This window comes from Pteronotus mesoamericanus, unplaced genomic scaffold (genome assembly GCF_021234165.1).
Source record: "Pteronotus mesoamericanus isolate MK-2021 breed Mesoamerican mustached bat unplaced genomic scaffold, CSHL_Meso_final contig_163, whole genome shotgun sequence".
Lineage (NCBI taxonomy): Eukaryota > Metazoa > Chordata > Mammalia > Chiroptera > Mormoopidae > Pteronotus > Pteronotus mesoamericanus.
In genome coordinates this window covers 7,156,854-7,301,032 of record NW_026555064.1, presented here as the reverse complement: position 1 = coordinate 7,301,032, position 144,179 = coordinate 7,156,854, and the positions used below count along the sequence as shown (strand labels likewise).

The 144,179-nt window shown below is 38.1% G+C and overlaps 3 protein-coding genes across 4 annotated transcripts; 1 reads left to right on the top strand and 2 right to left on the bottom strand.

The window, feature by feature from the left end:
- Window positions 1-27,120: 27,120 nt before the first annotated feature.
- ANAPC10 (anaphase promoting complex subunit 10) lies at window positions 27,121-70,415 on the bottom strand. Its single transcript, XM_054562813.1, has 5 exons — window positions 70,307-70,415; window positions 68,747-68,873; window positions 63,822-63,912; window positions 51,554-51,674; window positions 27,121-27,434 (listed from the first exon to the last, which is right to left on the bottom strand). Exons 2-5 carry the CDS (start codon window positions 68,859-68,861, stop codon window positions 27,204-27,206), a joined length of 558 nt encoding a protein of 185 aa, XP_054418788.1. The 5' UTR covers window positions 68,862-68,873; window positions 70,307-70,415; the 3' UTR covers window positions 27,121-27,203.
- Window positions 70,416-70,491: 76 nt separating this feature from the next.
- ABCE1 (ATP binding cassette subfamily E member 1) lies at window positions 70,492-95,672 on the top strand. The gene is made up of 18 exons (XM_054562802.1): window positions 70,492-70,623; window positions 74,632-74,759; window positions 75,526-75,611; window positions 78,017-78,114; window positions 79,106-79,223; window positions 79,705-79,842; window positions 80,017-80,086; window positions 80,329-80,425; window positions 81,274-81,363; window positions 84,978-85,099; window positions 87,583-87,804; window positions 88,727-88,786; window positions 88,889-88,947; window positions 91,037-91,147; window positions 91,222-91,364; window positions 91,468-91,590; window positions 92,958-93,069; window positions 94,628-95,672. The coding sequence occupies exons 2-18, from the start codon at window positions 74,657-74,659 to the stop codon at window positions 94,673-94,675; spliced, it is 1,800 nt and encodes a 599-aa protein (XP_054418777.1). The 5' UTR covers window positions 70,492-70,623; window positions 74,632-74,656; the 3' UTR covers window positions 94,676-95,672.
- A 3,972-nt stretch (window positions 95,673-99,644) lies between these two features.
- On the bottom strand, window positions 99,645-141,771 carry OTUD4 (OTU deubiquitinase 4). 2 transcript variants are annotated; one of them, XM_054562791.1, is made up of 21 exons: window positions 141,066-141,771; window positions 135,595-135,678; window positions 133,212-133,262; window positions 128,309-128,355; window positions 127,532-127,604; window positions 125,673-125,754; window positions 123,901-124,030; window positions 121,521-121,578; window positions 121,102-121,219; window positions 120,945-121,009; window positions 118,489-118,583; window positions 117,363-117,466; window positions 117,073-117,259; window positions 113,326-113,488; window positions 110,645-110,768; window positions 110,307-110,401; window positions 109,706-109,786; window positions 108,422-108,560; window positions 107,571-107,831; window positions 106,131-106,171; window positions 99,645-104,738 (listed from the first exon to the last, which is right to left on the bottom strand). In XM_054562791.1, exons 1-21 carry the CDS (start codon window positions 141,222-141,224, stop codon window positions 103,518-103,520), a joined length of 3,378 nt encoding a protein of 1,125 aa, XP_054418766.1. In that variant the 5' UTR covers window positions 141,225-141,771; the 3' UTR covers window positions 99,645-103,517. The 2 variants fall into 2 exon arrangements, with proteins under 2 accessions (XP_054418766.1, XP_054418768.1); XM_054562793.1 differs by having other exon boundaries at window positions 110,307-110,362.
- Between the last annotated feature and the right edge of the window lie 2,408 nt (window positions 141,772-144,179).

Here is a 144,179-nt window from a genome sequence, read left to right as displayed (position 1 = left end):
AGAGCTGCAGGTAGAGCAGAGACAAGGAGCGGGGCTGGAATCGGACCATGCGCAGGTGTATGCTGCCCATGAGGATACTTTTGCACTGAAACCCAACATTTTTTTCCTGCCGTTTACTTGACTCTCAGTCCTATCAGATCTCTTTAACCTAACAGACATTCCAGCCGTGCTCTGACAAGCAAGTTGCTGCTGTTTCATAGCTGAAATCTCTGCTGGTGTCTGAGCTGTCAATATTCCATAGTGCTCATTTAAAAAGAGCCAAGTTTTTGATATCGGGGATCCATGCGTGACCGAGCTGACCTTATGTTTTTGAAATTCCTAAGAACTTGATATTCTCTATCCCTGTGCAGAAACGGGACACGGGTCTTTTTCCTTATAAACGAGGCCAAATTATCATTTTCTCCAAAAGTCGTATTGGCTGTGCTCAAATCCTCGCGTGAGTATTCAGTCGAGACTCTCGCGTTCTGTGCCGTGAGATACAGAAGGGAATAGTGTGGGCCCGGGACGTTTTAAAGCCTGGTGTCACCTCTTACCAGGCTTCGGACGTGAAGCCCTTGCTCCCGGGGCGGTGGCTCCCAGGCGTGCCCCGGCATTTGCAGAGCCTCAGAGCTCGCGGAGGAGTCTCTGATCGTTTACAGCAGTCCCCCCAGCAATCCTCCATCAACCCCCCATCCGCAGAAGCAGGAGTCCAGCCCGGAGAGTGAGACCGATTAGGAAGGCAGAGCCGGGCCAGGCAGCTGAGCTCCTGTCTCTAAGCGCTCCCCACCCCCGGGGCACGCAGCCAGCCGGCGACCTCAGCCCTCGGCCACCCCCTCGCGCGCGCGTACCACCCCGGTGGTCTCCCCTCGTTATCCCATCTCAACCCCAGCGGCGCTGAGCGGCCTTTGTTCACTCCTCCAACGCGCTCCGCGCAGGTTCCCTCCCTTCAGCCAGGACCTCCAGGAGCTCCGCCCCTCCCTCCTGCCCCAGGCCACTCCCTCTCCGCAGGAATGTTTCTCTTATCTATTTGCCCGTCAAGGCAGCGGGCAGCTTTATTCAGGATCTAAAAACTCATGTAATCTGGAGCAAACCGGCTGTGAGAAGGGATTAGGATGCCCTTGCTAAACGGAGGGGGGGCTGGTTTCTATGAGGGTCAGGGCTCCCTAAAAAGGACCAATCAGCGGCCTGGACCTCAAAAGCAGTGCAGCCCAGCCTTGGGGAATGCTTTTTTTTTAAAGCAGAATGGTATCCCCTTGGACCCACCGGGGTTACGTGAGCTGCAAAACATACGTTCCAATAGCTGAATGAGTTGACCTGTTGTATGGGGTTATTGAGTATTGTTCACTTACGTACTGGAGAATGTCTGTCAAATACAATGGTTTCTGTTGTAGCACAGTTGACATTAAACTGTTCTGACAGTAAGTAGGCAACGGGTTCAGCAGCTTCTAAAGGAAACCCTGGTTTGTGTTAATAAAACCGTTGCCATGAGTTTCGAGAAGGGTGCACACTCTCCTTACTGTGTCTTGCCATGTCTTCCCAGTTATTTTACGACTGTCTTGTTGCGTAGGAGTGAGCTGCGATGCCACATTAGGGCACAGTCCTGTGTTATACATGGAGAATTGGAGTTTATCCTACCCACACGAAACTCAGATGTACAGAACTTAACTCGTGGATTCATTCAAAAGATATTCATTGAGTACATCATTGTTCTGTGAACTGGAGACACAAAGAGGAAGTAAGACAGGTCACTGTCCTGGAAGAACTGAAGGTACAGCTGGGAAGACCGTGCAAATGAATATGACAACATTTTCACAAGGTTGACTCGTGACTGTCAGTCACTGTTTATATCTAGTTTCTAGGTTTCCTAAAAACGTACTAACTTGAATAGAAATAAAATTCTGTGGTGGTATTCTGACACATGGTCTTTTGGGAGTACTAAAGAGTAATCTGATCAGAAAATAAAATCACCATAAAAATCATTTATTTTGTTTTTACTTCTGGTATTTTTCTAATTGAAATAATAAAAGTAACACATGCCTACTGTAAAAAAGAAATTCCACAATCCCATCATTTTTTGTGGAGGGGAGAGAATTTGCCTAATCGAATATTTATGAAAAGGGATAAACTCTATTGATTCATTAGTCTATCTTGAGGTTGATAATACCTACTCTACCATCTTGACTCCACCCTTCCATTTTTTACTCTTTTGTTCCTGAGTAAAAAGAATAATAATCCTCAGTAGTAGATAACACCTAAACCCTGCTCATTTGTCAGTTACGTTACGTCCTTAGAGCTAATTGGGAAAAAAGGGTTTGCCAAAGGGCAGTGGCCTTTGTTTTGTTTTATTTAAGCTTTCAGTCATAATAAAACACTTAATGGATTACAGGGCTATAGGACACAAAGAGATCATCATATGATTCTAAAGCAGAGGTAGACGACTTCTAACACCGGTGGAAATCTGTACCATTATGGTTCCTTTCAAAGAGGCCTTCCATAGACAACATACTTCCTATATTCATATTCATTATTAGCTCTGTCAATTCTATCTGAAGTCTTTCACTGAAATCAATCATAACCACTCTTTTCCCCCCAAATAGATGAGTTATAAAATTATCTAAACTTAGTAAGTCAATGTTTCAGTCCAAGTAAGCCATTTGAAAAGTTGTTTTACAAAATTTACAGGATATAGTTGGCTCCTCAGAAGTCTTTCTTAAGATGAAATATTAAAAGTCAATGCAAAAAATGCACACTTTAAATTTCTGCCTTTTTTTAAAGGGCTTCTCCTCAGGACTAACACCCCCAAATTCAACACCAGTTTCTCTACCTTATCCCAGTCTCTGACTTTGGCCAACTCATCTCTTTGTACATAAATTTTTATTCACCCAAAACACTATATCAATCACTAGAAGCTGATGAAAACCAAATCATGATTAGAGAGAATAAATACGTTTATATTTATAAGAAAAACATTTAAGCTAAATCCCTTTAAGATAGCAAAGGCAACATAAATGACCATCTCTTCATGTCTTTGACCTATAATTTCTTCACCTTTAAAATAGTGTGGCTCAGAGGAGTGCCAGCCTGCAAACCGAAAGGTCACTGGTTTGATTCCCACTCAGGGCACAGGCCTGGGTTGTGGGCCAGGTCCCTGGTTAGGGGCGTGTGAAAGGCAACAGGTTGATGTTTCTCTCTCTTTCTCTCCCTCCCCCCTCTCTAAAAATAAATCCATGTAACATTTAAAAAATCAAATGAAGAGTTGAGTTAAAGAATTCCTTGGACCCACGGTGGTATTAAATTTCTGTCTCCATTATATTCTATTATCATGAGAATTATGTCCAGAAAAGTAAGAAATAAAATATCAGACAACAAACCTACATAGTAAACATGTAAATTGCTTCCAACTGCGCTTCTTCAAAAACAAAGTAAAATCTCAAAGAGGCTTAGCTTGTGGCAAAAAGCACTCTGAAACCTCCGGTCTGCCTCAGGCCCGGCATCAGGGGTCCCCGCGGTCAGAGCCACAGCCAAGCAGATGTGGAGGCGGAGAGACTCATTTAGCGGAGGTTGGGAAGGAATCTGCTCTTCTCTTCATTCTGGTTTTATTCACACGAACAGATTTACTTCCAAAGCAATTTTTAAGTTGTATTTCATAATGAAGTATCAAAGTAGGTAGAGCATAAGTCATTTCTCCTGGCCGTTCATAGGCTTTTTGGGTGGCTGAAGGCCCTCAGCCTCCAGTGTGTCTGAGGTGTGTATGAATGGCTTGGTACAAGGAGGCAACCTAATGGTGTGTTTACTAAAGCACTTAATCTACTCGTTGGAGGTGAAGAGATCAAGTGCATCCTTGTTAAGGAGTCGGGTCTTGCTAGAGAAGGTAGTAGCAAGGCCGCTGCAGGCTGGGGTCCCTAGACTCACCCTGTGGCTTGCTGATAACCTCTACTTGTCAAACTTATAATTTGTCCCAAGGCATTCTGAATTAGAACCTGAGACATTTCATCAATACCCGCCAATCCACACCCAGCAAAGAAAGCAATGCAGTGTCGAGCGCAGGATTTAATTTAATGAGCTGGCCGTAAACCTGTCACGGGTTGTTTTTTTCTTAGCCCCCCCTCTTTCACCACTTCCCAAGCCAAATCCAGCCAAATATACAAGGTTCACCAGAACCACCCAGAGTCGAAAAAAATCGCAGACGCCCCCACGCACATCTGTGTAACCTGCTAGAGAACTGGCTGGCCAATAGGGACCAAGTTTATTTGACTGTTAAATAAAGAGATTAAACTAAATGGTTTCTAGGGCTAACATTCCATAACTCTATCTCATTGTATCCTTGGGTAAGTAGTAGTATGAAGAATTCTGAGTCAAGCCGAATTTCCAATTTGGGCCTCAAGAAAATTTGATTTTTTTTTTCCAAAATGCAATCTCTAGGGTACACAGAAGCTGAAAGTAGCTATTTTAACTTTACTCCTCGAGGGTGGTATTTAAAGAATGAAAGCAGGAATGGCTGCTTTTTAAAGAAGCACTCATTTAAAAAGAGAATAAAGCTCTAATTGAGAATGGAATTGTTTCTAATGAAGTAATGCCACATACAACGGCATTGTCTTTGAACTTATCTCGGGAAGCGTATTTACCACACCTGTATCCCTGGGTTGTAAACGGCCTCACCAAAGAAGGGGACCCTGAAATGAACAGCTGTTGTTTAAGTCAAGGTATTTAAAAAACAAAACCATAAATGCAAACAAACAAAAAAATGCCTAATTCTTCTGAAAAGAACCTGGGGATTGAAAAATCACTCCTATGCACTACCTACAGGAAAATGTATCAGAATAAAGCTGTATTAAGCTTCACTGTTGGACACATAATTACTAATCATATAATTATTAGCCATGTTGTTATTACCACCATTCCCAGTGCAAGCAACAGAAAGAAGACTAAAATGTTCTTAAATGTTGGGCTAGGAAGCTGAACTGAAATAGTGCGTCAAGGCCAGATACTCATTCTGGCTTTCTCTATAAACAACGACATAAAGGATAACACATTTAATCCATCATTTCTGCATCAGGCGAAAGAGAGTGTACTAGAAAGAAAGAATTTCTAGTACACAAGAAATCCGGTTTTATAACAAGGTTCTAATGGGGAGAAGGAGTAGATTGAAAGAACGAATTCTTTAACTAAGTTGAGTGACAACTTTTCATCTGAAAAGGACAGAACCGTTTCGCTAAATCATATAGAAGCAATTGAATACCTTCTCCATGAAGCGGCCTGCTTTCAGGCTGCAGGAGTTTTAAACTAGTTATTTCTACATTTCTTCAAGTCTCTTTTTTCAGTGATTCCTGGAACTTTCAAAGACGTATCCAAATGAAACACATGCCCAGTTTGAAGGCAAATCTCCCACAGAAAAAGCCTCCTTTCACCCCCGTTCTATCTCGCCTCAGTCAGTTTATTCAAGATTCAGGCCTTTCAGGTTTCTAAGCTCAAATTTTCATTTCAGCTACTCCACCTCCTAGAAATACCTAATGGACTATTAAAGAATTGGCAAAGAGTAAAAGAAATATTTCATAACTGGTATTTTTATTTTGGTTAGAAAAATTCACAGGTTATTTTAATTCACTGCTATAGTTCTTAGCCCATTTAAGAAGAGCAGTTGGGGCTGGAATTCTTTTTTATTTAGCTTTTCTTTAGACTACCTGCAAATCGTTAAAAATGCATTCCCAGCTGGGCCCACGGTTAATTACTGTTCTCTGTGAAATCCATCTGTAAAGACTCTGTATAAAATATATTTTATTTCCCATTTTGCTTGTGTTCCCAGGTTATTTGGTGCCTTTGCTTAGGCTGATCTTGACCTAATTCTCATAAAAATAAGCACAATGGTGTGAGAGTTCCCAACCTTGGGGCATCCCAGCTGCAGACTCAGGGCTGACACTGATCTGTGGGATGGCAGAGGGCATACAGGGCACCAAAGTGCTGAGAAGAGGTGACTTGAGTGTGCGCAGCCCACGTCATTCCCATCACTGGAGAGGGCGTTTCAGTCACACAATCCGGAATGAAGAATCTCCTGAAACACGCAGACGTGCTCTTTGACGCTGCCGTTTGCTGTATATTTACCATCCAGCAGCCGTTTGTTAGGTGTTTGTGGAGCATGAGGGTCCCTCACGCTCGATCCTGCATTTGCGCACGCCAGGGCACACCCAGGGCACACCCAGGAAAAGGTCGCAAAGTCAGTTCACAAACGTAGGCTGGGAATGTATCGATTATTAATTATGCCTTACCTCCAGGTTAACAGCTAACAGAGTTCTAATGGTTCCATCAGGTTTCAAAAGTTAATAATAGATATGAAAACCCAAAAATCTGTATTCAAATAAAGCCCTTTCATGAGCATTTGGTCAAGAAACTAGTTGAAATAAGGAAACAGCATGCAGTAGGAGTAAGAAGATCTGCTTTCCTTACCCCCTCTGAGTTCACTTTTCTCTGTCTGATGGGGCTCACACCTGCCTTATCTACCTGACAAGAAGGCTTTAAGCATCTAAAAGGGGCAATGGGCATTTATGTTCTTTTTAAACAATAAAAGGCTTTACAAAATGTTTCAATAATTCACTTTCCTGTCACGGGTTCAGAAGATGGAACACATTTTCAAACAAAATTTTTGCTGAAATGTTTCAGAAGGACCGCAAATGGTCCCTAATAAAATATTCCCCTGTTCTTACCAGAAACAGAAGGGAAGGGGTTATATATAGCGGTGGCAGCAGCCCAAGGACCCTATGACAGAGAGCATGACATCTGGCATCAGGGAGGGTGCGGAAAATATCTGACTCTTTCTAAGAAGTTTGGATAAACGAGATTCACAATTTTCCACAAGACCTAATTTCAATTTAATTACTGATTTTTTTTAACTACAAAGCAGCAAAATGTTCACGCAAGCAGAGCTATTTATTGGCCACCCCAGGGCACTTGTCCTTAGATTGGCCCCTTCTTGCATCTTTACAATGTCTTTAGACACCTGTAAAATTCCAAAGGCAAAAGAAAACATCTGCTCACACCTCTACTTATATGCCCCAGGGTCCTATGAGCCAATGTTATTATTAATTTATTAATAATTATATTATCACAGTAGGATTTAGATCAGACCACATATAGATGGCACTAGTAAATTGGATAGATGAAGTCTTATTTTCATTTTAATGAGATTATACTAATTCACTTATGATTTATTGCTAATCCAGTGAAAGGCTCCTAAATGTCTAAGTGGCCCAGGCCCAGAGTTACTTAAATAAGGCCAAAGTAATTAAACACAAGCCTCAGTATGAAGTAGAAACAATAGTCCAAGACACAGTTTGGAGATAATGTGAATCTCTCTAAGAAAGACTAGGGTTTGGGGTGGTGAACGCACAATAGAACACAGATGCCCTATTACAGAATTGTACACCAGGAAGATTGGGGGAAAGAAATCCCTTGCTCTTTACAAGGCTCAGTTTAAATTAAATCACATCGATTTTTTTTCAGACAAAGTTGTAAAGTCACAAAATAGTCATGCAAGCATCTTCTCTGAGAAGTCACAGAGGGAAACCTAAGTGAATGAAGCTTTCCTCCAGCCCACCTCCGTCCCTCCATCGCTCCCACCGTTCTTCCTTCTTCCTCTTTTTCTGAAAAGCAACAGGCTTCATCTATAACGCCATAGGAAACAATAGGGCCTGGTCAACTTTTCATATTTCTTTATCTTGTGTCCCATCCTGCACCACCGCCCCCCCTTCCCTAGCAGTAATGATGTGGGGAGGGAAGGTTTTATTTGATAAGGTCAAAGGTGAGAATCCAGGACAATATTGTCCTTTTAATAGTCTTTGGTATGACAGAAAGCACAGAACCAGAGGCCACATACCTATCTTATCCACACATACCATCAACAACAGCCTTGGGCAGCTCACCAGACAAGCACGCTGCCCCCGCCCCCAGACATCCTGAGGACCCAGCTCGCCTGGGCTGCTCGGCTGTTCCCTGGATTTTCCCTTTATCTGCTGTTTGCAAATAGAAATCAGTGAAATGTGACATTTCATAACATCTACGTGACTCTTTCTCATGCGAAAATAATATTAAACGATTTCTATGTGGTATCCAATACTGAATGGTGTGACAGACAGAAGACAGACAGACAGACAGGGTAAGGTTACTTCAGAGTTACCTAGAGGTAAATATTCAGCATAGTAGGTTGTACTGCTTCAATTTAGTCAAATCAATCAAAATGTTTCCTTCATTCTAAAGAGGAGATAATGATAATTAGAGAAATAGTGTAGGAATTAAATATGATACTCCCTAAAGAAGGATTTGTCATGATGACTGTCACAAAGAAAGCTCTCAGCAGGTGTTAGCCATTTTCAAGGTTCTCGTGAGGGCAGAGGCAGGTTTTGCAAGGAAGCACGTAGAGCACCAGGCCTAGGCAAACCTCCGACAGAACCTCAGTCCCTCTATATGCCAACCGTTCTTTCCTCTCTCATATTTCATTGTCAAAAGATGTGGCTAAACAAGATTACTAAACAGCAGTGCTTGTAATTAACATGGGGGGGAAGCACTAAGAATTTGATAGCAAAAAAACACTTAAAAGGATCTTTTTAGCACAAAAGATGATTCAGATTTAACCTGTTGCTATTCTGGATAATGTTAGAATTACTCCCCAAGTTGGAAATAGCATGATCGTTGGATAGGCTGGAGTTTGTGGTCGGGCATATGGCATTCTTAACGAGCATGAGGGAACAGACTCTAACGTGGAAATAACTAAATCTTAACAGCAGTTGAAATAACAATTTACTCCTTTACCTCCTTAGGGTGGAAACTTACCTTTTCTCTTCACAAATGCACATCACATTGACAAATGCCCTGTGTATCTTCTGTTATATGAAATCAAAGATAAGGTACAACTCCATCATGGTGAACATTCCTTCTACGATCATTTTTATTATAAAATCTTTCAGATGCTTTTTTAAATGTAGAGAATATAATATACCTCTGGATCTATGCTAATTAGCTTAAGAAATAAAACATTACAGGCTCTGACCGGGTAGCTGTTGGTGTTCCAATGAGCCAAAGTTGTGGGTTCGATCCCTGGTCAGGCACATATAGGAAGCAAGGAGTGAATACATAAATAAGTGGAACAACAAATTGATGTTTCCCTCTCTGTCTGCCTGACTCCTTCCCTATTCCTCTCTCTAATATCAATTTTAAATAAATAAAACATTACAAATGCAGCTGAATTCCCCCACCCTGCAGGGACCTCATTCTCAATTCTTCTTTCCCCTGAATCCAAAGGTAACCACCACACTAAATTTGATGTTATTTACTCACTTGGGATGCCTTGTCAGAATTCCTTTCTTGGGCTAAGATAAAAGAGCTAGTCGTCTATGAATGTTTAGAGTTAATTATTCCCTTTGTGCCTCTGAGCAGAATGTATGAAGTGGCAAGGTCTTTTTTCTATTTAATCAAAAAAGGAAAAATATTCCATTTTAAGGCCACTCCAACTGTGAATGTGATGTCTTAAAAAAATAAATAAATAAAGCCAAAGATATTCAGAAACATGGGGAGAAAACACTGTATAAATGTGAAAGAATTCAAGATTTGAGTTTCAGCAATATGGCAGACTGCACATGAAAACCCTTCCACTGGATTAACTGGAAATGCTGGAGAAAATTAATCAAACTTTTTAAAAAATGCGCAGCTAAGTGCAGATGAAAGAAAAATATCCAGGTGCCAGCAATAGTGAAGCAACAGAAAACTGGGCTGGCAAACTCTCAGTTGGGGCGACGGAAGTCTGCCCACCAGCAAAAGAAGACCATAGACAATAGGGAAACTGGTTTCTTTGTGCTTGGCCTCGGAGTGGGGAAAAGAAATCCCTTCACTGCCAGTGGAAGTGAGGTTCTTGCCGTGTCAGTGTTGCGACTAAAGAATTCCAGGAGACCCACAAGGGAGGATGAGGTCTAGTGATAAGATTTATTTGTGGTGCCAGATACAAAATCAGAAGAGTTCCCTTGGGTTTCTAGTGTCCCATCACCAGCCATTCGTCCATGGAAAAAGGCCAAGCCTGTCTTCAGCAAGACAAAACAAAGGCCAGTGTCCCGTGCGTCTGTGTCATGTTAAAGCTGAGTCCTGTGGAGACCCGGCAGACTGCTGCTAGCTGCTAGACCCACATGGTTGCTACGGAGAGAATGCAAGAATGGATGGGGCAAAGAGGGTGAGCACGTGCTACTAGGTGAGAGAGAGAGAGAGAGAGAGAAGGGCTCTGTTGACTGCGTTTATATTCTCTGGGGCTTAGGACAGACCAGGTGTCTTTTCAAACTAACCACTCCACTTCACAAGCTTTCACAGCTCAGATGGGTCCACCTCCTACCAATCCATTCCCTTCCCACGTTAGGCTGACAGTCCCCTATGGTTACCAACTTGGTTCCCATTGCTCATGTCTCCTAGAATCACCTCCCCCTGCACCATTTTGACTTCTACTGAGCATGTGCTAAGTCCCCCCTTTCTCCCAGATAATCCAGTACCGAAGGGCAGGCTGCTCCCTACAGAGGGAAGGGAGAGGAGTAATCCCCTTGGTGGGAAAATGCTGTGATCCCCTGGGTGTGTGAAGTGGTAGCTTCCTGGTGAAGCAAGCAGGCTTCTTAACACCGGATTCCTTTTGCTCTCTTCCTTTATTAATAACTAGCTACCTATCTAAACCAACACCTTGAAAAGTCATAATATGGCCTGCACAACACAGTGGGTTGAATTTATGTCACATGTTGTCTAGGAAGCAACAGTTGAGAAATACAAAGCCCTAAGTTCTAAGCCATGAGTCCCCATGGAGTGTACACAGAAGTAAACCCAAAACTATCTTGGAAGAACATTCTTAACCCAGGCTGCACAGGAATTTTATAGATAAAGCCCTACTGAAGATAAACTCATAATCCAAGATTTAAAACAGAACAGAAAACAATCTATACTAGGTGGCTTCAGCAGCCAAAAACAGCAGATGGAAACACCCAAGAAATTAACACAATACAAATGTCCAATAGAAACTACTAAAAAATTATGACTAAAAAAATTATCACATATTTAACTTATTAGTCTAAAATTCCCTAGAATTCTGTTTACTACAAATTCTATATTCCTTAACATACATAAAAATGAAAAATGAGTAAGCAGCTATTAGGGGAAAGATTAATAACTGCATTTGGAGGGAAGATGAAGGTAAAACCAGAAATAGGAAACATTGAATTTTCCACCACTGAATTACTTTGGCACCGTGTAATAATATAAAGTTGTGAATGTACTGAACAGTGAGCTATGATAGGGAAACATGGCCCCATCTCGGCAATGTGTAAACTGATGCTCTTCCCTCAAAAGTACCTGCGAAAACATTGATGAAGAGCAAGCAACTACTTATCTAACATCTGCAGGGGGTCGGCATGTACAGCAAAGCTAACATGATCGTTTTAACTTGGGGGATGTGGTGGTGAAGAAAAATGTTATACTCGTCTTCAAATATTTCCTATATTTAACTATCTGTAATGCTTTCTAAGTTAATGATCACTAGTCACCACTGTCTCTTTACCTAATTTATTCTTCTGAGAATCACTTACAATAGACAGCATGGTTTCAACATCTATTTGTTGATTACCTTGAACCTATACTTGAACTTCCAGCCCAGCCACATGTAAGCAGAAAATGAATTCTATCTATTTTATATTTCTAGTCATTTCTTAGCATTTCCACTGCCACATTCCTATCTGGTGCTGGGTTTTTCATTTAGTCATCAAATATTTTATTGAAGTTTACCATGTATCCAGTACTGCTGTTCCAGAGGCGACATCATTAAGATGTTCAGAACATTTCTTCAGTGCCTCAGTGCTTCCGGCTGCAGCTGGATCTTACTGGCTTAAGCCTCCTGACACATGTGTTACTCACCTACCTGGTCAAAGCTCTGCAATGGTTTCCTCAAAAATGAAGGCCATTTTATCTTGGTATTAAAAAGCCCTCCAAAATCTGGCCTGAAACAGTCTTGATAAAATTTCTCTCACCTCTCTTCTAGATGTTTATTTACCTTAGTTTGGGAGGCAGTATCTTCCATAAGCCACACAAGGTTCTTCCTCTCAGAGGGTCAAATTGAGTAAAAAAAAAAAAACAAACCCAATTATATTCTATTTACAGAAAACATATAAGAAATATAAGGACATAAAATGGTGGAAAGTAGGAGAATAGAGAAAGACAGAACATTTAAACACTAAAACATCAAAAGAAAACTAGCATATCTTTATTAAATCATAAGAAGTGGACTTAATGGTAAAAAAAAATTACTTAAGACAAGGGAGTACACTCTAATGAATGGTTTAATTCATCAGAAAGATAAAACAATTCTAAATACGGACATATGCACTTAATAACATAGCCACAAAATAAATATAATCAGAAAAGTGACAGAATTATAAGGAAAAGTAGAATAAATCATCAATCATGCGTAGGGTTTGCATAAACTTACTTATTAACTGATAGAACAAGCTGACAAAATAATCAGTTGGATATAAAATATTGAATGACCCAAAAATAAATCTGAACTAATTAATATATATGGAGATCTATACCCAAAAACTACAGAATAAATATGATTTTTATGAAACATTAATAAAAATTTAGCATATGCTGGGCTACTAAAGCAAGTTTCAATGAATTTCAAAAAATGTTCTCTGACCACAGAGCCATTATGTTAGAAATCAATAATAAAATGATACCTTGAAAATCCCCACATATTTCTAAAGAAAATTAAGAAATGTCCTTCTCATGAGTAAAAGAGAAACATTCTAATAGAAATTAGAAAATATTCTAACTGAATGATAATGGATAACTATGTATCAAATCATATAAGATCAATTAGAGCTCTGATGAGAGAAAAATTTACAGCTTTAAGTGTTTCTATAGAAAAAGAAACTGAAAATCATTAACCTAAGTAGTCACTTCAAAAATTTAGAAAAATAAATTAAGCCCATAAAAATAATATGAGCAGAAATTAATGAAGTAGAACAAATATATGCAATAGAGAGAATAAATAAAGCCAAAAGTTGGTTCTTAGAAAAGACTAACAGAATTGGTAAGTTTCTGCTGAGACTAATGAAGAGGAAAAAGAGACTCCACAGATAACCAATATCAGGAATGATGAGAGATCTCACCCTAGAGCTCCTACAGACATCATGAAGATTATAAAATGATAACATAAATAATTTTATACCAAAAAAATGGAAAATGTAGAAGAAATGTATAAACTCCCTGAAAAATACAAACTGTTAAAGCTTACAAAAGAGTAAGTACAAAAGTCTGAATAGTTTTCCATCTGTTTAGTGTTAGAAATCAAACCTATAATTATGTCTTCACAGTGAATCTTATAAACAAGGAATTATTCTAATCTCTCACAAATTCTTCCAGAAAATACAAAAACAAAAAACTTACCCATTCATTTTGTGAATCCAAAGTAATTCCACTGCCAAAACATTGACAAGGACAGGGCACAGAGGGACCATCACAGGCCAACCTCACTCACAATGCGAAAACCACACGCTACGCACAGATGAAAAAGTCCTCGACCAATTTTCAGCAAACCAAACCCAATAATTTATTAGAAAAAAAGGATAATGCTTATAATCAAGTTGGATTTGTTCCAGGAATGATGGTTAATTTAACATTCAAAAATCAACTAAAATAATTCAACATAATAAAAGAAAGAAAAAATCATAGTTATTTCCATAGATGCAAGAAAAGCATTTTATATACACTATGTTCATTCATTATGTAAAAACCAAAACCTTTGATAAACTAGAAATAGAAAGGACTAGGACTAGTTCTAGTATGGGTTTCCCTGCAAACAAACTAAGTAAACATCATACGAAATAGTAAAATTTTGAAAGCTTTCTCATTGGGATCAGAAACAAGATAAGAGTGACTACTCTCAATGTTCAATTTAACAGCTCAGACTTCTATGTAATACATTACTGTAGGGTGTAGTTAATACAATGAGGAAAGTGAACAAAAGGTGTAAGAGAAAACAAATAAAATAGCCACCATTTAGAGATGTAAGAAATCCAAATGAACATACAGAAAAGTTATTCTAATTAAGAGGAAAGTTAGAAAGTTTCTGGATATAAACTCAAGATACAAAAATCGATCTTATTTCAATTAACCAAAATGAATTTTTTAAAGTATCATTTGAATAGCATCAAAAATAGCACATTCTTAGGAATAAATCTGCAAAAGATGTACAAGATGTCTCCCTAGAAAACTACAAAACATTATTGAAAGATACTAAAGACTCAAAAACAGGGAGTCTTCTGCAAATCAAAAGTTTCAATACTGTTAAAGGGTCAGTTCTCCAATCAATCTATAGATTCAAAGCAGCCCCAATAAAAATTCTATTTGGGGTGTGTGTGTGTGTAACCTGGTCAGCTGAACTTAAAATGCATATAGTAATGGAAAAGGCCCAAAGCAGCTGAGACACTTCATAAAGGGAAAGCTGAGAGAACATGCTCTACCTGCTGTCAGAGCACATCACAAATACACACAGTTTGGTCCTGATACAAGAAGAGACACACTGAACACAGCAGAGAGCTAAAAGTATACCACACATGCATCCTTGATTTAAAACACAGGCGGCAGGCAGAGCACTGAGAAAGATGGTCTTCAACGAATGGGTAAATTGCATATGCACACAGAGAAGAAAAATGAAATTTAACTGCTCTCATCTAAGGTGGGTTATAGCTCTAAAACAACAAAGCAAATAAAGCTTTTATAAGAGAATATCTTCATTATGTTCAGGATGAAAAAGGCTTCTTAGCCCACAAAAAGAACTAAACATCATGTAAAAGATTAATAAATTGGTTTACAGTAGAAAATAAGAATTCATGGTCATTAAAAAATCCCATCTTTAAGAGCAGAGGTCTGCAGGCTCTGGGCCTCGGACTTGGGTCTGTTGGGGCCTGTTAGGGACCAGGCCACACAGCGGGAGGGGAGCCTGAACGTAATGCCTTTGACTCATCAGGAAACCATCCCTCCTGCCCCCTGTCTCCTGCCCTGGTCCTTGGAAAAATCGCCTTCCATGAAACTGGTCCCTGGTGCTAAAAAGGTTGGGGACCGCTGTTTAAGAGAATAAAGTGGGAAATCACACAGGGGGATAATTATAATGCTTACCACTGTCAAAGGGTTTATATGCGAAATATATAAAGTGTTTTATAAATCAATAAGAAAATAAAGACAATTTTTTTAAATGAACAAAAGATTACATACAATATTCCATGGCTATCCAAATTGCCAACAAAAAACATGAAAAGTGGCTTGACCTCCTTAGTTATTAAGAAAAGGGACATTAAAACTACAATAACATAATAATGCTACACTCATCAAAATGGCTAAAATTAAAAAGAGCAAAAATACAAAAGATTGGTGAGTGGAGCAACAATGACTCTTAAATCCTGCTGTTGAACCGTGAATGGGCACATCACGTGACTTGGCATTACCTACAAAAAAAGAACACACACATACCCTTTGGGCAAGGTGTTTGGCTCTTACATACATATCTAACAGAAATACACATGCAATATGAGTGAAGAGGCAGGTTCTAGAATTTTGAAACAGCATTATTTGTGATATCCTCAAACTGAAAATTCCAGCAACCAATCATAACATTAGAACAAAAAAATTATGGTGTATTCCCGCAGTAGAACACTATATATACCACAGTACAAATGAACAAGCCGTAGCTACATGCAGTAACATGGATGCATATTTCATAAACCATGCTGAGTAAAAGAAAACCAGCACCAAGAAAAATATATTGTACACCTGTGTGCACATATGTACATAGTACATGCATTAAACATCTGGTCGGTTGCATAGGTGAAACTCAGTTACGCCCCTTAACTCTGGGCAGAGGCTGATGTGAGGGAGGAGGAAGGGAACACCAGCTTAGGTGCGACATGAAGAGGGTTTCCAGGGCACCGAGGTGCTCCGGTCCCTGGCTTGTGCATGGGTGTCCACTCTGACCCACGTCAATGGGACGGTGCATGGTGTACTTCACTGGATATGCATTATGCTTCACACACTTAAAAAGAAAAAAGGCTGACAAAATTGGCCGAAGAGTACAGTAAATAGGACTCAGGTGCTCGTATAATTCCTATACTACTGAGTTACTTCCTTTCAGCTTACAAATAATAGAAAAAAACTTTCACACACATAATTTTCCATTAAAATAATATTTCCCCTTATTGTATTCACTAGCAACACAAAGAGTGTTCGCAAAATGGTTACTATTTATTAAAACAAGAAACTGTGCTTACACTGTATTGTTTCTTCATATCACTAGTATATTTCATGTTTCGGTTGACATTATCTTTAAAAGCAGTTATAGTGTGAGTGATACGGTTTCAAAGACATCTTCAGTTTTAAGAAGACTCCCTTATTTTGAATCCAAAAGTAATTAGATGCAAGACAAGCACAGACTGGACCCAAAGGAATCAAGTTCTGTTCCTACTAATGATGATTTTGTTTAAACACACAGCAAGCCATATTCCAAGAACTCAAATATTTTTGTGATGGCCACTTGAGAGCATCGTTTGGAGCTGTGTATGATTTCTGATGGTCTTGCTTACAAGGGGACTTTTCTAAGAATTCCGTGTATTATCTAAACCCCTGGAAGGAAAGGAGGAAACCTAGAACAATGGATCCAAATAGGGTAGACATTCCGTTGACCCCTCAAATATCATACTCTAAGGAATGCCCTTTGGAAAAGCTGGGATTTCCAGCCAACCTTTCTACCCCAAGCAACCTGCTGGTCGCTTTCCACGTGGCCTAATCTTAGGTGAAGTGGAGCTTTCATCTCACAGTCTCCTTTACAGTTTACAATGGTGCTGTGTGTGAGGCTACCCGTGTTGCCTCTTTAATCCTCCGCAGTTTTAATATAGCATTCAGTAGAAGACTTAAATAAGGGTATGGGTATAAGACAAGAGTTACCCACTACGTAAAAAGTAAAGAGTAAACTTCCCCCTCCTCCACCCTACCCTAACTGTCGTCCATCCTGGAACTTGAGGATGTTACTTGTAACTCCTGTTTACCACCCTGCTGTGCTATTCTGACTACACCCTCCTCAACTGCTCCACAAATCTGTACACGCTGCCAAGCCTAAAATGCCCTCCCATCTCATCTATTTAAACCTGCTCATTGTTACGAAACCGGAGTGTAAATAGAGGAGAACTTCTCCCCTTCCTGTTGATTCCCAGCTGGGAGGAAGAGAAATCCCTTTCCTCTAATCCTCTCTCCACTCCTTTGCTCCATCCCCAAAGAAGTAAACATCTTCTTGCTAAATGTAGGAAGAATGATTGAGAATAGAGATGGCCCAGTTCCATCCTCCTTCTTCTAGGGAGCTTCCCGCCCGCTTCAGTGCAAGCGGCTACGACCTGAACCTTCGGGTTCATTGTTCGAAGCCCAAATTAGCTAAGGCTTAAAAGCATATCTGTCAACCTGTCATTCAACAGGAAAGAGGGCGGTGTTTTGGCCTCCATCTTCACTGTTTCTCAACTTGTACAGAACCTAGAAAGGCCTCTTCAGATACCCCAACCTACATGAATTTTTATCTCTTCCAAAAGAATCTTATTGACTACACTGGCCATTGGGGATATCTGCGTTTATTCAAATACCTATCATCTGTCTTACTCAATACTACTTACACGGAGTATGAGTGAATGTCTGAGTGCCCTAGCCATCAGCAGCGAAACTAAGTTATTCCTGAAGAGGAAACGTGTTTTGTACTTACTTGTATTCTACACAGAATTTAAGGCTTTGGATAGGTTTATTGTTTGAAAAAGATGCAGTATTTTTCTCCTGGGATCTATATATAATACAATTAATCACAGCATTGTAAACATCTTTTTTATTTGATAGGGATGAGGAATCAAGTATCCTTAATAATTAAACAATGACACTGTGGATTACTGCCTCCTAAGTAAGTCCTTATAAAAGGCACTGCACACCTCCCAGTCTTAATAAACGTCACGTGTCCAACCACATTTACCTTTCTTCATTGGCACAATGTTACAGACATTGTCAGTTACACTATCTTACGTTACTAACGTCTAGAATAAGGACTGCTACTCAGTTGATCAAAATAGAGAAAACTAACCTAAAGTGGCCTGGGAGGAGAGCATTGAAAAGAGACAAGTTTGGAACCAGAAATACAGTGCTTATCATGAAATCCCAAAGGACTTAGAAAGGGCAGAAACGAGAAGTAGCTACCAACAGGTAAGGGATTCGGAACTATTGGGCTGGCCAAAAAGTCTATTTAGGTTTTTTGTAAAATAAAAGACACATTTTTCATTTTCACCAATAACTTTATTGATTTGGATATTTTGAGTATGTCGCTATCTCCTGCTATTGGCTTCTACTGGGTAGAGGCCAGGGGTGCAAACATCTTCCAATGCATAAGACAGCCCCACTACAAAGACTTATTTGGCCAAAATGTCAATTGTACCAGGAAACTTCACAAACCATTTTTGACACCTTCGATCAGGCACAGCACTTTCTCCATACACTGCACAAGTCTGTCTTTGCATTTCAGTTGAGGTTTTACCTTCCTTGAAGTAATGAAGCATAATGCACCAAAAATGTTGTGTATTTTCTTCCATCTTCAATATTAAAATGGCTGCACAAAAATTCATCATTTTGATAAGTATTTTTAATGTACGCTGATGTGACAGCTGTTACAGTACAATCTAACAAAATTGTTTCAAACGAAGTTAAAGACAAGTAAGCACTATTAGAGCCATCATAAGGAAAAAACTAAAAGAACTTTTTGGCCAACCCACGAGAATCAGGAGTAAGAATGGATCTAATGGAATGATTTAGAACTAGTTAGATATGGAAAGAATAATATGATGTTCATTTCCCATTTCTGGGAATGAGCATGTCTTAAAGAACTTCAGGGATGCTCAGCATCTACGCCAGCTTGCAACATTAGAAAGTTTTATCAGGCATCTTTTCTTTTTTGCAAAGATTGAACAATGCAAGTAATAGAGTTCTCATATTCTGCATGGACTCAAAAGGAAAAACATTGCAGTTAACATAGCCCCCATTCCTTGTAACAGAATGTGCAGAATTTAGAAATTCCTTGTTTTGTGTGGCAAAATTCTACGTGTTTGCTATTATGGTGAAGTGTTCATATATATATATAGTAGATGATAAAATACAGGTGCTGGAAAAGGGCTTCCTAGGTGGCCATGCATGCAGCAGTGTTCCGGATTCATGAAGGAAGAGGGAAAAACAGCCATTTCTCCCCCAAAGGTTTCTCAGATCAAACTACACAAACCAAAGACAAAAAATAACTATAACACCCGCTTGCTGTTTACTGAATACTTGCTTTTTGCCAGGCACTGGGCTAAGTGCTTACCTTTATTATCTCCTGTTATCCGCTGAGGTATACTGCTGTTAGTATTTCCAGCATGCACGTGAGGACGCTGTGACTTAGAGAGGTGGCCTGTGACCGATAGTGTTTATTGTCTACCTAATATCTCATCTCCCTTCTTCTGTGCATTGAGCATACTCTTTTGGTTTCTTGCAGGTTTTTGTGTTTTGTTTTGTTTTGTTTTTTTTGCTTTGTTTTGTTTTGTTTTTTGGTAGAGCGATAATTTGTTTAGCTCCAGAAAATATTATTTGCTTCATTCAACAATCTACTCCCTCCTTTCCTGGGCAAACTTGCCTCCCTTTTGGGTAGAAAGGCCCACATGACCCAGTTCTGACCAATGAGATGTAAGCATGGTGAAGAATTCTGGGGAAGTTTTCCCTTTCTGATAAAGGAGGACTGAGCCACTCTTCTCCCTTCTTGCTCAAGTACCAATGCCATAGCTGAGGCTACAGCAATTATCTTTTGACCATAAGACAATAACCTAAAATTTCTCAGAAAGCCTGTTATTAAACTGCTGGGCCAATGAAATAACCATGGATCTCCAAGCCTTTTAATATACAAGAAGTGTACAAGTTTCTCATTGTGGTAGGGATTTCTATTATCCATAGCTAGAGGTAACCCTGATACAGTGATTTTATGAAAATGAGATATAAGCTGTGAAAGTATGTCAATGCAAAATCTTAGAAAAGCAATGCATATTTACTCCATGACTGCTATTATGTTGAGAATTGTAATAATGCAAATATAGAAGATAATAAGGCTGATTCCTTGTCTTTAAGAGTTAGCAATATACACAGTATAACATTCATGTGTTAGTATACATAAATGCTGAGGGGGTTTAGAATAAAGTAGGGAACAAAAATATACAGGATTAAACCAGTCAAGTAAAGGCATTCGAAGGAGTGACTTTGAGCTAGTTTCTGCTCAGGAAAGGGGTATCAATTAGTAGAATAGTAACAAGATCAAAGCCCGTTAAATGCTACATATAAAAGAGTAAAAATAAGAATGAGGGTGCACAAAACAGACCAGCATACTTGTTTGGCTAGGACAAAAAGTCAGAATAATGAAAAAAAAAAAAGCATTCTAAGAGAGGCAGGGAAGAGGTGTGGCCTTGAAGGGTGAAGGGGTGCCAACAAACTTTGGGTTCATGTATTTGGCAAACTATATAGGTAATGGGGAGCCAGTGGACATTTTACAGAATGCCAAATGAAGAGACGTTGTTTGAATACTTATGTTTTAGCACGAAGACCGAGGGTCTATCCGGGAGCTTCCTGCAGTTGGGTCTAGAATGATGTGAACTAGGTGAAACTAAAAGTGATAATTAATGTGGAACCTGAAAGACACGGGGTTACTGTGTATGAAAAGATGAGTCAAAATACACCAACTTACACCAGTTAAACAATTGACAATTTCAAGAAAAAAACTGATGAATTTTTTTCTAACCAGCTTGGATGACTTAAAAATAACAAAAGAAAACTTCTAAAGAACAGATTCCTTAAATCTATTAATTACTGAATGCTACCTTAAAAAATAAGCACTATTTTAAAGTAAAAAGTAAAATTCCTTTGCTTTGTCTTTGGTAAATACCTGAGTATGTTGCAACCCTATTTGGATGGACCATTATCATTCATTCTCCTTCTATTGAGGCTACACTTGATTTCATTTGTCTTCATATCCACCTAACATGTGATTCTTATAAATGTTAACAGTTGAAAACAAACAGCTGGCTGAACTCTCTGCTTCAGTCTTTTGGATACTTCGCTTCTTGGTAAGTGATCAGTATTTTGATACTGCTGTAGTAATAACAGGAAATGATCTGTTAAAGTCTGGATGTCCAGCTGCAGATGAATGCCAGGGCAGAGAGGAGAACTAGTTTCAGAATAAAGTCTATAAAAACAGTGTAGGGAGTTATTTCCAGGACCACAGGAGGAGAATCGTAGTTCGCTCTCAACACTGGAAAAGCCAATGTCTAGTGGGGAGAACATCTTACGGTGATCACTGAACTGCGCCAATGGAAAGCCGGCGGCCACACATGCGGTAATTAAAATGACTGCGACGGTAAATGCTCGTTTCTATTATACACGATGAGAAATACCATTTTCTGAAGCAAAAATTCACTTAGAAAAAGATTTCACAAGCAGGTAGAACTCTCCTAAAATTGGTCCACTTGTACTTCTGCTTATGTTTGCAAAATAGCGAGTTGCTTCTATTCACCAGAAAAAGCCAGAGAAGACAAAGGTGATGGGATTAGCCATTAAAAAAAAAAAGGAAGGGCACTTTCAGATAAAATTGAAAACTAGATTAGTTAATAGTACTTAAAAAATAATTTAAACTTTTTATATAAAATTGCCCTTGATTATAGACATTTTCTTAGATTTATAGTTGGGGGATCTAATTAGCCTTTAGATCTGTCCTGTTAATATAATAAATCATTATCACAGAAAATTAATAAATTAATCCCTGAGGATTTCTTCTTCATCATCTTCCTCTCACCAAGGCCTGCTGGACACCAGTGCAGAAGCAGTTGTAACTAAATGGCAGACCGTAAGGCTCACAGAGCGGACATGTAGAAGGCTGGTGCACAGCCTTCACAGCAAACATTTCCAAACGCCACACTCTACAGCAGGTGTCATCCAGGTGTGTTGGAGGGGCGGAGAGGCAGCGGTGGCAGCAGTGGAACTCGCATGGGCAGTCCCACATTCTCATGGAGGGAATAAAAGTCTGGAGGGATACCTTGAGAGTGAAGGATCTCAGACCCAGGCCCGACTGCACAGCCCAGGGTTCCAACACCAGGAAGATAAATCTCCATAACTTCTGGCTGCAAAAACCAGTGGGGGGTGGAGCAGCAGAAGAAACTGCTAGATTTTCAAGAGACTCTACTTAATGGGCCAGCGTGGTCTTAGAGCAAACCCACCCACTCAGCACCAGGGCAACAGCTAGAAGGGCAGCAGTCACATATGGGGGAGGGAGCGAAATAACAGGAAGTGGGGCGAGTGCTGGGCAAACCCCCAGAAGCCAGACAGCAGCACTGTCCCCTCTCTGAATGCTCCCCCGACACAGAGCCACAAAGCAGTGATGCAGGTTGTCCCACCCTGGCAATTACCTAAGGCTTCGCCCCACACGATTTACAGGCGCCTTTTCTACAATATACCACGCTACTATAAGACAGGGAGTCAAAGCAGTTCTACCTAATACACAGGGAGCAACGAACACAGGGAGGCTGCCAAATTGAGGAGACAAAGAAATAAAAGAGAACAAAACCCCAGAAAAAGAACTAAATGAAATGGAAATAACCAACTTATCAGATGCAGAGTTCAAAACACTGGTGATCAAGATGCTCAAAGAACTCACTGAGTATAGCAGCAGCATAAAATAGACCGAGGGAGAAATGAAGGTTACATTAAGTGAAATAAAGAAAAATCTATAGGGAACCAACAATGGGGGGTTGATGCCAAGATTCAAATAAATGATTTGGAACATAAGGAAGAAATAAGCATTCAACCAGAACAGCAGGAAGAAAAAAGAATTCAAAGAAATGAGGACAATATAAGGTGTTTTGGGGACATCTCCAAATGTACCAACGTCTGAATCATAAATATGCCAGAAGAAGAACAGCAAGAAATTGAAAACTCACTTCCATAATTTGGTGAAGGAAATATACATACAAGTCCAGGAAGCACAGAGAGTCCCAAAGAAATTGGACCCAAAGAGGGACCATACCAAAACACATCGTAATTAAAATGCCACAGGTTAAAGATAAAGGAAGAATCTTAAAAGCAGCAAGAAAAAATAAGGGAGTTACCTACAAAGGAATCCCCCTAACACTGTCAGCTGATTTTTTGAAAGAAACTTTGCAGGCTAGAAGGGACTGGCAAGAAATATTCAAAGTGATGAAACCTACAACCTAGATTGCTCTACCCAGCAAAGCTATCATTTAGAATAGAAGGGCAGATAAAGCGCTTCCCAGACAAGGTAAAGCTAAAGGAGTCCATCATCACCAAAGCCATTATTACATGAAATGTTAAAGGGACTTATTTAATAAAAAGATCAAAACTATGAGCATTAAAATGGCAACAAATTCACAACTATCAACAACTGACTCTAAAGAAACAAACTAAGCAAACAACCAGAACAGGAACAGCATATATGGAGATCACATGGAGGGTTATCAGCTGGGAGGGGGAAGAGAAAGAACGGGCAAAAAGGTGCAGGGATTAAGGAGCATAATTGGTAGGTATAAAATAGACAGGGGGAGGTTAAGGATAATGTGGGAAATGGAGAAGCCAAAGAACTTACATGCACGACCCATGGACATGAACTAAGGGGGCCATTGCTGGATGGAAGGGGGTACTGGACAGAGGGGGGCAAAAGCGGAAAAATTGCGACAACTGTAATAGCACAAAGTATATTTTTAAAAATAAATTAATAATAATACATAAGCATATGTGTTATTAAAAAATTTAAAGGAATGACAATTTTCTACAACATTAAATACTTGTATTTGCCTCATCGAATTTTATTCTCATTAAATTGATACTGTAGGCTTTAATCTGTTCTAAATTAGTAGTCACAAGAGCTAAAAGAACAGAAGGCACTGTTTCTAAAATTGTTTTTCAAGATTTGTCCATGTTTTAATCATTGGAATGTTTCAAACGAGAGTAAATGTACAAAACATCACTTGATTCTGAACACACAAATCATGTTTCAAATTAATTGTTGATCCTTACATATAAATAATGGTAGTCTGGATTCAAGAATAGGCTTGAAAAGTGACTAACTAGGTAATATTAAAAGTCTTTCTTTCCAAAATTTCACCTCCTCCATAATGTCTTTTTCAGCTTCACCTCTAATTGCCTGAGCAGGAAGTCCGATCTCCCTTCTCTGCACGCCCATTCATCCAACAGAGATCTCACCACTCTAATTTTTGATTTGGTTGTTTAGAAGACTGTTATTTCCCATCGTAGGTTGTAAGCAACTGGAAAGCAAGGCCCACATCAGATTTACCTTGATTTCGTTTTTAAAATACAAGCAACACCCAGTATCTATTTTTTAAGAGCTGTGTATTTACTAGTGTTCAGTGAACTGCTACGTTTTAATATTCCAGTTTTATAGTTTCTTGTGACAATACTTCCTCAGCTAATAAACTGATTTTAAATGTTTTGTACTTAGATTACATGTGAAATTTAAAAACTTTAAACCTTATAACTGCACAATTTATTACTAAAAATGTATACCCATTACAAATAAGTGAATTTGCTGTTGGTTTATTAACTGTCAAAAGGGTTTTTTAATCTTAGTTTTTGATTCTCAAATCCTATGCAGTAAGAAATAAATTTATTCATGTTGTTGCATGTATTAATTGTTCATTCATTTTTATTGCTCAGTAGTATTCTACTATATGGATATACCACATTTATATTCTCTTGTTAATCAATATTTGGGTTGATTTCAGTTTTGCGATATTACAAATATCTCAAAGCGATGAATATTCATTGTACAAATCTTTGTATAAACATATGTTTTCTTTTCTCTTGGGTAAATACCTAGGAGTGGAATGGTTGGGTCACATAATCAGGTGCATGTTTAACTTTTTAAGAAATCACCAAACTGTTTTCCAAAGTGGTTATACATTAATTACATCCTCACCATCAGTGTGAGATCCAGTCCTCCAAATCTTTGCTAAACCTTGCAATTGTCTCTTTAATTGTAGCTATTTTAGTGGCTGTGAAATGGTATCTCATTATGGATTTAAAAAAAATTATTTAGTGATTTGAGAGAGACATCAATTTGTTGCTCTACTTATTTATGTAGTCATTGGTTGCTTCTTGCATGTGTCCTGACTAGGGATTGAACCCATGACCTTGGTGTATCAGGGATAACACTCTAACCAAGTGAGCTACCCCACCAGGGCTCACTTAATTTGCATTTCATAATGTCCAGTGAAGTTCAGCATGTTTTCATGTTTATCTATAACTCCTGTCTTCCTTGATGAAATGACTGTTCAAATCTTTTGATCACTTTTAATTGGATTGTCTTCTTACAGTTGAGTTATAAGAGTTCTTTCTTCTAGATACAAATCTTCACTTCTAAAAGAGAAAGGCAACTACTTTTTTTAAATCCCTAGCCAAGGATATGCTTTTATTTATTTTAGAAAGAAAGGTTGGGAGTTTGGGGGAGGTGGGGGGAGGGAGAGAGAGAGAGAGAGAGAGAGGCACACCGATGTGATAAAGAAACAGCGATCCAATTGCCTCCCACGTGTGCCCTGACCAGGGATCGATCCCGCAGCGTTTTTGGTGTACAGGGTGACATTCCCACCACCTGAGCCCCTGGCCATGGCTCCTTCTGTATTTTTATTTGATTTCTCTGTCTCTTAGACTATACCCTTTTGTTTGTATGAATGTTTCCCTGATCAGACTAAATAAAGCAAACCATCTAGTACAGTGCCTACTGTATGCATACTGCTATTCTAACTTCCTTGATTCTCTCCTTTGCTTTTAATTCCAATCCATGTGTTTTCCTTTAATCCTCTCTTCTGCCCTTTCCAGCACCCACATCATCACCTCTACTGCGATTCATCTGCTGATCCCAAATGAGACTATTTGGTGACTCTGTAAGTCACCTACCATACTTCTTCAAAGACAACAAAATGCACTTTGTGAAACTCAGAACAGCAGAGATTCTGCTGAGTGCAAAAGTAAAACCTCTGCAGGGGAGCCCAGCCTGCGGCCGCAGGCGCATGCAGCCCAGGTCGGCTGTGAACGCGGCCCAACACAAAATCGTAAATTACTTAAAACATTATAAGATTTTCTTGTGACTATGTGTCACAGTGTATTTAATGTGTGGCCCAAGACAACTCTTCTTCTTCCAGGGTGGCCCAGAGACACCCCTGTGAGTATCCATGTAAATAAGTACTCTCTGCCAGAATAAAGCACACACAAAATTATTTTTTGAACTTTACCATTTAAGACTTCAGTCTCTCCAGTACTGCAAGAACCTCCAAGGAATCTTTCCCAAACAAGAGCCAATCTGGGGAAGCTCTGTGGCTCAGGAGGCATCCCCTCCAAAGGCAGAAGATACAGAAAACAAGTATGCAGAACCAAAGCTACTCATTTTAAACCATGGAGAGAAAACACATTTAAGTTCCTTCAATATCTTTTTATATAGATATTAAAAGAATAACTTCATACATTTTTAAAATCTTCATGAGACACATTTATCCTTCAGCAATGCTTTAGTGTCGAACCCAAATATGAAACTAGCTCTTCGAGGGCAGCACCAAAATGGGACCAACAGCAGATCGTACTGGCGATCTCGACACGGCGTCAGGACACGGCGAGCCGGAGGGCGAAGAGTGCTTCCCGCCCGCAACGATGCCACAGCTAGCTGTGCTCCCCAAGTCAGGGCAATTCTCGGCACACGCCCAACGCTCATCTTATTTCGACATTGTTTTTAAAAAGGCCCAATATCAAAAGAATAAGTTTCCTCTGGAGAGGAAAAAAAGGATAATTTTGGCTTATTAAAGATAATATCTATTGATGAAAAATTTAATGATTGGCTTCAAATCCATTTTTAGTAACATAAACTATGTGAGCTTTATTATATTTTCAAGAAAATAAAGATATTATGACACAAAACTTATTTTTAAAGTTACAATAAAACACTTTTTCATACATACAAAAATGTAAAATGACTGGTGCTTTTTCAATGAAGATACCAGATATAACATTTACAGACCAGAGAAAACAAGGATATGTTTAATGATTTCAGTACTGTTCCCAGGTCACCTTATTGAACGATACATCATGAAATCAATAGTTGTACATCTAGGAAATTTACCGATGGAGCTCTCCTCCACTGGTGTGTATATTTTAATCTGTCTCATGTGGGTGTCTCTTCCATTTTGGTGATTGGCTAGAACAGCAATCTGTATCATGAATGTGCGAGTTGGCTTCTTATGATTATCAGTTAAGGGAACATGAATCCAGCCACTTGGTTCCACCAGTTCAAGTTGCTGCCAGGAAAAGAAAAGTCAGATTAGGTTTTCACCCAATGAATATAATTTATTATAATGAATACATTCTACAGCTGACTTATCTGTGGATGGTGTCAGATGGGTACTAGACTTATTAGGGTGATCACGTTGTAAGTTATGCAAATGTCTAACCACTATGTTGTATATCTGAAACTAGTATAATATTGTAGGTCAACTGTAATTTAAAATTATAAAAATTTTTAAATAGAATAAAAAAGTAAAACTGACTTAAAAATTGACCTCTTGCTCACCGAGAGAATGACAATATGGTAATAACCATTACCAGTTACTGGACACTTACCATGGTTTCTTTTTACAGTTGCTAAGCATATTACATGTACCATCTTAGTAGCCAGTCTTAGTGTTAGAGTCAGACATGTATAAATGTATACACCCAATCGAAGACCATGCTGATATAAGTGGGAAAAGAATCTAACATGCTTCTAATATATTTTATTTTAAGGAACATGCCTCCAAACTCATATAACAATCAGATTCTATATAAATTACAAGGATATTAACAAAAGAAAATCAGTCATTAAATAAGCATCAGACAATTCAAACAAAGCTTTCTTTCCTGGACATGGTTAGTAAGTGATCTAGTGATCTATTTATCTATTTATCTATTTTTCTATTCCAGATGATCATCTAAACCTAAAATCTAGATTTTAAATGTTCAACAAGAAATGCCACATAATTGTTTTTAATTTTTAATTTTATTTTAAACAATGGTCCAAAATGTCCTTACTTAACAAGGAAAGGAAAATCGTGAGCCAAAAGGTAAACCGAAGTTTCTAAATATTTTCCAAAAGTGATGAAGTACTTTTAAAAAATAAAAATTGATTTTTAAATTATCTTAAGTATTGGAGAAAAATGAACTATATGCATTACAAAAACAATAGGTTTATCTTAACACAATCAAAGGGCAATGAGTGTCAAAGACTCTGAATTGGGGTTCCATGAGTTACCCTAGAAAACAATTAAACGCCTGCCACTGTATCTTCTTCTTTTGCTTCCCTTCCTCCCACTTTGCTTTTTTCTTTCTTCCTTTTTTCATTCTTTTTCATAACTTCTTTCCTTTCTTCTTTATTCTTTCTTTCTTTCCATTTTTTTAAAATAAAAATGGTAGGAAGAGATGCAGCAAGAGAGCTATCATCTTTAAAAAGGTAGTTAGTGTTTAACACTAAAAGAGTTCCTCCTTTTAACTATAAAACAGAAGAATAATTGAAGTTTAGATCAGTGACATTTCATGAACCTCCGTTAGCACTAACTCAAAATGAGTGCATCAGAAACCTGGTTTCTATCACTAACCTTTTATTCATTCGGGGCACAAATAGCTACTGAGTACTTAAAATGTTCAAGGTATTGTTCTAAGTATAGTTAAGCATACAAAGCATGAATAAGGCTTGTTCCAAACCTTAAAAAAAAGAAAAAAAAAAGACTAAGAGTCAGACAAACGTCCTCTCTGGCTTCAGCCAGTTTCTTCATGTATAAAATAAAGGCAGTGGACACGTTATCATCCCATGTCCCTTCCAGCTCTGACAGAAGGCAGATGTCCCCGTCGTTCCCTTCCCCCGAACCTGTGACTATACTGACTTGCACGGCAAAAGGGACTCTGCATATGTTACTAAATTAAAGATCTCGGGATGGGAAGGTTACCCTGGATTACCGGGGTGAGCCCAGTGCAATCACAAAGGTCCTCACAAGAGGAAGCAGGGGAGACGGAAGAGCTCTGAGGACAGACGTTACGGCTGGAGGGATGCACACAGGCCAAGGGAGGCGGGCAGCCCCCAGAAGCTGGAAGGGGCAACACACAGCTCTCCCCAAGAATCTCCAGCAAAGAATGCACCTTGCTGACTCCTTGATTTTAATCCATTAGACCCCTTTTGGATTTCTAAGGTCCAGACTGTAAGATAATAAATTTTGTTGTTTCAAGCCACTAAGTGTGTGGTAATGGGTTACAGCAGAAAGAGGAAACTATTATAATAGGTACTCATGGGATTTCAAAGGAGGAGGAAAGCACTCCTGGTTGAAATAATCTTCTCTCCAGGCAGATGTACAATAATGAATCTCAATAATGAACAAAAAGTAAAACCAAGATTCTAAATTCAGCTCCTTACTAATATAATGTTTTTGACAAATTTAGCCATTATTTCTAACAGATGCAAAGTTATTTTTAGAGTACTTATATTTTACATACTTCAGTGCACAAAAAGCTGTATTAAGATTTTAAAGCATACATGATTTTTGGCATGATATATACAGAATTATAAATGCAGTAAGTTATTCAACAAATACAATTAATAAACTGTTTCTTTAGAACATATCATAAAGTTTATTGATCTCAATGATGAAAAGTACATTACCAAGTATATATAGCTGTTAACATCTCTCAAGCGGCCTCATCACCAACTATATTGCCTGGAAGTCATAAACACCACCTCTTATGTCTACTTCACTGCTATTGTGCCCAGTTTAAAATTCTCATAATCATCTCTAAAAAGTTATTGTAAACTCATTTCATAGATATAAAAACCCAAGTACACACAGTATATATAAATTTAATTTTCTGTAAATGTTTGATTGAGATTAATATATTTTAAGTAAAAAATTATTTATGTGAGTTTTTATATTTTATACAGAAAATTAATGAAAGGCAAAATTTTGCCAAAGTAGCTTTCTCGTTTTTTCTCCCACTTCTGGTTTGGACCTCAGTAAATGAAAATTTCATCACCATTAAGATATAATTTTTTTGCCCTGGCCAGTGTGACTCAGTTGGTTGGAGCACTGTCCCATAATCAAAAGGCTGTGGAGTCAATTCCCGGTCCCGGCACAAACCTAGGTTACAGGTTCAAACCCCAGGCCAGACGTGGGTGTGTGTGACCCCAGGTCCTGATGAACACACTCCCTGGTTTGGGCACCAATCCCCAGTCCGGGCGCATGAGAGGCAGCCTATCGATGCTCTTCTCTCGTATTGATGTTTCTCACTCTCCCTTTCTCTCTCACTTCCTCTCTCTCTAAAAACAATTTTTAAAAACGTCCTCGGGTGAGGATAAAAAAAAAGATAACATTTTTTCCCGTATTCCTCTTGATTCTTTCTTCCTGCCAACTCCCACTTTTGGCTCCTTTCTACATATAGTCAGTCATTCACTTGAAAAGTTTTCTTTCTTTTTTTAATGTTTCACCTGCTAGTTATCTGCATCCCATTCTAATCTGAATTTTGTCCCACCACTAAAACTAGTCTTGTCAAAGTCACCAATGATCCCCTATTTTGCCAAATCAATTCCTTCTAAGAACAGTTCGTTCATACAGCTTATTATTGTATCCTGGATTTTATCGAATCATGTGCCTGACCAAGACCTATTTCTATTTTGAATAGGCTTTTAAAGCTCTATATAATATTGTAGTTTAAACATAATTTTATATACAAAAATATATAACACGGTTTACTAAAGCTAGTAAAAGAATGTTGTAAATGACAGAAAAAGAACTGGTAATTCAGTAAAGATTGATAAATTTAAAGATTAATAAAGTTTAGACTTACTAATGCTAAGCTAATAGGATAGTTGAAATTGTCATATATAACCAATGACTTCAAGTACCTGAAGTGGACATATGTTGATGATTTAACATTTTATATCTCCTTCTTAACAGGCAATTTCTGAAGGTACCAGCAGGAGAATAGCACAGATCTAGAGCTAATGCTCGTCCCTGCTCACCTCTTCAGCTTCATTTTAAATAGTCTTTTTCCTAATTTCAGTTATATAACCTGTCATAATGCAAAAATAAATTTACACTATGAAGTAAACTGATTCTGAAAATATTCCAAAGATCAAGAGATGGCAAAGAGATATTAACTGTATTTCATTTAAAATGTGTCACCTGTCATGTGCATGTAAGCAAAAAATTTTTTAATTAACTGAAATTAAATGAGGTGCTTGGAAAAATAAGAAAACAAGAGATAGAAAATAAGAAATTCAGTGGCTCAATGAAGGAGGTATCACAGCTCACAAATGTGAAGTCAGAAAGAGAAAACAGAGAAGAAAAATGTGAAAGAACCTAAGAGCACCTCCCGGAGTTGAAGAACAGGTGTCTCCTCACTGATGGCACCCACGAAGCACCCAGGACAATGAAGGAAACCACACACACACACGCACGCACGCACGCACGCACGCACGCACGCACGGCATAGCATCAGGGCATTTCTAAACATTGAGGATAAGGCTACAGAGAAAAACAGGTCACATGCAAGACAGCGAAAATCAAGTGTTCCTCAACATTTACACTGAAACTATGAAGCAATGGAGAACACGCTTAAAATTGATGAAAAGTTACTTCCCAACTAGAATTCCATACCCAGATAAATCATCCGTTGAGAGTGAGATGAAAATAAAAGTTTGCAGTCATGCAAGGCTTCAACAATTTTACCTCCCATGTGGATTATGCATTCCACCAAAAAAGGAAGTAAATCCAAAAGAAAAAAAAAATGAAGACCTGGGATCCAGGAAAGAAGGGATCTACCAAAAGAGGTGAAGGAAATGTCCAGGGTGATGTTGAAGGGATACCTTAAGAAGGCAGCTGTTGGGCCAGGCCCTCTGAGAAACAGACACCCGGACCTGAGTATACACACCAGGTATTTACCAGAACTGTCTTTGAGACCGAAGGGGCAGGGGGAGGCTGGAGGAGCTCTCAGGCAGTGATGCAGGTCTCCCCAGGCCGGGGAGGAGGCCGCGGAGAAAGGAAGGCTGGGGGCACCATGTCAGACTCAGTGCGGTGCCAGGGAAAGCTGGGCAAGGCTCTCTGGAGCTCCTGGGGCCCCGCTGCCTGTCAGGAAACCCAGAGGCACCCGCAATGAACCGGGATCCGCAGCCCTGCCGGGCTTACTCACTGGCTGGAGGAAGATGGTGGAAGGCAGGCTCGTGGCACTGCCTGCGGTAATGAAGCTCCGAGAGCAGCCGGGGCCATCGGTCCGCCACTGCTACGGGTCACAGCTCCGAGAGGAACATGCTCATGGCCACTCTGGTAGCTCTGTAACATGTCACACTGGCCTGGCCTAAACTGCATTTCCCAGATCCCCTTCCTCACATGTTTCTGGTGAGGTGGGACACAGAATATTTTCCAACAAGACTTGGCGTGCAGAAGTGAAGTAGCAGTCATTCTGTTTTTCACACTCGAGGCGGGGTAGGAGCTCTTGCAGATCACACACACGCGCGCGCGCGCGCGCGCGCGCGCCATCACTATGTGCTGGCCCACCTCACTGTCATGGCGCAGCAGCCGGGCCTACAGATTTCAAGCTCCACCATCAGACAGGCAAATAGCCTTAAGAGATTTATTTAGGCAACTCCTATTCTGGAAAGTAAAAGCCACACACCCCTATACATACATACACACACACACGCACGCACCATCCCCCTGATCCCACCCCCAGCCCTGGTGCTCTGCTTCTCTGGCTGAGCTCCCACTGACACACTGACATGGCAGCTGAGCTGGAGGTCCAGAGAGGACATTTCCAAGAAGAAAATGTGGAGCCAAGAGAGTATATTGACTGTTTCAAGAGATATTTTATAAGTCTATCAGGGAATTTAGGGATATATTGATAATTGATAATATTTTAAAAATTAAGGAAAAAAATGAGGCAACTGATAATTATAGAAAAATAAAAGTAGGTCTACAAAGGACATTTCAGCATACAACACAATGTACATCAGGTATACGCAATATTTATGTGGTCATAATAATGAAAATGTGCATAATGATTTCAGCAAATACCATAAAGAATCACACCAGGAAAAAGAAGAGGAGGGAAGCGCGTTGGAGAGAAGCGAGGCCACAGAACTGAGCCCTGCTGCCTCGCGGTAAGACATCATTAGATCGAGTCTTTACACGCAGACACGCACAGGCACATCGGTTAGAATCGTGCCTGTCTATTACCGAGATCTGTGCACATACGGTATTTAGAACCAGGAAAGCAATACGACTGCAAGAACTAAGAGTGCTGCTCCTGGGGAGCGGGGCGGGGGCGCCGGACGGGGAGAGGGGTGCTACTGTTACAAACGCCGCTGCAGTCCTCCCGGACTTCTAACCATGCACATGTTTTACTGTGGTAAAGATATACTGACACGATTAAACTTTGTAAAAACTAAGGAAATTATCACAAAGCATGAGGGCAGTGGTTACTCTAAGAGGTAGAGAAAGGATTTTGATAGAGGAAGGGAAGAGAGTATACGCCCAGCTTCTGGGATGCTCATAAAGTTCCATTTCTTACATTAAAATGTTATATACACATAAAAACCGTATATGTGTGTTTTATGGACTTTGGGAGGAGGGAGCACTAAGCACTCAAAAGAAACAAGTGCACAAACTCCGGCACACAGTTGTAGAATTGCACATGCTGTAAATGAGGTGTAGCCTTCTCCAAGTCCTTGATATTCCAGGTAAATTAAGATCCACTATTAAGTGGACTCTAAAATAAATAAATGTGCATTTCCTTTCCATTTTACACTAATTTGTTTCATCCTAGAACAAAAATGAAACAGAATTTGAATATACAATAGCTATGAGAAAATCTTATGCAAATTATACAAATTTAGACTTTACATATGCATGATAATTCTTAATGTATGGCACATTAAAAAGTACACTGTTGTTCTAGCACCATAAATCTTACTAATAAATAATTTCTCAAAACAAGCAGAGGTTAAAGACAGCCTTCAGGTATACATATCTGCAGCATATCGAAGGAAACAAGCTGTTTGATGGCATATTGCTAGATTATAAACCACTGAGACACGGATGGAGGAGTCAGGAACTTAGGATCCCTAAGAATCACTATAAAATACTTTTTATGTAACTCATTTAACCACTAAGTAAATAGTTGCTTATTTGAAAAGTCCAGTTGAAGCAGGGTACCCAATTACCTTTTTTTCCAAAAATTCAGTAGAGCAACGAAACCTTTAAAAAACCTTTTCACAATCAAGCTGCCGTCAAAAGAACTGTTAAAACGCGAACATAAGACTTATGAGGAGCAAGTGACAAACTCAACAGGTACATCTGATTAAGAGACATCTACAGATTTTTACTGCAGGGTATCACACCCCCAGAGGTAACGAATGAAAAGCAGAACTCTGACTGCGGTCTAGTCCTGAATACGCTTCGAAGAGATGTGGAGCTCTGAAGGGCACTAGAAAGAGAAGTAAGGGGAATTATTTAGAAGTGGGTGAGAGAGGCAGCCATTAATTAAGGCTGACTCCATTCAAGTTTTCTGGCTTGATGATTTTTCCTTTTCTATGAAATAATCATAGTTAACAACAACTAACACATTTGGAACAATTACTCTCTGGCAGGCATGGTATTAAGAGTTTTACACGCACTGATTTGATTCCAGCCCTATGAAGCACACTATTTTCACCTTCATTTTATACCCAAGGATTCTGAGACACAGAGAAGCTAACTTTCTGAGGTTCATAGTTTGGTGGCAGAGCAGAAACTCAAACCCCAGGAAGATGACTCCAAAGCCTATGTGCCTGGATTTTATCAACTCCAAGATATAAATGCACATCCAATAGTTACGCATAGCTGAATTCCCCAATTCCATGACATTACACAGAAAAGGACACCAGTGGGTGCTTTTACAGCCTATAAAAACATCACCAGTTTTCAAGGCTTTGCTCCTTTCAGCTACCATTTACTGAGCTGCTACCATGTGTTAGGCAGTTAACATACATTTGTTTTAATCACCCCAACACCGCATCCCTAATTCATAGCCGAGGAGCTGGAAGTTAGAGAGGTTGTATGCTTTGCTGAGGACTGCCCCACCAGGGCAGGATGAAGCCTGCCAAGACTCTGAACATCACAGCAATAAAGTGGTCTTACAGTATGTCTGTCTGAAATAAAAATATGACAAGAATATATTCTGATATTAGTGTAAGTGAGTAAGTGTGGGCAATTCAAAAAGCTATAACCCTGTACATGCTTTAAAAAGCTGTGGAAGGGGCCTGGGAAGAGGAGAAGCGGAAGTCTCACCGTGACACTCATTGTTTCCTGCTAGTCATGGGACCTAGCAGCAAAGCCTGACAAAGGGACAACACACGAGGTGCCTGTTATGGTCCAGGCAGAGGTGAAAACCCAAAACACACCTTCAGTTATATTAAAAGTTAAGTGCACACATCTCTAGTGTTCTCAGCAACAGGTTTCCCAAACAGCTGAGCTAACCACCCCCCAACACACACACAGACATTTTGCTTGCAAGATCTGCGATTTCCATTGGTCCCGTAACTCATATATATAACAAATTTTGTTTATAAAAGTACCAAAAAACTACCTCATAATTTACTTTTAAGTGTTTATCCAAATGTAAAACATCTGTCTTGAATAGTTAAGGTGGAATTACACAAAATGAATATTTTGGAGTAAGAAGTAATGCATTTTATTTAACATGAATTTTAAAAGCACTAAACTAACTCTACTGCTCATTAGATATTATGAAGTGAGACTTCATCGTGATGTAAATTACTATCATTTTGAGGAAAAAAAGTTAACTTGTTTCTTAAAACTGCAATCAGTGACAACTGAGTAGAAAAAGCAAAGACATTTTTGTTCTATTCACAAGCACCAACAAACAGCCCAGCGGGGAAATGGCAGGGCGCCAGGCTGCCCTGTGAGCAATTAGGCCGGGTGGCGATCACAGGCGCAGGCATCCTGGCCCTTAAAAAACTAGCATGTTAAGGGACTGATGCCTTGCCTTTCCTTTCCTGGAGGAACCTGTGAGGTGCATCTTGTGGAGGTGACAATCTTCTCCATCTATACGACTAAGAGGAAGGTTAAGACTAACAAAAGGCAAACTGAAACCACGTGCGATTAGCGAGCAGCATTCATTACCTGCTGAACCGCCTAAACGTTGCAAATGGTCCTGTACAGATCGTCACCTCATTCTAATAGTCTAATAACTAAAAGATTGATGATATAATTATCATGAAATGTAAAAGTGCTTTCCTAGATTTAAGAAACTCAGAGTAAAATGCAGAGGGCAAACAAATTTGAAATTATCTCTCAATGAAAAATAGATGAAATGGGTGAAAACCTAGTTTCAGTAAAGACGTGTATAACTTCTATGTGTAAAGTTTTTAAGAAAAAAGCAAATGATGTTGAATGACTCAAATAAACCTTAAAGGAGAATGGGCATCAACTTCCATCTCACCAAATCTGAACCTGAAGTTCCCTGTTATCTGATAAATGCTTTGTCTTTTTGATGTTTTATGAGTCTGAGCGAAAGGTCCAGACTGCCAACACGCTGTACTACATTCTGCAAGTTTGCTGTCTGCGTCTAAAATGATAACCAGCAGCAAAAGAAGAATAAAAATAAGTAAATAAGATTTAAAATAAAAAAGTTACCTAAGAACCCATAATATACTTTCTATTACATTCTTTGAGTAATTAGGTACGGTAGTTGAAAAAACTTACTAACGCAATCTTGTCAAGAAGCCATCATTATATTTAAGTATCTGAATTTCAAGTGAAATACAGAGATTTTATGATATTTTTATATTCACCTAAGATAGATTTTAAAGGGCAAAATCAATATTTAAATCAATTCTTCATATACTGACCTCCAAAAAAGCTCATTTTTTCTTATCTTCAATACTTTATTATTTCATTTAAAGGTTCCATTATTTTGTAATACATAAACATATAAGCCTTTTCTCTACCTCTTGATGTGCCAGTGACAATCATGTGATATACATCTATGACAATTACCCTTACAAACAGAAATCCCCACAAATTAAAAATATAAGGACCAACGACTGTCTCACTACACTTGGGAAACACAGAGTCTTTATTCCAAAAGGAACTTGCAGTAAAAAAACGATGTGTGAACAGCAGACACTGACGCTCACACAAGCTCACTGCAGACAGCCCGGCAGGCGGTTTTCTGTTTTTTTTGGATTATGCTCTGGAGGTGCTGGCACAATGGCATTTCAATACCATAATTGCTTATTTCTCTGTATATCTTTAAAATAACAGGTAAAGAAAGAAATCGACTACAAAAATAACAAAACAAAATGTTTTTAATTCTTCTTTTCAAAGGATGTAATTTATAACCATTACACAAATAGAGAAGCAGCACAAAGGGGGGGAAAGAAATAAAGTAATGTTCCAAAGGTTCAGTTTACAAGGACCTCACACTAAGTTTTTTTTTCTCTGCAACTCTTACTAGAAACAGTATTATTTGCTAAAAATGCACTAGCTGCCAAGAGCCATGGTCCATCTAAAGCAAAATGCTTAAGATGGAAACAGAGTGTTAATACAGCAAAAAGGGCAAGATTCAGTATACAGATTTCTGTAAAACCTACTTTAAAAAGAATAAAGTCTTGATTTTGATATCTTGTGACTGAAAAATAACTTCAATAATAGATAAAATACTAATATATATAGCACCGTATTGAAACAAAAAGATGTAATCAAATTTCAAACTTTCTAATTAAACCTTTTTTTTTTTTTTTGGTAAGTTATTGGGAATTCAACACTGGTCCTGGTTCACATGATAGAACAATGAGAAAATTTTCCGAATGGTTGAACACTAACCCTGACAAGTGTGGAGAGCCAACTACAATACATTATATGGTAGCATAACCTGCCACCCACGTTGCTGAGAGAACAGCTTTCAAACACATGCACTGAGCTGTAAAACCACAAAATCCCTTATTACACATTGTCTTTCTTACTCTAGGTGAAATATACCATCAATTCTTTCCATTATAAATCTTTTTTTATTACTATTTTTGAAGTCCACTTAACAATTTGATTGTCTTCTTCTAATGTAAAAGATGCCTTTTTAAAAAAAGAAAATGTAACAGGAATGTAATTGCCCTTCTGCAGTATTACAGTGAAGGCTGATACCTGCGGCACAATTTCTCTAGCTTACTTTTAGGGACGCATATCTCCCAAATGAGTGCTAAGCTAAACTTGTTTTTTTCCTTTAAAAACCAAGCCCTGACAGTGCGTCACTAAATTTCTTCAAGCATTTGAAAACATTTGCTTTAAGAAAGACTGATATATTGCTCTGGGGATTCTTTAATAAAATGCATGGTTTGCATCATTACCAAAAAAGAGGGAAACAAATTGTCAAAATTTGTTACGGAGCGACAGTTTTCTCTCTCTGTGTCTCTTCTAAGATTTCTCCCTTCCCCCACTCTGGCACAAATCCAAACCTCAACCACCTAACCAACAAACAAACAAACAGCCATTTTAGATTCCAGGATATAATGGTGCCTTCGACAGTATTTGTCTCGTATCGGCCGTGAAGCCAGGCTGCAGAATGACAACCGTGCTTCGTCCTCATTACAGCACTGCGCTTTGTCAGAGCTGCGCTCTCACCTTTCAGAAAACAGCCCACTGCAATAATGACTATCCCAGTCTATACAAAGGGGCTTGAGATAGAGAACAAGAAGGGAAAAAAAATATAACAAACTTAAAGACACTACGTTTACAGAGATTCACAAACACTACTTTTTGGAGTTTTGAGATGTTTAAAATCTTTTCTAAACCTATGTGTTTCTACCATTTTGCCTAATTAATGTCCCTCCAAACTTTTCCTCCTGTCTTTTACATTTCCCTCCCCGCAACTTCCGCCCTCCAAGACCCACGCCCACCCACGGTCGGCTAAGGGAGCCGCTGCATTCCAGGACAGTCCCGGCCGTAACAGTTCTTCGGGGGTTTTCATTTGCAATGTTGTTGGCGAAGAGCATTTTATTTGCAAGTGTTTCTATTATACTGCCAAGGTCAATTAGTCCTGTGAACTATTGGTCTTTCTGCCTGATGGCTTGGTGAATTATTCAAGTGGGACCGTTCATAACCTATAACTGAATGCAGCCAATTAACCTCGGAAACATCACAATGCTGTTATCTAATGGGATTTTAAGTCTATCTTAACAGACCAAAGTAATGTCACTTTCCCCAAATTGGTGGTATATTATTTGACAGAAACACAGTAATTTTCTCAAATGGAATTAATCTGTAAGTTACAGTGTACAAATTACACAGAGTAATTTCTATTTTATGGAAGTTTACCATAAATATGTTGAAGCTTTTAAAAACAATAATCAGCTATTATACATATATTTGCCTATATGGTTTATACAACCAAATAATGAATATGAGATGCAATTACTATGTATGGTGCCAATTGAGTACTGTAAATATAAAGGGGAAACATTTTGTAAAGTATATGATTGTTTAACCAATATTCTGTACACCTGAAACTAATTCAAAATAATACTGAATGTAAACTGTAACGGAAAAAAATTGTTAAGAAAATTTTTTTAAATGAGTAATATGCCACATCCAGTGTCCTTAATCAAGATTTCTCCAGAGGCCCAGAAAGCACTACTACGCGCCTAAAAACTAATGTGGAAATTAATGCGTATTTTACTTCAAATATTCAGAAAGTCTTTCAATTGTCAAATATTTATTTTTAAAAAACAAAGAGAATTTGCATTGAGTGTTTACTGTGTGGCAAACAATATAAATAAGTGCTTTGTATACTTTATCTTACCTACTTGTCTCAGGAATCCAATGAAACGAGCATTATTTCCCTATTCTTGTATGAGGAACCTGTGGTTTCAAAGGGGCTAAATGTGTCCCCCAACTTCCGCACAGGTAACAGGGGACTAATTCGAGGTTTGAAATCTGTCTAGTTTGCTAAATTGTGGTTTTTCAACATCAGCTGGTCTAAAAAAATGTGAGCTAATCCCCAGTCAATGGTCAGTATCATCTTATAATAACTGGACCATAGAGTACTGCCACGCTGGAAAACCATGCTATAAAAGAATGACATCCAATTATTTACTGAGCAACAATTAGGAGGAGATGGATAAATAAATTTTGATAGCTATACAACTGTATCAACACTAAAGTTTTATTAACAGTAAGATAATACTCCAGCTTTTTCTTATCAGTTCCAACCCAAATGTGCTCTCACACACATGAGCTTCCACACACAGGCCGGTCCCCACACGTTACCTGCTCCCACACAGAGACAAACTCATGCAACGGTCACACACAATACTCCCAGTTTTTAAGCCAAAAGTACTATTATGCCAGGCCACAAAGAAATGAAAAGCTGTCTTAATATTATAGGAATCAAGGTATATCAATTTTTGGCAAAGGAGAGTTTTAAAAACAAGTTGAATAACGTCATATAGTAACCGTTTTAAACTATTTGATCTTGTGAGCTGACTTAACATATATTGTAGCAAAAATTGTATTGTGATTTATCTGTTTTTGCTTTACAAATTTCAAACAGAAGCAATTAATTCAACTGTTAGGACAAAGTGCCCTAAAAGCGAATGTCTGTTAATGGGGAGCATTTCCCAAATTCAATCGCCCCTCGCGGCTCCCTGCTACGAGAGCCCTCAGACCGGCGCGCGGGCCCTCGGGCTTCACGCACTGCCTCGTGGGAGAATACCTGCGCAACTAGGACAGGGCCTTTGAAAAAATATCGGCCTGACTCTAAGTCGATGCAGTCAAGATATGCGTAAATATAACACTTTTTAAAAATTCCCACTCACACCGGCTACTCTATGAAGTTATTACTATTACTCCTGCATTAGTTTAAAAGAATATACCCTGCAGAGAAAGTGTTAGGACCAATAAGCAGGAGTCAGAGTCATCAATCTTAAGTCAGCTTCGCTGTATTTTAAATGAATCAAATCAGAATAAATACTGTAAGTACAAAAAATTCAAGAACAGAGTCCAAAACCAAAGGAAGCATCCAAGTTAGTAAACTATTATCTTAGTAAATAAAAAGAGATCTAATATTTTGATACAGAGGGTCAACCTGTGATCAGAGAGACTTCATGCTATTAACTGGGTCATGTCAGAAAGATTAAAACTGTCCTCCCAGAAGCCACAAGTAATAATGCCATGGCTGCTGTAATTTCAAAGGATTAAATCCATATATTTAATCCAATGCCAATGGAAATTTTATTAAAATAAAAAACAAATACCTAGAAAATCCACATAGGATGCATGCTCTGTCCAGTTTTGGACAATTGATATTGAAATGCCACGTATCAAAATCAATTTGTTGAAACTACTTCATGCTTCTATCCAGCAGTAAGAAACTGAATCCAAAACAACTATCTACTAGCTGTTACTAGGACATGACTTAAAGATAAGGCACATTTATCTCGCACATTCTGACCTTGTGAAGTCATGTATGAGTAAGGATAAAGGAAGCAGCCACAAAACTAAAGAAAAAAAGAAGTATCGAAGGACAAACTTACATTGACTGAAAAACCTATTATGTATTTGGTATATTGCAGATGTTGTCACACACCTTCTTTCAATTAATCTTCGCAACTACCAAAACAAGATAGGTATTTCGATTCTCATTTCTTAAGTAAATAAAAAGAGGCTCAGAAAGAACAGAGAAACTGGTCCTGTATCACAAAAGAAAGAACTGATAGTAACAAGATTCCAACTCTGATCTAACAGACTCCAAAATCCACAATTAAAGCAGCATGTGGCAAAGGCAGTCTAGAAGCATGTTCCTTCCTCTGGCTTGGGCCTCATCCTTCTGTCCCACTTTGAATGTAATATTTAAAACTCAGACTGCAGATTATGAAACGGACTGGGTTTCTGCCCCATCAGCCAAGGTTGGAGAACTCCACGTTCAATGGTAGGCACAATGCGACTCCGGGGAACAGCAGCAAGTCTCAGATGACTGCAACTGCAGGTGAAATGGGGCTCAGTGAGCCACGGTGACTGCGTGCCACTGATAACCCGGATCCTAGTCCACAGAAACTTTTCAAATTCGAATTCCATATTTGCCTTAGACAATCCTCTTTCAACATAAAGATATCGCCATACAGAATACGTGTTTTAAAGCCAGGGACAGTTCCCAATGCCCTTCACTAATTTTCTCAGAGAAATAATAAAACTTTAAAGTGAATAAAGCTAACATTTAACAACTAGATTTTACAAATTAGCTGAGAGTAATTTTGACTTTTTATCCTTGTAATGCCGCACATGTGAATCGGCTACGTAAATACTGAAGTAGAAGATCGGGGAGGCAGGCAGAGGTTTCTTTTCACTCTAAAGTGCCTTCGTTATCACACTGCACTTACCTGAGCTTGTCGCCTTGGGGCCGTGACAGGAGGCAAGTTATGAGTCTACAGGCTCCCAAGGTAGACAGCAATCCCTTCACTCCCTGTCTTTTCCAAGGCAACAACCTCAGGAGCTCTCTGTAGGCTTTTCTGGTACCCTGGAACACACCCTGCTAATGCTGCACAAAGTGCGTGGAGATACAGCACAGATGTTCCGATTCAGTGCAGAGCTGTGGGGCTGGATGCTGAGGTGCTGGCTTTACAGGGGCGGAGCTTGGGGGGCCATGCGGGCTGCCCAGGGCGCTGCTGCCCCATAAGGCTCTCTGCAAAAGAAACCCTGAACGCCTTTTTCCCTAAAAGAAAAAATACTCTTTGGATTTCTTTTGGTTAGTGAAAACAGGTAGTAATGTCTTTCATGAGAGTAAAGTGGCATTAACACATATTTTCAAAACGTGAGGAATACCCGTATTTTCATTTAAAAAAAAAAAGACCTTACAGTTTTAGGACAGTTTCAGAGTCACAGCAAAACTGAGAGGAAGGCACAGAGGTTTCCCGGGTACCTCCTGCCCCCTACAAGCAAAGCCTTCCCCATTATCAGCTTCTCCCACCAGAGCGGAATATTTGTTACAACTGATAAACCTACACTGATACATCATCACCCAAAGTCTGGGGTTTACATGAGGGCTTGCTCTTGGTGTTGTACATTTTACGGGTTGGGACAAATATATATAATGACATGTATACACCGCAACAGCATCACACAGAGCATTTCCAATGGCCTAAAAATCCTCTGCGCTCAGCCCATTCTTCCTTCCCAACCACCCCCAACTCCTAGCAACCCCTGATCTAAACTGTCTCCATAGTTTTGCCATTTCCAAAATGTCACATAGTTGGAATTATACAGTATGCAGCCCTTTCAACTTGGCTTCTTTCACTTACTAATACGCATTTAAGGTTCTTCCATGTCTTTTCATGGCTTGAGAGCTCATTTCTTTTCAGTAATGAATAATGACCATTGTCTGGATGCACCAAATGTTTATGCCAAAAGCATTAGCATTATAAGTATCAATCCATTTTCAATAGAATACATTTAAAAAGTAAAGAATTTTTAAGTATATTTCAAAAATCTATATTCACTCTATCCCCTATTGCTCACCAGCCTATTTCCTCTGCTACACACTTCAACTTTTCTTAATAATGGAAAGAAATGTTTTGGTAACTTGTAATTTAATGTGAATTTAAGGGAAAAAATTGAAGGAATATGTACTGATCATTGATTCCCAGCTATACCTCTGACTTCCTGTGTGACATCAGACTGCTCCCTTAGCCTTCCTGTATAATGGACTTGTACTTGATTTTAAGTTGGTCACTGGTAGCCCTTGGCCATATTTAACCTGTGAACATACCATATTTTACCAACATATTTTAAGATCTAGACTCCTGATTTCCCTTTTAAAAGGATAATTGGCAACAATGGACCTACATTCCCATGTGCAACAAAAGCTCAAAAAAAAGTAGTAGCTGTCCCCTTGGAGAAGCCATCAACTCCTGGGGTTACACTCCCTCCACCGTTTCTTTCAGCTCCAACATTCTCACGTTAAAAGTTAGCGATATAGCAAAAAGTTCACTTAACCTCTCAAAATCTCCGCTTTATTTGAATATAAGGATAGTAACTACATCTGACCACCACTTAAGTTTTGCAGAGACAAAATGAAATAGTGAGTAGTGCCTGCTTGGCTCAGTGACATTCATGGAGAAAGTGCCTAATAAATAGCAGTGGTAACAAAAAACACAAATAGCGGTGAACACAGTAACTCAAATACAATTCTATGATGGTCCAGCGAATCTATATCAAAATTGACATGCTGATTCTTCTCTTCCCAACACAACATTGGTCCCAGCCAAGAAAAAAAAATCAACTGGTTGCCTCTAATCTTTGGAGATTATTAATTCTTCATTTCCCACATATAAAATAAGAGGAGAAGGAAAAAAATTAAGGTTCTGAGTGGGCTGACTTCAATTAAGATATACTCTAAAATTATGATACAATTTTTCAGCAGGTGGTTTGCAGCAAGACTTGCTACAGCTCCTTCTGTTGCTACTACTGTCCTAATCAGGGCCCTTTTAGTTGCCAAGAATAAAGTTCAATCAGAAGTTTCTATAGGAAGAAGCCCAACTACCTTGTCTACCTCTTAGGAGTCATATTTCTGACAAGGGCAAAAAATTATCAACAGAGCTACCATACGATCCTGCAATCGGACTTTTGGGTATATACGCAGAAGAACTAAAAGCAGGGTTTCCAAGAGACTTTGCACACCCATGTGGGTGGCAGCACTCACTACTCACAGTAGTCAAGAGAGGGGAAGCAACCCAAGTGCCCACCAACAGATGGATAAACATAACGTGGTATATTATACAAACAATGGCAAATTAATTAGCCTTAAAAAGGAAGAAAGTTCTGTCACATGCTATAACCCAAATGAACCTTGAGGAAATAGTGTTAAATGAAATAAGCCGGTCACAAAAAGACATACATTGTATGGGTCCACTTACATGAGATATCTAAAAGTAGTCAAATTCATAGCAACAGAAAATAGAATAATGTTTGCAGGGACAGAGGAGAGGGAAAAATAAAAAGGAGTTGTTTAATGGATACTGATTTTCAGTTTTGCAAGCTAAGAAAGTTCTAGAGCTCTGTTACACAACAAGGTGAATATCCTTAACACTATCGAATTTTAAAATGTTAAGATAGTGAATGTTATATTATGCATTTTTATCACAATTAAAATTTTTAAAAAATTTTTTCTGAGAGGAGAAATTGAATGTGCCCAGATAATCTTTTTGAAGCAAACTAAGCAAGCAGGGGTCAGCGGGCAGCCTACAGACTGACTGCTGGCATATTTATTAAATGCCTGCTGTGTCCAACAGCGCTCTAGGTTCTCGGTCGAGTGTCCGCTCCTGCCCTGCCCAACTGGCCCTGCTCGCTCAGTAGGCTTTCCTATATGAAAGGGGTTGATAATCTGTATCTCTAAAAGCATGTCGTTTAACCTTTTGTAAGTACATATTTCTATTGCACCGGATCCTGCCATGGGTTAAGTAGATTTTTAATTTTGTTTTTTGTTTTCTCTGCCATTGGTTGTTACTACCCGCACACTGCCCACGAGAAACTGCAGTCCTTCCACAACCGCTGAGAAGGCGCACTCGAAAAGGCGACCCTACAGCACAATGCTCTTGAAAGGAACCTCATCAACTTCAGAGTTTACTTCAAGTTCTGCATCAGCAGTACAGAACCTTCCAATTCGAAGCATTAGGAAACAAGGATCCCGTTCACAATCTTCTTACTTGGCACAAACACTATGGTAGGAAAAGTTGGAATTCCTGCTATTAAAACAAATAATCTCATTAGTCTCAAATCTATAAATTTAGAAACTATTACTCTGAAGAGTGATTAAACTACTTGCAAGAAATGCTTTAGTTCAGAATTTCATTAAATAAATTGCCTATTAAAACACACGTAACAGAGGCTTATGAAGAAAACGGTGCAGTCTTTAACTGGAGATTCCTGACCATTCTCAGCTTCTGTGACATCGGAAGCTGATGACTTTCTTATCTATGGCAGTCCCTCTTGGCTTTTTACTTTTCCTTTTTCACTCCATTTTATTTTTTAATTTTTTTTACTGAATTTATTGGGGTGACACTGGTTAATAAAATTATATAGGTTGTAAGGGTACAATTTTATAATACATCTTTTGCATATCGCATTGTGTGTTCACCACCCGAAGTCAAGTCTCCCCCTGTCACCGTTTACCCCCTCCCCCGTACCTAACTCTTCTACCTCCCCCACCCCGCTTTCAGCCTTTTTCATGGGATAGTCTTCTTCCATCCTTGAATATCAGCATTTTCCCAGTTCCAGCCCTGGCACTCTCCTCTTCTACTATGCATACTGCCTGAAGGAGCCAAAACTCACGCCTCAGCTTCTATTTGGGTGTGATTCCTTCCCAAATCTATACCTCTAACCTAGGCTGCTTTCCTCCGATTCTTTTCCTCAGGTTCAGAACTATATATCTAACTATCCACTGGAAAAGCCCTCCATCTGAAGAGAAACCAAAAATCAGCTACAAAATTAATCTTATTAGCGTACCCTTTCTCTCTGTCCCCACCCCCAATGTTCCCCAACCCTGTATCCCTTTCCTGATTAGTGGTAATATTCAACCAGTTGCAAAGCCTGCAAAGAGTTCTAGGTGTCCTTTTCTACCTATTTGACCCCCCCTACCCATACTTCAAGTATACCCCAGGACAGCAACCAGTCACAAATCCTTTTGATTCTATTTCAAATCCATCTCTTTCTCTCGAGCTCAACTTAGTCAAACCAACAGCCTTGGTAAAATCCTCATAATTTTCATTTGGATATTCCCTAAGTGGTCCTCAATTGCTCTAGCCCCAGCATTCCCAAGACTGAATTTTATCACTGTTTCCTCATTTAAAGTCTAAACTCCCTAAAAGTCTGACAATAAGCACAATCTGACTTTTGCCTATATATTTTCACTGTAACAGTTATATATTTATTCCCTTTGAGAATGTAAGCTCCTTATATACAGAGGCCATATGACTATCACCATAAATGTGCTGAGTGCATAAATGCTCGTCCAGTCTTTCTTGACACCCCCTCCCACCCCCCGGCTTGCTGGCACGCTTCATCTCTCGCAGCTGTCACCAAGCCACGCTCTCAGGCTCCCACACCCTTCATGTGCCCCCTTAAAGAATGCCCCCACTTTATTCCCCACCTGAGAAGGCTTTGTATTTATCATTGAGTCAGTAAAAAAAACTTTTTAAACCACTTCTGTAATATCCCATGTGTTCCCCATAGTCCCCTGTATGTATTTACTATTTAACTGTTAATGTTTACTTGCCTGTCTCTTCCATCAGACTATAAAGTACTTAGGGGCCAAAACAGTGACTGTTTTCACTCTATCTCCAGTACTTACACAGTGCCGGGCACTTAGCAAGCCCTAAATAACCATTCCCCAAATGAAGTAAGGATGTGTCTCATCGGGAATGCCAGACTACATCTCTTCAAAAATCTGTAGTCTAAGTTTGTGCTCCAGGAGATACAAGAATTTTCCTCTCTTAAAAATATATATGATATTCTTCTGTGCAAAATATTTTAGTTTCAAAAGGAAATATAGCCCAAATGCATGACTATCTCAACTCCAATTTGGAAATAAGTAAGGTCTATAATTATGAATAATTTTTTAATTGCTTATGTTACTTTTAAGCAAGGGATAAGGGAGAATAACATTTGTGGTCTAAAAATTATGTGTATCGTATGAAAGCATTCTATATTCATTTCAAGGACATTCTAAAGTTACTATAAAAACTGATTTTAAAAAATATTTTCTTTTAGCTAAATTCAATAAAAAACATTTTTTCCAAAGGCTCAGTAAACTAAACATTCAAATCAATTTATCTTTGCAGATACTGCCTAAATCATCCCACTTTATATCAAGTTGTTTAAAATAGGCTCCTCATAAGAAAGTAAATATGAGTAGATTTTAATATCGTTTGATAGAGACAGAGTCTTTGTCTCCATCTTCTTATTCTACCATACACAGTAATGGAACTCAAATTATAATAGTAAATGTTATTTTAATAGAAGAGCTGACTTATTAACCACTTCTGTCGAAGTACCATACGCGGACTCCCATGGGCATGCTGCTGATTGAGTGCGCGCGGCAGAGGGCCAAAGGCCCGTGTACGTGAGAGGAACAAAACAACAGCCTGTGGCCCTGTGAACGTTGAAGACGTGCTTCAGGTCACCTTAAAAAAAAAATCACTTGGTAACATCTTTGTTATCTGAAGAGAAAAACAAGGCTTAAAATTCAGTTGAATGCTTACTCTCGCGCTCCATCAATATTTTAGCCTTTTATGCAAAAGGATAAAATTTGATGACAAATTCTGGAAGCAAAATGCGAACAATGAACCAAAGGACAACTTTCACATATGCTGAAAATAGCTGCCTAACCTTACTTTACAAGTTGTTTTTCATAGAACTGTATCAAAATAATTGTGAGAGCTGTGACTCTATGTCTAATAAACCACTTCATTTTTATATTTAAGTACAGATGTTTCTACAATAGTTTTTTAAAAGAAAAATATAGTCAGCTCTCTGTATTTGTGAGTTCCACATCTGTAGATTCAACCAACCACAAACGATTAAAATATTCGGGAGGAAAATGTTATGTTGTTGCTAACATGCACTATGTAGTCAGGTCTACAATGGTTGCTTCCATTCTGAACACGTACAGAATTTCTGTCTTGTCATTATTCCCTAAGCAACACAGTATGACACCTACTTACATAGCATTTACATTGTATTAAGTATTATATGCAACCTAGATATGATTTAAAGTGTACAGGAAGATGTGCATAGGTTATATGCAAATACTACACCATTTTATATACGGGACTTGAACATCCGTGGATTTGGTTTGGAGGGTAGGGGGTTCTGAGGGATGTCTGTACCTAATCAGCAAACTGAAAAGAACTTTGCTAATAATTTTGTAAAATATTGAAATAGTCACATCTAAGATATAGTAATATTCTTTGGTTCCCCCATCTAAATAACAAAAAATTTCCTTCACATATATTTTCCCTTCTGAGAGCAAGAAAAAGAACAACATCAAACCAAATCATAATGCTAAAATGTAAAGATGTAAAATTTTTAAAAGCACTCATATCTGCCCTGGCTGGTGTGGCTCAGGGGACTGAGTGCTGGCCTGCGAACCAAAGGGTTGCCGGTTCGATCCCCAGTCAGGGCACATGCCTGGGTTGCGGGCCGGGTCCCCAGTTGTGGGTGTGCAAGAGGCAACCGCACACTGTTGTTTCTCTCCCTCTCTTTCTCCCTCCCTTCTCCTCTGTTTAAAAATAAAATAAATTTTAAAATCTTTTTTAAAAAAGTATTTATATTTTTATTTGAAAACTTCTCTTGAATATCATCTTGAATACACAAGCAAGACTTACTGCATAAAAGTAACAGAACTGAAATAATGTATTCTGAAAAGATAATGACATAAAGACTCATGTTAAATGAGTATTAAACCTTACTTCTATTTAGAAATAGTTTCTGTGTAAAAGAAATGTTATAAACATATTGCAAAATGTTCTTAGGCTGTTGATTTCTGATTTGTATAGGATAGATAATTTGGAAAAAAAGGAAAAAGAAATAAAGTAGAATAAGCAGCATAACCAAATTTATCTTTGGTGTCAAAAATGTTCTATTTGGCCAAACCCAGTTGTAGTATCTTATGGCCATTAAACAGAAAGTATAAGCCTCACTTACATTGTAAGTCCCTTCTCATATCTAGAAAGTAACATATTCATTTTAGAATAGTAAAAGAAGGACCTAATCTCTTTGCAGAGATTTTTCAATAAGGTTAACAAAGATCTAGATATAAAATCATGCTTCATAACTGACAGGAAGGAAAACATATGGTAGAAAAAGAATAATTTTTGGATAAATAACATAGCCATTAGCTTTTCTCACCCAGAGCCAAATTTTTTTTAGTTACTACTCAAATCACTATTAAAATGATAGAAAATAGGTTTTTAGGGTGTTTCGAGTAAACATATCCATAATTTCTAGTAAAAAAGGAAAACCTATTAAAATACTCCAATACATACTACACCCTCCAGTGGGCAAGAATCCATGGAAAAATATAAAAAGATTTAGTTGGATTTTCCACTCAGTTAAATCAGTCTTGTAACTAATGAAATGATGGCCCTAAAACCTCAAAGTTCACATTCTTTTAATCACTTACTATCTGAATTAGAAGCAGCATTTTTTTTTTACAAAAAATAACAATTTCGATCTTATAGATAAGTAATGTTAAGAAATAAAATCATGATCTGCTTATTTTTCCTTAAAAAGCAAAATCTATGAGATTCTTATTTCTTTAACTTATAAATGGAAAAAGGTAAACAAAATAAATCACATATAAAGACGCATAATTAAAAGATGAAGTATCCTTTATATCATAAGCTGCAAAGGCAGCACTAATATTTTAAAGCAAAACACAAGAATTATGGTTCCTTAGTGAGAACTGTGGCAGAAAAGCAGTATGTTCATTAAGTTTTTCAGGAAAACAACTTACATTATCACCTGGTAATATTTAGTATTACTGGTCTCATGAGGCTATGTGGTCACTACGTAGAAATATAAACACACTTAGAATAAAATTAAGACACTATCTAAAAGAGCCCTTATTCTATGTGGCTAATGTTTTAGCACTTAAATGATATAATAGAAGCAAAGACTAAATTAAAAGTATTCCACAATGGTCCAAATGTCATTTACGTTTCTCCAATTTATAAGAGAACACAAAACATATATTTAACACATAAATCTAGAAATTTATATATAAAGATGTACATTTCCGAAAATGTATCAAAGAATTTTTATATATATACATAAATACTCTAGGAAAAACTAGTACAAGTAAGACTACTTCAGATCTTGAACCTATTAACTAAGATATGAGTCCAGTAATTAAAGGACAACAGTGACACCTAGTGAAAATTTCAAATACATGCCATACATATCATGAATGAAAAATTTATTTCCAGTGTTTCCTGTATTTCAATCTGTATGTCTAAAAGTTTCCATAATAAAATACTGGGGAAAAATAAGGGTGACAATTAGAATTCAAAAGAAAATTTAAAGTATTATAAAAATTAAAAATGTTTTCTTAAATATCAACAATTTTACTTTTATATGCAATAGTTGGCAAAAGTAGGTTTACCGTTGTGAGTACATAAAACACAATTTATTCTTATATTATTACTAATTAATTATTGTATTATTTTGCATATGAAAGACTGTTTTTCTACTTTTGACCACCCCTGTATTAACATTTACTCTCTAATTTAATGTTAAATATGGCAATTCTCCAAAGAGCAGGAGTTACGGGATACATACTTTAAAATTTAAAAACATACCCTAATTTCTTGAAGGTTGTGGAAATTATTTCCGACTCTGACTGAGATCTTGCTTGGAGTATAGCTTTCATCAGATTTGTAGTCTGCATAAATACATAATGTTTTCACCGTTGTTTTTCTTCTAAAAGCAATAGAGTAGAAACAACATGGCCTTTACCACATGGAAAGATTATATTCAAAACATCTGACTTTGAAAATCACTGTTTGCTAAAACGAGTATTTAAATGAACAATTTCACTGTTCTTTTAACAATGATGAAAATGAAGAACATGTAAGAATATAGGTACACATTTTACTTACATAGACAGCTCTTATCTAGAGTATGGTCAAGAACAAGATGTGAGCAAAGAAGAACCAGTTAAGCCAAAACAGGCACCTAAGCGTGTAAACAAGCATTATAGATTTCAGTCCTTTCCATTTGTGTTTTTGACAAAGAAACTATTCTACCAAGCTTAGTTTTCACTAATTACTTCATTTCCTATGTTAATACTTGAAAATAACTAAGTGAGAAATGAAGTCCAGCAAAGAGAAAAGCATTTTTCAAAAAACGGAAGGTACAATCTAGCCCTTAATGCAAATATAAAATTCTCCTGTTTTAAAAGTATCCATATTAAGAAAGGTGAGCAAAGACTATGTAACAGAAAATTAATCTCAGAAAAATGCAAGTGACAAAAAAACAAAAATATGTTCAATCTCTAATAATCAAAGAAACAATTCAAAACACAGAGACATTTTGTTATCATATTGCAAAACAGTAAAATGACTGAAAAATACCCACATTTGACTAGAAAAAGGTACTTTCATAGCCAATCAGTAGGTAAACAGCCTTTGACCAACAAATTCAACTTCTTAGAATGCATTAAAAGACAATATAGCCACTTAAAAACAGATACAGAAAAATGTTTATTGCCCTGCAGTTAAATTACAAAAAAATTGAAACCAACCTAAATATCCATCTTAGTAGGGAATTAGTTAAATAAATTATAATATATCCACTCAAGGAAATACTATACAACTATTTAAAATAATCACGCAGATACACAGTTAGGAAAAAACACAGATTACAACACGATATATACAGGAGGACTTCATTTTGGGGAAAAGAACATATTCTGAAGGCATACAGACTTCGTATATGAATAGAAAAAGACCCACATAAAATCATACAAAAACAGTAAAAGTGACTATTTTGGTGAGGTGGAACTATGGGAGGTCTTTATTTTCTTCTTTATGATTTCTATGTTTCCTGAATTTTTTACAATAAGTACGTGTTATTTTGGTCATTAGAAAAAAAATCAGACAATTTTAAACATCAACCAAAAAAATCACTAAGAAGTCCATTTAAATGTGCTTTAAAAGTTAAGTTCTGGTATAAACTGGCACTAACTTAACAACAATGAGCTCCTTGAACAGAAGTAGTCTGTGTCAAAAGTCAACCTATAAAAACAGCAGGGGATCTGTAGCTCTTAGAGAGGGGACCAGACTTGTGCAGCCTAAGCTATTCATCAGAAAGGAATGGGGAAAGTTAAGGACTTTCCCTCAAATAATAAAGACAGATGAAGATGTAAAACACTAAATACTCAGGAACTGCTGACAGGATAAATACCATTACCAGGTTTTCAAAAGAGGCCAGAGGTATCAAACTGACATCTTTCTGCTTCTGCAGGAACAGGAAGGAGACAAGAGAGGAAGCAAAGGGAGAAGGCGAAGTTCTGAAGGGCATACAAAAGATCTTTTCCCGGATGAGCCATAAGCAGCCTGTGAAAGGACTTTCTTAGTGCAGAGAGATCAAAGGTCATGAAGACTACTCTTAAGGACATCTTCCCCCTTTCTTTTTTTTAAATGAAAGCAGATCTAAAGGACCAAATTTTTCCTCTAAATAATTTTATCTCCAAGTTATGAGATTCAGGATAACTTAGCCACTGGAACCTACAAGATAATCAGGATGAGCTTAGAAAGGCAAAGAACAGTAACAACACTAATCATTGTAAAAACAACAGCAGCAGCAGCAAATAGCAAGCGAATACTTTGTATCTGGACCAGAGGTTTATGTGTATTAATCTCACTTACTCCTCAACCTTGTGATATAGGAGCTATTATCACCTTCGTTTCACTGGTTTAAAAAAAAAACAAAAACAAAAACAAAGAAAACAACTCAAGTTAATAATTGCTAAGGTCAAAAAGTAGGTGGGCACAGTAGGAGTTCAAATGCAGGTCTGTCCGCCTGCCTCCCATGATCTTAAACTATTGCCCTCCTACTGACTAATTGTCCTTAGCTTATTCCACAGTCGTTGACACCAGCTTACAGTAATACGTAAGTACTTACACTTTTTAAAATTTTATCTGCACCATGAAATGTTATCCAAGTTCTGTGTACCCCCAGAAATCATATGTAAAATTTATGCCTTACTCATTGATTCATTAAATTCGCAAAGGGAACTGTGACCTCACCAAAAGTCTAAAATTATTACCCTAAAAGGTACCTGTAAAGCCATTTAAAATGATTTATAAGTTTATCCCGTGGTGAATTTAAAATAGCAGTGCATGTGGGAATTAAATGCGGGGATTATGAGAAATACTATCAGCTATTCAAATTGCTCAAATCGTTGTAATAATAATCACCATCCGCTAAATGCTTTCTACATGCCAGGCAGCCCGCAGAGGCCTTCGGATAGGGTGCTGGGGGGACACACTCACAGTCCCGATGACAGAAGTGATGCTCCCAGTCTCTCTCTCCATTCCCTCCCCGCTACTCCCTCTCTGCTACTCCCTCCCCGCTACTCCCTCTCCGCTACTCCCTTTCGCTGGGAAAGAGCTGCTGGCAGGAAGCAAACATTCGCTTTGTTCCTTCTTGTCACAAATTTAACAGGAGCAGGCCCTACCTAGTCCAGCACTTCCATAACTGGACGGGTCTGTTTAATTCTAGGGCTCAGCATTGGGAAACACACTGGACTGCAGATACACGCCCTTTCTCAAGCGTCAGCTTTGTCAGTTTTCTGAGGATGATATTTTGTTCTCCACCTGGGGGCTCTTGACTAATTTCTCAGCTGCCTGGAAACCAATGAAATTTCAACAGAAGACATTAGTGACAGGAACTCCTGGTTGCCAACCTAACAGCCCCTTTCCCTTTTATCTTCTTAAGGTGCAGATAAAAGGCTGCCTTTCCCAGCTTCCCTTCCAACCAGGTGTGACCAAGAGACTAAGTTATGACCAGTAAGGTTTAAACCAAATGCCTGAGTGAATTAAAGTAAGCTGCTTTAAGAGGAAGACATGCCCTTTTTACCTTTCCCACCTCCTCCTTCCTGCTGCCCAGGATACAGTCGCAGGGTAGACCAGCGAGCGAGAACAGTGAAATGCAGAGAGGGAATCCGGGCCCACAGGACTCTGAGGGGCTGCCAGCCTCCTCTTACAGGCAGAGGCAGCAGAAAGAAACGTCCACCTCGATTAAAGCACTTTATTAGAAGCTCTGTTACTAGGCGGTCGCGTTCCTATTTAGTTTGACCTCACGATGCCCACCTTACAGGTGAGGAAACGGAAGCGCAGATCCGAAGGTAAGCGACCAGCCCCCATTCCAGTGCCGCAGAGGGCCAGGTGCCTGCTCTGTGAGCAGCTGCGAGCCCTCGCGGTCCAAGAGCTAAAACTAAAAGGCAAAACAGTTATAAAATTGTTTATCATTCCCTGTTAACCTGCTGACTACATTATTACTCAGAGACTGAGCTATAAATGAAACAAAGGGTCTGCATACTCTCCTAAAACAAAACGCAAACAAAAGATTTATATACATATAAATGATTGCACTCTCCTTTGCTCCTGGTTCAAGGCGGAAAACTCCCTCTCTGTGTGAACATTTGTTTCTGATCACTCTTAACAGGCTACTACAGTTAAGGTGTTCACTGAAGACTGAGACAACAAAGACCATGTTTTACTAGAACATATGAGATCTTAATGCAAAATTTTCAGCAGATATGACTAAAAACAAAACCAAAACAAACAACAAAAAGTCAAAGATGTCTCCTCATGAAGAAGTAATTTTTACAGGCCTTGCCCTCCCACCATAAACAACTTGAATAAACAGGCAACATATATGGAAAACTGTCTGCAGACACCAAACAGCAGGCAGCACACCAGCGGGGTCCTGAGAGGCAGGAACAAAGGAGGTGGGCCACGCGAAGACGCCAACAGGGTCGCGTGGTCTCACAGAGCTGAGGGCGGGGCTCTGCTGGGGAAAAACGCCAGAAACCTGCCTGGAGCCCCCTTGAGTCTCTGACTGGAAACCACTCTGCACGTGCAGACGGCAGCACTGCACAGAGACAGGCAAAGAACAGCAACTGCTCAGGAAAGAACAATTACTGGGGTGCAATAAGCAAAACAATAGCCAGAAGTGACACACGGCAGGGAATCGTTAGAGTTCCCAACAACCGAAGTGGAGGGTCCAAACGTTTCTTCAAACGCCTAGGACATTAATCTGAGACCCCGGAAGGATCAGGATTCATAAACCACGATGTTAATCTTGTCCCTGAGAAGTGATGGTTAAAGAGTGGCCTGGGGATCACCGAGGAGGCTTGCGGGGCAGGGACAGGGGCGGGGACAGGGGCAGGGGGCGGGGGGCGTGGTGCTCAATACCCTTTCAGGGAATCTGCAAGATCACAACTATTTTCCTATAAATACTAAGATGTTATTTGTCTTTTCCAGAATCACTCTTACGTGTGTACAGTGGAGTTTCCCAGATGCTAGCTGACATGGGATGTTGTAAAACATTTAATGAAGAAACGTGTATGAGACTCCAACCGTTTTCTCTTAAGGGAAACACTAGAGAGATTCACAGAGAAGGAAAAGCAACCCTCTTCTCACTATTTTTGTTTGGGAAGATACTGTTATTTTTCATTTAAAAATGTTACTTATGTTAACATAATAGGTTAAGTATTAGTTAATAAATAAATACTTAAAAATTCCTCAGCTATAATTTCTAATATGGTAAGTACTGATAGTTACAAAATATAAACAGAAACTCTCTGGAGGCCTCGGTGAAAGTCCCTAGCGGCCTGAAAACCCAAAAGTTGGAGAGCTGGCACCCTGGCACAGGGATCAGCGAACCACAGCTCAGACAGGCCAAGCGCGCTTACTTTTATAAATAAAATTTTATTGAAACAACGCAACACCTGTTGTGTAGTCCACAGCTGCTCTGCACTACATTGGCAGAGCTGAGCAGGTGGAACAGCCTAAAATGGGGTTTGCAAGGCCAGAAACATTTGCTGTCTGTCCTATCACAAACCTTTGCTACTACCCCCACCCTAGAGTGAAGGCTGCCCTTGACTCACTGTAAAACATTGAGCTTAAAAGTGAAGCCTCAAAACGATCAAAATGATTTTTAATTAACTGCCTGCCAGAACAAAGTCCAATCCTCCTTAAAAAAAAAAAAAAATCCAGTATTCAAGCAAGGTAAAATTTACTATATCCAACATCCAATCAAAAATTAGAACAAAGAAGCAGAAAAATGTGACCCATAATAAGGGAAAGTCAGTCAATAAAGGCAAATATAAAAAAGAGATGATGGAATTAAAAGATACGGGCATAAAAAAAGAAAACATAAATATCTACCTATACTTTACCTACAGGTGTGTACCAAACCACCTCAAAACTTAGTGGCTTTACAAAGGAGTCATTTTCTTTATGAATCTGCACTGGGGCGGGGCTCAGGAAGGCAGGCTCCACACCACGCCAGGTGTGGCGACTCCCCTTGAGATCTGAAGGTTCTGCCCCCAGGACGGCTTGTTAACATGGCTGGCAAGTCGGTGCTGGGTGTCAGCTGGGAGCTTAGCGGAGCCCTCAGGCTTTGGCTCATTTCTTTATGGGCTTCTCCATTTGATGTGGGTTTTCTCACAACATGGTAGATGGATACCAAGGGACAGAATAACATAAAAGAGCGAGAGCAAGGAAGAATCTGTATTGCTTTTCATGACCCAGCCTCAGAAATGACAGTATGATAAGATCCAGACTCTATTAGGCAAGAAATCCACAAAGTCCTGATCAGTTTCAAGGACAGGAACCACAGATGCCCTCTGTCCATTAGGTAGCAGTGCAGTTGTTGAAGAACACGTGCAATAGGAAGTGATGTTGTGAGCACACTGGAAAATGCAGTCTGCCATAAATCTGTTCAAGGAATTAAAAAAGAACAAAAAAAAAAGAGAAGAAATGAAAGATATTTAAAAAACCAAATGGAGTTTCTGGACATGAAAAAAAAAATCCTGAAGTAAGAAACTCATTGGATGGGATTAATAGCAGTTTAATCATTGCAGAAGACAGGAGACATAATAACACAGCCACAGAACCTCTCCAAAGAGAAGCATAGAAAACAAAAAGCTCTCATCCCGCATTAAAATGAATAGAATATCAGTGGTCTATGAGACAATATATCTCATTCCTATGATAAAGTTTAGTTTGTCAATAAGGCTCAGTAAGATATTAACAATAATAACTAATAATACAATTATATGAATCAATGAGATATGACACCCAAGTCACAAGCAAAATAAACAATAAATTGGAGCTGATCAAAATTTAACACTTTTATAAAAAGGCAACCCACAGAATGGGAGAAAACATTTGCAAATCATATCTGATATGGGATTAGATTAATATCCAGAACACATAAAGAACTCCTAAAACTCAACAACAAGAAAACAAAAAACACAATTCAAAAATGGGCAAAGAACCTGAATAGCCATTTTTCCAAAGAAGATGTCAAATGGCCACTATTGATAGATATAAAAAATAAACAGGCAGAAAAGTAGAAGAGCGGTGACCAGAGGCTGGGGAAAGGAAAGCACAGTGAGCTGCTGTTTAACAAGCAGAGTCTCAGTTTGGGAGGATGAAAAGTTCTAGACGTGGACACTGGTGACGGCTGTACAACAGGGTGAATATACTTAATGACACCGAACTGTACCCTTACAAGGGATAAATGTCACGTGCACTTTACAATAAAAAAATCACTGAAAGTCACCTTCTGAATGGACTAAAGAAGAGAAACAATATGATTATATAAATAGATTCAGAAACAGATTTGAGAAAATCAAACAATTATTCACCAAAAATGTGCTGAGCACACTAGGAAGAGGCGGGAACTTCATCAACCTGCTACCTCAAGGATTCTATCAGTTTCTGGCTAGTAAGGAGAACAGTCCTCAGCAGAAAGCTGGAGTTATCATCAAAGGCCTAGGAATTGAGGGCGGAGTAAATGAGGAATGCATCCTCAGCAAAAGAACTGCAGGTGAATCACCACCGCATTAAGTGACCACGGAAATATGTTCCCTCAGCCACAAAAGCATCCAAAAGATACTCAGCTTTAAACATAGAGCCATACACAAACAGCACCAACGCTAGATCACCAAGATAGAATCAGCAATTAGGAATTTTCCTTCTCCACTTCCATACTAGAAGGCCAAGAGAGTTCAGAAATCAGTTAAGAACATGGGAGAAGACAAACAGAAGTAAGACAGGGAAAGAGAAGCAGAGCATACCTTCCCTCTTCCATTTGCAACAGATTCAATCTTCAGGAGAAAAAGAAGCCTTAGAAGAAACTAAAGCAAGTCTGAGGCTTTCATTATTAGCCAGGACTGAACATTTTCATTTTTAATCTCTCTTTTGCTATTGGAAGTGATCAGAGAACTGTATATATTAGCCAAGAATGTTGTACCGTCTCCTCACCGAGTTTTTATCCAGGCCAAGGAAAGAACTCGCCCCTGATTTAAAGTAGCAATGAGGTCTAAAAGTAAATGTTGCTTTGTAACTGTGCACTACAAGTTCACCTTGACAATACATACTAATTATTTCTAAAATCTACATGCCCAATTAGCTGAGAAAATGCTATAAGGAATGAGTTGCTTATTTTCTCTGTGAAGGGGAAAATATCTAAGGAGTTAAATATTTTGTTTCTCTTAACAAAATATAAAGTCCAAACTGAACTTCTTTCAAGCTTACTTGTAACATTTTTTTCAATATAGAAAGTCCTCTCTTTAGTACATATTGTATTAATGAAAACACACAGAAAATCAAGTGGAAGAAAGTTGAATGCTGGGCTTACATATCAGAGACATGAAAGCCGGCTCCCTAAGAGACAGAAAATTTGTCCAGTCCTAAATTATACCACGTTTATTTTTAGTCATAAAAATCTTTGACAATAAATTTCTAGTATTTCCTTTGTGATTTTTCCATTCATAGTCAACATTTAGTTGACTGGTAAAGTCCAATGATACTTGGTTGAGGTTGATTTCTAATGTAATTACAATTGTCTTAGGTTATTAAGCTTAGTACCCATTATTTCTTAAGTGGCATCAGCATTTTGATTTTTTTCCATTTGCTCTACTTTTAAAAATAAGAGGAAATGCAATAAACTATCCAATAATTGCAAAGTATTTTTTCACTAAGATGTCTAAGTGCAAAAAACTGCAGTGTGATGATTAATAGATCCTAGTGTTCATCTGTTAACTACTCCTTTTTAAGAACTTAAAACTTTACACAATTATAAAGGATAAAAGTTATGAACAGCCCGCAATTTGGGGAAGAGGGGAAATTAAGTTGTATTATTTGGTTTAAGCAATTTACACCCATACATGTGCTGGTATTTATGTGTATGTATGAGTTTATTATATTGATAAAGTATTTTTTGTTCAAAGTGTTTTAAATAACAATGGCATTTATGGCTATCAGTGTTCTCATTCAAGTAGATGAAATACTGATTTTTAAAAAATATTTTTTGTTTTTTTGTTTTTTTAAAACTTTGGTGTTTTTAAAAATTTATTTTTTCAAATACATTTGTCTCCGCCTATCCCCCAGAGCTTTCCCCTGCCCACCTCCCCTCCCTCCCTCCCTCAATCCTTCCCCACTTGGGGTTTGCCCATGAGTCCTTGCTAATTTTTATTTATCTCACCGTTAAACTACCTGCCTTTCTCTTTAAAATAAAGCAAGCCCGTAGAGCTTTTCAATATTTTTCTTAACATTCTTCTGTTCTTCTTTATTTCAATAGATAATTTTTACTATTATTCGTTCAATACATGGTCTTCTGTATAAAACTAATTTGCTGGAAAAACCCTGCTATTCTAATATAATACAATGAAACAGGACACCCATCACGCAACTTTTAAGCAACAGCCTTTGCTGTCACAGAGAAGCATTTTAGCCCAGGCTACACAGCAGAGCGTTACAAGGACAGGCTCCCGGGTCAAAGTACTTGTGTTCAAACTGCAGCTCTCCCACTCCCTTGCTGTGTGACCCTAGGCAAATATGTTAATTTATTTAAGGTCTGATTCTGAAACTACAAAATAAAGATTAAAAATAGCTGTAAAGGGTAAATGTAATGAATGCTTAAGTGGGTAAGACATTTAGGAAAGTATCTGGTATTTTAAGTCTTTTAAAAAGTATATTGGCTGCTGTTTTTATTTCTGGTATATACACGTTTAATACCCTAAGACAGGAGTTGGCATATTACAGCCCACTGGCTGAACCCTGCCCGTCACCTACTCTTGTAAGATAAAGTTTCATTCGAACAGCTACATTCAAGTCATGACACATGGCCTACAGCTGCTTTCCTGCTATAATGGGACAACCGAGTAATTGTAACAGAGGTCAGAGAGCCCACAAGGCCTAAAACATACAATCTGACTTTTTCGTAAGAAATTTGCTGATCTGTAAGTAGGAAGATAAAAACAAACAAAAATACAATGCTATAGAACGATTAAACAGATGGCATAACAGGAGCAAGATAACCAAGCTAACTGATTTCCATCTAAGTCAATAAATTCAAAGCAATTGACAAAAATATAGCTGTTTTCCTTTCCCCACAAAAAAGTAAGCATTTCAAACCTAGAAATGCCCTCATAGGTTCTAAGATGAAGTATTTTTTCACAATGGCAGTCACTGCACGGGTACCTGGATCATAAGCAAAGCATATACTTCTAAAATAAATCATACTGAAAAGTATATTTGAGAAATATCTGTGTAAAAGAAACTGTATAAGGTACCATAAAGAATTCATAAATGCTTTGAAAGAGTAAACTTAGAACACATTCTAGTTAGCAAATAAATAATGTCTGAGACGTATCAAAAGCAAAGTTCAGTGCGTTTCACTATAATTTCTATATTTTTAAAAATTTATGTAAGTAAAATCAATTTCTTTGATCACTTATAACCTACACAAATTGAAAAATTCAAAAAAGTATTATCTGGAGAACCCTAAAAATTCTACAGAAAACTACTAGAACTGACAAATGTATTCAGTAAACAGACAGGATACAAAATAAATATCCAGAAATCAGTTGCATACATAGAAAATGAACTATCAAAAAAGGAAACTAAAAAAAAAAATCCCATTTACAATTGCATTATAAAAGATGCCTAGCAATAAAATTTAACCAAGAATGTAAAAGAACTGTACTTGAAAAATTGTAGGGCGCTAAATAAAGAAACTGAAGAAGATACAAATAAGTGGAAGCACAAATTGTGTTCATGAATAGCAAGGATTAACATCATTAAAATGTCCATACTACCTAAAACAATCTTTAGCTTCAATGCAATTCCTATCAAGATACCAGAGGCATATTGCACAGAATAGAACAAATGTTCCAAAAATGTATGGAACCACAAAGATCCTCAATAGCCACAGGAATTTGAGAAAGAAGAACAAAGTTGGAGGAATCATGTTAACTGAAATGAAACTCTGCTACAAGGCTATAGTAACCAAAACAGCATGGTACTGGCATACAAAACAGACATATAGATCAATGGAACAGAATAGAGAGCTCAGAAATAAATCCACATCTTTATAGTCAATTAATATTTGATGAAGGAGGCAAGAACATACAATGGGGTAAAGATAGTCTGTTCAATAAATGGGGTAGAAAACTGGACAGATATGTGCAAAAAAAAAAATGAAACTATTCCACCTTCTTACATGATACACAAAAATAAACTCAAAATGGATTAAAGACTTAAATGTAAAACATAAAATCATAAAAATCCTAGAAGAAAACAGGCATTAAAATTCTTGACATTTTTCATAGCATTATTTTTTCTGATAAATCTCCTTGGGCAAGGGAAACAAAAGAAAAAATAAACAAACGGGACTACATCGAACTACAAAGTTTTTGCACAGCAAAGGAAACCATTAATAAAATGAAAACACAACCCAATGAATAGGAGAATATATTTGCCAATGACACATCCAAAAAGGAGTTAATATCCAAAATTTATAAAATTATAAAACTCAACACCAAAAAAAACAAACAATCCAATGAAAAAATGGGCAAAAGACCTGAATAGACACTTCTCCAGAGGAGATACAGATCGTCAATAGACATATGAAAAGATGCTCAACATCACTAATCATCGGAGAAATGGTAAAATTAAAACCACAATGAAATATCACCTCACACCTGTCAGAATGGCTATTATCAATAAATCAACAAGTGACAAGTGTTTGAAAGGACATGGAGAAAAGGGAACACTCGTGCACTGTTGGTGGGAATGCAGATTGGTACAGCCATACTGTGGGAAATAGTATGGAGTTACCTTAAAAAAATAAAAAGGAACTGCCTTATGACCCATTGATTCCACTCCTGGAAATATACCCGAAGAAACTCAAAACACTAATTTGAAAGAACATAAGCACGCCTATGTTCATTGCAGCATTACTTACAATAGCCAAGATTTGGGGATATCCCAACTGCACATCAGTAAATGAGTGGATAAAAAAGCTGTGGTACATTTACACAATGGAATATACATGACTATAAAAAAAGAAAAAAGGAAGGGAGGGAGGGAGGAAAGGAAATCTTACCTTTTGTGACAGTGAAATAAGTCAGCCAGAGAAAAACAAACACCATATGATTTCACTTATATGTGAATCTAATGAACAAAATAAACTAACAAACAAAATAGATTCAGACTCTTTGATACAGAGAATTAACTGACAGTTGTCAGAGGGGAGGGGTTAGAGGGGCTGGGTGAAAAAGGTGAAAAAAATTAAGCTAAATAAATAAATAAACCCTCACAGACACAGACAACAGTATGGTGTTTCCCGGAGGGTGAGGAGGAGGGAGGTAGCAGAGGGTAAGGGAGAAATAAATGGTGACTGAAGGAGACTTGACTTTGGGTGATGAACACACAGTGCACTACACAGATGATGTATCATAGAATTGTTCACCTGAAACCTATATAATTTCATTAACCAAGGTCACCGTAATAAATCAAATAAAAAAATTTTTAAATGTATTACCTGAATTGGATGTTCACTAAATGAGGCTGGGAGCCATCTGATTGCCAATAAGTTTCTAGATTGTCATCTCGTAACTGATCCACTCCAAATCCTAAAAACACCACAAGTGACAATGAATTCTCATGCTAAAGAAAGAGCTATATATTCAAAATATAAAATTACTCTATATGCATATATATATATAGGCTGTCCAAAAAGTATCAGCCATGTACTATGAAAAATAGAGGTATTTATTGAAGAAGATACAAGATACAAGAAACACTGTACATAGGAGAGTGATGCCTCAGTCCTCTTTAAAGGAGGCACCTTGGGACCTCACACAGTTCTCCCAATCACCATCAGCTGCCCCGCATATTTTCCTGAATCTCATAAATGGTCTGAAATCTCTTCCCTTTCAAAAGAGACTTTAGTTTTGGGAAAAGCTGCAAGTCACAGGGCACCCAATCTGGGCTGTAGGGGGGCTGAGTCACCTGGGTGACTTGATGTTTCACCAAAAAACTCTGGAAAAGACATGAGGCATGAGTGGGCATGTTGTTGTGATGAAGCTGCCAATCACCAGTTGCCCATAGCTTCGGCCTTCCGAATCACCCTAATAGTTTCTGTGTAGGAATGGTCGAGCTTAATGCAAAACTTGATGCAGATTCATCGCTCTACTTGCTCAGCCATTTTAAATGCAACGGCCACACAGTGCACATGCTCACTCAAGGGCGTCCACCGTCCCCACTGACTAGTACAGTGAAGTCGTCCCTATTCACGGCCCAGATGTGTATGGGAGGCAACCAATCAACGTTCCTCTCTGGCATCGATGTTTCCCTCCCTCTCTCTCTGCCTTCCTTCCCCTATTTCTAAAACCAATGAGCATGCCCTCAGGTGAGGATTAAAACAAAACAAAAAAAATGTTTAATTGCATAAAGGATTGGAGGAAGGAATTGGAAATACGTTGTTGAAGGAGTCACAAACCATACCTACAGTGGTATAATATTACTTGAAGGTAAACTGTGATAATTAAAGTTCTATATTGTAACCCTTACTTAGGGCAAACACTCAAAAATATGATGTACAACTAATAAGTCAATAGTGGAGATAAAACAGAATTTTAAAAAACACTTAATTTATCTGAAAACAGGAGGGAAAAAAAGGAATAAACATTAACAAGAAAAAGATAGAAAAGAAAATAAATTCCAAGATAGTAGTTTTAAATCTAATTATATCAATAAATACATTAAGTATAAATGGTCTAAATACTCCTAATTAAAAGGTAAAGAATGTCAGATTAGTTTTTTAAAAAGCAAGACTTGCTAATACACTGTCTATAAGAAATCCACTTCCAATATGAAAGTAGTTTAAAAGTAATATACAGATGATGTATGATAGAATTGTACACTTGAAACCTGTACAACTTTATTAACCAATGTTACTCCAATAAATTCAATGAAAGTTTCTAAAAAAAGGAAAAGGAAAAGAAGAACTTCCAGTTTTCATTCTGACATGTAAAGAGCTTGGAAGATGTTCTCATTGCTCACAACAACAATAAAGAAAAAAATGAACTAACTGAAAACCAGTAATTCTTCTTAAGTACAACAGAGAATTGAAGTCACAGGACAAACCACCACCCAAAAAACTGAAGAGAGAGGTGAATGCAAAATGTTAGCTTACAGAGAGCACAAACCATCTCTACAGTTGGCAACTGGTAGGAAAATTTAAGAGTAATAACTGATTGCTAATTGACTAATTGCTGGAGACTGAGTGTGGACTAGCTTGAGACAGAAAAACTCCCAGAAGCCCAGCCTTAAAAGGGCCCCACACTTTTATGAATTTTATCTCTAGGAACTCACCAGATTCTCCTCTGGGTGAAGATCAGAGAAAGTTCCCCAGTGTTCCCTGCAGATGCAGGGGGAAAGTAGACATTGTGAAATACGCCCAGAGCATTGTCCTCCTTAACAAAGACTTCAAAAACCGTTCTAGCATAGCCTAACTGACAAGGGGAGTGAATACACCCAACTCCAGTCTCCTCTAGCCTTCACCGAAGAGGGGGACGAAAAGGTGAGAAGCACTTGTCAAGGTCACAGCCATGAACACAGACCCACTAAAAGACTGGGATGTAGTCACACAATTATAGAAACTTGCAGTTCCCCCCAACAACTTACCACCCTATCAACAGGATATATATAGCATATAATTGATACAACGTAGTTTCTAGCTGGCATAACTCAGGAAAAAGAGAAAAGACACAAATTACTTGTATCAGAAAGGAAAGAGAGGCCAACACTACTGATTCCATGGATAATAATAAGATACTCTATTATAAGCAACATTATGACCATAAATTTGACAACTTGCAGAAAATGGACCAATTCCTTGAAAGATACCACCTACCAAAATTCACACAAGTAGAAACAGATCATCTGAATCTATTACAGAAATTGAATCAAAAATAATAACCTTTCAAAAAAATCACTAGGCTTAGATAGTTTCACTTGTGACTTCCATTTAAGGAAGAAATGTTTTAATTCTCTACAATCTCTTGCAGAAAATAGAGGGAGGGGAAAAACTTCCTGACATATTCTATGAGGGCAGCATTATTCAAATGCTAAAACCAGACAAAGACCTTCAAGCAAGGGAAATTAAAGAACAATGTGTCCTCATGAAAACAGATGCAAAAATCCTCAAGAAAATAACTAGCAAATGGAACCCCTGTATAAAAAGAATTATATACCACAGTCAAGTAGGATTTATTCCAGGTACAGAAAGCTGGTTCAACATTCTAAAATCAAATAATGTAACCCATCACACCAACTAAAGGAGAAGAACGATTTGATGATATCAATAAATGTAGAGAAAATATCTGACAAAATCCAACATCCATTCAAAGTAAAATCTATCTGCGAACTAAGAATAGAGGGAAATATCCTCAACTTTACATACCTAACAAGAAAAGAGCAGCTAACACCAGGCTCGATGGCAAGACGCTAGCTTTCCCACTAAGATCGGGAATAAGACAAGGATGTCCCTTCTCACCACTCCTATGCAACATATTGGAAGTTGCAGCCAATATAATAAAACAAGAAAAGGAAATTAAAAGTATAGCTTGGAAAGAAAGAAAGAAAGAAACCCAATAGAACCCAGCAATTTCACTCCTAAGTATTTACTGAAAAAAAGTGAAACTGTATGTCCACTCAAAAATCTTATGTTTCTAGCAGCTTTATCCATAATCACTAGATATTAAAAGTAACCTTATCTAAGTTAACTATTGCTGCATAACAAATTATCTGAAAATTTAGCAGCTGAAAATACCAAACTTGCATTTTTTCATGATTTCTATGGGAGAGGAATTTTGGAGCATCTTGTTTGGGCAGTTTGGCCCATGGACTCTGACGAATTTGCTGTCAGATTGTCCAAAGCCATTATCTGAAAGCTTGACTGGAGCGGAAGGATCTGTTTTAAGATAGTTTGCTCATGTCACTGCTGACAAGAGGCCTCAGTTCTTCATTGGCTATTGCCAGGAGGCCAAGGTTCCTTGCCACCCTCCTCCTCACACAACGGCAGCTGGCTCCCCCCAGAGACAGTGATCCAAACGAGAGTGAGGGAGAGCCACAATGTCTTTTACCCTTTAGCTCAGAAGTCACACACCATCATTTCTGCCATATTCTATTGATACTGTTCAAAGAGACCAATCTGAATACAATGTGGGAGGGGTCAACAGAAGGGCAGGAAAACCAAAAGACAAACGTCATTTTGGAAGCTGGCTACCAGAAAGCTAAATGTCTACTAACTGGTGATCAGTTAAACAAACTATGTTAGATCCACACAGTGGAATAGTAGTCAGCAATAAAAAGAAACAAAATTATGTTACACATAATAGTATGGAAAAATCACAAACACATTATGCTAAGTGAAAGAAGCCAGGCCCAAAAAGCTGTAGACAGTGCGATTACATTTCTATGTCATTCTAAGAAACACAAAGGGGCTCAAATCAGAGGCAGTCAGGGGCCTGCGGGCAGAGGGAGCAGGAGAGCGACTACCAAGAGGCACGTGGGAATTTCTTTGGATGATGGAAATATTCTGCAGTTGACTGTGACAGTGCTTCCAGAACTGTGTGTTTATTAAAATTCATAGAGCTATATGCCTAAAAAGGGTAAGTTTTATTGTAAGTAAATTATACTTCCATAAATTACTCATAAAAAGAGAGAGAAAGGTATTGTGAGGAGATAAAGAAGAGGCTTGGTTTGAAAGATGACTACAGGAGTCTTGATGTGAAGGAACTGCAAGTAGTGGACCAACAGCATTAATAATTAAAGTTCGTAAAGCCAAACATCTTTCTCTGAGCTTGAGTCTACAGATTGAAAATGCCCATCAAATGACAGGTTAAAAAGATGAGAAAAGGCACACATGTATCCTGGCATATCCTGGAAAGGTCTTGAGTGCTAAGAATAAAGAGAAAAAATGTAAATGTTTCCAGAAAGAAAGAACAAGTCACAAAAAAGAGAGAGAGCGCACGAACAAGCGAGTGCGCAGCACAGGCCTTCTTATTTGCCAACATGACAAAAAAGATAATGGTGAAATAGCATCCACAAATTTTTGAGAAAAGGACTGACACTTAAGAATTCTATCCTGACCATGAGTAAAATAAAGATATTTTGGGATATGTAATCACTCAAAAAATGTATCACCTACCTATCCCACATAGAGAAATACAACAACAACAATAACAACAAAAAATGCTAACCAAATAACTGAATCATAGCAGAGACAGGGAAGGATAAAAAGGAGACCTTATGACGCACGCAGTTAAACTCAAGTGGATATTAGAGTGGAGCCACTGGGAAGACATATATACTAAATGAAAACTCGATTAAATTTAGCACTCCAGAACACAAGCAAACTGTAAGCAATTATTACAAACAGCTTGTTTTGTTCTGTTTTACCTGGTTTGCAAGACGAGAGTGACCACACAGCTTGTGATCCAATTTCCCGTACTGTTCCAGTCCTTTCCAACTGCTTAGGGTCAGCACCAGGAGGTGTTTTGTTTGGTGTGGTCATTTTTAAAATATTCTATGTAGGAAAAAAAAAGAGAGAGACAGAAAGAATATCCACATTATACCAGCACCTCAGCATCTTCTTACAAAAGGTTAAAATAAAAACTGACTAGCACAATGGATCATTAACATATTCTTCATATTAATCATCTAATTCTCCAATGCAGCAAACATAACTCAACTGCTGTAATTTTTAAAATCTTGGGAATTGTTTTTGTTTCTAAAATATATCATGTGCAAAGCAGCAGAGTACAGTAGACAAAGGGGCACAAAATCAGGGTCTTAGCTTAAGTCTCTCCTTTAATGAGCCCAGACATTGGGCAGGTCTAGATTTTATTTCCTTCCCTGTCAAAGAAGTGACTGGATCTATAATTCTATAATGCTATAACAGTTCTATACTTCTATGAGCAAAAATTCTTAATTCAAATGACTTGCTTTCGCAAGAAAACTCAGATTGAAATATTCCAGAAACATGTGACTATTAGTCTCCATTTCAAATACTCCATCAAGTGATGCAGAGAAAAATTACATGTCCCCACTAGTTGTGAAAAGCTCCACTGATATGTGCTCTTACCATAGAAGACAAAGTCAGAAAAAATGGCTTCAAGGTCTAACTGGCCTATTCTAAAAATTTACTTCATCTTTCACATCTTTTGTTAGTCAGTCTTGTAAAGTCTACCCAAGTGTAGGAAAAAAAGGTTCTTGGATAGTGACCGATATTCAAAAAATGTCTCGGAAATGCAAAGTTATCGCTACTGAACATCGTTATACACGCTGTTACAAACTTGGACCAATAGTTCTGTATACCATCTCCTTGACACCTCCTACTAGATCTCAGTTGTTCCTTAATCCCCACTTACTCACTAAATAATAGTACAGTCACTGAGCTGTAAAATTCGTAAAGGCCTAAAACTTAAATGCTCAATTAGTGATTTACTGAATGAATAAAAGGATGAATAAATAGCTTCAACCATACACTAAAGTACTTACCACCTGCTAGCTAACTAAGATCTAGAATGAGACCATTAAACCTCTGACCAGCATTACAAGCTGAACGTCCTGTGTCCAAAAATGTCAAAAGGTCAGAAAAAAAAAAAAAAAGGGGGCCCATTTCTCTACTGGAGTAGAATTCAACTGCCAGACTTGGTATTGGACGCCACAAAGTGGATAAAACACGGAGATCGTATAAAACTGGGTTCCTGGCCACACAGTTCAGAAGGAAACGAAACGTTACGAGGGGACGCCAACGCGAGCTGCGTCTGGACCAGACTGCCGATCCTGCTTGACACCTGTTCTAGAGGTGTTCAAATGGACAATGGCTAAGGTTCCACACCTGACCCACAGGCCTTCAGGAGATTGGGAGCGGAAAAAAACATTGAGGTTGGGAAGAGAATGCATGTGCCTACGCTAGAACCATCGTCCACGTCGGGGAAAAGCTCACGCACTTACAGCCTGCAGACCGACTTTGCCGCAGCTCAGGGTTTGAGGATTTCCTGCAACTCCGCGCCACTCCCACTCAGTTTTTGGACAACCCAGCTTCCCAAAGAGGTTGAATTGGAGTCGCACCACAATGACGTCACCCTCGCCGTCGCGCCGGGAGCTCTCTGTCGCGTGCGCACACTACGTCCCTATGGCATGCGCGAGGCGGCGGCTGGGCAGCGCCATTTTGGCCGGAGGCCGTAGGAACACGTTGTGAAGCTAAGAAGTGACGGCAAAAGCTGATTTGGCCTCTGCGCTCCCCTCCGAGAGGGGATTATTCTTTCCAGGTACGTAAATAGCCCGGAGGGATTTGGCCATTAGCTCCGGTCTTCCACGATTTAAAGATTGTAGGGACGTTCTCCGAGAACCTTTGATTAGGCCTCAGGTGACAGCGATGGGGACGGTAGAGGCGCGTGGCAGTTGGCTTGAGTGGGATGGGACAGCTGGAACTGCCGGAACGGGGGCGCTGGCGAAGGCACGGCACGTCGCGCTTCCGCCCCAGCTGATCTGGTTCGTGGCCGCTGTTGCCCGCCACCTCCATCAGAGGCTACGAGAACGGATCTAGATGCCATCTCAACGATGCGCCTCCACCACTTCCAGTCCCCCTTTACCCGGCCCCTACCCTAGAGCTGAACCATCTAGAGAGGAAGGCACCTTCCCGATTTACAGCACCTCCCTATTAACCCCATTCTTTCCCTGACAGAGTAGGTGTATTTTTACATGTGCGTGTTTGATTATGGGGAATAGTGGCCTTTTCTTGTGCCGTTTGATGACTATAGAATCAGTCATGGCATCCTGATGCCATGAAGTTGAATACTCCACGTCAACTCCCAGCCTTTACAGAAACGAGGGCCGTAGCTCGCTCTACTTTTCTCATAGAGCAACGTGTACCCGGCTGTAACGGGTTACCTCAGATAACGTCTTCGTTGAACGCTTTGAGCTTTTTTGGTGCTCTTTTATAGCATTCAGCATTTCTGGCCTGGATGACTATACCCTCTTCCCCTTAATTATATTTCAGACTCCTTGAGATCAGGGGTGGGGAGGCGTCTTAACTCAAAATGCCTTTATTTTCTTTTCAGTGGTTCCTACATTGTAGTCACGACATAAGCCTATTTTCTCTCTCTCTCTCTTTTTGTGGTTAAGTCGATAAAAGTGAGGACTGTCAAAGCAATGTTTTATTTTTCTTTTATCCTCTCTTCCACAGGACTGCTAACTAGGCATTAATGATCATGGTATTTGTGTGCAGTCCTTGGTACATTTGTCCCGTGTACTGAGACTTCATTCTATACCAGCTACCTGTCAATAACGCTTAGTCAGTGTTAACCAAAGGCTCTTAAACTGTATTTGAATCCAAAAGGTTTCTTTTATTTTAGTTTAAAACCTTGTTCTCCCCTATAAAACAATTTTTTTAGGAAGGACATTTAATATAATTGCTGGGGTTTTCAGAAAATGAAAGCAATATTAATTTAATGCCTTTTAAAGTCTTCAATTTAAGACTGTGAAATCAGAGTTGTGTACCACTCCCAACTTACGTGTTTTATAAGACTAGTAATCTATAGTAATCATGGGTTAGAATATTTAGTATGATTTTAAGCATCATTCGTTAACAGCGATCTTTAAATGCTTTCACGCAGTATTACAATAATTTTGGTCTTAGTCTACAAATGCTTTTCATGTAGGCTGCGCGTCCCTTTTTCCTCTCAGCTGGAGGAATGACAGGCAGCAAGGGTCATTGCTTGAGTACCTATTTTGGACACAGTTTTTCAAATCTGAAATATCTTCAACCCTCTTTGCTCCCAGGAATAATTTATTAGCTTTTTATGTAAATCAGCTTATTAATGACCTCTGGTATATTTTTATTTCTCTATGAAAATCATTATAGTCACTCAGTTTTTAAAATGGTTTGAAATACTAGATGAAATATTTTAGTAGTTTGGCAGATATAAAGTTTAATTTAAGCAATGTCATGATAAAAGATTTATCTCCTAGAGAATTCATTATGCTCATTCACCAGGTAATTTATCTGGTGCCCAGTTTTATTTTAATAGCTAACTAAAAAGTCTTCGCTTTATAGAGAGTTGTCACTTCCAGAATGATAGCTCTTTGGAGGAATTCAAAAATAATTTAATTTCTCCCTCTTCTGTCTTTATGAGACCTGGACCATATTGGACTTAGACTGTAAACAAAATAAAGTGAACCTGTTAATTAACATAACCTTGTGTGTTACATAAATATTTAGTCTCCTTTTTGGTGATTTCTTTTTGTCTGTATATACTATAGTGGATAACTGTGACTATGAATTATTGGTAACTTTAAAGATTTCTGAAGTTATAATCTATAGGAAAATTATTTACTATATTTAAATTAATACCTTCATTGATTTAGCCCCTACTATGTGCTAAGCACTGGGACTGAAATGAACAAATGGACAAAAATCCCTGCCTCATGATGGAGTACATTCTACTTGGTGAGGGTAAAATGTTGTCTGTGTGTGTAGAGAGAGAGAGAGAGAGAGAGAATATATAAAAATATATGTGATAAATGTTTATACCATATATACATATATGTGAAATACATATAAGCTTTTATCATGGAAAGAGCTAAGAAGAAAACTAAAACAGGGAAGAGGGACAGAAAGGCAGCTGGATATATTTTTTCGGTAGTATAGCTAGAGAAGGCAGGCTCACTGAGAAATAAACATTTAAGACTTGAAGGAGTGAGCCATGTAACTCACGAGGGGGAATAGCATTGCAGGCAGAGGGGAGAGAAAATGCCAAGACCAAGAAGCAAGAGCATGTGTGGCATGTGCTAAGAACAGCAAGGAACCAATGCAGTGGGCAAAATGAGCAGCTAGAGTAGTTGATGATGAGCTCAGAAGTTAACAGAGGCTGATTAGTGCCTTGTTGGTTATTTTGAGGACTCGGCTTCTATTCAGAGTGAATAGGGATTCCATTGCAGGATTTTAAAGTAGAGGGGTGACGTGAATTGGCTTACATGTTAAGAGAATCATTCAGGCTCCTGTATTGAGAAGGAACTGTCAAGGCTTGGAACAGGAGGTAAGAGTAGAAGCAAAGAGATCTGTTGGGAAGCTGTTAGAGTAATGAAGTTACAAGCTGTTTTGATGGAATGATATTCACTGAAGCATGGAATGGATTCCAGAGAAAATACAAATTCAAAACAACGGACTGTAGGTGACCCTTCAGTTAGTTTTGCTACAAAAGAAAGAAAATACAAAGCAGTGAGGGATGGTGGGGTCAGATAATAGAGTGTTTGAATACTGAGGGAATAGGCCAGTGGAAAGAATAGTTGATGGTGTGAAAGACGGGAGGGAGAACTGTTGGGGCAGTCGCCCTAGTGGATGTCTGTTAGTGTGCAGATGGGCTGGGCTCTGGGAATAGGGACACTGGTTGCTGGTTGGCATGAGGGGTCACTTGACATGACACTAGTCAAGCTTTGTTATTTCTCTACCCATTTTCAGCTGAATAGGTGCATGTGAAAAATTGCATTTAACCAGGATTGTAGTTTAGGGTATAAATGATGGAATGGAATTTTAGTTGGGTACATTGGAAATGAAGCTACGAAGGGTTGAGAAAAAGTGAAAATGTGGTAGAGTCAAGAGATGGTGATCATGGGTCTGAGAAATGGGGGAATTCAAAGAGCTGGATTGTCGTGATTGAGAGGGTCAGCTGAAAAGATAAGAGTGGTGCTTGGTGAGCGAGGTATTTGTAGTGGAGGCTAGGGAAGGACTGCAGTGACTATTGATAAGGACAAGGTCAAGGGTTTGACCGAAGGAAAGAGTGGCTGCGGCAGGGCGAAAGACAGGATCATTGGAGGGGAGGGGTTAATGACCATACTATACCAAAAATTATGACAGTAGTTGAAAAAGAGGGTGAAAGTTAGCCAAGGTCTGAAATCCCCAGTGTTAACTATTCTCTATTGTAAAAGCTGAGACATGTCATTCGGTTTGTTGGGTCTTCTGTGTTTTTCAGTGGTACTTGGAAAGTTGCCTCACATTAGTATGTCCTAAGTTGATTCCTCGATCTCTTCTTTTTGTGTCTGAATATTGAAGATGGTGTTTTTTTTTCTGTATGTAAACTTTTTAATTAATGGTATGTTTTCTTTTCCCAACCTTACTACATTATTTTATTACTTTTACTGGGGTTTTTTTTTTCCTAGTTCCAGATGAACTTTTCTGAATATGGTGATAATTTATGTCCTCCTAACTTTTATGCCTGACTTATTTCTCAATTAATTTCATTAATTATGCCATAATTTTTAAAATTTTTCTTTAACAGAAGCTGGATATTCCTACCTAGAATTATGGCAGATAAATTGACGAGAATTGCTATTGTCAACCATGACAAGTGCAAGCCTAAGAAATGCCGGCAGGAGTGCAAGAAGAGTTGCCCTGTGGTTCGAATGGGTAAGGCGTGCCCTGGAGCTTCTAAGAATGAGAGATTTTAAAAGGAATAAATTGGCCTAATGGTGCTCTGGACTTCAGCCATTGGTTATTTGGAACTGTAAAGAGAAGACCAGATTTTATTCTGAATTTTTTTACTGCTGTATAACCACATGATTCTGTTTTTTTAATTACAGGATAAAGTATTAGTATCAATATTTTTTAAAGTTTAATGAATATAACATCAAACCAGAGTTCAAGTTACTGAGAATATTACTGTTCTACAAAATCCTATAATAACACTGAAGTTATGGAGAAAGGACTGCCAGTATGTTCAAAATTGAATAAATTTACAGCAATTCAGAATTGATGAATTATTGGTAGTCTGTAGAACTCGGTTAAAGTAATTGTAACTTTAAATGTAGTAGTAAGGTATAGGCTTATTGAATCTTAAAAGACACTTTAGGTGTCATCTATCACAGTGTGCTGTTCAGAAATTCCATTGTTAATATCCCGGTCCTTATGGAAATTTTAATTCTGTCTGTATATTAGATGGCTGCTTAACTTTTTAGAACTTCACTGATCTCACTAACATATTTGATTCCTTTCTCTGGTATACGTTACCTTCCAAAGTAGATTTTGTAAATTAAATATTTAGGTTTGTCAGCTTAAACATAAGATCTACCCCAATTTTACTAGCATGTTTTTCCCCAGTAATAAAATTAAACAAAATAAACTTTTTAGAGTCATCCACCCTCTTGCCTCATAAGAGTATCTTTTTCTTTGCCAGGAAAATTATGCATCGAGGTTACACCCCAGAGCAAAATAGCTTGGATTTCTGAAACTCTTTGTATTGGTTGTGGTATTTGTATTAAGGTAAGTGATATTTTATTACCAATCAAATTTGTAATCTGAAGATTCTGAATACATTATAATTGTTTTTAAAGAGGCAAAATATAAAGCAATTAATAAAGAATATAAATTTAGGAAAATTGTACGTATATCAGTAATCTAATATTGTTGCTTTTTAATTAAGCCAACTTTTTATTTAAAAGTTGTCCTCACCATACTTATTTTTATAAAGCCATTTTGAACCAAAATTATATTTTTTTACCCTTTTATGAGAACGACATTCTCCAGCAATGTCTTCACCAGAACTTTCAGGAAGTATGAATAGGAAAAAAGTGTGGGCTATATTACATACATTTTTTTCAAGCGTGTTTAATTTTATATTTACACATTTTAAATAGAAGTGTATATAGCCAAAATTTTTCAATTTAACCTAATCTTTAAGTGCTTTTTCTGTTGTATTATGCATTCTTCTATTGTTGAATTTATTCCAATAGTGTAATTTTTCAAAATACCCCAAATAGTTTTTGTTGCATTGAATAGTTTGATTAGGCCTTTTGACCTAAGAATGATAAATTTGCAACTTAAATTTGTGCAAGATATCTGGAGGTGGTTAATGAGATTCTTAATTTAGGTATTTGTAGATAGTAAATATTAGAAAGAACCTTTACCACGTACAGATACTACCATGTCATTCAATCAGCTCAGGTTCACGTGTATTTTGCATTGGTTAAGTATTTAGAAGGATTTTGGTACCTGAAAGCATTTTCCTTTTTTTCTATTTTTAAACGTTTTCTTTTTTTTTCAAGATTTTATTGATTTATCTTTTTAGAGAAAGGAAGGGAGAAAAAGAGGTAGAGAGACATCAATGTGTTGTTGCCTCTTGCGCACCCCCAGCTGGGGACCTGGCCTGCAACCCAGGCATGTGCCCTGACTGGGAATTGAACCGGCAAGCCTTTGGTTCGCAGGCCAGTGCTCAATCCACTGAGCCACTCCAGTGAGGGCATTTTTTTCCATTATTTTGAAAATGTAAGCAAGAAACATTTCTTCAACAAATACTTACTAATTAATCTCTTATATGACAGTGTTCTGGGTTCTGGAAATCTAATTTTGAACAATATATTGTTAATTCTATGAAGAAAGAACTCTATTTTCTTTCTTCACTGCTGTAGAGAATTGAGGATCCAAAATTTGGGCTATGCACTTCAGTGGCTGAAAAGATACTAATGTGATGAGTCTCTTTGGGGCAGGGGTAGTATATACTCTCTAAACACTAAGATACTTATAATGCACCTCATGTATGAACAGTATGGATATTTTTTTCCTTGGAGATTTAGAGATGTTAATTTAAATTACTTACTTGCAGCATATAAGCATTTTATGTACATTGATAGAATAAATTGATGGAACAATTCTATAAATGAGGGTAAATTTATTAGGAGAAAAATAGTTCATGTAAAGAATTAATAGTTTTGGTTAGAGGGTAGTAATTACTGTTAGAAAACAATAGTTTTATTTTTTTTAATTATCTATATCCTTGTAACATAAAATGGGAAATCACTGAAATCTTTATATACAGTGACTTTTGAATTGGTCCCTGAGCCCACTGAATACCCCAACATCTCAAGTGTAGGGTTATACTCTTTGGGATGTACCTTTTTTAAGTTAACCTGTACTTCTGATCAATTTTTCTAGCCACATTACCAATCTTAAATAACCCTCCAGTTCTTGTCATTCTTGTTCTGTAGACATTTATCTTACTGATAGTTGTTAACTTGAATAAGTTTTTCTATGAGTAAGTTTTTTTTTTAATGTGAATTTACTCAGTTGGAATATAGAGTACCTTTTTCACATCAGATGGTTAAAAACACGGCAGAAAGACATTAGTCTTCGTTCTGTCTAAATGTTATGCTAGCTGTCCAAATGGTCTGGGGCATAAATAGACCAAAAAAGGTACAATCCAGGATTTTAAAGGGCTTTACAAGGTAGAAATGGGTGTGTACAAAGACAGGAAAAAGGAAATAGAGGGAAGAAATCTGTCATGGGCTGAATATGCAGTTGTATAGTACTCAGTAACCCTGTTTCCTTTTGCCTCTTGGCCTTATTTAATAATGTAAAAAGTACTCCTCCAAGTTCTATATAGAACCTCCCAGTTCTGTAAGGTTTTTCAATAAGTATTAAATGCACAATAAATATCTAAGATTATGGCAGTCACTAGGGTAATGCAAAATTAGTCAATATGATTCTTCCCTTCAAGGAACTTAACTTTTAATTTTTAAGTAAAGAAAAGGAAATGAAAAAATATTTTACATCTTTGTGCAACTCCCACATTTGGAAGATTGCTTGTAAAAAAAATTCTTAATCTCTCCATTTTAGTCATATGTATACTTCTAAAAATTAACACAAAATTAATTCTTTACTTTAAATAACAGAAATGCCCCTTTGGCGCCTTATCAATTGTCAATTTACCAAGCAACTTGGAAAAAGAAACAACACATCGATATTGTGCCAATGCCTTCAAACTTCACAGGTATATTTTCAAGTCAACATTCCTCTTTACTTCAGTCTAAAGTAGAATACATTTGGGATTTTCAGAGAAATGCAAAGCTGGAAAAAATTGTATTATCCATGCACTAAAGAGAAATACAGTATTGTGACATGCAGAATTATACATCAGTCGTTTATTCTGGCCAACATTAGAATGACCTGGGCATCTTTTTTTAAACTATAAAGCCCAGGTTTCAGCCCAGGTAAATTGCATCATATCTCTGGATGAAGAATCTGGAAAGTTATAGAAGCTCCCAGATGATTCTAACATATAATTGGGGTTGCAAATCACTATTGTTAACAACACCTATATTCCCAAAAGGACTTTGAAGGAAACTTGTCTTTGGTTTTATTTCTCTATTAATCTTATGATCTACAGAGAATATTACTCTGAACTTGGACATATATTGTGAAATCACAGGAGTCCTTTGCGGTTTTCAATGTGGTGAACACTAATATTTTGAATCTGGAAGTCTAGATTTAACTAATAAAAAGCTATTTCTCAACCTGCCAGCTTTAAGGGGCCTACTGCAGCAGGGAGCATGAAGTGGAATATTTCTGGTTGATGTGGCACTTCTCTCCTTGTAAGTAAATGGCAGGCAAAAGCAAAACAAAACAAAAAAAACCACCACAGTGTGAGGTTGCACCTGCTATATTTTTTTACCAAAGCATTTTTGTTATACATTAAAACTGAGTCTTATATGTAAAGGAGAATTGTTACTTTAGAATGGACTTTGAATGAAAATTGAATGAATAAAACTTGGAGTAATATTGTCATAGATGCATTTCTAACAATTAACAATTTAAATTAATCTTGGCTGAGTTTTCTTTCTAATAGTCAATAACATCTGCATATATCTCTTAGCTTAACGGATGTGTGTGTGGAGTGCAAGTGTTACTAAAGTATGTCATTGTGATATTATGTAGCTTATTCTACCTAAATGAATGTTATTATTTTTGTATACTTTTGACAGGTTGCCTATCCCTCGACCAGGTGAAGTTTTGGGATTAGTTGGAACTAATGGTATTGGAAAGTCAACTGCTTTAAAAATTTTAGCAGGAAAGCAAAAGCCAAACCTTGGAAAGTATGATGTACGTATTACCACCCTAAAAACATGAAGGGGGTTGTATATGTAATTTTTTTTAAGTTATTTTCAAGATTATTTGTGAAATTAATGCTAAGAAACTATATATAGATGAAACTATTTACTTTTTAATTAAAAATCTGTTGAATTTCATCCCAGTACTCAAGGTTGTGGGTTCAATCCACAGTCAGGGCACCTATGAGAATCAACCAATGAATGCATAAATAAGTGGAACAATAAATCGATGTTTCCTTCTGTCTCTCTCTCTCTCCCTCTCTCTCTCTCAAAATCAACTTTAAAAAATCTGTTGATGCTACTTAACTGATTATGAGTTGGCATGCCTTGATTTGAAATTAAATCTTCAATTTTAAGATTAAGTTAGAAGCCAAAGTATTCTATTTGGACACATACTCTATTTTGTATAACAGTCATCCTCTTTGCAATTGTATTAGTGAATTAAATTCAGATCATTATATGTGTATTTCTAGGATCCACCTGATTGGCAAGAAATTTTGACTTACTTCCGTGGATCTGAATTGCAAAATTACTTTACCAAGATTCTAGAAGATGACCTAAAAGCCATCATCAAACCTCAATACGTAGACCAGATCCCCAAGGCTGCAAAGGTCAGTTGCTTTTTAGGAAGAATTTATGTTTTATAGATATCAATGGAAGTGTAAAAGACATATCAAATTAAACTTGTTTTACTTTGTAACTTTTTAATATTGTAATTTTAATACTGGATCTAATTTTAATATTAGAGGAACACAGTAATAACTATTTCTGGCATATTATGACAGGGAACAGTGGGGTCTATTTTGGACCGAAAGGATGAAACAAAGACACAAGCAATTGTATGTCAACAACTTGGTAAGTGTTTATTTTGTGTGTGTGTATTTTAATAGGCCCTAAACGTAAAGCGTAAAGTAAATGTCTTTATATGGATTACTGACATAAATGGGAAAATCTCTGGTAGTTGTCATATTTTTTTTATGTTGCACAGTTTTTAGCTGAAATATTCAAAACCAGAATGACCTGCAATGTACATTTTGCTTATCAGAGGTGAAATAAAACTTGTAACATTAAACACAGTGCCTCTATGTTCCTTGTAGATTTAACCCACCTAAAAGAACGAAATGTGGAAGATCTTTCAGGAGGAGAGTTGCAGAGATTTGCTTGTGCTGTCGTTTGCATACAGAAAGCTGATATGTAGGTTATTTACACCTTTTCTAGATCTCAATCCTTACTTGAGGGTTTTTATTTGTAACACTGCTAGTAAAGCAGTGGTTTTGAGAGAAATGAATGCCCGCAGTCTCTGAGATTCCAGCTCTGCGGCGAGATGCTGAAGCAGCTGTGCACCCACCGCCAGCCTGCCCTGTTGTTCCTACAGGGGGAGAGGTTCATTTAGTTAAGTACTTTACACCTGATGGGTCCAGAGCTTTTCACTGTAAAGTACGCTGTTTATTATTTAAACCCTGTTTGCACAGAAGCATTTCTTAGGGTTTAAGCTCCCCAGCAGTGCCACCACGTTCTTTGAGTACTTCACGCGGAAATTGAGGTCCCTGGGGTTACCCTGTGTCAGCAGGGCAGACAGCGTGAGAGGGCGGGGGGGCGGGTTCCCTTCCAGCCTCCCAGCGCCCCGCTTCTCCACATACCCGGCGCCCCCACCTTCTTCCGTGGTTCTGCTCTGGCACCCAGCGCAGGCCCGCTCTCCTCACAAAGCAGTCAGTATTTCTGTGTGCTGCCCTCCATCCCAGAAACGATTTGCTTTCGTGCGCTGACTTTAAATATTTTCCATAAGCAGGCGACAGTGTGTCAGTAAGCCTCATCGGGGAGTGTCTCTCCATACTCGATGTGCGATCCTGCTTTTTATTATTCCTTTTCTTCTACTTCTGAACAGAACACAGGAGTTTTTACCATTACAGGGTTGACTCCTGATTAGGATAAAGGGATTTTTGTTGTTCAAACGTAAACTATGTAACAGTGCTTTGAAGTAATATGCAAGGTAGATTGATGTCATATTTGTCTTTCATTATATATGGGTTCCTTTTTCGCAGTTTCATGTTTGATGAGCCTTCTAGTTACCTGGACGTCAAGCAACGTTTGAAGGCTGCCATTACCATCCGGTCTCTAATAAACCCAGATAGGTGAGTACACCCTGGGCATGTGCCTGTGGAAGTTTCATTTCGGGAGTTTTACCGATTTCTAAAGATTAAACATAGGGGCCATCAATGTCATATGCATGCACATGTTTTCTGTGTTGGTTATTTGGAGCTACCATTTGAATTTACCTTCTTCTATCTAGAATATAGGTTATTTTTTTGTTTTTTAAGAGTTTGTTTATTTTTAGAGAGAAGGGAAAGGAGGGAGCAAGAGAGGGAGAGAAACATTGATGTGAAAGAGAAACATCGATTGGTTGCCACTTGTACACGCCCTGATTAGGGACCAAACCCACAACGCAGGCATGTGCCCTGACCTGGGATCAAACTGGCAAACTTGCACTTTATGGGACGATGCCCAACCCACTGAGCCACACCAGTCAGGGCTAGAACATAGGTTTTAATGAAAAGTTCATTCACTAACATACCTGCCTCTAGGAAACGACCAATACTCAGAAATGATAGGCAAATGCTGGGATATATGAATGGGTGTCTGGGAAGCAGATCCTTAGCTTTTACTATATCCTCAAATGGATGTGTCACTCAGACACACACAGAATTTAGGACATGAGGACACCAGAATGATTCCAGTTGTTCAGGGTCTGAATAAGCACAAGAGAGTTCTCAACTTCTGTTAAGTAATCACAATACCCTATATTTATGGGGGTGCTTTTGTAGTTTGCAGACTCTTTAAATCCATTACTTCATTTGAGCCTCATAGTAATCTTCCAACTTAGAATCTTTAGAATATCAGCAATAAACAATCTTATTTGGGCCAAATAGCTGTAATTTTACCTTATACATAGTCGTAGGCATTATGATAGGCTCTTTGGGGAATGCAGGAATATAAAACGTAGTCTGAGTAGTCAGGACTTCACAGTCTGATGAGGAAAGAATACACAAGTGGCCCAGGCCGGGTAGCTGAGTTGGTTGGAGCACCCTGCCACACCAAGGTCGTGGGTTCCATCCGCCATCAGGGCACGTAGGAGAGTCGACCAATGAGTGCATAAATAAACGGAACAACAAATCGGTGTTTCCCTCTCCCTTTCTCTCTGTAAAAAAAATATTTTAAAAAGAATACACAAGCAGACAAATCAATAGTTCTAAACCCTAGCTCCTTTTTATAACATATTTTATGCTCCTTTATTATGTTGAATGCAAATCATAAATAATCAGTCTACCTTCACACATAATTTTTTTTTTTTAATCAAATAATGTCCTAACCATAATAAAAGGGAGAACAAAAAGGATAGTGACTTACAACCAGCTTATATGTATCTCTATCTGGAAATAATCAGGCAAGTCACTACAGTCCTATGCGATGAGAGGGACATAACCTTCACTAATAGGTATCACATGTAAAACACATTATGTTAACAAAGTGAAGGAAAGACTGAAGTAGATGTTTTTACAAATGTGCTAAGTCTTAGGGTTAAAATAGTCTCTCTGTAGTGATAAATTGATAAAAAGTTAAAAGAAGTATATCTGCATCCTGAAATTCTATGACACGTTCAGCCTTTAATCCTTTACAAAGATTTTGGAGATCATATCCTTGGATAAACAACAGGAAAGAGAGGATGGATTGGAGAAAGGAAAGATAATCCAAGAGATTCTCTAGAATGTGGCCTCTTAAGAACATCTTCAGTTAAGATTTAAAACCAAAGGTAAACAAAAATTAATTGTAGGGTATAAATTTTCACAGCATACATTTCTCATTATGCCACAGATTTCTCTTCCCAAACTCTCCAAAAATAGTGGCTCTCCTAACCCGTTTTTATATTTTGGACTTCCGCGTAAGCTTCATTTGAAGGTAGAGAAAGCAAGAAGATTGACCTGGTTTTTTTTTTCTTTTTCTTTTTAAAGTAAATTACAAGCCACTAGATAGTCCTATGCTGCCTTGTATACTGGGTCTTGAAGATTTTAATGGTAAAAGTAGAGAATTATTCTAGATAATGGAAAATTGCCAGCAGAGACCCAAGGCAGGAGGAGTAGTGGCTCACTGATTCACTTGCTCTTCCTCTGAGTTTGCCCCCATTTCTTTTTATTCCTGCTTTTACTACCTGACACCTGGATGGCTATGATAGCTTAATTTAAAGAAGTCTGTGGTTCTTCTTGCCAGATTAATATTCCTGAAATGATGGGGGTTTTTTTCACATCATTCTTTTATTCTTAATTTGCTATTTTTATCTTGATTGAAAATAAAAATTCATTTCTTTAGTGCTCTCCCCCTGGGGAGCAGCCTACACCATTCCTTTCCTCCCCCTCCTCCCCCTTTCTTTCTTCACTGGCATGCGTCTCCTAAACGCTAAGGCAGCGAACAGCTGGCGGCTTGTCCCCGGCTCATCCCCGGAACCCGTCCCTGGAGTTCCCTTCTCTCTGACTTCCCAGTGAGCTAAGGCCATCCAGCCTGAGCGCTCCTGTTGCTGCTTCTGTGCTAAGCCCTCCCTTGTTTCAGTTTGTCCCCGGCTTTAATAAACATATCCTCATAGTCGCTTGGGGAAAAAATTTCATTTCTTTAATCATACCAGTCACACTCTAAGTGTTGCTCCACATACACATAGTTACTTGCAACCACATGGGACAACATAGAGATAGAACATTTCCATAGCCAGGGAAAGTTCTACTGGACAATGCTATTTAAGAATCTACCATTTTCCTCATTGCCAATTAACGTAAGTCCAAATTCCTCATCTTGCCCTTCTACAGCCTTATTCAATAGCTGTTTGACACAGTACCCAAGACTAAAGGTCAGAGGTGCAGATTGCGTCTGTCTTCCGGGCATTTGGGGGCACGTTGTAGGGTACTCAGAAAGTCCAAGTATTGGGTCAGAGTGACGGAGGTTCCAGAACGTGGGAAAGAAAATTCATTTGACTATTAGGAAGAGTGGTCCTGCAGACGTTAGGATGTGAGGTGGTAGGGAGAGCTTCAGCAGGTGAGGATGTAGGCAGGAGACCTTTTAGGAAACAGAGTACCCCAAGACACACGGATGGAAAAGTGGATTGTTTAGGAAGTAATGAAAAGTCCATTTTCCAGTGTGTCCTATATGTAAATGAAGTAAAAATAGTAGCTTAAGTTTTGGAAGGTCTTAAAAGAAAGTCTAAGCATGTTATTTGTTTCACTGGGAACTGAAACCCACATTGAAAACTCTCAGGCTGAGGGTCTGGCGTGTCCTCCTCTGTGCGCCACGCGCCCCCGCAGGCCGCTGGAGCAGTGGGGAAGGGGGCGTGGAAGCGGAGGAGCCTGATAACCGAACGCGCGGGCTGCCTCTGATGCAGCGCTGTGCGGTGTTTCTGTTTGGTCATGTGTATTTAAAAACATGGTCCTTATTAGCAAAACACATTTCTTACATCCATAAACGGTTACATGTTAGCTTTTCTTTCTTTTAGTTTAGGGCACCAATTTGGAATATGAACATTGATAGAATCTTATTTAAAGAAAATATTTTATGGCTTTTGTTTAATACGATCTTTACACTTAACTTTTTAAAAATATAGCTATTTTCCTGAATTTATACTGTAGTGAGAAAAGTTATGTAGCAGTTATAAGTAAATATAATTTTAATTTTATCGTATGTTACATTTTAAATCTGTATTAATTTTCAGATATATCATTGTGGTGGAGCATGATCTAAGTGTATTAGATTATCTCTCTGACTTCATCTGCTGTTTATATGGCGTGCCAAGTGCTTACGGTGTTGTCACTATGCCTTTTAGTGTAAGAGAAGGTAACTTGCAAAACTGTTTCACAATGTTGTTTTCCCTTTTATTCTTGGAAAATGTATTATTGTTGATATTAACTAGTTCTCTGTCACTCTAATATTATTTATCTAAACCTCTGGTCTCATGCAGTTTAATCACTCAACAGAATCTGTATGGTATAGATAGTTATATTTATCATTTGTTATACACAACCTATTTCTTTTTGGAGAATTTTCTGCTGGGGTAGATAGAAATGTTTTATCAGTTTTACTATTTATTTGCTATATTTTTGCTATATTAAAAATTCATTTTATATTTTGGCTTCAGTAGAATCACTGTATTATTGATCATCTTCAACTTCCTCTGTAACAGGCCATTCATTACCAATAGTGAAACTCTTAAATTCATTTAGTGCTTATCTTCTTTCAAACTTATCTGTTATCTATCCTAGGCTATAGAACTAAGACTGCCTAAAATTCGATCAAGATAGTATATATTACTGTTTAGTAAGTGACTAAAAATCTAGTAAATAGCTCAGTGAGTATATTTTGTACGTATTCCTTCTACTGTCAGGAGACAGAGACTCTGGCCTCTCCATGCTCTTCCCGACCTAAGCAAGTCAGACCACAGTAACAGCCAGCCTGCCACCCAGTGCTGCTGAAGCAGTATCCGTGCAGTCTCCAACTGACATGCCTCTTTTCTTTTAATTACTTTATATTTTTCTCTTTGGCTGTGCCTTAAGCTGACAATTTAGAACACATAAAAGGACTATTTAGTCCATACTGAAAAAAAAACCAGATTCTATAAACAATGGTTTTTGAGATACCTAAGGTACTTTTGGAAAAAGAAACTTATATCGCATTATATATTTTGCATAAAAAGACAGCAGTAGCTTTTTTAATTTATAAAGTACATAATAGTTTAAGATGTAGGAGAGGATTTGCTATCATATATCTCCTTGTAGTTGGAGATAGATACATATATTAACAAAAAATTTGTGAGATTGCTCAGTTTTCTTTTCAGTAGTCTTAAAAAGATATCAGAAACAATGATTTATGGTTTATTTGCCTCAATTCACCAGTACTTGAGTGCCTGTTCTGTGCCATATGGTAGTAACAGTGCTAGAATCGCATTGGCAGTGATGTGGATACCGGGCGATCACTCTTCGCAGTTCTGGTTATAAATGCCACATGTAAAGTCTCCACCGTCGATGCCATCGCCAGTTCCTGGTGGGGCTTTTCATGTGCCTCATCTGTTAAAACAATTCAAGTGACAAACCACTTGATCTTTTTCTTTTCTTTAACGTACTGAAATTAATGCAGTATTCTAGCAGCTTTCTTTGAATGGTAAAGGCAAACATCGCAGCAGGAACGTAAAGGCCGACATTAATGTTTTGCTCAAAGTTCCTTATTTCTCTGAATCTTCATTTCCTTACCTGATAAATTACATGCTTGCACTAAATAGTCACTAAGGTTCCTTCAAGTTATGTTTTTATTTAATTTTGGGTTTTAATTTTTTAACCTCACATTTATAGTTTTTAAACAGTTTAAGATTTTTAAACATTGCTGCTTTTGGCAGAATAAATGTATCTATTCATTTGTTCTGTCAGCAAACATTTATCGAACACCTGTGATTGAGGTGGAGCACACGGCCCCACAGCGTGGCTCTTGGATCCAGAGAAACGAATGACATTCTTAGACTTTCTTCCAAGACCTTCCAAAACGTCAGCTGCTGTCTTTCTCTCACTTCTCATATCTAGGAAACCCTGAAAATAGATCTTTTCCTTGTTTCCAGAATAATCCACGTTTTTCATTTCTTTGTGTCTGCCATTTTGAATCTTAACATTAGTATGCAGGGATTCTTATGTATTATATGTTAGATTATTTTTAGTTTTTAAAACCTTTCTGGATAATGGGGTTTAACTTTGTATAATGAAGCCCCAAAAAATGTCAAATGAAGTTCATTATTATAAATTTCTTACAAACCTACAAAAATAATTGGGGGAAAAATGCAGAAACTTGTGACTTTAATGTATGATTATAGCTCATATGAAAATGAATACTCATAATTTAAATTAAAATTATTCCCCAAACTATTTTATATCATTATATTTTAATCTATGAAAACATTCCACTTTTACTGGTCACTTATAGAAAAAAATTGCAATTTTTGACTTAAAAACCAGCAGAAATGGCATCATATGCTTTTGCATTAAACTTGATGGGAAAAAAAATTTACAAAAATTGCATTGCAATGAAAGGATGTGCTTTGGGCATGTGTGTGTTCACAGGCACATATACATGCGTGCATTACTTAAACTCGCATTAGGTGTATAAAACACTGTGGTGTTGCTTCATGTTACAAACCCACAGAAATTTAAAGTCCATGCCTAGAATGTTCCCAAGAGAGCCTGGGGTTTGAGCTTTTATGTAATAATAATTTCTTGTTGTAGAAGAAGTTTAATCTTTAACTGATCTTTACTAACCTATTGTCAATGACTTTTCAACAGGCATAAACATTTTCTTAGATGGCTACGTTCCAACAGAAAATTTGAGATTCAGAGATGCGTCACTTGTTTTTAAAGTGGCTGAGACAGCAAATGAAGAAGAAGTTAAAAAGATGTGCATGTATAAATATCCTGGAATGAAGAAAAAGATGGGAGAGTTTGAGCTAGCAATTGTAGCTGGAGAGTTTACAGATTCTGAAATCATGGTGATGTTGGGGGAAAATGGTAAGTTTTGCTTATTTTGTGATATTTGCACATCTATTCTGTTTACCTAGTAACTCAGTTTTAACTACTCCATGAAAAACTTTGACTCAGTTTTAGGTCTGGGAGCTGGACTGAACCCATACATTTCTCACTGTATTCAATAGTTCACATTTTATGATGTTGTATGATTTAATCTGTCCTTCAGTCAAATTCATATTTCTTACTTTGTTTCATAACCTTCAGTAAAAATAAGATTTTAAAAAATCTGTTTTTTCTATGTATAAATTGACAGGGCATTTATTCATATACAATACTGACTAGGAAGGAAAGAATATTGGTAATTCAGAAGCAATTAAGTTGAAAATTTCCTTGTACTCTTTCTTTCGGAGCTTTTCTTCTTTTAAATTCAAACTAGTCTACTTTTGTAAATACCTATATTGCCAGCATTTTTTATATTAGGTTGCCATGATGAATATGAGGTAAATTTGAGTCCAGAATATCTGGTATTACTTTCATGATTTTAAAAAACGTTTGAATTATATATTTACAGCTTACAAAGCTTCAGGAGAAAACTTTTTGAGGATTGTTGCAATATATCAGCCTTTAGTTAACGGAGCAATTTTGAACTGGGTTGCAATTAACTCAAATATTTCATGTAAATGGACTTTATAATGATGGTATCAGTCATATACTATCTTAAGTTGGACGCATTGACATTTTAGCTAAACATAAGCCTTTTAAAAAGTAGCATGAGACTCATACTTTATAGGCCTATCATTTATTAAAATGGTCATTATAAGCTTTAATAAGTTTATATTCTTCCTAATTACTTTAGAATGATACTGATAGTTTAATCATCCCAATTAAAACCAAGTAGTACGTGGTGATTGACTTTAAATATCAAACACCTTTCACGTTGATCTGTTTTATGTTGTGTTGGCAGGTACTGGTAAAACGACATTCATCAGAATGCTCGCTGGAAGACTGAAACCTGATGAAGGAGGTACTGCTGTAATTTTGAGTCCTTTTACTCTTTTATACATAGAGTAAACATTAAAGATCTGGGCTGTGTTCAATGTCTTATTTATTTGCATTTTTTTTGCAGGAGAAGTACCAGTTTTAAATGTCAGTTATAAGCCACAGAAAATCAGTCCAAAATCAACTGTGAGTTATTCTGTTATTTGGTTATTAAAGTTTATATATACACACACACGCCCCTATAACTTTAATCTTTCGCTATGTCAAAATTCTTCTTCAAATTAGTTTCTGTACAGTTTTATCATAAGTGGCTAAAGAAGGTATTAAGCCCTGACTGGTGTGGGTCAGTGGACTGAGAACTGAAAGGTTGCAGGTTCGGTTCCGTCAGGGCACATGCCTGGATTGCGGGCCAGGTCCCCAGTGGGGGTGTGCTAGAGGCAACTGACTGATGTTTGTCTCTGTCAATCCCTCCCTTCCCCTCTCTCTGAAAATAAATAAATAAAATCTTAGAAAAGAAAAGGAAAAAGAAGGTATTCATTTCCTCAGCTAGGAAAGGTCTTCATTTCCACTACTAGGAAAATGCTTTTAAAACCTGATAGGCATCTTTTTTCAAAATGAGCCTTTGAAAACCTGTTGTGTTTTGTGCTGGGGGGAAAAAAAAACCCATCAAGAAAGTGAAAAGGGCCCTGGTTGGTGTGGCTCAGTTGGTTGGAGCATCGTCCTGTGTACCAAAAGGTTGCAGGGTCGATCTCTGGTCTCCAGGGTACATACAGAAGGCAACCAATCGATGTTTCTCCCTCAATCTGTGTTTCTTTGTCTCTCTCCTCCCTCCCTCCCTCCCTCCCTCCTTCCCTCTCTCTCTCTCTCTCTCTTTCTAAAAACAATGACAAACAAATGTCCCTGGGTGAGGTTAAAAAAAGTAACTGATAGCCACCCACACAATGGGATAAACTATTTGCAAATCATATCGATAATGAGGTACTCATATCTTGAATATATAAAGACCTCTTAAAACTCAGTTTAAAAATGGGCAAAGGATTTGAATAGACATTTTCCCAAAGACAACATATAAAACATTCAGCAAGCACATTAAACAATACTCAGCAGCATTAGTCACTAGGGAAATGCAAATCTAAGCCACGGTGAGATAACAACTTCATACCCTCTAGGATGGCTTAAATCAAAAAAGAATAATAAATATTGGTGCGATGTAGAGATACAGAACCTCATATTGCTGATGTATAGATGGTACAGCCACTTTGCAGAACAACCCTGGCAGTTCCTCAGTTAAACACAGTTATATATGAGCCAGCACTTCCACTATTAGATACGTACCCAAGAGAAACGAAGACTATCTCAACACAGAAACTTGCATACAAATGTACTATTCTAATAGCCAAAATGTGGAAAACAACTCAAATGTCCATCAACTGATGAGTGGATAAACACTGTATATGCAGAAAGTTCAATGTTATTTGGTCATAAAAATAAATAAAATACTGATACACGTTACAATATGGATGAACCTTGAAAACACAAAGTTAATCTCCTTTAGTGTCTGCAAGTGCTGTAATGAACTTCTGGCTCCTGCATCTGTACTCAGTACTGCAATGCTCAGGTCTGTTGGAGATGGCTCCACTTCCAATGCAGATTTTATCAGTCATGCTTTTATTTTGTTTACTGATTTCTAGAGAGAGGAAGGGAGAGAAAAAGAGAAATAGCAATTTGTTGTTCCACTTACCTATGCATTCATTGGTTGCTGCTTGTATGAGCCTTGACTGAGAACCGAACCCACGACTGTGGAGTATGGGGACGATGTTCTGACCAGCTGAGCTACCTGGCCAGGGCTATCATTGATACTTTATATAAGCTTACCTTTTAAGTTCTCTCCTCTCCTATTCAGATCTGTCCTGGAACAACAAGCAATAAGAATCTTAAGATTCATCCCTATCCATTTGTGTTATCTGACTGATTACATAAGGTTACTTGAGACTCACACTGACCTTGAGAATTACACTTATTCCCAAATGACTTGTACCCTGAAACATTCATTTACTACTTTCAAATTTCAAGATTACTGTTTTTACTTGTTGGACATGATGGGTTTTCAATTTAAAAATTTCGAAACATGCTATAGATGATAGACAAGCATAAAAACACTATCAATATTTGTTGGTGGCAAACTGATAGAGTTTGCTCTGGAGGTATGTTACAATTCATAATTAGATTAGTTCTGTACTGCAATAAAATTTTAATATCTTTACATTAAAAACAGGGAAGTGTTCGACAGTTACTACATGAAAAGATACGAGATGCTTACACTCATCCACAGTTTGTGACTGATGTAATGAAGCCTCTGCAAATCGAAAACATCATCGATCAAGAGGTACTCTTAATTTTTTTGTTGTTATTTTAAACTGGATGTCTCTGTGTGGTTTGCTAAACTTCTTCTCCAAATAGGTGCAGACATTATCTGGTGGTGAACTGCAGCGAGTAGCTTTAGCTCTTTGTTTGGGCAAACCTGCCGATGTCTATCTAATTGATGAACCATCTGCGTATCTGGATTCTGAGCAGAGATTGATGGCAGCCCGGGTTGTCAAACGGTAATGGCCTGTTTTGTGCACTGGCATACAACTGTACTTAATGTAGCATTTGAATATTTGATAATGGGAAAGTATACAAAAATTTCAAAATTGTGTGTTTTAGTTTCATACTCCACGCCAAGAAGACAGCCTTTGTGGTAGAACACGACTTCATCATGGCCACCTACCTGGCAGACCGAGTCATTGTTTTCGATGGTGTTCCATCTAAGAACACAGTAGCAAACAGGTAAAACTGCTTTCTAAAATATTCAACTTGATTGAAATTTCTTACAATTAGAAAGTTATGTAAAATTTCCCAATAAGCTTATAAACATTACTCATACCATTTTAAGAAGAAATAGCTAGAAATGCTAGAAATTATTCTGTGACTTCCAAGATTACTTATATGGAACACTGGATGGGACCTGGTAGAATGGCAGGTTTCAGACTACATTATAGAACTCCTGGCCCAGGGGGGTCAGCATGCAGAGTTCTGGGCCCCTTACCTTTGTTTTAGGTTGCCTTTGTCATGATTTGGATTTCCGAAACACATTAGGATTTTGGATTTGCGATGACCTTAAAAACCAGAGGTGTCACATGACAGATAAAATAGGGTCCACGGAGGTTCCATGACTGCCCGAGTTAACGCCGCTGGTGGCGAGGCTCCCCGCGCACCCCGGGCGTCTGGCGGGGCCTGCAGCACAGCTGGAAGGAGTGCCCCCACCTCGTCCCCTTTTTCCTCACTGGCTTGATCGAGAGCAGTTACAATGTAGAGGAGCCTAATGTTCAAATGTTTATGAAAAAATTTCTTAAACTTTCAGTATTAAAACCTTTTATTAGGTTGAACCATATGAAATTACTATATTCACCCATTTTTGTCCTATGAAAACACTAATATCATGTGATTCCAACATAATGTTTTCTGGTATTAGGGAGGAATGGAGTTGCTATCTGAATAATGCATCCAAGAAATATAAGTACTTTACTGAGCCTCCCAGAATTCCTTTCTTCTCATTTAAATTTATGTATCAATTACTGAGAGTTACATATTTCTTTGAGAGTTAGGGAAACCTCTTAGGCCATAAAAGCTTATTTATTCAAATAATGATCCATCCTTTGTATTTATAAAGTACTTAAAGTGTTCCATGTGTATGATGTGATTAAGCACGATTTAAGATGAGTAAAGCATAGAAATTTTAGAAGTTCTTAGTATCAAAAACCATTATGTTGTACATATTCCCTCCAGTGCCTAACTTGTAACATAAATACTACCTTTTCTGTTAAATTCTCTTCTACCCTAAGAACGTCAGATGTGAAATTCTGTATTTCTTAATGACCTTTTGTTTTTCTAAAGTAGTACTTCTTAAATGTTTCCTTTTGCAGATCAGAAGCACGTTCAACTTTGTTTTGCACAAAAATCTTACAGCCAAACAAACTATATAGTCCACACACAGACATTTATGAACATAGAGTTTATAATCTGTTGTGATTATACTACTATCTAGATGAGTTATGATTGGGGAATTAGAGGGAATGGTGGTTCTTGATATTCTTTCCCAAAAAGTAGATTTGAGGGGTAAAAATTAACCACAGTTGATCTTATTTTTCTTCTAGTCCTCAAACCCTTTTGGCTGGCATGAATAAGTTTTTATCTCAGCTTGAAATTACATTCAGAAGAGATCCAAACAACTATAGGCCAAGAATAAACAAACTCAATTCCATTAAGGTATGTAGAAAAACTATCTTACATCATGGCTAACTCTTCAGTGTAAATAATTGAAAGGGATGTTTCAAATTGGAAGCCCGTCTCATTAAAATCCGTATAGTATTTCATCAACTCCGAGAGCCACGCCCCTCACACTCGGGTATCTGGTGGCCAAGCTTAAGTCCTGTGAGGCAGCAGTTGCGATGTCGCTGCCCTCGCTGCCTCAGCTCTGGCGGAGCTGTTCGTGTCGCCTCGGAGGTGGACCCCGTCCTGCCACCTGTTATTTGCCACTTAAAATGCCCTCAGAAAGATTACACTCATTCGCCATTGACACAAGTTTTTATGAATACCTGAGTTTCTCCCGTATTTTGCTGTGTGCGCCTGTACAAGAGCATTATGATTAAAATGTATATTTTAAGAGTAAACAAGCTCCTTCAATGAGTGTTAAAATTCTGAATGGAAAAATTTGTCAGTTTTTTCTCTCTAGTATATGAAGTAATTGTGTACCCTACACTAGATGTAGCCTGTGAAATAATGTTTTTATTTAGAAGGCAATAATCTCTTGGTCTCTCCAAAAAAGAAGTGAAAAAGCTCTAAAGAACCATTTCTGGTTTTTATATCCCCTGCAGTGCCTCCTTAAAAGGCTGCTTACACTTCATGGTCCTCAGGCCATCACACTGAACACTTTAGAAACTTCAGAAACGTGTCATATACCATACTGGATAGCATTTACTCGGTTTTATTATTCTTGTACTCCCTTCACTTTGTTACTAAACCGTGAGTTCGTGGAAGGCAGAGACAAAGGCATTGTGAACATGACCTCGTATCCTAAGCACTCACCACCACCTCAGGATGCCTTTCGTCTGCAATGTTTTGTCCACAAGTGACTTACGTTACTCACTGGCCTGGATGATGAAATGACAAATTCTGACTTAAAAGTGAAGAGTTTTATTATTTTTAGAAAACATGAAGCAGAAAAGATCTAAATTCTAGCACACACGTGCAGCTTAATTTCCCTAAGAATTTCTTCTGAAGTATAATGAACACTTTGCATTGTCACTCTTTTTTTGGCAGAAATTTATGGCTCAGTCCTGTCTGCCCACTCCTCACAGTCACACCGTAATGCTACGGGAACAGCTAGGTAAATAGGTAGATGGGTCCTTGTTGGCCAGTCAGTAAACAGTAATGGGGGAATTTTTATATGTTTTGTATAATAGGCAGTTCTCAAAACTGACCATATAGACTGTTTCCACCAGGAGCTTAAAGTTAAAATGATGAAAATGGAATTTAATAGTTTTCCTAGAAATGCTATTTTAAATAGCAACATTTTCTGTGTGTAATTAAGGCATTTTATATAAAGGGGCTTTGTTTGAAGTGAACCAAGAGAAGTGTTCTGGTAGTCCAGGTGGGCGGGGCAGAGATACCCCCTTTCAAGGGACCCAGGAAGAGGCGGCAGGACAGCAGGTGCAGACGAGGCCGCCCCCTGTGAACAGCGCTGAGTAATGCTGCGAGTGCAGGGCTGCCCCTGTGAGTGGGAGGATGGTGTTGATTTTTGTTGCTTCTCTATTTTATTTTCTAGGATGTAGAACAAAAGAAGAGTGGAAACTACTTTTTCTTGGATGATTAGACTGAATCTGAGAACACTGATAAGCCATTTATTAAAAGAAACATTTATTGGGATTTTTGTTACATAAAACTTTAATCAGGTTTTATGCCCCACATACTCTTGAGCCTGAAGTATAATTTACTTAATGTAAAATAAGCCAGTCGTGTTGTAAATTGTAGTCTGCGCGCGCGCGCGCACACACACACACAATGCCACTTTTCTGTCGTCAATGATAAGGCCCTTTTTGTGCATACATGTTCTAAAATGAAGACATTTCAAGCTATCCTGATTACCTCCAAATTTTCGCAGTGTGTGGGGAGATTTTCAGTAGATGTATTATATTCATGTACCGAGTGCTGACCAGTGTTGTCTGCTTTTGAAAATCTTGAACAAAGTTTCTGTACTTATCTGGTTTGCCAAGTATGCCAGGAAAATGAACTGCCCTTCAAAAGCCGGTCGAAGACTCCACTGACGAAATTTGATAAATAAACGTTAGGATTATATTTGTTGTTTGTTTTCAGTCTTGTGCTTAGACTTTCAAAGGAAGAGAATCTACCACAAAACATCACTGTCAGAAAATGGCTGTTACCAACTTAACCATTGTTTACAACTTTTGGTGCTTTTGAGTATCTTTATCAAAAATCATTTAAATACCTCCCCGCCCCCAGGAAGAAAATACCCTAACTACTCAGATTTACTTAGTTTTAGCATTCCATAAGATTCTATATTCTGTAATTATTCTTAAGGTAATGGTTCTCTAAACATACATTTATATAATCACTGATCTTTTAAAAGAACACTTATATCCTTTCAAAGTACAGGCTCAAAATCCAGAGTTGGTACCTAAGCATTTATATATTTTTAAATTTCCAGATTTCTTATACACAGCCAAGGACTATGAGCCACTTACCCAAAGGCAACATTAACAAAACAAGTCTCCAGATAGTAATACTAAGTATCCCTATACTCATTTCTAAATTTGGACATACAAGACTTTTTCGAAATCTATTTGACTTTCTGAGCACCTGTAGTGTGAAGCCATACTTCTGAATAATGCAATGAACTGGAACTAACATGCTACAAGTGAGGGCAAGAGTTTACTAAATTAATGGGGCAAGCAAGAGAGGATGAAATTAGAAATTAATGAACAGACTTTTAGAGTTGCTTGAAACAATAGCTTTGATTGATATGCAAACTGGATAAAAAGTATGGTTTAACTGGGCCCCATTAGGCCTTTTAAAAAATTAATCTCTAAATACATGTGAAAAATTCAAATATACAGAACTCTATGGAATAAAGTTACGCTCTCCCTTACACATTACCATCCCAAAAGTTACCAGTTTGCATTTCATGCTTTTTTCCTGTGCACCTACCTAAGTGTGAATATGTAAAGGGTTTGTACTGTATATAAATGGGATTATACGAAAATACGTAGTGCCTATTTTGAAGGATAAATTAATGATTATTTCAAATATATTGAATAAAATAAGCCAAAAGCAATTTTTATTTACTGATTCCGTATTCTGTCCTAAAGAAAATACTTGTGATATATTAAGAGCAGCTCTTTCTACTTAATGCTTATGACAGAATATGTATTATAATATATACCATGAAATTTTAATATGGGTTTAGATGTTACCAAAAATGTTATATAGCAGTAGAAAAGGTCTTACAGTTGCTAACAAGTTTTCCTATCAGCATTGCCAGTTTAGACGCACCATCAGTGCAAATGTCAGCTATTAAAGAGAACGAGACTTAGCGTGTCCTGATTGGAAGAACTCTAAGCAAAAGAGGATGGTGCAACAGTTTCTATAATACACCATATAAAAATATACAAAATATTAAAAATACACAAAAAGATACTCAAGCTCAGTGCTTTGGGGAAGAATAACTTGATTAAAGAACAGAAAAGGAGACATACACACATACATACAACCATTACCTATTGACTTTTATATTTTGTATGTATCAACCATTCAGAAATCATTTCTTAGCATCTTTAAGTCTGGTCCCGTAGCTCTCTTGCTTAAAATCCAATGTTATAATTTGGTGTCTTAGCATGCAGTTTGCCTACAGTGGTATTGAAGGAATGAGTCTACTTACCACAGAAAAGAGGAAGACAGGGTAACTACTCAGTTCTAAAATTCATATTCATTAACAATTTAGATAAATGTCAGACCTAACCCAGTGCCTGGTGTATTAGAGCACTCAGTGGTTCAGACAAGAAGTCGTGTTGGAGAGTCAGAGAGGACAACTTGAAGGAGGTAGCTGCCGTGAAAGATAGCACCTATAATGGTAAATGGTAAAATAACTGATATAATGCAGAATGCATGTCCAGTCAGAGGCAGAAAGCACCATGGGCACTGAAGAGAGGAGAGGAAGGGCAAATCTAGGCAGACGGTAGTGGATTCCCAGTGCCTTCAAGGTTCATGTTAGCGATTTTTACATACTCAAAGCAGGGATTGAAAAGAAAGCAAAACCAGTTAGAGAAGCAGCTAGAATTATCGAGCTAGCAGTTGATCAGGAGCTTCTAAATTTTTTATTCCATTGTCTCTTCAACCTTTTGAGACATTTAGAGCCTGTCCACAGTAATGCACTTAGCACGTGCATTACTGTGTACTTTGTCTACGTCTTGCTCTTGGACTGTTTTCCTTGTATACTTTTGGTTTGGAAGCTGATGTTCAGTGAAGCTTTATCTGAAAATTCTAAGGTGCCAAACTTCTTTTCCCTCCCAACCTCATACTACCAGCACCTCCTTCCTTAGCAACTTGATAGGGGAGGCTGTGTGCCCAGCCCCAGATGGTTCAGAATTGGTTCACGACAATCCTCTTATTTTCCTAGTCTCCTGTAGCTAGGCCATGGCCTTGACCCTGACCTAGCCACGAAGTTGAAAGTAGCAGCCTCTTAGGGGGTGTTTCTGGAAGCTGCCTTGCTTTCTTAATAAAGGATACCTGGTACTGATTCTTGTGGACATGTTGCACCCCTAAAGTGATGAGAAATGCCAAGAATGCCACAAGGATGCTAGCCCTCACCTGACCAGCAGTCACTTCCCTCCTGATATCTTAGAAAAGGGAAATAAATCCCTATTTGTTTAAGCTACTCTAAGTCAAACTGGTTTCATGTTTATGTAACCTTGGCTCCTTGACTGGGGTCTGTCCAAAGGCTTTCAGTTTGCTTCTGCTAGGTGATGCAGATTCCTGGACCTCAAATCTAAACTAATGTAACATTCTCAGTGGGTTTTTTTTCCCTTTTCCTTTAAGAATCTGGAACCCAGGTGAGGAGAGGCTTGTCTATAGGAAGTTTTAACTAGTAGTGTCATTGCCCTGTTTACGGGAGTGCTCCTGGCTTTTAATGTAAATTTGTTTCAGCTCCCAATCTTGTGTGCTCCGTCTCCTCTACCTACACCACTCTGCTAATGAGGCTGCCAGCCGCTGTCCATCCAAGAGTCCCTTCTTGTAGAGCACAGCCTTAGAGTGGCTTCCTGCCTGTGCTGCTGCTCCCCATTTTTGGTCCCTGCTCTGTATACATACCTTATAAAATTATGGAGGACTAAAATGATTTTACTATGAAATTAGAAAGTAACTTACATGCAAGGCATGCAACAAGTTACACAGTAAGTAGGTACATAGCATTACTTTGTTTTCTACTCCATCTAAAGGCAGTCAAAAGTTAGCTTACTGCACAATTTTTCTTTTTTTGGAATCAACAACTTGCCCATTCCGTTTCATTAGACTATTGAAAGGCATTAGGCCTTACGAAGCACACTGTTCATTGGTTGTATTTACATTAATCTTTACAAGATGGTTTTGTAACTGAGAATAAAATGTAATCACGAGCCTGGTATGTATTTTTATATGGTTAATTTTGAAGCTCTAATGAATACCCAAATCAAAAAAATTTTTTTACCAATGTCTAGCTTCACTATTCTGAGTGCAAGATTCAATTTTGGCAGAGTTTCTTATAAATTTAGTCTCTCTGAAGAGAAGTTGTATTTACTTGTTTCTTTTGTAATTTATGAATTCTCATACTATTCCCTAGACATGGACCTACGTCAGTTATGTGAAAATATAAAATATTCAAAGTGAAAAGCAGGCCCTAGTTCTAATTACATAAAACTCTCAGAGAAACCCTGGATAGGACGCTTTTGTGCATCACTGCTCACTTGGTCTCACTTTTTCATCCCATCCATTTCAGGTGACCAATCCTGCAAGGGCGCCACCCAACACCAATTCCATACAGGCTTCTCTGCTGACTCACTGGCAGAAGACACTGGCACTCACAGAACTAATGGCACTCACATAACAGATTAATGCTTCTTTCCCCTTTCCTTCCTCTCTTCCTCCAGTCCGCGAAGGCTCTCATACTTGCCGTCTCAAGCAGTCTCAAAACACTGGCCACTGTGACGAACCAACTTGTTCATCCTTCCCAGCTCACTGCCCCTGTTCCTAGATCACCTTTCTATCAAACACTTATCCAGACCAAAGCTTTTGTTTCAGGCTCTGCCTTGTGGGGAAGCCATTCTCAGAAAAAGCGCATGCTATTAAGTAGGTTAATCAAGTACTAGCTAGCCACACTCTTAAGTGACTTCATTCAGTGAAGAAATTACAGTCTTACAAAACTTGGGTTTACTTAAAAAAAAAAAAAAAAAATCACGGTTTGCTTTATCTTTCTTCAGAAAACAAATATTGAATACTAACTTTAAAAAAATAAAAGGGCCATTTAATCTATAAATTACTCGCAGATATTCTACATTCCCATTTCATTTCATAATTGCTGGAAAAAAAGGCAGAGCACACTATCTTTAAAACCTCTCAGCTAGGTTCAAATCCAAAATCTACCACTAATTAGCTGCATAACCTTAATCAAATTAAAGTACACAGCCTATCTCATTATTATTATATATATGAAGTAGGGAAAAGAACAGTACCTATCCCATAGTTTATAAATTCCACGTGGTTTTTAGTTGGACATACTAGAATTATCTTCTGACTGGGTAAAAACCATGGAAACCATTTCTTATTTTTAGAAGTTTACTAAATTCCTCTTAAAATTATATGCTATATTACTTGGTTAACCCTGGAACCAAAGAATCACAAGCAGAATCAACAGACAAAATTTAATATATGCACACAGTTTTATATATAATGCAGCATCACACCATGTAGGGCATTTACTCTTATACATTCAGATATGTTTGAAACACTTCTTAAGGCTACAAAACAGAACATAGAAAAATAAACAGGAATATATTCAACACTTACAAAAAGTGATATGATAAAGATATAAAGTACTATTTCCTTTCAACACTTCAAAAGATATTTATATATACTTTTTTTTTTACAAGTAACATCACAAATGATCACATCTTCACATGCTTTTAAGTATTATTTGTACTCAGTGTAAGGCTATTATCATTTTTCATACTTATATTTTTTTCTAACTCTGTAACAATGCAATTTTAATCCATTCAAGTAAATTCAACCCCAAAGTTGCTGTTTCCCAGCATTAAGACATGCACCCACCCCTCTCTTCTAGATTTTCTAAAATTTATTTTAGGGGGAAAAAAAATCCCAATCAGTGGGAGAGTAAATGGCTGACACTAGTAGCAAAACCTTAGTTCTTTTATTACACCGACATGCTGGAACTGAGCCATTATTATTAAACAAAAACAATAGCAGTTAGACATTAAATAAGAAGCAAAATATAGTAAACAGAAATAGTGTAGCCAAATCTGCATTCTCTTCAGCTACACTAAAATGGACCTTGCTTAGTACCCACAAGTGAAAGACTATGGTTCCCTCATCTAAAACTGAAGGTAAAATAAGTGAGACATAAATAAATATTGCTAGTTTCTAGGATGGCTGAATGTTTTCTAAACCAGAAGTGGTTAGAAAGGAACTTTATTGCACCAAGTCAATTGTAAGCAAGTTTGCAGTTCACAGGCATTTTAATTCAACCTTGAGTCACAAAGGAAATACAATGCAAGAATATGTAGAGTTTACATCAACTCAGCTAGACCGGCGTTGTGGTTTGGGAAAACCTACTCCTGCCAGACCGAGGAAGGGTCTGAGCTCAGGTCAGTGTGAAAATGAAGACAGGGGTTACCAGGAAATAGGACGAGAACTGCACAGATGCTACCATCCTGCTACCAGTGGTACATGGAGCAAGGTGTAAAAATTGAGAGGAAATGAACTTGAGGAAAAGAGATATACACAATACTAAAAGAGACAAAAATCAAGTTTAGCAATAGCCAAAAGAAGTGGGCTTTGGTCATTCTAAACACTTGTTCTTTAAAATGCATATGATCCTAAAACGGTGAAGTTCCATAATTTCCAACTCAAAATACAAATGATTCTCACTTCTAAGCATTTATTTTTCCCTTATAAAGAAACACTTTATCTCATGTCAACATACCATATGACTCAGTTAAAATGGAGGACAAAGGCTTGCTTGGCCCTAGTTTGACCTCAGCATAAGGCAAAATCTCCTGAACTAATACATTTAAAACAAACCTAAAGAAAAAAACAAAACTGACCTTCATGCAAAGACTCGTAATTTTTAAACTAATTACCAAAAGAGATTCCTTTTGTCCCAGAGGTCACTGAGTAAAGTACCATCTGTAAAGTTCTCTTTCAGCCACTGTTCCCAGCAAGTCCTGGAGGTAAACCATGGGAAACAGGAAGCAAATCAGCATTTCCTTCAGGAACCAGAGTATTCTGTTACTCAACTGAGGTAAGACAGTGACAGTGAAGAAATGAACAGTATTCTTTCCTATCCAATTTTTCAACATTTCCAGAAGAAACTGAGACGATCAGATCCCAGTCAATAAAACAAAATACACTGGAAATAGTGATTTCTTTTGGACTCCTGAGTTTAAACTTATATTAAACTTTTAAATCTGATCATAATATCTAAAGGTGATTTTCATAAAAAATTATGGTAAGCTAATCTTACATTAAAAAAGCATGAGCTGAAAGTGAAGGACCTACTCTCATTCCATAACTACTGATGTTAACTAAGAAAAAAATGGCTTACGCAGTACCTTCCCCAAATGTTCGAGCTTAGAAGGTGACAGAAAATTCGTTTCAACGGGTTCTCTCAAGCATTTCTTTCCCACACAACCATCTCAGTCTTTAAAGTTTTTACCTAGCACCATCATAAAATATTATCTTTCAAAGTGCTCTCTAAAATCCTATGTTACAAAACATCTAAACGCTAATCACTACTCAAATCAGCAGTTACACAGACATTAGGTAATTAAAACAAGAGGTAAAAATAACCATTATTACAGTACAGAGGAGATTCACTGAGCCTAGATGGCATCCCAAACATTCCTATAAGTTATCAGAGAACCCAGAAAACTTATCTGTTTCAGTTTATCAAATTCAAGTGAATTGTATTTGCTTTTTTAAGTAAGTTGCTTTTTTAAAAAAAATCTATTTTGCTAAGTATATTATACATGGCATGCAAAGAGAAATTACTACTAATTTGCATAGCACTCCAACTTCCTGATCAAAAGAACATAAAAATGGGTAGATTTTCACATTAGTATGTACAAATGAGAAATACAAGCTACAGTTATTTATACAGTGTAACACAGATGAATGAATACTGTGTTAGTTCAGAGAGTCACATCTCCAAATGAAAACAGAGTGCAACATGCAAAGGGGACTTCTAGTGAAATACTGCGAAGACTGGAAGGAAGCAGGATCAGAGACGTGTTGCCCAAAGGGTAACAAGCTATAAAATGCAAAGCAAAACCGCTTTCTAGCAGCATCCTCTAGAGAAGAACTAGAAGTCACAATCATCCTTTTTTTTGTACAATAGTTCCAGCTGTGACAAATTGAACATGCAAATGTAAAGTGATACACGTAACCAATGGTGCAAAGGGAAAACAAAACACAGTAACTCTATAGAAACCTGTCAGGCTAAAAATTTTTAACATTTCTTTTCACAAAATATTTAAATCTGTCAGTGCATTAGTGTTAAAGTGGCATTAAAAAACTTCTGCAGTTTTAACAGATGCAGATTATTTTCAAAATGCATAGCATCTACATTTCTTTCGAGTAGGCACCATATTTACACCAGTGCTAAGAATTCTTGGTGGAAACAGCCATTTCATTAGATTTCCTATTACTTCTTAAACTTATCTGTTCTTGTATGCGATCTCAAGTTCAACAAATACCAAAATTCAAAAATATACCCTATTAATATTAAAAGAACTATATACAACATTTCTAAGACACAGGTTAATAGTCTGCCTTTATGTGTGATATTAAAGAGAAGACATTATTCAAGTTTGACAGATATTGAGATGAAAGGCCTTTGGGTTGGAAGCATTTCAAAAGACAACAGTGTTTTAGCCTAAGAATTGTTTGAGCCCAGTTTATGACTAAGGCATTGCATAATAAAATATACATTTCTATTTGGTGCAATGTTATGTTTTGGAATCTATCATGTGTCAAATGGTATATTTTCTTGTCACTTTAGTAAACACTATAAAGCACACATTTCCAACATTTGAAATTAAACTTATATAAGGAAAAAAACCAAACACTAAATCTATATTTATATTAAGCTGTTTATAAAAAATACTTTTAACAAACTTATTTTCTACTTTTTATGGGGACAGTCACCAGATAAATAAACAGATTTTGAACGAAGAAAAATGGCAATGCCAGGAATTCACCTGCCCCTTTGAACAGCCAGCCAAAATCTCTTGTCCAGGATAGGAGTTGAGGGTGAAGGGGGAGGGGAGGAGATAGTTCCGATTTGGGTTTTTATTTTAATGTTTTTTTTAAAGCCTTTAGAAACCTTCCATCTAAGAAAAGGTTTCTGCTCTAACCCCCTGCAGGGACGGACATCAGGAGTGCGGACCCCGGTGGCCATCCCCCATCCCCGACCGCCTCCTATCCCCCCTGTAGGGCCGCCCTCTGCCGTTCCGATGGTGCTGATAGCCTTCATCTCGGCTTCTGCCGGGCTGCCCTTTCCAGGGATCCTCGCCTCGTGCGTGCGGATACCCTCCCCTACCAGAATAGCCCCAGTCGCTTTTGAACTTCCTGCCTCCGTATGTCTGATTATAGAACTGCTTGGATCTACCACTTCTCAAAATATTAGAAACTTCAATCTCATCTTCTGAACTCTCTTCTTTTGGTCTCTGCAGTCTGCCATCCACAGAGTTGGCCCCACTGACCACATCAGCAGCAGTCTTAGGATCTTTCGCTCTTTCCGGTTTTTCTTTCAGACTTGGAATGGTCCTTTTAGGCTCATCGGGTTCAACAGGCACAGTCTCTCTCTCTCTGCTCAGACTCTGAGTGGGAGGATGAGCCTTTCCCTCTGTGACAGGAGGGACGGAAGCCAAGGCCAGCTCTGCCTTGGGTGTCTGGGACGACAGCTCGGCCCGGCCTTCATGCTCACTCACACCTGCTTCGGGGAGAGGGTGCTGCTGTGTGTCTTCACACCTGGCCTCCTGAAATTCATCTACTGCTGGAACTGAGCCACACTGTTTAGACAGATCCAGGTTTTCCAGGGGTAGATCCAATTCTCCTTTCTCATCAGAAGGCAGAACAATATTCTGCCTCATTACTGGATTTTCTATGAATCCTTGAAAAGGGTACCCATACCAAACATGAGGAAAGAAAGGAGGTGCAATGGGAACTGGGCCTAAGAATGGATTAGGTCCAAAGGGCGGTTGTGGAAACATATTCTTGCCACCTAGTGACTCTTCATATTCAGCATGAAGAAGCTGCCCAGAATTTTCAGATTCAAGATCAGCCTGGTAAGACAACTGTCCATGACTTTCAGACACCTGAGATGGAGGGATAACCAGAGGTGAAGAAAATGTCGGCGGTCCAATCTCTGCCTGTGGCATTTGACCATTAACAGTGGCCTCAGTCTGCATAGGAAAGTGTGCATCGGTACAGGTACAATCACTTTCATTCTGAGCAGAAGGAGCTTCTTGGAACCAAGGATTTTGAGGATACACAGGGACAGGGACCTTTGGGTACATCCTGCAGGCTGCCAGGTAGGCCTGGTGCAGAGGATACAGGTAAGAATGTGGGGCCCACATAGGACAACTATATGCCTAAAAGAAAGAAAAAACAGTTACAATAAACAAAAAGGGGGTTAAAAAAAGTTTAGAGTGGGCTCAAGGTAAGTTTATTATGCCTGCAAAGACCATATAATCTGCAGCCCAAATATATATCACTGTGAGACTCAGTATGAGAAGGCATTACAAAATTAAGGGCACTGCTCTAAAACTCCATTCCATGTCCTATCATGAAACCAACTCAAAGGCCGGCACAAGGTTGACAGACAATATAATGAAGCCACCCATGGATTATCATGACCATTAATTCCATCCTTTTGATATAACTGCATGGAAATAATTGTGGGTGATACATATCTCAAAACGACCACCAGCAAACCACTTGAGTCTCCTGTTTGGAGTATCTCAATCACTGGCTCCTTAGCTTGACCTGCATCTGTGTTTTGGCTCTACCACTAGGTCTTTGTGTGACCTCACGTCAACTCGTGAAGTAGGCTGGGCCTGGGCTACCAGAAAAATGCTGGTATGACCCCCAAGGTTAGGACCCCACAGTTCCAGGAAGCTTCAGAGCACTGCACAAAGATACAAGTTAGTCTCCTAATCAGACAAGGGTAACACTGAAAATGAAGTATGTTAAGTCCTTTCCCTGCAAATGGTCAGGAAAAGAGACGCGCACACGCATCCGCGCGCCAGCTAATTTAGCTAAAGTCAACATTACCTAGGTAACTATAAAATTAGGCAATGAAATGCAGTAGATGGAGAAATTCACTAAGTCTCCTTTTAGGAACTGGTCAGTAGCCTACTGTAGGACACTTCATTTCACATTTTAACAGCCTAGGACCCACAAAAACTAATCTAAGACAGGAGAGAACACAGCAACGGTAAGGACATAGAGTGCTCGAGCCTAAGACAAGCTACTTTTTGGCTGACCACTTCCCAAAGGATACATCTGCTCCACTAGTGGCCACCCCACCTTCCACAGGAGGACTTTCACATGGGACTCCTTTGACCCTTTCAACAACCGAGGTAGGTGGAAGAAAGCCATCCCCATTCCACAAATGGAAGCAGCTAGGCTCAGACCCATTAAATGAGCCATCCAGGGCTATACAGCTAAAACATGATGGGGCAGAACTTCCAACCCCAATTGCTCACTTAATCCTTTAGCAAGGGCATTTCCACCAGGCCACCCAGGGACAGGGCCATCTCCTGAACACACACACTCAAAGAGTTAAATTGCTGACCATTAAAGAAAAGCAAGCAAAAATCGGAGCCTTGGCCCCATCTCAAGCAAACATACTACACAGTCCTGAAAATGCTAGTGCTTAAAATAATGAGATTTAGTAAATCTTAGGTTATTTACTGACAGAAAAATGAATAGTAATAAACTGTTGACTCAAAAATAACTTTAAAATGATAAAAAATAAATACCTTTACACCAAGATTAAAGAAGAATCGAAGAATGTTCTTATCTGAAAATAAACATAATAATCACTCACTAAAATTATAAACGCTTTTTTCATTATTCTCAAATAATATATAGTTCTAAAGACAATTTTACCTACTAGAATTGTTTTCTCTAGCCTATGATATAAAACATAGATTAAAAACTGTAATATAATCAAAACCAGACTGTTGCTATAGGGTAATTCCAGATTCAACATGCTTTGCCTGTGCCAACATCTAAGTCCCAAAATATCTTAAATTGAGATTTTTTTTTATCTGACTTAAATCTGTGTGAAGGAAACTCAAGTGTTCACTATATTTCTTTTTCAACTTCTCTGTGGGGTTTAAAATATTATGAAATATAAATGTGGGGGGTTAAGAGTAAAAACAACATAAACTTAACTCATTAATAAGACTAACAGGAGAATATCAGCTAAGGTATTTATTTGACATTAAGCCAATTATCCACAGACTCAAACATCAAGCTATGACTATTAAATTATCCACAAAAATCCAGACAAAGAGCATATGGACAGTCATTGCATTACTTTACCTACAAACAGGACATTTTGCAACTAAAATTCCTTTAAAGAAAAGGGGATAAATGCAGCAGTAAAAAAAAAAAAAAAAAAAAAGAAAGAAATTCTTATATTTCACAACACAGATGCAAAGAAAAATTATGCTAAGAAAGTTATGCTAAGTGAATGAAGCCAGTCAGTGAAAGAAAAATACCACATGATCTCATATGTGGAATCTGATTAACACAAAGTAACAAACAAGATAGTGACAGGTTAGATACACAGAACAGACTGACAGCTGCCAGAAAAGGAGGGCAAGGAGGGCACGCGCGGGGAATGAAAGATCATGATGGGATTAACCAAGTATTTATGCACAACCCATGGACTGCAATGCGGGGACTGGCTGGGGACAGGGGGCCAGGGAGAAAAGTGGGAATAACTGTAACAGCTTAAAACAATAATAAAAGAAAAAAGAAAACAAAGAAAATGTAAAAAGAATTTTTAGAAATATATATTGTTGCCATGTACTAATACGATGACAGCTATCATGTATTGTATGCATTCCTTGTAATTTTTTCATCAAGTAGTATGAGTAGTGGTGAGAAAACTCAATAAATGTTTAGTTATTGACATTATTAAGATTTAATTCAAAATGGTTTTAGGCTGTTTTTGAAAAAAATATGAAGGGGATTAGGATACAGCTAATAAACATACAAAAACCATAATCCAATTAAACACAAGCTGAAACATGAGTAATTAAATGGCCAAACCTCTGCTGCCTTTCCCAAATAAGTCCTTTGGCTTCCTTGGCAACATGCCCACCCTCTGGCCTCTGCTTACATTTCTCAGTGTACCTCTATCAGTACTTAATAAATAAGATCAATTTGAACTTGGAGAAGAGTCTCACCTTTAGGCAGGTCCTCCCCGGTGTGACACAGTGAATAAGGTGGTGCAATGGCTCGATCTCCCTTTTCATTACAAGGAAACCCAGGATAGAGTGGGTCTTGGTAAAGGCTCAGTGTCTGAGGCAAAGGCATCAAGGGCTGGTTAACTGCCTGTATTGACACAGGAACTGGAGAGGGTGTTAAATGAGCTTGGGACACAGCAGAATCAGGTCCAGTGGTCAGAGTCTGTGTCACCGATAAAACAGGGATTTGAGCAGGGACACCTACAAGAGAAAGGGAAAGGAATAAAAAACTGTAAAATGGTGAAAATAATTCTTCACAAAAATAAGTTTACATTAAGCTAAAAAGTAAAGAATGCTGTACAAATGATTTGGCTGTTAGAGAACGCTGTATACTTAAGCAATATAAAGAAATTTTTGTATTAATCAAGGACCCTCCGTGGACATACAGGAGAAAAGGAGCCTAGGAAACAAACTCTGCATCAATGTCATCTAACAACAGCTCTCATCAGCACATGTAGACAGAGCCAGGGTTCAACCGGGGTCATAAAGAGCTGGTTCACAGGGAATGCACGCTACGGTGTCCATGCTGAGCAACCAAAGTAACCAGGAGAGATAACCAGCTCACACATCTTGCTCCCGGGATGTTGAGGGCACATCTGAAACGAATACCAAATGAACGCGGCCCTCCCACACTTGAAGCAGAGCAAAGCAGAGGATCACAGAAAGCTCTGTGAGGCTCCACACGTCTAACCCAACTCTGAGGTCAAGCTCTCACTCAAGAATCTGAAGTCTCTAATTTGGAAGGCTTGTGTTGGATGGTTCATTGGATTTATAAAAAATTCTTATCTAACCTGTTGGTCCAAAAGATGTAGGTTCACTTGGCCAGGCTGGCACAGTGGCTGGTAAAGAAGGCACCGCAGGAGTTAGATGTACCTCTGGAGAAACCAGAAGGGGAGCTGGACTGGACAAAGACACATGTTCTGCTGGCTTCTTCAAGAACAGGGGTTGGAGAAAGATAAGAGTTCATTTTAACCACCAAACAAACCATGAGGTGCCTACTTTTTATGAAAGTGCCGTTTCTATATAAATGGTTTATCTGGTCTTAGAAACGGAAGAAAAAAACACAGTAGCTAAAAATTCCACACAAATTTGATCTTAACCAGGGATTGCCTGCCAAAAGTCATGGAAGTCATTGGTAAAGTTAGAAACAAACTCAAAAGCAACTTGAACCCAATGCTCTTAAGGAAACAAAATCACTCAAATCACCATAAATTCTTAAATCACTTAGAGGACCTCCTCACACAAAGACATGTCACAAAACCACATGCCTTCTAACTGAAATAATGGATGTTAACTGAAAGGCGAGAACTAAGCCCTTTCTGTATCCCTGTATTAGGATCAAGAATCAAAATGTCTGCAGGAACTCAGGTTCCTTCATTAAATTTAGAAGTGGGTGGCATTGCTCTTTAAATGTTTATTTTTTTTTCTAATCTCTTCATTACAGTCTAATCATTACATTCCCTAACTTCTATGAAGTAATTGTTGAGGATGCAAACAACTCAAAAGTTTTGAAATAAAGTAGAAATTCTTAATTTCCCCTCAAAAATCTAATTTTCAAGCCACCCCACCACAATGGTAACTAATACAAGGTACCAAATAAAAACATATTCAAAAATCAATTCAGAAGAATGACTTCTATGTCCAAAAAAGTGAATATAAAAATTATACCCCATAAAAAGAGTATTCTAAACAGAATCATAAAATTAGTAACTACCCAAATTATGTTGCTAAAATACATCCTCCCACTTCTTATGCAGATGTTTTGTTTTTAAATGATCCCATAGCCCAGGCTGGCGTGATTCAGTGAATTGAGCGCCGGCCGACAAACCAGGGGTCACTGGTTTGATTCCCAGTCAGGGCATGTGCCTAGGTTGTGGCCCAGGTCTCCAGTGGGGGGGGTGTGTTGAGAGGCAGCCACACATTGATGTTTCTCTACCTTTCTTTCTCCTTCCCCTCCCCTCTAAAAATAAATAAAATCTTTAAAAAAATAAAAAAAGACAAATGATCATGTACAGAGCTAAGAAACCTAGACAAGAGGACGGAGCCCTCCAGGTCAGATGCAACACTGTACTTACTTGTTCTGCAGGAGGTGGGCACTCTGATTTCTTTGACTTTGATGGTGATGAAATTCTTGTACATTTGTCATCACTAATATTCTTTGGAAGCAAAAAAAGAAAAACATAATTTTATATTTCAGAAAACCACATTCTAGGACCATGATGAGTCCTTTATAGTTCACCCTATCTGTGCCTGACTGAACCCTCTCAACGGCTTTTCTTTCTTTTTTTTTTCCAATTACGTCTAGTCTTCAGCAGATAGGTAACTCTGCCTGCACATCTTTATCCTATCAAACTTCTGGGACATTTTTATTGGGGACATGTTGCAAAGAGCACACTCTTCCTTTAAAAATCTCAATCTACTACAGAGTACAGGAAAGTAAAAGCTACTTCCCACCAATTCAGATAGGCCCTCATAGTGTACCCTGGAGGAAATGGTTACAACTTGTGAGTGAATTTCTCTTCAAGCACTACCATCATTTCCCCATTTTTTCCTCTACTCTTCTACTTCCCCGTTATAAAATAATGAAGTCATCAACATCTTCCTCTCCTTCTGCTTGCTATATTATTCCAGTGTTAAAGAAAAAGAAAATATGCAATTAGTATTTGTAACATCTACCTCTAATGTGCTTGGCCCGGGCTTCTTATCCAGGTGAGTATGTCCATGGCTCAAGTCTGTAACAGGTCCAGACATAAAAAGACAGCCATCAGCCACTAGTCAGATTTGAAGACAGAAAAAGAAAATATAGAGAAAGCCAAAAGCACTATTTGAACCATGTTTAGTCAGTGAAAAATGCAATTTTCAGAGTAACACTGAACATGAGCTTTAGCTTGAGTTTCTTTGCAACAGTGAGATGTGTGATATTAAATTGTTTTCATGATTTTAAAAGTGTTCTTTTCCCAGTGGGAACCAGACACCGATCTCTAGCATCTGCTTTAAAAGATGAAGTAACGTACCTTTATCTTTTCGTTCTTCAGCATCCATTCTCCGCCGACTTCCTTTCCTATCACTGGCATGGGATGACTTCCTCTGTACACACGGGTTGCTACTCTGAGAAGATGACTGACTGACTGACGAGCTCTTCAAATAAACAAAACCCAACACTTTGTGTTAAAGGCTGATAAACATACTCTTCGTACATCTAAGTCTCAAAATGCACAACCCTTTATCTTTCTATTTCCAAAACTTCAAAAAATAAGACCTACGACTCATATTATATACTCTATAGTTATAGGCTTATTAACAACTACTAGGCAATCAGGCCTTTGGCCTAAATTATTAGTAGCACTTCTTCATAGCCTGATTTCAGGAAGCCACTCTGACCAAACTTCCACCTTACAACTTACATTTACATTCTTTCCACAAACAGCAGCATCCTCGTACCAACCTTCAAAAATAGCCATTGCAGAGCCACAGTCCTTTGTGGGGAAAGCATCCAAGTGCAAATTCGCAGATATACTGCACTAGGACTGTTATCACTGAATTGCTACTGACAGTCAGCTAATCACATAAGCTCTGCATGAGATCCAACCTTCTAATTGGTGCGACAAAAGGACTGGGATAAGTTGGGTTTTGTTTTGAAGGTTTTATCTTTTATTTATTTATTTTTAGAGAGAGGGGGAAGGAGAAAAAGGGAGAGAAACATCAATGTGTGTTGCCTATAGTGCACCCTCTACTGGAGACCTGGCCTGCAACCCAGGTATGTGCCCTGACTGGGAATCAAACCGGCGACCCAACCCTTTGGTTTGCAGGTCAGCACTCAATCCACTGAGCCACACGAGCCAGGGCATAACTTGGGTTGGGTGATTTAAAGTAAATCACCATTGAAGGTCCTCTCCTGTTCTGGCACTCTCTGAGTAAATACTGCCTTCAGCCCTGTGGCAGTTTTCTAAAAGACATGATTCAAACTGCCTATCTAAAAGTATGAGTAGGGCGCTGGTTGGGTGGTTCAGTTGGTTGGAGCATCGTCCCATACACCAAAAGGTTGTGGGTTCAATTCCAGGTCAGGGCACACACCTAGGTTTCGGGTTCAATCCCCGGTCAGGGTGCATTCAGGAGGCAAATAAACGATGTTTCTCATGTCAATATTTTTCTCTATCTTTCCCTTCCTCCCTCTCTAAAATCAATTAAAATATATCCTCAAGTGAGGATTAAATACATATGTAATTAACAAATGTTTAAATATAAATGAGTATGGCTCCACTTTAACAATAAAAATTACAATCTATTCCTACATTACAGTAACTGTATTTTCCCATTCACAACTGAAAAAAGGACAAAAGGTTATGAGTACAAGCTTAAATGATTTGCATTTTTATTATCTAAATATTATAGAACAATAACATATTACATAAAGGTAAATATACTCAACATACAGGCCATGCCTAATTCACATATGGACCTGGGCACTTCTCCCAATAATTCCTAAGCTCCACCCCTATGCCAGACTGAACTATTTATTCTTCCAAAGGAGCTGTTTTCCACTGAGAGCGTCTGACACGTCTAAATGATTCCACAGAAGCCACTGGGCAGAGAAAGGAGTGTGAGAAGCATCATTTAATGTTGGGCACTGGTTACTAGGTAGCCTCCTGTAACACTACGTTTTGTTGAGAAAGGTTACACTGTTGAGAAAAAGTGGCCAACCGCCATTCTCAACTCACCAGTGCTTAACAGACCACAGGCGCAGGCACAGGCTCCCAGTGCCTCAAACTGAACACCACCCCCCCCCTCCTGCCAACGCACCTCCTCACACACTGTGTTCCCTTCCGACTCACCCAAAAGAATTAAGAAACCTAAGGGCAAAGAACACTTCTTTCATCAGAGAAGCATCCATCACAGCCCAGCGCCTGACACAGAGCAAGAGCAAAGACACCAGATTACATGTGCCACCACCTCCAACAGCAAACACTCGGAACAGCAGCTCTTACTGTATATATTAGGTTACTAGGTGCTGGTGTACTTAATAAGGAACACTGAAAAGACTCCTGATTTTACAGATGTATCTTGTTAACTGAATATAGATGTATCTTGTTATTTTGGCTAGCAAAATAAACATGTTTCAAGTGAGCTAATCAATTTACTTGCCTCAGCCCTGACATCAACTATTATCTTTAAACCGCACCTTCCTCGTGAAAAATGTTAAAAGGAGGGTAAATTACATGATCTTTCATGTACCCTTCAGTTTAAAAATTAGTAACCTACCATTAGAAACTATGGTTTAATATAAAAACTACAACTGACACTTGGACAACAAGGGGGTTAGGGATGCCAACCCCTCCCATACAATCAAAAATATGTGTGTAACTTTTTAACTCCCCCAAAACTTAAGTCATTGGGGCCTCTCTGTATCCACAGGGGATTTGTTCCAGGACCTCAAACAGGTAACAAAATCCACGGATGCTCAGGTCCTACATAAAATGATGTAAAAGAATGCACACAGCCCTCTGCATCCACAGATTGTGTGGCTCGTTGAATCTGCAGATGTGAAACCTGAGGATTCAGAAGGCTGACTATGTATTGAAAAAAAAAAATCTGTATTAAGTGGACCCACACAATTCAAACCAGTTGTTCAAGGATCAACTGTATACTAAAGAAAAATTCCTAACCAATAACTTTTAAAATCTCTTTTTATACATACAGAAAGGGCTGGGAAAGCATGTTCATCTCGGTTTTGAATCTCATAAAGTAATCGAGATTCTTCTATAGCTTGCTTCTCTCTGCGTTCTTCTGGGGAGAGGCCAAAATAGTTAGATTCTCGATTAGCGTGATCAAAGTCCTCAGCTCTCTCACGATCAGATTTTCTGTCAAATAAAACAACCGTGTCACAAGAAAGAAGACAAATGTATTGAATACACACAACAACCTGTTTTGCCAATACAAATATTTAACTACAGTGTAACATTATAGGACTTTTGGCAACCTGAGTAATAAATGTTTAGCAAATGGAATCTCCTGTAGCATCATGCACACTACCTTATACAGTCAAGACGACAGTCTTACTAAGAAGTTGGGGGCAGAGAAGTGATACAGGTACCGAAATAATCGAGGCTTTCCCCCGCTTCCATCAGAGCAGAAATTCTAATATTCTAATACTTTCTACATTCTAATACTTTCATAAGAATTCACTTTCAAAAGAAAGGGAATGTTATTAGTTTAGGTCTGAAAAGCATTCTAAGAGTAATGTTCAGAGGACACCAGGACCCTCCAGCTTTTTGATGACACCCAAGAGAGATGGAAAGCTAAGAAGAAATATTAGAATGTGCCAGGCTAGATACTAACTGCACAGATAAGACTGCTGTCATCTCAATATAATTCTGGTCAAAGGATGACCAAAAAATTCATGAATAGAGTTAGTAGCCTATAGCATAACCCTGATGTTTTTATATGACTTGTAACTATTACAGGCAATGTGAATGCTATTTCTACTGTGTCTAACAGTTTCACAGCAGTAGGAAATGAAAAGTCACCCTAAAGGAAAAATGTGTCGTCACAGTATGAAGAGAAGTAACTTCCCTGAAAAGAACAGGTAGGACGCAATGATACCATGATTTTTATTTACTTCTTTATTTTCCAAGAGAGGGGAAGGGAGGGAGAAGAACATCGATGTGTGAGAGAAACATCAATAGGCTGCCTCCCACATGCCCCCTACTGAGGACCTGGCCCACAGCCCAGGCATGTGCCCAGACTGGAATCGAACTGATAACCTTTTGGTTCACAGGCCGGCACTCACTCTGAGCCACACTAGCAAGGCTGACTTTTGTTTTTTGTTTTAATATCTGAAATAATGAATAGCACCTTTATGCCCTCAGATAGTCCCACTTAAAATCACACCCTAATTCCAACAGGGCAGATGTCCACCCCAATGGTACGGGGGAAAAAACGTAGGGAAGCAAACTAGACCCTTATCATCTTCGGCAGTCCTTCTCAAACCCCAGTGGTGGAAGACTACAAAGACTCAGCAAATGCCAGGAGTCTCTGGAAAATTAACACAACCTTCAACCATGTTCATCCTACCACCCAAAACCATCTATCATCTCTCTCTTACACCACAGAGAACCAAATCCTTCCTATTTGCAACTAGAGGAGGGAGATTCAACAACAATGTTACTATCATTTTCAGCATTCACATAAGGAAACCATGTGTGGTATTCTTGCTTGGTTTTTATTATATTTTCCTTTTTTTACAAAAAAAGAGACAATATCAATATGAAGAAATAAAAAATTAAAAGTCATGAAGGTCTCATGTCCAACATAAGAGTTCTTTTACTCTATAACAAGAATTCAAAACTAGTTAAACTCTAGTAAAATAAGCTCTAATGGGCTTAAATTGAGTGGACTGTTAACTATAAAATTCCAAACTCTGGCCCTGGCTGGTATGGCTCATTGGACTGTCAGCCTGCGAACCAAAAGGTTGCCAGTTCAATTCCCAGTCAGGGCACACGCCTGAGTTGCAGGCCAGGCCCCCAGTAGGGGGCGCACAAGAGGCAACCACTTTGATGTTTCTCTCCCTCTTTCCTCTTCCCTTCCCCTCTCTCTAAAAATAAAATCTTAAAAAATAGAAAAAGAAAAATTCTAAACACTTAATTTTTAAAACTCTGATCATCAGCAGTCTCTAAATTTTTAATATACTAATAAAATCCACTCTTATACAAACAGTGCAGACACACTAACTGCAAACACCACTAGGTTCCTATGTAATCAGTCACAATGTCAAACATTCTCTAAAGCTTCATGTCTCTGTACTACCCTTGCCTTCTGCCATCACATGTTCTCATATACCAAGTAATACACAGCTAACACACATACACACACACACACACAAATGATCCTAACACAACAGACACATTTCACATCTCTGATCTTTCCACCAATTCCTAGGAGACTATATGCAAAAGCAGAAACACACTGAATATAAATTCAGTTTGTGGTAAACAAAAGCATATTTAAATTAGCCATTTAGTAGCTTATATGTATTTTCTTTTTTAAATAATAAGACACTGAAGAGTACCCTTGTATTCCTTGGGGGGGGGGGGGATGCTTCTTTTGCAGTCTATTAAAAAATTAAAATTCATTTCTGCCCATGACCTTCCTATGTTTACTTCACAGTTTTAGGTTTCCAAAGCTAATATTCAAAATAAGTCAGACCTCTTAGGTACTTTGCCTGCACCGAGCAAAATGCCACGAGATGCTAATGGAATATGGTCAACATCCAAACAACAGACTTCAGCCATAAGCAGCTGATGAATGGCACAGATTCTTATCATCGGGAAAGGTCACCCACCATGGGCCTCGAATGTCCCTGCACACCAAGGACTGTGGCAACAGCAGACGCAGGAGAGAGGCATGGAACAGATTCTGTCCTAGAACCTTCAGAGAAAGCACAGCCCTACTGACAACTAGATTTCAGACTTCTAGCATCCAGAACTTTAACAGAATACATTTTTGTTGTTTTAGGCCACCCAGTTTGTGGTACCTTGCTACAACTTAACACAGTATTGACAGAGTGTCATCTAAGAGCCTACAAGTGTCTTAAAAATGTTATGTTAATAAGCAATCTCTAATGATAAAGTGTTAAGTACATGACAAATGTTAAGAAAGGGAAATGCTCAAATGCCAGAAATAAAGGAACTAAATCCAGAGCTTGGCAAGCACATAAGCTGATGCTACAGCTGTTCAGACAACTGGGGAGAGAAAGGCACTGGTCATGGCAACCTCACAGGGCCCCAGCACCCACAGGAGACACAGTCAAGTGTGCACGAAAAGGACAGCCTACACTTAATATAGGCCCTCTCAAATAAAGCTCCTACAAAGGGCTATAAACTACTCCATGGAAGGGCAGATTAGGGAAAAAAGTAAAATCCACAGCACAGGAAAGTAGGACCCTGAAGTTCATCTGTATCAGGTTATTCAGTCAAAATGCTGATATTCATGATTATTACATGAACCTAAAACTTGTAGCTCCATTCTGCATTAGACACATTAACGCAAACAATATACAACAAAGTAAACCAATTATTTTGCCTAATTTAAGTTCCTATATAAAGGAAAACATCTTCAACCTCCAAGGAATTAGAAATGCAATTTAAAATTCAGGATTTAACATACTGTATTACAAGCTACCAGAAAACTTATTAAGTGCCAGCATACAATTTGGCTAGGATAAGATCTCTCAAATCATGTGAAGAAAACTTACTCAAAAATAGAGATGACTACCCCATAAAGTCACTTTGATGTGTTTAAAGAAAACTATGAAGAACTGAAATCCTCACATAGTATTTTATCAACAACACTTTTAATATTATTCTGTAACTAAAAGCATGTAATGTGGCAAATAAAAGAAATGCCCCTCCCTTGATGTCTAGTTTTTTGCTTTCAGGAAAGTTACCTTATGATCTGTGAGGGTGTCCTGCTAAGATTTTTGTGCTCACTGGAGGGTTTCTGAGACTGGGATCCTGCAGAGTGACTAGAAAATGCATGCTGTCTTACTCCCGAAGGGTGCTGGAGTCGAGGAGGTAGTGCTGATGGAGCTTTTACTGGCTTGCTTGAATTCTTTGGCCCTCTGTAATCTGTATCTGTGACAAGAATCCAAAAACAAATCGTAATTTTCCTATGATGAACAGCCCCATGTACCATTACCCCTCCCCCCTAAAAAAGAATAACTTGATGTGCTCCTACCAGAATGGAAATTTTGTCCAGAAGGAGAAAGTTTTTTCATCTTCTTCCCTGACACTGTGTTCCAGCTTTCTGAGGGAGGTGGTTTGAGGTTCTTCGGTGAATGTCTTCAAAAGGAAGGAAAAGACTTGTAATAATGCTTAACTATTCAGCATAACAATTTTATATGCAACTTATATAAGGATTTCCAGTTTTAATTCCTATATTAAAATCAAATTAAAGTACAAGCAAAGCCATTTAGCAATCCAGATGTAATTCTAATGAAACAAGGTAACATTAACCAAAAGCGTATTTTCTAACCTAAAAAACCAGAAGATTAAAAGGCCTTAAATCACAATCCAAGCAAAAAAATTAAAGGAATGACTGCTATTCGTTAGATGTGATGATGGTACTGTCGTTCAGGTTAGGGAAGGGAGGGGTCCTTCCCTAAAAGTATCTCTGTGCCAGAGACTCCTAAAAGTATCTGTGTATCTATGAAAAGTAGTGTAATGTTTGGAATTTTCTGAAATATTCCAATTCCATTTCCATTTTAAAAGGGATTAGGGAGAACAGATTAGAAAAGACTGCCAAATGCAGTTAATTGCTGAATCAGAGTGATGGTATGTTGTGGTTCACTACACTACACTCCTTGTATATGACTGAAATTTCCCATAGTAAAGTTTAGGTGTTATTTATTACCCTTACCTCTAATAAAGGCAGCAGCAACTAATATAGAAGGTGCTCTAAAGTAACACTGTAAGTCAACCATAAAACTTTACTCCACCTTACATTTTACTTAAAACTAACTACATGCACTGCAGTTCTGAATGGTATTAGAAATGCGTATGGTCCTGTCCTCCAAAGCTCCCACTGTATAGTTACAATACAATTTCCCAAAGTGCCTTTGTAAAGTACGGTACATTTTAAACAGGAACCAAGTTTTATTTTTTTATTTTAAAATATGTCATCATGTAAAACAATGAATTTGAATTCAACTCTTTTTCAAAAGATCTAAACAAATATATTTTCTACAGATAGGCAACACCTTTAATTGAACTGCAGATACACAAAGCCATTTAGAAATGCTCATGATTATATTAGGCTAAGTGGAAAAAGACAGTAAGCGCCTTAGGTGAAGGGCAGTACATACTTCTTTCCAACTTCTTCAACCAAAAGTGGTCCGTTCTCAGAGTGAGCCCCTTGAAGGTCGGCATTAGAAAACTTCCCATTGTGATCCAACCTAACCTGTTGAACAATTCCATAAAGATCAGTCACCTGCTTCCTTTCATTAATGATCAGATTTTAAATTTTATCTTGTTTCAAATTAAAGAGAATAAAATGTATACTGTCAAACACAAAACTAATTTCAAAAGGGTATAGCAATATACCGGTTTTGTGTATTATGTACCTCTACCTAAAATACTTTTGTTTACCCTTCCAAAATTGTTCTAAATTATTTTTCTAAATAGTTCAAGAAGTAGAAGCCCGATCTATTAAGGCTCCAAACAAGAGAGGCATCTTGTCCTGGTCCCAGACTCAAGGCTGTGGCACAATACACCCCAGGACTCCAGGCCTGGCATTTCTACTTATCAGCAGTATGACCTTGGGCAAGTTACTTCTCATACTCTAGTGTCTTCTTATGCAAAGTAAGGCTAATAATAGTACCAAAGTCACAGGACTCACGAAGATGGAATGTAGTATGTATCATATATATGAAAGCACACTAAAGTAACTATTATAATTATGATCATCTCAGTTTTTCAATATTTAAAATGTGTGACCGTGACCTTTCTTCTCCCTAAAAATAAAACCATTCTCTGTTCTCTAACATACAACTGGCATTTCCCAAGAGCAAATTGTGAGTAAGCTCTGGGGTGTCTTTCTGCAGTCAAACAGTACACACTGAACAGGGCTCCTGCCTGAGGGGCAGCAGAAGCACCCAGGCAGCAAGGCTTTGAGTACCCTCCTACTTTTATTCGTAGACGAAAGTCCCTAAGTTGAGGTATCATCCTTCATCAATCACGACAGTACACTCTGTCTTCCTCTCTTCAAAAGTTTAACAATAAAAACGATTTTTCTGAAGTTGATTTTTATCAAAAGTTTCAACTGTATCTTAATGCTTACTTGAGTAAACAAGTCATCTTTGAGCCCTAGCAGTTTCCACAGTAAAATTTCAATTTTTATCCAAGTGAAATAGTCAAGTAGTAAAATTAGACACAAAATACTCTAAAAAGGAAAAAATTAAAACAAGAACCTGCTTTACCATCTACTTTATCAACAGCATCTACTTTACCAAAAACAAATGCAACCTCAAAGGAAATATGCTTGATTTGAAATAACAAGTAACACAGCTTTAGTGATGCAGCTTAAGATAAGCAATCTTCTTTTCTCTATTAAGGGAGTGGGGAAAGAGGGAAGCTCTAAACCCTGGTTTTGCTCTTCTCTTTTGTTCCCTTCCAAGTTGTCCTAAAATTCTACAGTTACTGTTCTATAATTAGAGTAAGTTGCTGACAATCCCGTAAGGAAGAACCTAAATGAATCATATCCTCTTCTTCCTCTCCTTTCACATACCTCAGAATCAGAACACTATTAAAAGTTCTCAAAGTGCACAGATACAATCCTGGTCAATCAGATAGTTTTCACAAACCACTTTGTCACAAAGGAAATGAGTGTTTCCCCCACAAGTCAAGAAGTGTTTGTCAATGCCTATTCTAAGGTAGTCTTTAAAAGGCAACACTGTTTGATAAAAACCATTTTGGTGAAAATTATCTTCCAGCTAATTTTTGTGTATGTGGGACATTTTTATTTTGGAAATAGTAGCATTTTTATCATAAAAACCAAAGATCAGAAAAGGGACTTTGGAAATTACCTTTTCCAGAATTTCTCTAGCCTCGGCATTTGGACACTTTGGACCAAATAATTCATTGTTGTGTGTGTTTGGGGGACTGGGGTTCCTGCACACTGTAGGATATTTGACAGTATCCCTGGTCTCCATCCACCAGATGTGAATACAACCTTCTTAGTTGTGAAACAAAAAAATATCTGCAGGCATCACTAAGCAAGGGGTAAAGGGATGAAAAACCACTCTAAATCAAGATCTAATCCAACTTTCTCCTTTAATAAATCATTACTTAAGTCCAGAGCAGTAGCTTACTCAAAGTAAATAGTAAAACTCCTCTTATTGTCCACTTTCCTTTCTTAATCCAACAGAAAAACATTATGTACCTCTCAATTTTCCAGGATGACCTTTACAAACAAAATAAATTGACCTATAATGTCACGTTTGAACCAACTGTAAATTATTTGCCAACTGTCATGAAAATATCTAAAAACCTAAAAATGTTACTGTTACTCCTTTGCAGCAAGTGATAGCAAAGATTATTTTTTAAAGATCATCTGATGGGATGCCATGGTTTTAGATACATACAATTTTGGTAATATATTCAAATGAATCAAAATACTAAATAGTCAAAACTATTAAAATGTACACCTGAAAGAGTATATTCTGAAATCCCAAATTAACAACATACTCAAACTTGGTCTGGTCTCAGTTCCTATTACAATAAATATTTCAAGTAAAATCTTTTCTTCTATATAATCACTTACTTGGCATTTATCTCCAACTTCATACTGTAAGCCAGCAGCAATGGAATAGTCACGTTTCTGTTGAGCTGTAAACAACAATAGTATAATATCAAGTTGATTTAATTATCTTCAAGTGCCACAAAGTAAATTTATGAAAAATGTAGATTTTTAAACATACCTTGTTTAGACTTCAGCCAAATTTCATATTCCACATTTCTATAAACTGCTGGATTGAGAGACTTAAGAACCTTTCTAGACAAAGGAAGGCTTGGAGAGTTCCCATTGTTTTTCAGGTGCTAAACAAACAAAGTCAGGAAATCCAGTCAACACAACATGCTTATAAAACTTTTTTTTTGAGTTATGTATAAGAATAAAAAAATCAAAAGAAAACTTCAACAATTAAGAAATTGCTGAAAAACTTTACAAGTATATGCTCCTGACTCTATTGAAAATGTACCAGAAAAAAAATTATTTTTACATTTAAAAAAGAAAAAAAATTTAAAAAATGTACCAGAGAAGAGGAAAAAAATTAAGACTATAACTTCATAAGCTCTTATATATCAAAGAACAAATTAAAACCATTAGGAAAAAATATACCTGATCACTTGACAAAGCTTTAAATCCGTTCACATCATTAGTAGTAGTAGTTTTACTCCTACAAGGGAAAAAAAATAACCATAATTAAGAGTATTAAATATGTTTGCATGCAATAAACTTATTCTAACATCACATAAAAATGTCAAAAGTCAAGAGTTATATACCAAAAAGTCAAGCTATATTCCAGTGAGCCCACACAAGTTTTAGTAAAGTATGTGAGTGTGTAAGAATGTCTGTGTGTGACATATTAGTTAAAGACTTTTATCAGTAATTGTTACTGGCTCATTCAAAAAAACAGGAACAAACTTTAATTTGGGTGGACAGAATAAGAGTTTATAAAACATTCAATGTAAAAAATTTCCTTTCAATACATAAATGAAGATCCATTAACCAAAATATTCCACTACAACAAGGTGAGAGTAGATCTACAATCTAGTGAGAGTAGATACAAACTGTAATCAGTATGCTAAATGCTGATATGTGCTACTGGGGGAAGGGAAATCAGAAAAAATGGTAATGCTGAGTCCTAGGCTCAAATAAATAAAAAGTGGGATGACAAAGGAGCTCATTGAGAGGTCTTTTTGGATAAAGAACTAAAGGTAATGAGACAGCAAACCCAATGGCTATTTAGTGTACCTGGCAGAGGGGACAGACAGCAAGTGCAAAGACCCGGGGGTAGCCAAGCGGTGGCAAGACTGAAACAGAGCAGCGGCAAGTGGGAGGTGAGGTAAGAAGCCACTTGTACTCTCTGTCCTACACTCACTCCTTAATAAATCAATAACCAGTCTTAAGGGCAATCTCCAGGTCTATACCCTTCAGTGCAGCCATCTTTAAGATCCCCCAAGTCTAGAGTCTAAACTTAAAAAAAAAAAAAAAGCCCCCAGAATTTCCAGTACTTCAACACTAACCAATGTGAATACAGAAAGAATCCAGGCACCAGAGTGGAATGGCATCCTTGGTCTTTCCTCCTTATTACCACGCTATGCCTACCTATCATACCATGAATACGTAACATTCTTCTCTAATTGAAGCCTTGTCTTCCCTAAGCCAGGTATGACACAAAAAATCTTAATAATGCAAAAAGTTAACCAGAGAGTCTCCCATGTTCCAAGGGCTACAATAACAGTACAGTATAGAAAGAAAAACAACATTACAATGAGCACAACTTCCCTGGTTAACTTTCTTCTAGTTCAATGACATGTCTTACTCAGGCAGGTGCTGGAGAAAACCATGGAGAATTTCTCTGTGCCAAGTTAGTCTATACCAGCATTAAACTTACAATGGCAGACTCAGATTCTAACCTAACTGATTCATTCATGTCTTTCTTACAAAGAAATGGTAGTCAAACAAACTTTCAATCAAGATCAGAAAAATTTAATTCAACAAATGCTTGGAATTACAGGTTTTTTAAAAAAGGTATTATGTAAGTATTTAATAAAGAATTAGTATCTTAAGGCTTAATTTCATTTCTACCTATTTTCACATACATAATACCAAGATACTTTCCTACTTGAGACTCAAAAGCAGTAATAGTTTTAGCTTCGCTGGAAATGGAATAGGATTGGTTCTCATAAAATATAAACTTAACACTGCTGATAAAAACTAAAATATGTTGGACGCTGTATCTAGGAACTAGTCTATGCACTTTACACATTATCTCACTTAATTCTTATAAATTCTGCACTTTGAGGAAATACTAACATATCCTCATTTTACAAGATGTACGATTGAGGCTTCGTAGTGGATTTAAGTAACTTGCCCCAAATCTACTTAGTTGGCAGGAAGCCAGGATTGAAACCAGGTATTGCTGTCCACAGCCCAAGCTCTTAACCACTACTTTCTACATCTTGTGTGGAAAAGAAAAACGAGCCTCAGACGCTTGAAGTTAAAAGGTGCTTATTCACAACCTAGGTAGAGGCAGTATTTAGAGCTGTTCACATACTACACTCCAACTTGGAATTTTTATTATTTATCGTTAAAAAAGAAAAAGAAGGTGGCATTATCTAGGAAAGAAAACAATAAAAGAAAGTCAAGGAAATGCAAAATGGCCATTTTTTTCAGCACTGAGTATGTAAACAATTAATTAACCTTAAAATTTTACAATACCATACATATAACTAGACCAAATCTATTCCACAAATATACATCCAGATTACACAGAAATAGATGCTTATTAACCAAAAATACCAGCTTTCAAAAGAAACAGTTCCTTAACAGAAATCAGGTAAAATTAGCAGCAGTTAAAAAGAAAGTACTGCAGACTGCTATATTTTAAGAATACCGTAATACTTAGTGTCAGGCAACTCCATCAGAAATATTTATTGAACTATTTCTCTGTGTGGCACTATAAAGATATTTTAGAATTTAAATTCATTCTTACTTGCAACTGTCATCCTCTGAATCTGATATTTCACTGTTTTCACCAGCTACTTCAGCAGTATCAAGTCCCATCAAGATTTTACTAACATCAGTTTTAAATACCTTCTCATACAACAATTCATAAAGGAGTGCTGAAATTAACAAGAGAGAGATGTTATGCAACATTAACTAATTATACATTCTTACATAATATTCAGTATCTATTGCCCAAGCTTCTAAAATCCTAACTAGACACCTAGAATATAAGCAAAAAGTTACCTACACACAGAGCAACTAGAATTTCTGTGCATAGTTGATTAGTTTGAAATCATTACGTAACTGCCATTTTAAGAACTAATGGTAACACAACAAAGGTATCACAACTGTGAAACATGCATGATGGTAATAAAAGCTGAGTACACATACTGAGAAATTACTACACTCCATGCATTGGGTTAAGCCTTTACATCATCTTTGTATTTAATCCCAGCACAATAATAAAATTATTCTAATTGTACAGATGAGGAAACTGAGAAGTACAGATGCCATACAACATGCCCAACCTTAAAAGACTTGGATGGAAAACACTAAGAAACATTAAGATTGAAGAAAAGAGGGTAACTTCTCATAAGGGGCCAAAAAGAAACCATTATAAAATGTACTCTCAGCAGCCAATAAAGAAGCATATTTAAAAACTTTTTTGCTTTAAAAAAACCTGGAAACATGGAAATATATATTACCAAATATTCAAAAACATCTACATATGGGGTTTAGGACTCTCCTTTGGTTTTACTACTGTGATCACTATGGAAACAAGTTCACTGAGAATTCATCAACAATGAGTTCCCAAAGAAACCTCCTCACAAATCACCTTCCTTCCAACCCAGGTATCATCCCGCCCATGGGCACTGAGAAGTGCAGGAAAGGAGGCCTCATGGCCCATCCTTCCCAAAGCTGGCATGTTCAGATTTTGACTACCTGGGAAAAAAAAGACACAGCCCAGGATACAGACAGCTAGACTTTCATACCTCAAAGTAAAGTGATCAATTAAAAAATTTGCATTACACATTATCTTTACTGATCACTTGCTTAACAAAGGAAAAGCTGTTATATGCCAAGCACTACTGCTCTGTATGAATGATGTGCACTATGCCAGAACAGATGAAAGAAGAAATAGAGCAGCAATTCTCAATTAGGAAGGTAGAGGGGATTGTATCCCTCCCAGGAAATATGTGGCAAAATCTGATGACAGTTTTTGGTTGTCACAGTAGGAGAGCAACCTACACAGTAGATGCTAAGGATACTATCAAACATCCTACAATGTACAGAACAACCCCCACAACAAAGAATTACCTGGCCCAAATTGTCATTAGTGCTAAAATTAAGAAACCCTGCTCTAGAACTAAGTATTATTACAATCAAATGTTTGATATACTCAGTCATTTAGATTTTCAAGCTATACACTAGAGCTTTAAAAACTCATACAAATCCTTACTATTGAACTTTACCACTGCAGGAAGGAAGAAAGAAGTTTGTGTTCACAAGTTAAACTCTAGCTATTAGTACTGCAGGAAGGAAAGAAGTTTGTATTCACAAGTCAAACTCTAGCTACTAGCTCTTTTTTTCCCATTGAAACATGTTTTTAATACAGTATTAAAATTTTTGGTAACCTAAGGTTCTTAGAAATATCTTTTTTATACAACAAAACAGAGTATGTTTGCCCTGACTTGTGTGCATTAAGACTGTGTATCTTAAGAATGTAATTCTCTATAAAAACACAAGGGTGATACTTACACTGACACATAGCAGAGCTCTCTTTATAATTTATGGGATAGACAATATCATAATGATTTCCATTTGAAAAACACAGTAATACCTGAAAGGGAAAAACAAAAGATACCTTTTAAGCCCTTCATATATGACAATATATTGCTATATAAATTTATATAGCAATTTATTATCTTCAATCCCTCTTAATTACTAGTAAATAATTTCCAAACAGTAAGTGACTATATTAGAAGCAACTTAAAGCTCCAATGCAGTAACTATGGTACATCTATGTGCTGAAATGTTAAACACAGCCATTAAATCAAAAAGGTCTTAATAATTTAGGGAAATGCTTATAGGATAACAGAAAACAAATACATTATATAAAAACAACATGATTTCAGCTACTTAAAGGAACAAGAGTTAAACGACTATAAGAAAATATTCCAAAACCTTATTAATGCTTACCTCTAAGAGGCAGAATCAATCAGATGTAAAAAATTTCTGCTTCTCTACAGTTAATTTAAGTACACTTAACCCTTTAACAATGTAGGGGTTAGGGGCACCAACCCCTGTGCAGTCAAAAACCCAAAAATAACTTTTGAATCCCCCAAAACTTAACTGCAGTCCCCTCTAGGTATCCACAGGGGAATGGTTCCAGGACACACACCCCTTCCCCCTCCCCCCATACCAATGGTCAAGTGTCTCACATAAAATGGTGTGGAACAATGTACACAGTCAACCCTCCAACAAATCTGCAGATTCCCAACCACCATCCTCAAACAAAAAATACTCTTTTTCAGTCTGAGATTGGTTGAACCCACAAACGTGACACCCTGAGTGGCAGAAAACAGACTGTTTATTTAGTGAAAAAAATCCACATATAAGTGGACCCCAGCAGTTCAAACTGATGTTGAAAGATCCATTCTACTTTATAAACAGTCAATTACTTATGCAAAGAGAAATGCACACTGATTTTATTTAGATTATGTCATATTCCAAAAAAAGGTACTGGAAAAGGCCAGATCCAGAGCCAAGTCACTTGGAAACCCCTATGTCCTTACAAAGGCAGTATCCCACTTAATTCTCCTCCTCCTTACCACCCTTAGCATGGTGACAAGACACTTTAACTTGTCCTGGATGGCTCCAACTAATTAAAACAAAGTTAGTTAGTTAGTTAGTTAGTTAGTTAGTTTTTTAATGAAATCAGCTGAGTTTTTTTCTCTTTCTAGATTTTACATTATTTTTTGGTTGTTTCTGCTTTACTAGATAGTAACACCTTGATCAGCAAATTATCTTTATAATGAAAAATACATCACAATTACAAGTATTTCTGGATGCAATGGCAGAACCTATTTTCACATGTTACTTTACTATTCCATATTTACATTTTATATAGATATTTTAAATTACCTGATTTATAAAAAGGGAAGGAAAGAGAGAGAGACACAAAGGTAGATAGACACATCAATTTGTTGTTTCAATTACTGACACACTCATTGGTGGATTCTTGTATGTTGCCTGATCAGGGATAGAACCTGTAACCTTGGTGTACTGAGATGACATTCTAACCAACTGAACTACCTGGCCAGGGCCTGTTTAATATTTATACTGACTCAAAGCGGTTATAGTCTAGTTAATCATATACACCAGAATCTCAATTTTTTCTTTAGGGAAATGCTATGACAGGGTTCAACAAAGTGATTTGTGGGGAAAAACAAATAGAAAATAGTATGTCTTGATGATTAACAGGAACTATATCAACTCAGTATCTAATTTTCATGAACAAATATTTCCAAAAATTAATTTATAGCTTAGGAGGTCAAGGTGGCAACTCAGTGGTTCTTTTAGTTAAATCTTTTAGAAACACTGTAAAAAATGCTTACCTTTTCAGGAAAATTATTTTCAGTTACTTGTGAAGGAGAAACATTTGGTTCCCGATAAATTACAAAATCTTTCCTGAAAATAACGTTTAGAAATTACTTCTGATGGAATATCTTTCATGAATAGATTTATCATTCATTTATTCATTCATTCATTCATTCACTCATCAAGAGCCTTGTATATGACAAGCAATGGTCTAGGCCTGAAGATACAGCAGTAAACAGAGGACAATAATGGAATAAATAACTAAGTTCTAGAATACCTATATAAAAGTATTTTTTCAAAAAATAAAATTTCAAATATAACTTGTATTTGTGTGACTCAGATAATTCTAAAAGGAGACTTCAAAATCATAGAAATTATAAAGAGGAAATTCATAAAAACATTTTGAAAAGAAAACATAATGCATTCATCTGCTCCTCTACTAAGCAACAGTAGTAAAATTGATAATGCGATGCTTTGCTCTGTTCTGGTGGCCATTCAGTGCTACCAGCCTTGAGAAAGCAGGCAGTCCTTTCTCTATAAGGTTGATAAGTAATAGTTTATAGGCCTGGAAAATTTTCTGTAGTCCTTTCCAAAAGTATTCTGAGAATTAAAATTTTTAAACACTGACATATCTAAATGTCAAAATCTAATTCATGCAACGACAAAAAACTTAGAAAAAATGCTTCACAACCAAAATATAAAATTGCTATTTTAACAACTTTAGTATAATGCAATATACTAATTTTTCACTAACTTTTTGTTTAATTACATATATTTGTTATGACAGTATTTACCTGTACATAAGAGAAAGGGCACTTATTTCCACCTGCCCAACCCATTCCTGTATTAAAGAAAAAAAAAAAAAAAAGCACGTTAAGTGTCTCCTACTTCTTACCATATACCTTTCAGCCAGTGATTTTCAACCAATGTACCACAGCAGGCACACTGGCATGCCACCAGAAATTTTAAAGCATGCAAAACCTTACTATTTAGTCAGGGGCACTGATCTCTTTTCCCTTCGACTGTCAGATAAAAAAAAAAAATGACAACAGCCAACAGAACAATAGCCATCCAGTGTAAGTCAAAACTGTACCAATTTTTTTGGTCAGACCTGCAAGAAATATATTTTTTGGTGTGCCGAAAAATTTTAGTAATTAGTTCATGTGTGCCATGAGATGAAAAAGGGTGAATATCACTGCTCTAAACAGTGTCTTCATACATACCTTTATACAACATATCTAATGGCCAGAAAACTCAGTAGTAGTAGTAGTATAAATGTTGCAAAAACATTTATAAAAAAAAACAGGCTATATAAAAACCAGCCCAAGTGTCTGTTGCAAAAATCCTCAGTAACAGGGTGAACTGTCAGGTCATACTGGTGTGGTGAGGCCAAAGAGCGGTGCCCCTGCAGTGAGAACCTGCGGACTGCAGGGCTCTACTCGCCAACCCAGCACCCAGGACAGGGCTTGGCACATGCTGTGTGCCCAATAAATGAGGTGCTGAATAAAAGCAGAACGCAGAAATCAAAAAGATTAAAAAAAAAGGAAGAAAGAAAAAAGCAGATCTCTCTTATCTTCAGGGTGATTGAATGTACAAAGATAGCAGTTTCCCAGTAATCATTTTGAAACGAGGTAGATTCTACAGTACAATCCTAAAGGAGTCTTTAAGACTTTTAGATAAGGAAATGGCCAGTATATATAAAAACTTTAAAGTATGTATCCATATACTCTTTGACACAGCAATTCAACTTCTATAAATCTACAGAAATGTTTCATATGCCCACAAATATATAAACAAGGAGGTATAGTGTAGCTATTTGTAAGTTTTAAAAAATTTTTGTTAAAGCTTTAAGATTCCACCAATAGATGAGGAATAATTAAATAACACATACATTTAATCCACTATGCATGGAATGTGCAATCATTAAGAAGAATGAAGTATGTCCACATGAACTGACTTGGGGAAATCAGACTAGTATAAAAACTAAGTCATAGTAAAATAATCCCATTATATAAAATAAGCAAAAGGTATGCGTAATACATATGTGTACATCCCTAGAAAAGTGGACTGGAAAAATACATCCTAAAGTGAAAGTGGAGACAGAAAATTGAAGAAAAGGGAAAATGAAGGATTTTTCACTCTTCATTCTACATTAAATCTTTTACCATAAAAATGTATTCTAGCCCTGGCTGGTGTGGTTCAGTGGACTGAGGGCCAACCTGCCAACCAAGGAATTGCCAATTCGATTCCCAATCAGGGGCACAGGCCTGGGTTGCTGGCCAGGTCCCCAGTGTGGGGCATGTAAGAGGTACCCACACACTGATGTTTCTCTCCCTCTTTTTCCCTCTCCCTAAAAATAAATAAAATCTTTCAAAGAATGTATTCTATTCCACGTGTAAAATTAGTAAAGGCTTAAAACCAAAAGTCACTAAAAATAATGAGCTATGGTAAATGAATGCTGCACTGTTCTTTTTGAAAGAAATTTGAGATTAAGAAAAAGATGTTAAACGATGATCTCAAGACAGGATAATCTTTCCCCCAGACTTTTCATTTTAACAGTTTTTAAAAGTTGGTTCTGATTTTCAAAATGAAATGGATGGCACATATTAAAATAGATTTCTTAAAATAGGTCTCTGCCTAACAATTGTGGCTTCTCATAAACTGCCACAAGCAACACACACCCCACCCCGTTGTAAACGAACTCCCTCCCTGAAACCAGTCTGCTTAGATCACAAACACAAGCTTATGCTCAATGTGTGACACCACTTTAAAAAACAGAAAATTATTCTACTACTGTCAACAAAAATTCTACCTCTCAAATAATGTACCATTTTATAAGTATTTAGCCTTCAGAATAAATTCTGCTACAGTCTGGTTAAGTTAATAATGGCTATCACATATCTTCTTGTCTTCTCTAAACAGAGTCAATTTTTAAATTATTAAAAAAAATTATGTTCTAGTATTATCTTCCACGTTAAGGCTATAATTTACTCAGCACTTTTTACGATGTTTGATATACTTCTTTATTGCAAGTAAGAGTAAAGCATTTCTGTAAAATCTGTTTTAACTAATGAACTATATCAAAAACATGTATTTAAATGTTCTTATTTATCAAAAGCAAATTTCTGTTCCTCAAAAGAAAATGAGAAAACAAGATACAAATTGGAAGAAAATATTTACAAAATATATATCCAATACAGAACTTATACCTAGTATAACAAACTCTTATAATTCAATAGAACCAAAACATATTAAAAAAATTAGCAAAATCCATGAACATTTTACCAATGAAGATATGTGGGTGGGAAATAAACACATGAAAAGGAGCTCAATATTATCAGAAAAATGCAAGTTAAAATCACAATTAGATGGCATTGCACAACCACTAACACTTAAGCTATTTAAAAGGCTGAAAATACTTAGTGTTAATGAAGACATAGAGCAACTAGAACTGTCATATACCGCTAATGAAAAAGAAAAATGGCATAGCCACTTCAGAAAATAGTTTGGCAGTTTCTCATTCAGGTAAACATATGTTTACCATTGGTGGGCCTTATGGTGTTAAAAAAAAAAAAAAAGTCCACATAAACACTTATTAGCAAATGTTCTTAGCACCTTCAATTGTTAACAACCCAAAATTGGAGAAAACCCAAATAGCCATCAACTGGCAAATGGATAAACACATAGTACATGAATATAATAAAAGACCACTCAGCAATAAAAAGGAACTATAGTGAATAGCTACTAATACAAACAACTTGGGTGAATCTCAAACTATTTCCTATATGCTAGGTGAAGGAAACCAGACGTATTAAGACTACAAACTACAGGGCCCGGCAGAAGTAATTACTGCTTGAGTGTGGTTGCTAGGGTAATAATATGGGTGTAATAATTTAGTTATAATTTGAACATTTCACCTAAAATGTCATATGATGTGCTTGCGTGTGATACTGTTATGTTACAGGATTACGTGCTTGTGATTTTGCCATTAAAAAAAAAAGACGTTATTTGTGCTGGGCTCTGCATATCATTCCATTACTATGAGTCTATTAAAGATGAAACTAAGAAATCAGATCAGTGGTTGCCAAGTGGGTAGAAGAAGAAAATTAGAAAATTAGAAAATTGGTTCCTCATGCAAAAGAGGATGAGGAACTTTTTGGAGAGATGGAAATGTTTGTGCTGCTGGTTATACAATGCACATATTTGTCAAATCTCATCCAATCATACACTTAAAACTGGTGAATTTTATTGTATGTCATTTTTACCTCATTAAAGGTGACCAAAAAATTTATCCTTACAAAAAATTTGACAAATTTTCAAAATGCCCCACTGGTATTTTAAATGAAAGGATAAAGATGCTTTCTCTGAAAATTGGCTGAAGCAATGGAGTTTACCAATCAGCTCTATTTTCTTCATTTCATACATCCCATATATCGAAGAGAAAGAGAAACAAAGACATAAATGTGTATTGTTAATAACAAAGAACAAACAAGTACTCAGAAGGTATCCAAAGCATCTGGAGAAGTATGATCAGACCGGGCGTGGAGTATCCTAAGAATTAAAAATCTGGCCATCCAAAACCCTCGAAAGGAGGCTCCTGTCCTGGGCTCAAAACCACAGCAACTTTCCCACCCTCCTCTCCCAGGGTCCCCTATCAGCCTCGACTCAGGTCTCACTACCTCAGTTCCTCCCTGGCCCTTTTTTTCCACTCCCATTATGTCTATCCCTCCTCAGACCCTCACAGCCCAACAACCTGAACTGCTGTACGAAGATTATTGTAAAATAACACTGTGGGATTTTTTTTCTTAATAATGAATAGTCTTAGTCTTAATAATAAATAGGCATTGTCATGACCTTTATTTTCTATAAAGGAAGTAAAAATCACCAGTACTACATCCACGATTTGCTTACAAACTCTTATTTAGATTTCAGTTGTCTTAAACCAAGTGAAAGAATCTTGATGTCTGTTCACATGTCCTTTCTCCATGCTTCCTGGTATCCACGGTCATGAAAGACACTAAAATGATTAATTATGTGATTTGTATCTCTACAAATCTGACTGCATTATCTACCAAAAGGGTATATCAATTGAAAAAGAAAATCACCAGTAATATTACTACCTAGAGATAAAAACTCTGAACATTCTGGTGTTTCTTTCCTATCTATTATATATAATACTATATGGATTTAACATTTATTCAGTACACGCAACTGATCATCAATTAGGCATCCCAAACTGAAAGGTAGTAAGACAGGAACTCCAAAAGCAATAAAACATACAATCCTTGCCTTCAAGGAGGCTTATAAAACTAGAAGAAAAAATATAAATTTCAGAAAAATGAATTTGTGACCATGGTATATAAGCAAAACTCAGTACTAAAATTACTAAAATAAAAATGTGGTGGGGAGTGTATTCAGAGAAAGGGCCTTCACAGAGTGTGTGTCTCCCGAACTGGAGTAATATTATACTTATTCCTTTTATGCTACACTAACATGCCATTATAACAAAGAAAGATAGCAGGACATTATCCTCACACAACATCCACCCTGTGCATAGTACAAAGCTCCAACAGTCTCACAATTAAATGCTGCATAAAATGTGCACCTAAGAAATGTTTAAAAGTAAACAGGGTAACACTGTAACCATTCCATGCACTGTAATGTTAAAAATAGATGTACTAAAAGATTACTGCATACCTGTGGATTTTCCAAACGTTTTAAATACTCTTCAAATGACCCTTCTATAAACTGAAAAGGAAAAAAAAAGATCTATTAGGAGTACATCAAAAGTTAACCTCTCCACTCTGAATTATTGAGTTCTTATACAAATATTGGATACATAAGTAATATAAAACATATATACACATATAGCCTAGTAATGAAAAGACATACAAATCATTATCATAAACATACAAAGGATTTAAGGAGGAAACACCATCAGGAGAGGTTTCCTGGTCAGGATGTGGAAGGGCACAGATCAACACGGCATGTGGAAACATGAGAATACTGTCTGGGCAGACAGGAGTGACCTGGTCAGCAGGAACAAGGCAACTTCATGGGGAGAGCAGACTGAGCGAGAACTCAGACTGGACACCTGTTTACAGAGAGCCTTGAGCACAGGCAGGACTTTCAGAAGAGGAGAGAAGGCAATTCAAGGTCACTGCAGGTGATTTTATGAACAGAGAAATTACATGATAAAAGCAGCACTTTAAGATTACTGTGGTAATCACCACTGTGTAGAAAAGAATAAACAAAGGCAGATATATTAGCTAAGAAATATTAGTTTACTAATATAGATATAAATATTCATTGTTAAGTCAGTTATTCTAAAAACAGATGAGAATTAGTAATACTAAAGATATTTTGAAGAATCACCAAGATTTTTCCAACACAACTTGCTTTAACTATCACCTTAACATAAACATAAAAGTTTATTCAAGCTACGTGATAACATTCATTTCTTTTTCTAATGGTGATTACACTAATTGAGAAAGCTCTAAAACACCATCTGAAACACCAAATTCAATTTTATTTAAATTACAGTCCCAATCAATTTAGCAAAGCAATACATAAAAACATTATTCTCCCTAGTCTATAAAAATCTTTTAAATGCCCATGGATTATTTTTTAAGAGTAAGATTCTTTTACAGTTTGTATACTGTCAAATTTCTAAAAAGTACCTTAAGTTTCAACACCTACTTGTAATAAAATAGCTACATATTTTAAATATTCCACCAATCAGAGGCTACTATTCTCTATTAAGTGATTATTTATAGACTTTAAAAAAAACACACAAACAAACCGCAGAACCATTTAAAGTTGGAAGAGACCCAAGTGGTATTCTGCAAGCATGTATTCAATATAAGACTCTTCTTTCTATTCAGAAAGCGTCCATCTAGGCCCTGGTTGAACATTCTCAGTCTCAAGGTATGTCCCCTGTTCCCGTAACAGCCTTTTCCAATTCTGGCTAATAGAAATGAAAGGTACTTATAAATTATAAGGAAAGTGAAACCCCTTTCAAACTTTCAATCTTCTATTATACCTCGTAAGATTGCAAGGGTTAAATAAATATATGCAAAGCATTTAGAGTAATGCCAGGCACACAGTAACTGCTCAACCAGTGTTACCAATTTCCATTATGGTCAACAGAGTTTTACCCTCTGGGGCCAATAATAACGACTAACTCATTCATTATTTCTTCAAATACTTCCAAGTCCACTCCATCTATCCCGCTCTTTTTCACAATGGCCTAATACTCTATTTAGTCTTCTCATTACCAGTTTTCTTTTTGTAAGACAAGTTTTCGGATCTCCTGATCAAGTAGGTAACTCTCCTTGCAGAAATATATTACAGTCCATTTTATAATGTCACCCAGAAAAATGTCACCAGTAATATTTTGCTTCAATATAGGAACACCAAGAGCACATCCAAACTAAGAACCATTTACCCATAAAGTCTTAGAGTTGTTTGCAAGATGTCAATGTTCTTTTGGCAATCAACAGGGGAAAATACCATTGAAAGTTGCCAGATGACATAATTCTAGGTAAATCTTATAAGGTTTTCAAGTAAAATGAAAATAGGTCACTGTCATATTTCGCAGCCCACTACGTACTGAGAAAGTTCCAGTAAAGTGTTCTACAACATTTTACTATTAATCATTAGTTATATAACTACAGTGTTCTGATAAATGATTTACAGTGAACCCTAAAAATTAAAAATCTATAAATGCCTTCTACAGCTAGCGCTGTTAACCACAACATCCAAATCCCTACTTCAGACAAAGCTCACTCTTAATATGCAAGGATCCTGTCCAAGTCACCTCTCTCTCCTCCATAGCTCAGTGCCTTATCTGTCATAGGAGCTTTCTAAACGTCTGAATAAATGAATACCACGAAATGGCGTTAAAACTATCACATAAATATAACTGGATTTAAATTCAATAAAGCAATTCTTTTTTATAAGGGGGATTCTCATGATCTGCATTAAGAGCCATCCTGTAAAATTCCCACTAGACCTCTTCTAAAGGGTGAACTGTAAATGCAAGTCAAGACACCATTACATGTTTAAAATTACAAATTACCGCTTCAAATTTTTCTCTGTTCTCTCGAAGATAGTGAATACAGGCCATTCTGACTTCAACATGGCGAGACTGAGAGTGGAAAACCTAAAGAGAAAAAGCAACACACTATTAAGCATTTTGTAAAAAGAGGATTTAAGTTGCAACCTAGTGCTTCTTTCATACCCTAAATAACCTCACAACCATGAGACACATCGTTTGTCTTTCTATAATGTGTAGATCTTTATTCATTCCCACCTCTTCCTCTAACCACAAAGATGACATGACATATATGAACAGTAGCACTTCTTAAGCCATGTATCATTCTATGAAGAGCTATTACCATTTCTCCTTTAGGTCACTGAAATCACACCTTTGAGAAAATCTCTGTAAACTTAAGACATTTCCCCTCTTGGCCACCCTCTACTATAATTTTGCTCTTCACAAAACAGGACTAACAGAATCTCGGTTACGCAGTGCTTAGCTTCGTCCTATGCATTTTGAATTCCTTGCTTATGTAGAAATTTAGGTCCACAGTGGTTTCAAATTAAGGCACTCAAATCCTTAGTTGGTGGGCTTACATCACTCTTGAAAGAACATCCACGTGAGCAGTACATGAGATGCAACATGCTGCTCTAGGTTGTCATCCCAATAGACTTGAAACTTGCTCTTATCCCCAAAATCTTAAATAAACCACACTTCAAAGATGAGCCATATCCTTTCATTTTGTAGCCTCTCTGTTCTTTGGTTAAACAACTAATTCAACAAAGGATAACTTTATTGGCCTTTTGTCTTAATAAAAGTTCCAAAGCTTTGATTTTAAACACACTATTATCAAATGCTTAAGAACCCTTTGGCTAGCCTCCAATACTTGAACTTCCACGCTTAAAAGGAGATTAAAATTATTTTCTATTGCTAGGTGTCTCAAATGAAGGTGTTCCTGGTACCCTATAGGGTCCAAGTGGGGGGGGGGGGCGGCGGATACTGACATTTAAAATAACCAAATCTCAAACTTCTATGAAGGCCACTGAAAATTTGTATTATAAAATAACTTTAAGAGTTACAGCTCCAATATATATAATGAGGGATTGAATTCCAAAATATGTAAGAAACTCATAAAACTTAGCAACAAAAAATAAACAATCCAATCAAAAATTGGGCAGACGACATGAAAAGGACATTTATTTCTCCAAAGACCTACAAATGGCCAACAGACATCAAAAGATGCTCAACATCACTAACCATCAGGGAAATGCCAATCAAAACCACAGTGACAAACCACCAGTCAGAATGGCTATTACCAAAAAGTCAACAAACAGCCCCAACCAGTGTGGCTCAGTGGGTTGGGCATCATCCCGTATGCAAAAGGTCACTGTGTTCGATTCCTAACCAGGGCACATGCCCCGGTAGCAGGTTCAGTCCCAACTAGGGTACGTACAAGAGGCAAACCGTTTGATATTTCTCTCTCACACTGATTTTTTTCTCCCTTTCTCCCTCTGTTCCCCTCTCTATAATCAATATGCATATCCTCAGGTGAGGATTAAAAAAAAATGAAAAAAAGTCGGTGAGGATGTGGAGAAAAGAAAGCCCTTGTGCTCTGGTTGGTGGGAATGCAGACTGGTGCAGCCACTATGGAAAACAGTAAGGAAATTCCTCAAACCATACAACCCAGAAATTCCACTTCTCAGTATTTATCCAAAGAAAACAACACCACTAATTCAAAAATATATACACACCCCCATGTTCACTGTAGTATTATTTACAATAGCCTAGAAGCAATCTAGGTGTCCAAAGATAGATAAATGGAATAAAGATGATGTTGTGTGTGTATGCAATGGAATATTATGCAACAGTTAAAAAGAAGGAAATCTTGCCATACACAACAATACGAATGGGCCTATAGAATATTGGGCTAAGTAAAATCAGTCAGGCAGAGACAAATAACGTACAGTTTCACTTGTATGTGGAATAAAAAAATAAAACGAACAAACAAAACAAAACACACTCATAGAAACAAAGACCAAAGAGATGGTTACTAGCGGGGAAGCAGATGGGGGACTGGGTGAAAAGGGTGAAGGGGCACGGTCAGTAATATTGTGGGAAGTTTACATGGTGACAGATGATTACTAGAATTAGTGGGGTGATCACACTGTAAGGTATAAAAATACTGAATCACTATCTTGTACGCCTGAAACTAATATAGCTCATAATACTGTATAACAACTATACTTTAAAAAGTTACAGCTCCAATTGAGTGATGCTCCCTTATGTTCACGGTGAGCAGGAAAAGGCAGGCTCCAGCTGCACACTGTACAGGTCCCTCTGGATACCAGCCAAGGTTCCTTTATACTCACAGAATCAGAGGCACAACTGCCTGGGCAGCTAGTAGGTCCCTTTACATTGAAACATACTGAAGATGCACAGGGGTTAGCAATGAGTTTGTTCTCAGTACAACTGATCTGCAGCTTACCTGAGTGTATAACTATTAAAAAGCATCCTTACATATTGTAAGCTTCCAGCACTGGAAGAAATGCCCATACATAAAAATAACCACAACATAACTTTTTTGCCAATTTAACAAATGACAGTTAATGACACTCCACAGAAGCTATACTAGACAGCATTATGCATCAAGGTATTATTAGTTTGAGTAAACTGAAGTGTCACTTGATAGGGCTTCCCAACAGTTAGCAAAGTGAAGCTAGTCTTACTGCGATTTACCTAGCAACAGGTGGCAGACACAAGTGAATAAAGTTTCTTTTCCATCAAAAACAATGGCAGGCATACTGTCTTTTTCTTTTCTTTTCTTTTCTTTTTAAGATTTTATTTATTTATCCTTAGAGAGGGAGGGGAAGCTGGCCCGCAACCCAGGCATGTGCCCTGACTGGGAATCGAACCATCGACCTTTTGGTTCATAGGCTGGCACTGAATCCACTAAGCCACACCAGTCAGGGCTGTTCTTGCTCCTTTTAACAAAGAACCTGAATCCGTTAATCAGAAGCAAACTCTCAGCACCTTCCATAAAGTGTTGGGTGCTGGTACTTTACAAAGCCAAGCACTGCGAGAGAAGCAAGGTTACTTGACAACTGTTTAAAAAGCATATTATACAAGTTCGAGGACACTCAGGAAGAATTCAAGTGACAAATATCTTTGCAAATTATTACATACATTAAAATAAGCTAGAAATAGAAAACTTTTCCATCTTTGCTTGGGACAAGATGGTGATCAACACAGGAAAGGCTGAGATACACTGCTTTAGCAAGTCCTCTAAGAGCGCCCTATTTTTAGCGCCACGGCCACAACGCTGATTCAGGTCAGGCTTCCTGCAGGCGCAAGTCCCGAAGAGTAAAAAGGGAAGGGCCGATCTAAACCAGGTAATTTGGAGGGAAAAACTACTCCTAATTCAAGTCTCCACCTCACTCCCCCCAAAGACTGTCATTTAGATTACTTACTCTGACTCCTTCTTAGAAACAATAAATTATTTTGATGTTACTGGAGAAAATGTTGGCAAAAAATTAAATTCTTTGTACATATTTTTAAAGGGCAGCCTGAGGTTGGTGTTACTTCCCTTGTCCCTACCCCCACACACATACTTTGCCTCTGGCCATGAAGGCTGCATGCTTAGCCCTTGTCTCCTGAAGAACTGAGCTTTCCAAAAAAATGCATGGTATTAAGCTTCCTAACCTCGGTATACCAAAGCTGAGTCACATAAACGAAAGGGGTATTCCCTTTTGCCTAACCTAACACATTTTATTGTATCTCGTCATAATGGGATTTATCTGGAGCTAGCAATGAATTCTTACCACAACTAGCTCAGGCCCTTTTCTAGGTAAAAAAGGAGTTCCTACGTCAGTCACAGAGAGACTTCTGCATCATCAGGTCCACCGATGCTCTATGGCAGGGAATACTGAAATGAGACACACCTTTCTGCTGCGAAACAAACCGAGATCTGGCCATCCAACTCCAAATAAGCACTTACACCCCGCTTGCTTCTGTTGGTTTCTACCTTCTTCCTCACCGAACTCGCGCTAGAACCAACAGTTCGCTTCCACTTCCCTCTGCTCCTGGAGGTGCTGAGGAGTTCGGGGAGGCTGAGGGCGAGGAGGCAGGGCCGACGGAGGCAGGAAACTGACAAATGGGACAGACCGTTCACCTACTAACCGTCCAGACCCGAGTGGCTGGGTGTGAACGCAGCCCACAGCAACACGGGAGGGAACACCCTACATTTCTTCAAATGAGAGAAGGCGAGTGAAATGAGAAAGGGCTCGATTTGGGAAGCTTTAAGGAGAGCGTGTGAATGACAACGCCTGACCCGATGCAAAGGGGGGTGCGCGCTCAATCAATGTCTCGTTGTAAAAAAAGATTTCCCACTACTGATGTGAAAAGGGGGCCTTTGGAAAATAAACAGCTGGTCTAAGACACTGAAAAAGATGAGAGCAGGCTGGTCTGCAGAGGTTAAGTAAAACATTCATTCACCCACAGAAATTTTGAAAGCTATCTTAGCATCCAAAAAGGTGAGAAAAATAGACACGTAAAAACTCCAAGGAGGGGAGGAGTGACCCGTAAGCCCAAGGAAAGCAAACTGTGAAAAGGTAGGACACACCGGGGAAGTACCATGAACCTTTTATCCATTTTAGCAGCTATTTTCAATACAGGATGGATTTTGGTGGCTGCATACCGACCAACTACACAATGTTATGTAACACGGAATAAGCTCTCTTACCAAATATTTTCTTAAAAAATCAGGAACAGCTTCCTAAGGAACTGTTAGAATGTGATTTTGACCATTAACGGGAAAATTCGGTGAGGAAGGGCCTAAGGAAACCCCAGTTATATCCATCTTACTACACGCGCCAAACCAGACTTTAAAACAAAAAAAAAGTAAATTATTTTGAGTATAACTACACCGCCTTACAAAACAAAATAATGTGCGGAATCTACTCCAAGACAATTTTTCAAAAACATTCTCTATTTGTAAAAGGCTGGCTTTCGCTAACTGCCCATTTCCCCCTCAATTCAAGTGGACAACGGCAGGCTTGACTAACCCACATTCCAAAGTCCAGCAGCAGAAAAAATAATGTCCTACGAGTCAAGTCTGGTCCACCACCTCCCTCTAGTAAACACTCGGTTTACTGGTGTGAACGCTGTGCTTAAAAAACGGAGAGAAGGTGAATGCGGAACAGAACGGAAAAAGATCCTGTCGCCAAGTCCCCAGCAACCCATCAAACTGTGCATGCTCTCGGCAGGCCTCACAGGTTGTCCTCAACTCGTTACCTCTTCACCAGGAGGGACGACACCCAGCTAATTTACGGGTTTTTAAGTTTCGATTTACAGCTTCCAGACCCAGGGCAGCGTCCCATTCCGGCGTTACAATGGGCGGCTGTGACGACAGCAGGGCCACGCGCAGCCCCGGACCTGAGCTGCCCAGGCAGCTGCCGGCCACCAATTTCCCACCCGGCCCCACCGCCCCGTCCTCCATCCCCTCACCCCATTACCTGCTCCGCCACCGCCCGGAACAGGCATGACCCGTCCTTGGCGACCAATTTCCGATACAACCCCAGTTTCCGCAGATAAGCGTCCATGGGCGTCGCGTCCTCGCGGGGCCCTGCGCCGCCCTGGTCCCCGCCGTCGGGGGCGCCGACGGCCGCCTCCATGTTGCCGGTCCCGCTGCAGGCCAGGCGCGGCGCGGGCTAGCCCCACATGGCCGCGCCGCCGGCTACTCTACGCCCCGGCCTAAGACTGGCGGCGGTTCTGACTCGGGCTCCGCGGGCGGCAGGCGGCGACGGCGGCCCGAGGCAGCGGTCTGCGCTCTCCGCGCGCATAGGGGAGCCCTGCCTAATGCATGGCTGTGCGCACGCGGCCGCCTTCTGAGGGACCGCGCGCCCGGGGCAACGTGGGAGGGAAAATAAAAACCCGAGAGTGAGAAGTCACTTCCCGGAGACCTCGCTGCCCTGCTCAAGACCCGGGCCGGGGGTCGCCTTCCCCACAAGTTTCCTCGTCCCGACTGCGGTGAAGCGAGGAAACCCCGCCCCCCGCGCGCGAGCCCGGCTCAGGTGAAGCGAGGCCTGCGTGTCCCGCGCTCCCCAACACCAGGAGCCGAGGAAGCCAAAAGAAAAAGACGCGGCCTGTCGCCTCCCCACCTCGCAGGAGGGCGCCGGAGGGGCGGGGAGCGGGTAGGGGAGCCCGGCTGAGGGCAGCACCCTCGCAACCCAGAATTTGTTTTCGCTTTCGGCCCGACACCGGAGAGGATGCCGGGAAGTGTAGTTTTGACAGAGGCAGGAAGTCGGCTGGCGACAGGCGGGAACGCGAGGCCGGCCTACCCGAGGCAGGCGCCCGGGCGACAAGCGGACTACAAATCCCTACAGCGCGGGTGCTGCCTGAGCCGGCTTCGCGCTTCCCGGGCCCCGCGTCTTCGAACAGGCCGAGGGTCTCCGCGCGCCGCGCCGCTCCCCGGGCCGCCCACTGCGCCGCGGGGCCGCGGGAAGTGCGCGCGCCCTGAGTGCGTGGAGTTGCCAGGGACACGGCGGCGGCTGGGTCGACCCTTTGTGTATTCCCGAACAGAGGGCGCACCTGTCCGCTCCCCTCCCCCCTCCCCGGCCTCTTCTCCTGGCGTTTCCATGGAGGTGGCTTTAACGGCTTAAGCAGAAAATAGAGCTAATTGGCGAAGGCTGCTGGAACTGGCACGGGGCTGGGCGACACAGACTGTCCATAAATCAACCATGAACTGCTGACTTCTACTAGAAGTACAGCTCGCGCACCGTGGCAAGATGATGCCTATTCCATAGACATTTTTGTTCACCCTGCCACTATGGCTATGCAGACCAGCACAAAGAGGCGTCACTGGTCAGAAAATGTTAGAATTTTTTTTTTTCCCATAAAAAATTTCATCCTGCAGTTGCTTGATAATATGCTGGACTTGCCATGGCTTCCAGCAGTGCTTGAGGCTCCCACCCTCTGAAGTTGAATGATATGTTGAGAACCCAACCTGTTTTGGGGACTCCAGGATTTTATTTTGCTAAAATGCAACAACAGCTGATGTCCTAATTAGTTAAATCATGATCATAAAATTTACTCCGGGCCTGAGGCTAAGGTGGAGTTGGGGGAGAAGGAAAAGGTGGGGTGTTCCTGTGGGGTTTAGACATGTTAAAGAAACTTAAATGGGGATAAGGCAGGCCAGAGGGTGAGTGTCCCATGCAAATTACTGAAACCTCTAGAAATTAGTTCTGAGTACTTTTCAGTGCAAGCAATTGGTGACTTGTAGATTCATCTTGGAGCTTCTCAATTTTATTTCTTAATGTTTAAAGATTCTATTTCCAATTGTGCTGTTTTTGGAGAATACAAAAGTTACTGTACCCTAAATAAATTTTCTTGCCCCAATAATTAAATTTTGTACATGTTATAGAGAAATAAACATGGAATCACAGAGGAAAATCTAGTTGCAAGTCAAACCTGTTGCTTTCCTTCCAAAATACTTACACACTTCTCATTCCACTCAAAAAGAATTACCTAGAAAAATATGGAGATTTGCTACCACTTACAACAGTGCTTGCCGTTTGTTTGTTTGTTGTTTTTAAGCATAGCTTGCCTTTTAAACCCACAGAAGAATTCAAAGTAAAGTAATATCTAAACCTTAGAGCTTAAATACTGAATTCCTCAAATGAGTAGATCCCATATTGTTCATTTTATAAGCAAGACTTTCTGATGTGACAAGAAAACCATCCCTTTCCTAATATTAATATTTCTTCAATAAGAATTTCTGAAGCTAATCTCACTAAGTGTGTATTCACAAGAAATATACTGCTATAGCATGTGAGGATTGCATTGCTGAGTATCTTGAGGATATATTAGAAACATTTCCAGGGACTTCACATTTGAAAATTGATGAACCCTTTGTCTTGTGATTGAAAAGTTCGTGATAACATTGCTTTAATTTTGTAAAGTCATTCAAATAAAAAAGTTTACTCACTTTTATGTGCACAAAAACTTGGTTTTGGGTGGCTAATTTTTCAGGCATATTTTCTATTTTAAGCTTATCTATATTTTAATCTTATTTAAATATGCTTCCATATTTTTTTAATAAAGGAATATCACCATCTTCTGAAGCCCCCAAATTCCTTTAAGTATTTTGACAAGGAAACAAAATATATCCTTAATTCTACAATGTCTTTATTTTCCACTGCAAAAATTTATTCACCGACAACAGTATAATCAAAATAAGAATGGACATAATTATTTCAATAAGTATTCTAGTCTAGAACCTGACATTAGAGTCCACTTTTAATATTTTTAAATGAATGGTTAAGTACTAAGAAAACAGAGGCCTTCATCAGACTTCATCAAAATTCTATGTTATCTTGTAAAAATGGGGTTTGGTATTGGAAGTATTAGAAAAATAATGCATTTCCTTTTTTTTTCCCTACACTTGATGTCTTGGCAAAATTACTTACTGTCTTCGCCCTGCTGAATGAGTGCAGAACAGCCTCACTCTAAACTGGCTGCTTCTGCTTCCAAAATTAGAAGTAAAACACCTGTTGTATCTGACCCTGGGACTGTTTAAGGAAATCCTTTAGGTATTTTGAGACCTAATCCAAGACAGACCCTCTGTGTGC

Bases quoted from the DNA above. Each gene is read 5' to 3' on its own strand.
- OTUD4 (XM_054562791.1), bottom strand. From the start codon at position 141,224: ATGGAGGCGGCCGTCGGCGCCCCCGACGGCGGGGACCAGGGCGGCGCA. The intron at 125,755-127,531 runs GTAAGCATTTTT...TTTCCCTTTCAG, and splicing joins AAAATAATTTTCCTGAAAAG to GTATTACTGTGTTTTTCAAA. The intron at 106,172-107,570 runs GTGAGACTCTTC...GTTTATTTTCAG, and splicing joins CGGGGAGGACCTGCCTAAAG to ATAAGAACATTCTTCGATTC.
- ABCE1 (XM_054562802.1), top strand. From the start codon at position 74,657: ATGGCAGATAAATTGACGAGAATTGCTATTGTCAACCATGACAAGTGC. The intron at 85,100-87,582 runs GTAACTTGCAAA...ACTTTTCAACAG, and splicing joins GCCTTTTAGTGTAAGAGAAG to GCATAAACATTTTCTTAGAT. The intron at 91,148-91,221 runs GTACTCTTAATT...TTCTCCAAATAG, and splicing joins AAAACATCATCGATCAAGAG to GTGCAGACATTATCTGGTGG.
- ANAPC10 (XM_054562813.1), bottom strand. From the start codon at position 68,861: ATGACCACACCAAACAAAACACCTCCTGGTGCTGACCCTAAGCAGTTG. The intron at 63,913-68,746 runs GTAAAACAGAAC...TGGTGTTTTTAG, and splicing joins ACTCTCGTCTTGCAAACCAG to GATTTGGAGTGGATCAGTTA. The intron at 51,675-63,821 runs GTAATACATTTA...TATTGCTTTTAG, and splicing joins TTAGTGAACATCCAATTCAG to AAGAAAAACAACGGTGAAAA.